The sequence below is a fragment of the Zeus faber genome (genome assembly GCF_960531495.2).
Source record: "Zeus faber genome assembly, chromosome: 1".
Lineage (NCBI taxonomy): Eukaryota > Metazoa > Chordata > Actinopteri > Zeiformes > Zeidae > Zeus > Zeus faber.
This window is the reverse complement of record NC_137193.1, coordinates 19,068,785-19,196,895: the sequence shown is the minus strand read 5'-3', so window position 1 is coordinate 19,196,895 and position 128,111 is coordinate 19,068,785. Positions and strand designations below refer to the sequence as shown.

The window sequence follows — 128,111 nt, the reverse complement described above, 5'->3', positions numbered from 1 at the left end:
GTCACAAGCCACCGAACTGTGTAGGAGCTCAAAAATCCTGACTGAGCACAAGCATCATCAAAACCAAGAGTCACAATATGCGGCCGAGGTCCAGTCAGCCACTTCATTTCAGCAAGGCAATTATTAGAGGGCAAACCTTCAGCAAGCCGCAGTTGCACTGTATACAGGCCGTCGTCGGTGACCTTCGAAGGTAAGTTGTACGTGGGGATCTTCACCATGTAGCCAATGCTGGCCATGGTTTTATCGCTGCCAGTGCCGCCTTTAGAGTAGCGGCACTCAACCGCAAATCTATAAGGACACATCACACGCAGCTTGTGAGGCGTGTTCCCAGCCAGGAAAGATTTTGTCTTAGTTCGACTAGTACTCGCATCTTGAAGTCATTGCGGTGTACACTGTGTCAATAAGCCTCAAGACAAACTCACCTCAGTGGATTGCTTCTTGATATGACACCGTACTTGAGGCTCAACGCTTGGATAGTAGATTGCAGTTCCGCCAGGTAGATCGTAGTGTCTCCAATATCCTGTAAACGCAGGGCACTTTGTAGGAAGTGGCAGTCAAGACAAGACAGTGTTCAAGTCGGCACTTACATAAGAACGGACTCCACAAGCCGTCACAGAAAACTTGAAGATGGCAAATAAGGAGTTCACAATAACAGGGGTGCAGCTTGGGTGTCCAGGAACAACAAGTTTGGAGGGGTCCACCTTGAGGGATCCAGAGTCATGGCGAATGGCAAACACAAAGTGTTTATCTGAAGTACACTCTAAAGTGGACGAAAAGGCTGTAAGGTGGTAGTTTATGAATCCTAAGCAGATTGTTTCTTTTTAGCCAAGGGCTCACCATCCATTGGGTAGTAGCAGGTGGAAGTTGTAGAATCCCAACAGCAACCCACGTTCTTACACTCTGAAGTAAACGTTCCAGCAGAGCCACATGGCACTCGCTCCGCCAGAGGGATCCCACAATCTGAAATAAGACAACCCTTCTCCAAGGACCCGAAGTGAATTCCTCCCCTGCAAATTGTTTGTCAAAACCTACTTTGTGCCTTGCCAGGGCACTTCGATGGGGCTCGTGGCTTCAGATCAGAATCCATGTCTTCCACATATCCGTCATCAGTATGAGGCAGAGGATCAAGGCTGACAGCGGCATTTCCAGTGTGGGCAATTTCATCATCATCATCATCATAATCTATAGGGAGAGGTTGCGGGAGAACATCTAAATAAATGCAGCCATGTGGACATTATCTGTTTATATGCTGCTGTGGCAACAACTCAGCAATGAGTTGAACAGGGGTGATAACGCTTTAACCAACGAGAGCACAAATTATAGAAGTTGCTTCTGGTCTGAGTGTACAGGCAGGATGACGAGGACCATCAGACTAGACACAACACGCCAAATTGAAGTAATCATTTTTGTGGTATCAGGGCCTTTGTCAGAGTTTGACAGGAGCACAGACAAGCCGACTAAGGAGTTCTGGAGCCAACAAGTGTGACTCAGTCCGTCAACTCCTCAAACGGGTAACGTATTTCAATTGATAGTGTACACAATCCATTGGCCAACTTAAGGGAAACAAACTGCAAATGCAATCCCAAAAAAAGATGAATGTTGAGTCAGAGCAGAAACAGAATGACAGTGGCAGCATGCTGGGGCAGCAGGCAAGACGCTGCACACAATAAGATGCACGATAAGTCATGGACTTAAAGCTTTTATATTGAAGCTTTGTTGGAAGGGATGGCATGGGGGACAGCATGGGGGGGGGGGGGGGGGGGGGCGGCAGGGGGGGACTCATACCTTAGGGGTACATTCCGCATGAACAAACGGCCCTTGTCACAGTTCACATTGGTACAACCACAATTAACATCAACTTTCTTTCGACCCTTCCAAGCCTGCAGCATTTTACTTTCCTGGAGTTGTACTCCACACCTCTCTTAAGTTAATTTTTGCACAGATATGAGAGAAGAAAACATACCCCACGCTGCGCTTTCATAAACATCAAGCTGAGTCTCGTTTATCGCCTGCCACTCATTGCTCGCACGCCGGATACTCGGGATGCTGGGTGTGGCCCTCGGTACTGACCACACCACCGGCCAAGTCAAAAGAACCAGCAACCCAACCCTGTGCATGGCTCCAAGCAATGCCCCCTGACCCTCCACAGACCGAAGACGGTATAGAAGCCGCTCTGCGCAGGGTGGTTTGACCAGAACTGCCAAATTGGTTCCAGCTGTTCACCAATCAGCATCCAGAGCCTGGACACATAACACCTGGGTTAATTCACATATTATTCCTGCCCACTTTACACCAACTCCCTTCCCCTTTTTTAAATAATAATTCAAACCGATTTATTGACTTAATAAATGTATCAAACAAGGCAATTAATATTCAAATGATTAGTACTTCACATAAATTAACATGGGAGTGCGACGGCCTTAAGTATATACACACAACATAGAAGGGGATTGTAGAGGGCCTAGAGATATTGAGTTACATTAAAGTGCATCATTTGACCCAGTTTGTGCACTTCTACTTTACCTATGGCGATAAATACTCTATATGCAATTTAATACGCAGCTTTTCAAATACAGTAAAATCTGATGGTAAAGCTCAACAAGACACGATGTTGCTGATTTAATTGTGAGATCTTTGTCTGGAAAGACATAGCATGTACAGTATACCCTCAATAGTCACACAATTTGTTCATAACAAATGTCTTATATTGGCATGTTTTATTTACTATCTAATAGGACATATGCAGATCACTTTTTACATTTTGTATTAAAAACAAGAAATCCGATGCAACTTAATTTGAAATGTAATCATTTCAACGAGTGGTAAACCTTGTCATTTGTATTTGTACATCAAGTTACCTTAATTTTTAAATTCTCTCCTTTCTTGTTCCTGTTTATGTTGAAACAACTAATCAGTTTGTATGTAATTCATATAACATCACACAGTAAACAAGAATTTAAAACAATCACTCCTCCATAAATTAGCCTCCACTGGTTGATATATGGTCATAAAATATTCAAGCCTTTGAAAGATGACAAACATATTTATTGCATATTGTTTTATACACATGCCCATGTGTGTATGTATGTATGTATGTATGTATGTGGCAATTCAATGCTTTAAATAAAACTTAATTGTTGCACACTTTTTGTACACATTTATATCACTCTCTGTGTTAAAACAAAATGAAAAAATAACTTTTCTAAGGAGAGAAGTTTAACTATTACTTGTATGCATTGGCTTTATGTTTGGGCAAGAAGTTGAAATTTTTGGGTACAGGTCCAAGAAGCATTTCGCTAGATATGGGGATAAAGCAGAAAACATGAATATAATTATATAATTGAAGAATAAAATGTATCCAGTCCAAATTAAATTAAATGCATTGAGCCACTATGTTGTTATTTGACGCATTAGTGCTATTTAAATGCCTTCTTACCTAATCTTGACCCAGTCGCCAACGTGTTGACTGGCCATTAGAGACTCTAAATAGTCCCTGCCCATGTAGTACGGAGGCCTCTCATTAATCCTCTGTGGAGCCCGCTCCAATAGTCCCACTGGGATGTATCTGAGAGACAGAAAGACAATCTTGCTTCACATGCCATAAATAACATCTTAAATCTCACGTTAATGTCAGACTTGAGGCTATATGTCAGATCATCAAAATCCTTCCTTGAGTTTGCTCAGCAAGTCAAGTGCTCTAGAGCTTTTATCTCTAAAGCATCTGTCAGAACCGGCCACTTCTTATAGATTACGCAGACTAGAATAAAATTTGAATGTTTTACCAAAAAGGCATATGACATATGTGCATTTGATTTAACACAAAAAACAAAATACTATTATTGATACAAAAAATAAATGTCATATGAAATCCTGCAAATACTAACAAAGGATGAGTAAAAGTGCTCATCATGGTCTCATCTCAAACTGTATGTAAAGTTTTCAATAGAGATTCACTTGTTTTTCAAGTTTTACGACTTTAAAATTGCATAGGTGTTATGATGCCAAAGAAAATACAGTTTGTAGTGTGTTAGACAACTCTAGTTGCAATCTACCTGCACAGGAAGGAAAGCCACTCCAAGAGGAAGCTGCGGGTCTTTTCTAGGCCCCGGGTGTCGGAGCCCCAGTGCTCCAGACCGTAGTTGGAGAAGTCCCTGAGGATATCCAGCCGCTCACTGGATGAGATGTCCCAGTGCCGCCTCTCCTTGACTTCAGTAAAGATCCACGGCTTTATGAGAGCCCCCCTGTGGAGAACAGCCAAGTAGACCAAACAACAATAAAACTTTTTTTTTTTTTTAAGTTTGATATATTCATGATATTAAATAACGACCCCCCCCCCGGGTTTCAGAGTTTAAAAAAATACAAGGACCATATTGTTACGTTATTCTATAATATATAACTGATCGATCATACACAGCCATCAGCCCCAACATTAAAACCACTGACAGGTGAAGTGAATCACATTGGTCATCTTGTTTCAGTTGCACCTGTCAAGGGGTGGGATATATATCAGGCAGCAAGTGAACAGTCAGTTCTTGAGGTTGATGTGTTGGAAGCAGGAAAAATGGGCAAGCGTAAGGATCTGAGCGACTTTGAAAAGGGACAAATTGTGATGGCTGGACGACTGGGTCAGAGCATCTCCAAAACAACAGGTCTTGTGGGGTGTTGCCAGTATGCAGTACCTACCAAAAGTGATCCAATGAAGGACAACCGGTGAACTGGCAACATGGGCGCTCATGGATTAGTTGATGCGGGTGGAGAGCAAAGCCAGACTGTCTGGTCTGATCCCGAAATTTTCCTAAATGTAGCTGCATTTGTGAATATTGAAACTCACTCGCAGTGCCGGAAAGGTTTTCCCATTTATTTAGCAGGAACTATGTGTGAAAGGGGCTTTAGTTTGCTTTGAAACACACACAGGAAGATCAATTCTCACTTTTCTTTTAAAAACGTGTCCTGGTGTATAGTATTTGCTGTGTGTGTGTTTGTGTGTGTGTGGTGTATTGATCTGTGTATGGCATGGCTTAATGGAAGCCAAATTTCCCAGAAGTATTGAACTAAAAAACACAAACTGGTTAAGTCCTAATAAATCAAGCCACATTAACCATGAACTTTCTGAATGGATAGCACACTAACCTTGCAATCATAACACCCGAAACGCCGGTCTCTCTGGCTTTCATGGCATCCTCATACGACAGGATGTCTCCATTCCCTTAGACAATGAATAACCATGTCAATTACAGTGTTAATACAAAGTATCATCTTAAGACATCCCTAAGCTGGGCATAAAGGAAGGCAGACAGACTGACCTTTGTCCTTGTCTCTTTTATAGACCCAGTAGGAAAATAATGTAAAGCAAATCATATAAATCATTAAAAAAAAACAAAAACAAAAAAAACATACCAAAAAGTGGGATTGGGCTTGCTAGTTGGGAACAGGTGTTGATATAGCCCCAGTCAGCCAACTTAGTGTAGCGCTGCTCCCTGGATCGGCCATGAAGCTGGATGCAAACACAGCATTAGTGTTTTGTCATTGCACTTTGGTATTGATTGAGGGATTGGGAGCCCCTCTACTTTAGTTAATCATTTCATTACTTTGCAAAATGTTCCTTTGACATTATCCTGTTGATAGCTAAGTAGTGTAAGTGAATCCCCGATCCTTTACTTGCCACTTTCGGTGGTTTTTAAATAATGTGAGCCAATTTTGGAATTAAAGGTCATGAATGAGAGTGTCAGGAAATAACTGATTGTGGAATTGTAAAAAACAGTAAAATAAAAGATTGTACAGCCAAGTCAAAAAAAAAAAATCGTACACGGAACACCTTCACACCAGTTTGACCTTAACACCACTTGCAAACTTACTGTGATCATGGACACACCCCATTGCTTCATTTCCGGGATTAGTTTGTGTGCAATGCAGCTCTTCTCCTGAACCCCGGTGCGGATCTTAACTGTCAATGGAACATCAAGGACCTTAAGGTAGAAAGCAAACAATTATTTATTTGGCTTTGGGCCTGTCTAATGAAAAAAATTTTTTTTCCCCTATTTTTAAAACTTTTTAACAGTATTTACTGTTTATCTGATATCGGACGTAGATACAAAATAAGGTAACAGAGAACTTTGAAGTCAGTGAATCCAATTCAGTAAAAGTCATTTAATCCCAATTTGAATAAGTCTTGAATTCATCTTCAAAACATAATGATAATGTATATATACTGTATACATCGTTACACTGACGTAGTTCATTCCCCTGACGATTTGTTCAAACTTTCTGGTGCGTGTCATAAGTCCACAACCCCCACCCTGAAATGGAAAAAGAAACAGCATAAAGTTGTTAGAAAAAGACCATTCCAAGCACATCATTAGCTGTATTCTGCCATTACGTATGTGAACATTGGTCATTTGCTGTTGTAAGAGGCGTTTATGTTTTCAAAGCAAACGTTAACTTTCCGTCATCAACTATAATTTAAGTCTAACAGATCAAAAGGTGCAGCAGAACCACATCGGGGAAAAAATGGGAGGAATGAAAAATGAAAAAAGGCAAAAATGGGGAAAAAAAGTTGTAAAGTGTCAGAAATCCTTGTCGGAAAGCAGCTGGAGTTTTACCTTCTTGTACACAAGGTCGATCGGACATCCAGAGTTGATGTCCACAAAGTCAACGTCAATGTGGTCATTTATCAACTCTGCGCAGCGCGTCATGGTGTCAGGGAAGCAGCCCTCCACCTTGGAACAACAATTATTACACCTCAATACTCTGCTTTTCTGGAACAATCAAATCCCAATTTCTTTTAGTTAAGAATTTGGAAAACATTGCATAGGACAGTCTTGTTTAATCTCTGTATTATAATCACCTGAACGCCAAACAGATCTTCACTTTCATGCCTCTTCAGAAGGGCCCACTCGGACTGCTGTCCCTGAAGCAGGTTGGTGCACATGGCCATCTCTCCACAGGTGATGTCTGCACCAAAGCGCTTGCACACACGACGGAATGGAAGATTTCCACACTGAGAACCAAGCAAGTCTATATTAGTGAATTTTAATCCAAAATTCAATGAATGCTTTGAGAGAGATGCTCTATCAATTAGAATAAAGAAGTATGAGTTAATCATTAAGGCATACAAAAACAATTACAACATGCCTTTCTATTTGCAAGTAGTTACGAGTGAGTTGCTTTGGACAATAGCATCTAGTGTCCGCTAAATGACTTTATGCACTTACTGTTGTTAGGGGAGCAAGGTAGAGCTTGTCTTGAAAGTCCACCTTCCACACAGAGCGAAGGAAATTATTAAAAAATGCCTGAATTCAGTACCAGAAAGCTGGTTATTATCTATTAAAACCCACTATGTGTGATTTGAGGTATTTTTATACTTATTTACAAGGACAATATTTAATTAGACAATCCCTCAGCCTTCTTAATATGTTAGGATTTAAAAATCTACCCAGAAGTTGGAGAAAATGCAGCGAGTGACAGATACCTGCTTCTTTTCACAGGGGCGCAACTTGATGACATCAGCATCTGTCAATGGGCCGACAGTCTTCATTGGAATTTTGGTCTCAGTGTTGGCCTGAAATAGGTTTTTTTTTTTTTTTTTTAATTAACTTTTTTTTTAAGCAACCAAGATTTCATTATATTAAGCATAAAAATAAAAGGGCAGCAGCAACAATTGAATGCTGAAATGAAATGCAACAATAAAACGGGGAGAAGCTGCTTCTATCAGGAGTTAACATTACACTCAAATAAGTGACCTCTGTGCCAGGTACCGTCGATGTCAACACTCCTTCCGCTGTTGGACTCTGAACAGAGATTTGAGCTGCAGGTGCATCTCCTAAGCATTACAAAAAGAGTGACATTCATAGCAAACCATATATTACAGTTAAACCATTTTATACAACAATCAGTCATTTTGAATGAGAAAAAAGATTGCCATATACACAATTAAAAACTGCTGTTGTGTTGGTCATTTAAGTTCAACTATTGTTTACATCAGAAACAACTGTTTGCAAGTGTTTGCAACACTTGAAAACAGTTTAACACCTTAATCTTAAACTACCCCACATGGCATTTTGGTTGAAAGAGATTTTTTCTTTTTACCATTTCCAGATTGCTTCCCTGGTTGCTGGTCTTTGACAATTGTCTTGAGGTACTTCGCTGACTTCTCAAAAGGGACTAAATGCTTCCTCAGACGAATCTGAAGATCTTTATCCAAGCTGTTCTTTACCACTTTCCTGTCCGCGTAGGCCTTCACCAGATCTTCATTCTCTGTGCTTTTGAAGTCGGGTGAAGTGTGTGCCTTTGCAAAGCGGCAAGTAATACCGTAGAAGCACTTCCCAAACGTATCGTACAAATAGCAGTTTTTGCCAACGTCGGAGGGCTTCGTGGCCATGTAGGCTGCAACATCATGGTAAAATCTGCATTTGTCTCCAAAGTTGCATTTTCTATTTTCCTAAACAAATGAAAATGTCATAATGATGAAAAATCTGAAAAATGAACCAGAAAATTCAGCATTAATGCTCAATAGATCGGCTCCACACCTTGAGAACTGATGGACACAGTTGTTTGTCGTCATAAGTGGTTGGTTTAACGTGGGGTCTGGACTTATTCTGTCCCCTTGGACGTTTGCCATCGTGCTTCCACCCCTTACTCTTCTCTTCCATTTCCAGTTTAAGCTTTTTTGAAGCAGGCTCTTCTGCAAATGCTGCAGTTCTTTGCTTATCCTTGTCATCGTCACAGCCCTTTTCTTCTTTGGAATCAATGAACTCATGGAACTTTTCTTTTGTTGTTAGGAATCTGTAATTGTAAAAAGACTGTTATATTGCAAAGCTGGTATTTTTAGAGGTTGTCAAACTTGATAACAGGAGAAATTGTGATTTGTGACGGTCATCTTTCAAGGCGTGTGTAACCAGGGTAGTGCTATTAATCACCAATTTCGGTGTGGTGAATGGTACATCCACCTGGAACATGCAACAATGAATTGACAATAATTAACGCCATACTCATTTGTTTTATTACACCGCAAATGGAAAATGGGATTCTGAAAACAGTTAAAACCCTCATTTGTTATAACTCCAAAATGAACGAATCAAAATGAACTAATAGCTTGCAGAATGTTTGCTGGAGCTATTGTAGCTTTGTTGTTGTTCAAGATTCTTCCCCCCACTGCAGGGCATTCTCACTCACTCATTTTTTATTGAAGCGTTGCCTTTTGCAACTCCACCTGTTCCACCGTCGACAGCCACTTCTGACACTTTCTCCGTCACACCACCACCACCTTTCTCCATTCCTCCTGAAATACAAACCACTGATAAGACAGCAGGTGACGATCAGAATAAAGCCTCACACACAGCGATATCTTAGGGATTAATACTTATTAGCCCCGTATTAGTAAATTCATGACATTTCGCGATACTGTGATTTTAATCGTTAGGGTGACGGCTTTAAACAGTTTTCTTTTCATTCAAGGTATCTGTCACATGTTATAAGTTACACGTTGAGCTTACACCGAAATACTTATTGACAGCCGTTCTTTATTCCCCCTGCTAACAGCTAACGACAGTAGGTTAATAAATGCTTGCCTGCTACCGTGTACATCTTATGACTGAAGTTTCGAACAAACTAAATACAAGTTGGTTCTAGGATGAGACTTGTTTCAGGTACCTAATAACAGACGAGCCAAACTTCCGCAGCGTGCAGGATTTTTGGTGCCACCGTTTGGAAGGGTCCGGGTTGCTTCGCACCGCGTCAATGGTTCCGGGTTAGAGCCACGTGACAGTAGCAAGAAAATGAATTGGAAATCCCAACAACGTCTAATAACTGTTTTAAAAGGCATTTCAGAGCTCTCCCTGAAGCCTGCATTGGAAAGTTACAGAGCACTTTTACTCAGCAACTATAGTTATACTACCAGCACTCTATTATACAATAATTTAGAGATTATTGTACTTTTTAGTCAGAAACAAAAGGATTTTCATTTGAAATGCTGTGTAGGATGTTGTGTAGTGGAAATACCACTACACAACATTTCAAATCAAAATCCTTCTTCTAACTAACATTATATATATTTTTTAATCTGTTGTCTGCAGGCGGTATTTATTGTGCTACCTGCAAGTGATTTCATAATTTTCCAAAAGGGTTAACCTTTTGAATTTGAGCATGACAGCAAGAAGAGCGTGACAGAATTGGACAATCAGCCCTTGAAAGAAGATAGAATTAATGCATTATGAATTCATGTGGCACAATATGTCCTCACTCCAAAACAAGGTTGTGATGTTGAACAAGTATTTTTATTTTTGATACCGGAGTGCATTTTATATCAAGGACTTTATTACCTGCACTTGTATAGAATGTGGAATACAGTACAAAAGTGCTTTCTAAGTAGTAGTACTAGCATTTATTAACATACTGTATGTATTCTTATGACACAAGTACATTTTTCACCGGTGCTTGAGACTAATTCTACGGTTTTTGAGTGATATTATGCTATATTGATGTTTTTGGAATATAAGCTTTGCATGGTTTTCCACAACTTTGACGTGTGATGCAATTTGTTTTCACAATTGATAAGACCACACAATTGAGTGAACATTTTCAGAGCGATGAGAGAGAATGTGTATTGAATAAGAAACACAAATTCTGGAAAATTGTATAATCACTAAGACTTCAATAAATGTACTTAATCATCATGACAATGGGTTGAAAGAAATGTGACATTCTAAAATGCTTTTTTCAAAATCCTAATACACATTCACTTATCCTACAGTACAAGCTTTTCTATCTTTGCGTCAAATCTTTTTTGACTAGAGTCCAGAATGTTGATGCCGTTGGCTTTAAAGTCATATCCCACACTGTGCAACCTTTCCAGACGAGCTGTAATATTGTGTGTGCTGTAGTCAAGAACTTTGGGCTTCTCAACTATCTGCTTCATCGTTATCCCTCCCTTGAGAAGACAATCCAGTTTGGCACTCAAGGTGTTGGTCCCAATGTACAACACTATTGGATAGGAGATGATGAGCTTCTTCATGTAATTTTTAGGACAACCAAGGGAAGCCAACTTCCGTTGAAGGCTTTTGAAGTTGTTAGTGAGATACTCACAAGACAGGTCCAAAATATCTGCACCCGGGCCTTGAAACAAGACCAGGAGTTCAGCATCACTCAGCTTGAGCGAGGTTTTCAGGTTGTTAATATTTGTCCTGACTCTTTTCGTGCTTCGGATGAGAATGTACAAGTTTCTGGATATGACTGCTTTGGCAAACTGCTCCGGGTCCCCCCCGCCGAGCTCCGCACAGACGTCCTCCAGACACTCCACCATCTGCCTGTTGAGTTCCACGCTGTTGGAGAAGGTCCGCGGTGCCGTGGTCAACAGACGGTGGAGGGCTTTCGAGTTGAGGCCGAGCGAGGTCAGAAACACAATGTTCTTCTTCAGGTTCTCGTTGTCGCTGGAGCGGAAGAAAGATTCGGGCGAGCGATCGATGATGGTAATGATCTCCGTGTCACTCTTGAAGATGCCTCTCCACAGCTCCCAGCGCTGTTCCAGGTGGTTCACCGACCGGATGATGGCGCGGGGGAAACGAGATATGATGCTGGCGATCGCTTTCCGATCGGCACCCTTGCTCTGCAGAAACTGTGCCAGGCCGCGCTCGTTGGTGCAGGCTCTGCGGAACACCCCGGGTTGGCGTCGGCGCGCCATCTTGACGTCCACTCCCATGAGGTTCAGGTTCTCGAGCAACGATACATTCTCAGAGTCCGACACCGGTGTTTGTTCATTCTTTTTTGGTGTCGCGGTGCAAAGCCACCTGGGTAGGCAGAGGGGTGTTGGGTAGCCGGACAAGCTGCACTGCAATGCCAATGATCTGTGGAGTTTTAGGAGAGCCCTGACTCCTGCGGCCATTTTTAAAGAGTTGGCATATCTTTAACCATGGCACAGAACCTGCGATATGGAAGAAATACACATTATACACACACACAAGACGAACCTGGAACTGGACATGCGTTTCTCACAATCGCATTGTCATCCAAACCAAGAAAAGGCAAATATTAACCTGCTAACAAAAGTAAACATCTAAAAAAAATAAGACGATGCCCCCTACCATGTATATATTAATTCAGCTCACACTCATATACTGTACAGATGGTATATCAATGAAACCTGTACCATCCCAAATCTAGCGACCTAACATCGCAACACCTATAAGGGCGCGCCACACAGCAATGATTTCACAGCTACTATTTTCCTTTAACCAACTAGTGCCCTCCAAAGTGAACTAGAGTGTCACAGCACGGCCACCGCTAAGTTACGAATGTTATTCAAAACAGGCGCTAAAAAAAAAAAGGCATTAAGGCATTACAAACTTTCGTCGCTTCCTACTTCTTCTTCTCCCTTCGGTTTCGTTTTCCCTCGGACACGATGACGTCACGGCAAAACGCCCAAAACGTCTGTAGCGCCCCTGCTGGTCCGGAGTTGAACGACAGGCAGCGCGTCGATGCGGCGCGCACCACCAGGGGGCAACGCAGTGCATCGTTCACGCAGTTGCAGCTCAAGTCTTTGTATTAAAATGAGGTGCATTAAAAAGGTATTAAACATTTTTTTATTTTTTATTTTATTTTTTTTTTTAATGAAGCTTTATATTGTTTGAAGGTTTCAGAATGTTAAAATATTTTTTTTTTACATGGAGGTTTTCCTTTTTCTTTTCTTTTTACAGAAAGCCTATTACAGCCTTTTTTGAAAGGGAAGCAAAACCAAAGTGTTTCCCCTTGTTTCTGTTGCTGAACAACACGTAAGCTTAGTTTACTTTTGTATTTCTACTTGCTAAGATCGTCCTGTACCAAAAAACCCTACAATTTCCATGTCCTTTTTTTTGGGCACACCTATAATGAGGGAGAGATATGCACTTGGAGGTTATATACACACAATCAACAAACCTGGAAATCAACATTTTTTTTTCTCACAATCTGATCATAAGCAAGCATCTATCTAAAATAAGAAAAATATGCCTCTTCCAGATAGATAGATAGATAGATAGATAGATAGATAGATAGATAGATAGATAGACATAAAGACAGACAGATAGACAGACAGACAGACAGACAGACAGACAGACAGACAGATAGACAGATAGATGGATAGATAGATAGATAGATAGATAGATAGATAGATAGATAGATCTGAATAAGAGTGATATATACTTTATTCATTCACAGAGCTTTCTTCCATAATCAAGAAAACTATAATAAGGTATTATAATGTACTGTCAGTACATAGTCCGTTATATATCACATGTGTGTCTTGTGTGTGCATGTAAAACAATTACCCTCCATATTGCAGTTGCAATTTTCAGTCAATTTACGACTCTGCAGTGGCAAGATCTCACTTCCAATAATGAAGGTGTCCATAAAGATTAGAATGACAATTTTGTTGCAAGATATAGCCGTCCCACTTCTCGCTGATTCATGTCAAGCCTCTCATTTGCAATCTGGTGCTCTTGCCATGCTGTAATGTCCATTTTACTGCGTAGTGGGCCTTGCATCCCGCTCTCCACACTGATGAGACCAACTCATGAATATTTTATGTAGAAAAGTGATATCTACACCATTGAAGTGGATGTGCACTCCACTGCTTAAAGATTCAAGTAAGAGTTCTGTTTAGAAACCTCAATATTGCCCCTTTGCCCTTCTCATTAACAGGATGCTGTCTGTCATGCATGCCCAATTCAACTTTGTCCTTGAATATCAAAAGCTCTCTCTGTATTTGAGAAAACAACGAGATATCCTCACACCTACTGTTGCCACTGTGACATTTTACTTTTAATAGCTGCAACCTTATATGTATATGTGTGTATGTGTGCGTGTGTGTGTGTGTGTGTGTGTGTGTGTGTGTATGTATATATATATATATATATATATATATATATATATAATACTGCGCCTGGATTTAACATTTTGCTGCCAAGACAGTGTGCCATAAAATGTAGAGTCCCCATCACAGCCTCATTACAAACCCACCAAAATATTTAGGTTGCCCAGTCCAGTAAATCTGTGTATTCTTTGCTATACCTTCTGTAAACGCTTACAATATACACTGTACCCAGGCTTTTTATTACACTCTACCTCGCATCATTACAGAATTTAGTATTTTTAGTATTTTTAGAGCTTATTGTGCGAAATCACTGGGTGTTATGACATTTCACTCCATATATGTATGACCGTATGTATATGTATGTGACAAATAATCTCTAGAACTTGATCAACATTGAGGAAGGCCTCACTCATCCTGATTTTTGTACTCGGGCAACTCAATGTAATGTCTAACACACATTCAATAGAACAGACCATGCATTGCCTGTGCCCCTCTATCAGACCCCCTTTAAAGCAACTATAGCTGCTGAAAAAAATGATAATAGTGCCGTGTTACTGTATGGCTGTAGCAGGGACATTATATGGAATTGTGTCGTGATCCATCTGCTACCGTGTTGTGGTAGAATTACATGGGTAACCGTGCGTCCGACATAGAACTCCTTTGGCACATCAATATTTCAGATGCTTCAACTTTCAGATGGTCCGTTCCTGTTAAGGCCACCGCACAAACAACTACTCACAGGTGGGATCAAATTGGTTAGAATGTCGAAACGAAGATGGGTAGAATTCAAGATCTGCCAGACTATCAGCTGCACAGCTCCTGTCTCCCGACGCCAGAGGCCATCCTCCCCTGCTGCTGCTGGTATGTTTGAAAATGATTTATGGTCTACTGTAAACAAAAGAAGCCTCATCTTATCTTGTGACTGGCAGAAGGCTGCCTTTGAGCGTGTCAATTTTACCAGGAACCGCAAAATAACAAGAGAATCGGGCTGTAGTTTAAAACAACATTGCAGTCTTCATGTCCATTTATCATATTTATATTGTAGTATACTGTACTGTAATTTTTCATTTGCAAAAATGTGATATAAAGGAACAGGATTACCATATTTACAAATAAATAAAAAATAAGGCTAATATAAAATCTAAAAGTATCACAGTATTCATTTTTTATTTGAGTGCTGATAGCAATATATACAGTCCATAGTTTCTTTACGTGTACAAAAATGGTAACGCTTTAAATTGTCTATTATCCTCCTACTTAATGTGAATGAGAAAACAGTAATACACCAGTTACCCCATTACAAATGAGTATTACATCATTAGTAATCACATTACTGCAAAATATATTGAACTTGTGCCGAGTAATTCAAACGCAAAGACAATCTGTCCTGAAATAAAGGAATATTTATCTTAAATATATGAGATACTGCAGTTAAAAAAATGCAATTCATAATAAAAATGGAGTGATGCGTTCCACTGAAGTTGGAGCTCGGGAAACGGGACAGCTCATGTCATTAACAGTGAACAGTATTAACAAAGCTAGAAAAATAATTTGAAAACACGCTTACCTTCGATCTAACTTACTCTGTAGTTTTTTATGTCATGTTAACATAACAACGGTGTATAGCTGGTAGAGTTCACAAGATGCCAAACAAGCACACATTTCCTGCGGGCGTCCACGTTTTCCGCATCTGTCTACCAGACAGAGGCAAGGCAACTCATTCGGCTCGGAACTCGTCGAACGCCGACTCGGAACGAACGATTTTCTGAGTTTCGATGGAATGCATCACCATCATAGTAAAAGTGGGATTCGCTCGGGGGGCGTGGCTAACCGAGCACCTAGGTGACGCCACAACTGCCGCCTCATGTTTACGTGGAAAACATGGCGGCCAAGTGAAGCTCGGTCAGAAGGAGCTAGCTCATAGTAATGCGAGACTCCCACCCTTGTCCGTGACCACCCTTCCCGCAAAACCGCACTCCCGAAGGGAAACATTTGCGCTTAGGATTATGAGCTGGTATTTCGCATGAAGCTGTTTCCTTCTTGTTTTAGCCACTGGGACAACGGCGATGGAAGACGAGGAGAGGCAGAAGAAGCTGGAGGCCGGCAAAGCAAAGGTATTGTGCCGGGTGAAAGGAACATTTATTTATGAGAGTTAAGAAAAAAAAAAAGGAAAGTTTCGGTGCCGTCCATTTCATGCCAAACGGTTTGGTTTGTCAGCTCTCTGTTAGCCCCCTCCCTCCCTCCCTCCCACACCCCTGCCCAAGTGCCCAGCTGTCACTTCTGCTGCCCCTGCTCTGACAGCCCTAGGTCGGCGGTAGAAGCACATGACTGCGTGGTTCAGTGTGCGCACCGTTGGGGGTTTTGGTATCTCGTGAATCAACACAACTGCGCCCATCCAGGTGAAAGTGGTAGTGTCTTTGTTGGCTTCATCGAAGGCTTACAAACGCCACCTGAAGATCGGCTAACCGATCCTGCGTGACGGGATTCACAGGACATGCCCTGGACATCTTCAGCAAACATCTGAAAATGACACAAGAATCAGTTAGTTTGCGCCAGGGCTAGTCCATGGCATTCTGTCGGGGCCAGATTTTAAAGTTGTTACCGGTTTAGGCTTCATACAAATCAACGTGTCTTTTGTTGCAGACAGTGTAGCTAAACTGTCAAACACCGAAAAATAAAATTGACAAATACCTCTTCACAAAGAACAGATCTTCTAACTTTATTTGCGTATTCTCTCATATGTTTTTATTGTGTTTTTAATGACATAACATTTAAATTTCAGCCATTAGGTATGTTCTGACATTAACCGGAACTAGTGACAAGGAACATTTTGTAACTTACTTATCAATATGTTTTCCCACTTGGTCCTGTGTTCACGAACCATATAATGTGTAATAAACCAGAGTATTTAAAATGTGCAGTAGTTTGACAGAAAGTGATTCGGCAAATTGTGATTGGTTACAATTATGGGTGGGACTACAGTGAAAACTGCCTCTCTTTTATTGGAGGGTTGAGGTGTTTTTTGAGGTCATTGCTAATTTATCTTATTCAAAGGATGTGCAAGCCACATTTGGACCCCTGGGGGGACAGTTCTAAAAACAAGTACAGCCCTTTTTCCAACACAACTCCAATGTTTGACAAATGTCTGGTGGCCGGTACAGCTCTGAATGGAGGTAGTAATTGCCTTAAAGTGGGGGTGGAGCTGAATCCAAATAAAGCACAAATAGTGGGTTTTTACGAATATTTATTTCCTGCAAATATTTCAAAAGTTTTTGGGAAGGGGAATCAAACAACATTCGGAAAAATGGCGACCCCGATTAGAACCATGGCGCTGGGCTACAAAGACAAGAAACTGAAACACGTTCAGTCTCGACAGAGACAGGTCTTTATATTCTTAAATATTATCCTTTTTCTTCTTAAAAATGCCACTCAGACCCTGGACCTGTCTTTTACACTTAGGGGTGCGGTGGCATTGGGCACAAGGGCTTTGCTTGCCTGCCGGATGCACCCGAGCCTGGAGCGGAGTTTGGATAGGTAGAATGGGTGGAGAATATTCCTTCTCCAGAGGCAGAGAGTGTAGGACAGGTTGAAAATGATCACACTGATTTAATAACATTGGGTTTGGGTTATAGCGTTTGGGCACGGTACCTCCGTACGTGAGGGAAGAGTCCGTAGGGCGGGGAGGGCGGTGAGGGCTGGGAAGGGCTGGTAGGGTTGGGAGATTGGGAGACGGGGAGCGAAGCACTGGGCTAAAAATGGAACCAATTGTGTTGCCTAGTCTCTTGTGATATGAGATACGGCTTGTGCGGATTATGTATTGTTTCTAGAACAGTCATCTCTGTGGGACCCATAGGGAACTTTTCCGTAAAGGAGGCCTATGTGTGAATGGCTACCTACTGCCCTTTCCGGATATTACGGATTCCAGGTGGGAAAGGGGCTCTCCAGATGAGGTGTTGTCCATATAGAAAAATCAACTTGTTTTGCTCCATGCAGGGAAACTATTTATACATTTGTATTGATAGATGAATGAAATAAATGCAAGAAGAATCATTATAGACCAAATCGAAACACATTATTGTGGGAGTGCTGAGAGGGTTACATCATCTTTTACATATAGACACTTAGTGGATCATACTGGGACTAATGCTTTGTGTTTGAGAGTCACACAGCGGGAGGACCATGAGTGAAGCGGTCTCCTTGGTTATGGCTTTGGCATCTGCATTGCTGAAAGGGGAAGTATTACTTAAGAGTAGATTAATACCACATTCTCTACCAAGTCAACATGTCACTCCTCACTTGCAGGATACAATCTTTGTGATCCACTGAAAGGCATTGATAATAATTTTCAAGTAACTTTTCGTCTTTCCAGGCCATGAATTATGAAAATGACTGCTTTTCTGTGGCATGATCACTCAGAACCATCCCCGGGGAGCTCCCACCTCTGTCTGAATAAGCTTAATGCTGATGTTGCTGATGTTGTAAAGTTGGAGTTATTACACGTTTAATAAGAAACACTCACTTTTAGTTATAGCGCTAGATACAGTTTATGAATTTGAATACTGGGAATTATGCTGCATCCCACATTAAAAAACTTTTTTCTTTAACACCTTCTTTTTTTTCTCGCACAGTTAATTAGGGTTAGGTTTAGGGCTGGAACCCTATTGTTATCGTTTTGATTTTTATTATTGTCCTCTGAGTTTTTCTGGCTTTCTTTGTCTGGAACAGAACAACTGCAGGAGCAACGGACATGGTTGAGGTGTCGTTAGAACCGAGACGTCGCAAACATCTCGTGGTTCAAGTTTCATTCAAATCAATTCACATCCAAAGTAGCCGAACGTTCTTGCTTCACCAACACGCCAACGTTGGAAAAATGATGGAACAAGATTAGTTTTACAATCAGACACTTTGTGACATCATCATCCAACGTACTGTAAATGTGCAGGTTGTGGTTTTGAATGTCCATTCGTGTCGTGTGCGGTGCGAGGCTTTTCGATGTATCTTTCTTATTTAAAATAAAATATTTACTAATAGAATATACAGAAAACATAGGGCAAAACATTAATACCATGAAAACCGTAAACCACGGTATTTTGGTAGATACTGTACCGTACTGTGAAATTCCATACTAGTGAGCGTGTATGTATCGCCTTGGACTTGGGAAATTCCACACAGAGTGATTTCCTTCCACAGAGACACCGCCAGACAGGACTCTCTGGACTAGATAGATAGCCCAGTTCTATTTTTTTGGATAAAGTCAAAACACGCAACAAGTGTATCGACTTGTGGTAGTAATTCTGTGTGTCACCACGACCCGGAAAACTCGCATCACCGAATCATCCAGGAATGATCGATATTCTTGAAATACGTTCTTCAGGGAAATTTAACTGAACGCCAGGAGAGCAACATGCAGTGACATAAGTGCACGTTGATTGGTCCAGACATCCAAGGTGTTTGTAACTTTTGTAACTTGTGCTACGTTTCACAGAACCCGGAAAATTGTAATGCATACCTAAAACGACTAAACTTGACCCTGTGTATTGCTGACTGCAGCTATATTTGTGACATTGTTATCTGTTCCATGCCAGCTTGATAGAGCTCACCCCTTGGGTCTTAGCATTTAGGGATTATAAATTACGTTGTTGAGCATCAAGCATGTTTAGCATGAATGGTCAGCCAAATCATTGTATTCAGACTTTGACTGGTGTCAGTGCCCTCTTCACACACCAAAAGCCATCATGCCATGTCATGATTGGTCCCGATGTTGCACTGGTCTGCAATGCTAAAATCGCTTGAAGTTGTCTTGTGTAAAGTCGTCTGCATATGAGGGTATGAAGCACTGAGATGACCTGATGAAGAAAACTGTTTTAATAGTCCTATCTACAATGACCAAGTAAAGATGCTATACAATGTTTATTATTTTCCTGTCTTCTGCTTGGCATCTCTAAGGTGCTTCCTATAATACTGTAGTGGAAATTCTAGCCACTCAGGTGGTGGTCGATGCGTTGGGTGAAATAGTTCAGGTTAGACAGAAAATAGTCACTTAGTCTTAGTCTTTTGCTTAGAAGATTAATCAGCGGGGAGGACTTCACAAGTCACACAGGAAAGTAAAGAGCATCTCCCCCGAACCAGCTGGCTCGGGGGTTTTTATCACGGAGGTCACTAGGACCGTCAGTGTGAGGGTGTCTGTCACAAAGGCAGCTGCTGAGGGTGTAGTCAAAAGCATTGATCAAAAAGGCAGTTGCAATTGTTTCAGCAGTTTCAACATCTTGGTCTGTATTTTCCATTACAATACCCAACGTTCGATTTTACAGATCCTACAACAAAGGCTCTGTCAAGCTTCTTTCAGATTTGTTTAGGTGAGAAAAAGCATCACAAAAGGCTTGTGTGTAGCAGCACAAACATCATGACATTTTAGAATTAACGTCTGAAAATTGTACTCAGTCTTAAAGTCTATTATGAAAAACTCACCTTTTCAGTTTTTTGTGAGCTGTCTATTTCATAAAACATGATGAAACAACCCGTTTAGAATTGCAGCCCCTTCCTATGTCAAGTGGGGCCTAAGTAGAATTAGAATTGCTCCCCATCTGAGGAACTTCACCCACGGCTGGGGAATAACAAGTGCTGCTGGGAACTGCTCTGTCGTTTCACAGACCAGCACAAATCTTTAAAAAAGAGGAATTAATACCAACTTTCCATGAAGAAACTGCTGAGTATTAGAGTTTAATAGTGTTTTTATTGTAGATGTATTTTATTTTCCGACGTTTACATGAAACAAAAAACTCCTGCATGTGGTATCCTGGTGCAGTGTCAGCAAAAAAAAAAAACTTTTAAACTTTTAAATTAGACCTTGTAGATCTAATGAGTGAAGATTCTGCAAATTAATTGCTTATTTCTCGCCTGAAATTTGTTCAGAAACAGATTTTGGTGGACTGATAAGGTGAAATCCGTGAAAGTTTACAGACTAAATACAAGGGTGGAGGGTGGTGCCACCCCACAGTAACAGACCGTCCTGGAACAGGATGGTTTAGATGCATGTTAGAATGGCTAGAATGCCTAATCTGAGTGGTATTTTCAGCAAAAACAAAAAAAATTTAAACATGTTTTGAGGATGTTTTGTTATAGACACCTATATTAACCTTTTGAAGATGAGCATAATAGTATCGAGTAGTGGATTATTTTATTACAACAGGATGTGTTGTTTGCTGAATATTGGTGTTTTATTATGGAGACACCCTGCACTCCCATCATACTGTATCTCTGTAAGAATGGCAACAAAAATACAGTCGGACCTGTAGCTTGATTGTTGAATCAATATGTTTCAATAGATCTACAGTATCAACATTTTGGGATGCCGAATGGCAGTTTTCACTACTGACACAGATTCTGAATCCTAAACTTTTAAGTATCGGCCAATACAGAATTCTTATCTGTTGGGTTACTTTTACTGACCAGAATAGAGTTAGACCGTTAGTTAGTTTATAGAAAACTATAATTGACATAGTATCCATTTTCCCTTAAATTAGAAGCATCTCACAATCTTCCAAATGTAAAAAAGGTTAACTCTCGATACACGATACATGATGCTAGTATCATTTCATCCCTATGTCCATAATTAGCACAGCTACAGGAAGTTGCAAATAGCTTATCTCTTAAAAAGGTCAGAGTCAATGACAGAAACGATACACTTTGAGGACAGCAAGACACAAATTGATCCAGTTGGCACCGGCCTTAAATTTAATTAATGAATCCTTCAGGAGTCTCTGTTCATCGGGGTTGGACCCTACAATGTCCTCTCCATGGAATAGAATTGATCAACATGGCTTATCAGCTATATTAATTATCTCCATTTACTAGAGAGTTTTAATTTTAGGCCACAATCTCTTCTCATCTTGAATCACATTATTGAATATGTCCAATGGGGCAAGTAATGGAAGAGTTGATTCAGATGATGGGCCACACTTAAATTGTATAATGCTCTGCCCTCTGTCTAAAAAAATATTTTATTCACTCACTCACTTTCTCATCTATGTGAGGCAAAATGAAAATAAGGGTCCACATCTTTTCTCTAAACTTTTAAAAACAAAATGCAGCCCTTACAGCCACGTCAGGCCTCAACTCTGCTGTGCCAGAGTTGAGGCCTGGATTATCCTCGGAGAAAACAGATGGCAAAGGCAAATCCAAGATTATACCTCAGCGCTTTTGTTGATGCTGATTCATAGTGATGTTCCTCGTGAGAATCTTCAAGTTCAGAGATATCAACTCCTATTTTTTTAACGTGTCAGATATTGTTTCCGACATGCCATTGTATTCCCCTTTCCCCCTTCCTCCAATTTTATTTTTATTTTCCATAAAAAACAATATTTTTTCAAAATGTGTATATTATGATTACATATCCTATTTTATGCATTGTTACACATTGTTACACATATATCATATATCTTATTATTATTATTATTATTATTACTATTATTATGTAGTTGGTTCCATGCGAGGCAGATCCCGAAATGGAGGCCACACCTGCTGCTTTAATGCAGGAAATCATGTTCTCTTTAGCTAAATGATAATTACATTTAGGAGAAAAATTGTGCTGTAGATCATTTACATATATATTCTGTTGAAAACTGACATCAAATGGTTACACATATATGTTTTTACTGGTGTTTTTATTTTTTATTTTTTTACATGGTAGAGACCCAGTGGTCCCAATGGTCAGTAATTTTGTTTCAACTGTGCTTGTTTATAATTTTTCTCTTTTGTTTAATAGAAATGTTTGGTGGTCTTTTGCGGTCCTTTATACAGCTGGTGCATTCAAATTCCATTAGGCTCAGAGAACAATATTTGACTTAATATTATCCTTGACCTTATCTGCGGTATTTCAAATCCGCACTGCAGGGAATGATACACAGGAGATGGATATAGATAACAGAAACTTCTTCTGCACAGTGATGAAACTTGTCAATAATGGCCTAAATTTCCATTATGTTAAGTTACTGTATCAGCAAGGTTGTTTATGATCTGGTAACACAACCAGTAAAGAAGTCACAATTTGATACATCACGCCTGCATATAAATTGGGATATTGGTAATACAGTGATATATTAAAATTTTAATGTCATAAGTTGAGAAAAGTTGTATTTTACTACAATACTATATTACAACATTACAACAATACAGTATGACTATTGCAATACCACCTAGCAGATAGGGATTGAACCCAAACTATAAACTCAAAATTTCACAAGTGTATCATTATTTTCTTACACCCCTAGTTATCATGGTACTGGTACCTTTCTATTGTTGGCTGTTTCAGTTATGTGTTTGTGCTTGTTTTCCGATATTTCACTTGTCTTCCAGTGCATTAAGTGGGAACCCTTTTTGCCTGGCCATTATCTTTACGTGGGACACAGAGCTTCAACAGTAGGCTACTGTATGAGAGCATGGCTCTGAATAAAGAGGCCTCTTCTGTCACCTGTCTCACCATAGTGAGAAGTCAGAGCTTTGTCTAACTTTGTCTATCATTAGTGATCAGGACAAGGTAATCGGTGACATGCTGAGAAACAGATTATCATTCCCGTGTCACTGTGCCAGAGACTGTCTTGGCTAATGTCTCTCTGGCAGTATGACAGTGTAGGTTTGGAGTGAGGCGATGCTTACCCTGTATGCACTAAGTTCTAACTGCCGATGGAGTGTTCTAAAGAGCCACAGTATGTTCTGCCATTAATATACAAGGTTACCCTGAACAACAGACTGCCACATGTGTTTTTCTTTTGTAGTAAGACTTTCTTTTTGTGTGTCGGAATATTGTGCCTCTTAATTGCATTGTTATTGTGAATGAATTTGTTTCTGTCCCCATTTGGTCATTGTATTGAAGGAAGAGCCATGCTACAATGTTAATTACTATTCAGATTACTTCTATTAAATGCCAGCGTAAAAATGTTTGTAAACACCGGCTGAAACAGCAGATGGAGATAGGCCTACGTGGAATCCATTCTCCCAGATGGTGATAAGCCAGTGTTGTTGTTTGTCCCCCATATGCTCTGCCAGCTCTCTGCCCTCCTCAGCCAAATGGGCCAAGCAAATACTAACAGATCAAGAAAGACCAGTTTTTTAATAGGCATAATCTCCAAAATTTGAATTGAAATGTCTCCTCATTGTATGCAACATGTCTAGGGACTGCTATAAATATTCTCTCACTTCGATACTCCTTCCTTAGTAATTATTTTTCACAGTTATGTTTAGGTATTTATAAGGAAGATTCCCAGTTAAATATACTCCTCTAAAATGAAAAGGTTTCTGCCGAGCTCATAGATAAAGAATGAACAAGAAAAAAAGTGAAGAATGATGAGTCAGCAGTAGGGCTGGGCGATCATAGTATTTTCTGACAAATACCTCAATATCTATTTGACACCATGGGACTAGATATCGTCTGGGATTTTGCTTATGGAAATAAAGTTAAATGTTTCAACCACATTACTAATGATTTTTTTAAATATATTGCTTGTGTGTCAATAACTTATGAAAGCACCCCTAAAATATTGTAAAAGTATACTGAAGTATTCATTAAAAAAATACTGTAATCTTTGGATCTTGCCAATATCGCCCAGCCCCATCATGTCTGGATCGAAAATGTCGAACGGCCTGATCTGACCTGGCAGCCTTTCGCATGTGTGCTGTAGACGGACATCTGCCAGATAGGTAAGCAGGTGCTAGCGTGGTTTCCTTAGCATTAGCCTATCTATGGCTGTCGGCGTGATTCCTGTGGTGTCACACCGGTGGGGTTTTCCTTCCTCTCTGCTCTGTCGGCCATGTATTTAGTGATTGCCAAGCTGTCACCTGCTGCTTGTGCATAATGGATCAACAGCAAAAACACCTGTTTGAACGTGTGTGTATTTGTTTTGGTCCGCAGTTTCCACAAAAACAACAAATGTTATACAGCACCATGGATATGAAAAAAACAACACCCCTCTATCTAATGCTTTTTGTGAATTCGATGCTGTAATTGGATTGGATGTGGTTTCAGGTTTATTTTGAATTTCTTGTCCCCGTTTGAAAAGTCTTGGGAAGGAAATTAATCGGGGTGTATGAGACAGACCCTTTAGGAATGGAACCAAAGAGGAGATTAGCGAAGATTTAGGTGACCTCTCTAATCCCAAATCTGAAGCCGTAATAAGACTCTGCTGAGGTCTCATTAAACCCTTGGGGAATGGAAAGTTGCATTAAAAATACTTAAAAACTTTGCCCGTCATGAAGCAGTGGAGATCCATATTTTAATATGAATTGTCAATCAAGACAATGCCCATGTTTTTAATTATTATTATTTTTTTCTTTAAGAGGTTATATAATACTTTTGTATTATGTACTTTCTTAAACACAACAAAAAAATGCCGGTTATCAGCAGCACATCATAGACATGTGTGCCAGTTTGGAAATGTTCGTATGTAATCCTTTTAGCACCAAGCTGTTTATCAGATTAGCATTTGCCACAGCAAGGAGCATACGTGGTTGGTCATATGGACACAGAGGACTCATTCGGCGCAAAGAGGGCACCTTATGGAGGCACACAATGTTTCGGTTGAGTTTCAGCAAACTTTATAGCAAAACAGTGGGTAATATTTGTTAGCGTTTTAACTCTATTCTTAGTATAACCAGAGATTGTCAATCAAAATAGTTAATCCATGTGGTACACCATGAGTAATACAGCCCGATGGATTCAGCTACCACTTGTTTTCAAGGGTCAATGTTAACAAAACTTTGAAGATAAAAAATCGTTGTCTTTAACACTAACTATGTTTGCCTTCCTTCCCTCTTACAACATAGCTGGCTGAGTACCGGCAAAGGAAAGCTTACGCAGACTCCCAGAAAAAACAGAAGAAGAAAAAGAAAAAGAAGCCGGTAGAGGACGCCGGGGGAGATTCACAGGGTACAATTGAGGTGGATCAAGACCAGTTGGTGCTAGGAGAGGAGGTCCCTGCAGGAGGACTTATTCGTTTAGAGGAAGGAGACCCAGAACCCCCTACAACGGAGTATAGTTTCGCCAGGACCCTGCGCAGTGGAGAGACTGTCAAGCATGACCAGACCTACACCATAGAGGTAGGAAATTGTGCCTAATTTTGAGCATAAGCTTTTGTTTTGTACCAGACTTTTCTTGGCTCGAGAAGCCATTACCTTCAGGATACTTTATAAAAATCTATGTGTAATTGACATGTGTAATTGATTTCCATTGCAGCATGATAGAAACTTGACCCTCTGCTGTGTGTATATGTAAATGTTAGGTAATACAGTATTGTTGACAAGGACACACGTGCATGTCCCCTTGAAATGTTGTATGAGTGGGTGGAAGTGGTATCAGAATGTTGTCAACCGTGCGTGGGACAGAATTATTATTCTTTGGCTCTGTCCCTTTACTGCGTATTTTCGACCTAGCTAGTACCTAGGTTACCATAACTTTTTCCATAGCTTGCAAGAAGTGAGTTTCACTACGTCTCGTCATCTGACGAGATGCCTTTCACCACATTGGAATGTGTCATCTTTGAGAAATGTAAACCCATTTTGACTGTGTGACATTCGGCAGCAGTGGTCTCAACTCTGCTGGGTGGATTTATTATGATACAAGGTTGTATTTTGTGGACAAAATAATAATCAATCAGTGTGCTGCAGATTATTTCTTGAAATGTTATAATGCAACAGTAAATTTGTCTGTTTTTGCCTGTTCATAGTGGGCTGAGATATGTGATTAATAGTACATGCCCGTTCAATACAGCGCCAAGTGTGAGGTAGATCGGATTAACGGTTGTGGAGGTAATCGAAGGACAGACAGACAGACAGACAGACAGACAGACAGACAGACAGATTCCTTCCAGTGCATGCCCAGTCAAAATGGCACAGTTAGACAAAATGTAGGGACAACTTTGCAATAAAAAATAAGCACTAAATGTGAAAATATAGGCATTTTAGAACTTCAGGAGGATCAGTCAAGTCCAGGTTTCTTGAGTCAATGATTTAGTCACACTTATGTGGACTGCCAGGCGCTCCACTCGCCGTGCAGCGGTGTCCTCCTCTCATAGGCTTGTGTGACGTTGGAGGTCACGCGCCCGGCGCTCGGCCCGCGTCTCCAGCGCTTCCTCTGCCCTTGTGTTAGCAATGCGTGCAGCGTCGCTTGCTAGGCGTGCATCTCGTGCTTCACATATTGGATGATGTTACGAATCGTCCCGCTTAGTGAAATTGTATGATGTCACAAAGCGCCCCAGCTTCACAGAGCAGCTTGGTGTTCGCTTGGTTATTCAAATTTATCCCTACGGGGCACGTGTCCAAATTGCACAAATTCATTCCTTTGGTCCCCAGCAATACACCCGCCAAGTGGGAAGTAGATCAGATGAGTGGTTGTCGAGATAATCGAAGGACATACAGATGGACAGACAAACTGACAAGAGATTCCTAGAACTAAAACTAGTAGAGGCCCGTTCAAAATGTAAGACTTTTGAACAAATGTAAGACTTTTAAAACATGTTAATGGCACAGTTTGGCAAAATGTCAACGATTCAGCCCTGTGTTCCACAATGGAAGATGAAACTGCTGGTTAAAGTCATAAACTGGGGGAAGACACTCTTCGTGACTCAGTTGCTGAGCCCTGAAGCCCCACCCCCCGTAGGCTCGCTGTTCACTGTATATTCAAAGTTTATTAATATTAAACATGTCACATGTTCAAATTGCACCAAAGTCGGCACTACACATCCTTGGGTCCCCAGCAATACACCCGCCAAGTGTGAAGTAGATGAGATGAACGGTTGTTGAGATAATCAAAGGACATACAGTCAGACATACAGACAGACAGTCCTTCCTTTATAGATAGACAGGTGGTTTTGAAAATTGTGATAAAGTGCTTTTTTTATCTTTTGCCATGGGCACACTACACAACTTTAAAGTCGTCAGATAGCTGTACGGTTCACGCGACACAACTTTCTGTGTTCTGAATCTTGCAGTCTTATGGTTTGCACACTACATGACTGCTCGGTGACAGGGGGTCACTGTTTTTCGGGTATCCAAATGATGTTTTGTCATGAAAACTTACACCGGAATTGACACCGCAAATGACATGATACCATGCGCGGGACAGGATTATTTATTTTTTATTCGATTCTTGTTCACTGTAAAAAAAAACGAATAAAAGCAGAACTTAAATAAGAAATACATTATAAACCTGGATTGTGTGTTTCTGGCTGCTGCTCCGTGCACTGCCGTCTCCCCGAGAGAGAGACTGTTCCTATTACGCATGGTTGTGCACGGTGGTTTTTTTTGTTTCATTCAATTACAATCAATACATCTGTAATAAAAACACTCAGTTTTTAGTTTCTTTGCAGTGACGGTGAACCTTTTAATGCCCAATCTCGGAGAACACGTGTTGTGTGTTCATGTAACGTGTGCGGAAAGGATCTCCTGTTCAGTCAGTCAGTGTGCACAGGCACAACATTTCAGTCGGGAATTATAAATAAGGGGAATCATAACTATATATCTGTCTGTCTGTCTATCCATCTATCCGTCTGTCCCAAACCTATCACATGCTATTTGGGATAATAAGCTGGTAATCAAGATGGCAAAGCAAAACGGAAACTTTTTTTTTTCCAACACAAATCAAATAATTCAGATGCATTATTACGCCCCTGTATTAAATCCCCAGCTCTTCTTTAGTTAAACATCTACTACTACTTTGTTAATCACTCTATTAATCTCTAACACTGTTCAAGCAATTGCCCTCGTGTTGATGAACCATTGTTAACCCTCATGATCTGGTCTTATCTGGTCAAACTCACATGGGCCAATTCAAAGTTAATAAGCCAAAGTAATCTGGGATGAGTTTGTGGTTGCACAGCATGGCTTCAATACACTTAAGTCACAATACACTGAGATTGTTTAAATTAATTAAAATTTAATTCCATAGAGATATGAGCAAGACTACATTATTTCTACTGTGTTTACTTTGTTCTTGTTATCAGACACAAGAGAATATAACCAATTTGTATGTTGTTGTTTTTTTTTTTTGTTATTATTTTTTTAGAAGGCACGGATGATAATTGAGCATGGTGCTATACATTTGGTGCACAATGTTAGTAATCGCAAATGCATTGGTTTATTTAATTGGATAAATTAATTGCTATTCCTAACGAGAAAAAAAATCCCTTGGCAAAAACAAACTTTGTTGCGTCATTTACACATGTTTTGACTGTCTTTGCAGCAAAATATTGTTGTATTTCACAACTTCTTTGCTACACGAAGACTTGTCATATTTATATATCTCAAAAGATTATGCTCATCCCACCCTTAGTCATATTAGAAAATTCATTGATAATTCATATAAGCCTGCAAATATATGTAGCAACTTATTCATTTGATTGACATATTGTTCACCGAGTGTGATTTATCAATTACCAGACAAAAACTATTTCAGTTTGAAATCAGATAAAACAGAACTATGCTGAATGATGGCTAACTGAAACTCATGTTCCTTCTGCCACTGCCTTAAGGGCATGGCAACACACAGAAGACAGTTGGTAAATTATTCAATTTCTGTTCTTTGCTTTGTTGAAATTCAAGCAGTCTGTGTGTAAGTCTCAGGACTCTGGTTTAGTTTTCGAGGAAGCTTTAGGATATTTGCATATATCACCATTCGCAAGAGTGATTGACAAGCCGCTCAGACGCCCAAGCTGAAAAGAACGGCGTTAGATAACTATCAATACCGGAGAAACGGTTAAAAGGTGTTGGTGGGGGACTTGTCATACAACACATGGTATCCCAAGCATCTGAAACCTGGTATTATTTGGTGTCACTGTCATCTAATCTAACCACAGTATAAAGGAAGGAATCTCTGTCTGTCTGTCTGTCTGTCTGTCTGTCTGTCTGTCTGTCTGTCTGTTCTTTGATTATCATGTCCTTCAATCGAAGGACAACCGGTCGTCCGATCCACTTCACACTCGATGGGTGTATTGCTGGGGACCCAAGGGCGTGCGGTGTCGAATTTGGTGCAATTTGGACAAGCGGCACGTCTTAAATATTAATACATTTTAAATAAATAGAGAACAGTGAGCCAGCTGAGGGCGGGCTTTCAAGGCTCTTTGACTGTATCACAAAGAGTGTCTTTCCCCAGTGTATGACGTTAACCGCCAGTTTCATCTCCCATCATTTTGAATGCCCATTCTAAGGACTGAATCATTGAAATTTTGTTAAACTGTGCCATTCAAATATCTTAAGAAAGGTTTAAACTTTGACCGGTCGTGTACTAGTTCTACAGAAAATAAGGGAGACAGGCCTTAATATAATATTAATTGCCATGTTTTTGCAAACGGTAAATTAACAATGTGTGAGCTACAGAAACTAGTAAATGCTTTGCTAAAATTGTGCTTAGATTTTTTTGTCCGTTTTTTTTCTGTTTTTTTTTTTTTCCTACTGCGCAGCATCACTTCAGCTACTGTACATTGAATGTTGGGTGCCTACAAATGTACTGGTTACCATGGAAACAGACAATTGCTCTTAAACATGTTGAGCTGCCATGGTTTATGTGACCGATTGCGATGGCCTTGCTACACTCAACAATAGGCATGAAAGTTGAGTGAGTGTCTTCTTATTTCAAACGCTGTTTACTTATTGTCCTTCAGTGAGAGCATTTGTCTGACCATTTAAAAAACAATCTGTTTCAAAACACTTTGGGAAATTAGCACTTGCTCCCTCCTGCCACAACAGTTCCACTAGCAAATGAAACTTGGAATATTAATAGGCTGAATCAGCTGTGCCAACAAATGTTAAACGATTTATCTTCATAAGTAGACAAGTATTCGTATTTATATAAACCTTTATTAAATATACCACACGTTTCATGAAACTGTGTTGTTTTTTTGGCAGAAAAAAATTGGTCAGGGCACTTGATTTTCCACGGTGCTGCAACTAACCGTGAGCAGTATGATGTTGCTGTGGAAACTGGCCGCTTCAAAGTTCTCCCCTCTCCATAGATGTGTGTGTTTTGTGATTGAAAGCACTGGCTGTTACTATGAAGCCAATCCCTGTTCAAAATCGAATTCTTTAGAAACTGGCTGACAGGATATGAGACGTGGACACATGTTTACATAAAGAGGTCAAGTGGCATGCCATCGGTCTTTAGAAATAGTAAAACCTGTGACCTGTTTTCCTTTCTCTCCGGAGTTACAGTTTTCCATCGATGCTGGAGCAGGCTGCACAGAGTACTGAATATAAATGTTGGTAGAATTGACTAGTCTTTCAAAAAGTAAATATACTTAAATGTGTCATTAAATGGTAAATCAGCCGCATCTATATAGCGCTTTTCTAGTCTTGCGATGATGCAAAACGCTTTATAGTACACGCTTCACATCCTCCCATTCACACACACATCTACACGATGGCGGCGGCAGCCTGCTCAATGGGCGCAGTTAGGGGTTCGGTGTCTTGCTCAAGGACACTTCGACATTCTACAGTGAGGAGCCGGTAATTGAAACAGGAATCCTCTGATTACTGGATGATCCGCTTCACCTCCTGAGCCACCGTCACCCCCAACATTAACAATGAGTTATTATAAAGCTGTTATACTATATACTTAATTGTATTGAATTAAAAAAAGAGAGCAATTGTATTGGATTAGAGAAGGTTTCAGGAAAATCTCATATCGCTTCCTTAGACCTTGAATTTTTTCCACATTTTTGTCATTTTCGTCATTTCTAAATATTGTCATGATGCAGTTGACGTTGAATGACATTGTTGTGCCCTCTTCTACTGCAGCCAGAGAGCGAGGTCTCTACCACGGCTGAAGATTATTCCTCAGAGGTGAGATCATCTTTCTCAAAGTCTTTATGATCATCTCATTTTCATTTTATTTTGTGGTGATTATCCTTAGAAGGTGCCATTAGCACATTATAATTTCATGTGAAACGAGAATAATTACTTGTGTTTTCTCCAGTATCGTTGAGATTGATACTCTGCAAATTGAGGTATTCAAGCAAAATGAATACCATGCAAATCAATATATGAAAACAACACACTGATTGATTTGATAAACTAGATTAGACGCTATCTTCCCAATTTCAATTACTAGCAGAACACACAATGTTGCTATTTTGTTGAGCATCACTGCTCATCATCAAAAGAAATTGAGGCATGATGGGGTTTATTGAAATCATAAGTAAAAAAAAAAATGAAAAATCCAACATAAAAACAATTCATTATCTTCCATGCTTTGCAAGAGAAAGTAAATCACTATAGAATGCCATTTTAGTCAATATGAAATAAATAAATAAATAAATACATAAACAAATAAATATGACTATGTAATAAATAAATGTCTATGAAATAAATGCTGAAATTAATAAATGAGGCAATACATATGTAAATAAATATAAATACATAAATTAGTAAATATTGTTCAATAAATAATTAAATCATGATTTAAAATAGGACATTTTTCAAAAGACTACTTTTCAGATGACTTATTTCATAATTCCACATTTATTTATTTCAGGGGAAATAAATGATTTATTTAATAATGCCACATTTGTTTCAGGGGACTTTTTGAAATGTATGAAATATAATTCCCCTGAAATTAATGTATTTTTGAAAAATGTAATTCTTTAAATAAAAACTTTTATTTTTATTTAACTATATTTACAAATGTATATATTTATATTTACACTTATTTATATATTCATTGCCTCATTTATTTATTTCAGAATTTATTTCATAGACTTTCATAGGCATATTTATAGATTCATGCAAGCCTGTCAACCTGCGCGCATTTTGTGTACCAACCACGCAATTCTTGGTCAAAATATGCAGGTACGAAGTGCTAGCTAAAACTACACAAAAAATTCAATATTATTTTAATTTAATTACGGAAAGGAGGTACTTCAAGGTAAACAAAGAAAATTTTATAAATTGTTGATCTATTGCCCGACAATATTCCAAAATTGTGCAGACTGCAAAATCAGCAATCTCACTATTGTGAGATTGTGTCGCTGAAAATTGCAGCAGTAGTCCGTATGTGCAGCTGTCCTATCAGGTAAGCGTGATCAGATCACGTGACGTATTTATCATTGGTGCACTGCAGATACGAAAATTTGATATCACTGATCACGCATATAAACTCAATATGATCAGACGACAATGTTAAAGTTATATAACAGTCAATGTTTTATTATGAACATACAAATCAATGAAAATCAGTATTGGCCAAAATCTGAATCGGCGGGTCAGAAAATCTGAAATCGGGATCGGGAAAGAAAATTGCAATCAGTGCATCTCAAGCTGGTAAACATGTTCAGTAACTTTGCGAGGTGATGCATTTCTAGTGGTATATCCTAATGAGATAAATGTATATACTGTACTGTATATAGTTAGCCGTAGTAGCTTGCATACGATGTGACGAGCCTCGTTACAAGATGGCTACGGTGTGAATAACTGATGGAGTTGTTTAGCTGCAGTAGCTCAAACACCACAGAGGCTGCTTGTTACACTGTTGTGGTACTCAAAATATTTTCCCAATTTTGGCAGGTCTGTTTATGTGTTTGTTTATTATTGACAGAAATGGCGTTCCATAAATCACACCCTCTACTTTTAAAATAAAAGGTCCATACCAGTGCCAAATTGCATAATGTAAAATGTGTTTGCTGACTACAGACTAACAGGCTAAGCTCATTATGGCACCGGGGTCGGTGAAAGAAGTCACAAATCTTAACATTTCAATGACAGTATTGACAATGACAGTGATTTAACAGGTTAATGGGTGCCATAAGATGACTGTGAACCGAAAGAAGTCTTCTGAGCACTTTGTCTGGGTACAGTACATTTGTTGAAGAGATTATTCGCTTTGAAGCCTGCTGGCAAAACCACTTACTTCTGCACTGGACTTACCATTTCCATATTCATTCCTCTGTGTTATTTCCTTTAACCCACTAACCAATGCTCTTTTGCACTGTACTTGCTATTGCATTTTTCGCTATACGCCTACATATAAAGTGCAGTAGAAATAGTCGGGCTGTCTGGAAAAACAGGAAAAAAGGAAATCTGTGGTCATTTTTAAAATGACCATTTTTACAGAACAAATGGTCCCATATTTCAGGATTCAACAGGTCTTCATGACATTTCAAAGGTGTAAATTAATCTTTAATCTGAAGGAGAACTGAGTGTAGGAGGGAGTGTAAGAAAGGGGAATAGAGGACAGTGAGTTGGTGGGAGAAGGGAGGATGAGTGGCTGTTCGGCACTGCAAAGACGATGTGTAACTGGAAGAAAAGAGGTAAACCAGGTGGAGACATTAGCTGCGAAAGAGAGACAATATTAAAGGGGACCTAATATGCTTTTCCTTATTTTCTGTCATACATGCAGACCACAAATATTCCATTTTCTCATGTTCTATTTTGAACTCCAGAACAAAATCAAAACAGGGGAAAAACAGCCCATTATTGGTTTTCTGATTTTGGATTTGTATATGAACAATGAAATAACAGGCGGATATTAGGTTTTCTGATTTTGGATTCTAAATCGGATATGAAATTCTCGAATGATGTAAGGATAAGGGTGCTGTCCCTCGGCAGGCTTCCAGAAATTGGCCGATCAGAAGGAAGTGTGGGCTTTTAGGGAGGGGGGCCTTAAAGAGACAGGAGCTAATACAGCTTGTTTCAGACAGAGGCTGAGCTAAGGGGCTGCGTAAAGGGCCAGTATAAGATAATGGTTTTCTTTAAACCGTGAATCATGCAAAGCTTCACCAGAGGAGTCCCAGAATAAATTATAGAGCTGGAAATTAGCAAAAAAGGTCCCCTTTAATAGGAGGGCCAAGTCAATTCTGTAGCGTGTTTGTTAAAATGTGGTAACATGCAGATGAATACAATAAACTTGCAAAAAACATTTCCCAGATTTACCAAACAGAAACTTGACAGAATTTATATTTTGGTTACTATACCATACATAACGAACCAAAATTGTATGACTTAGAAAATTAAATAACACACTGTAACAACAATCCCTACTCTGACTCAAGTAAAAATAACTCTAACCCTAAGCAAACTACATTGAACGGCTTTCCTTTCTCCTTGTAACAGTTTGGGTCGCAAGAATTGATTATCCCTGATAGCCCTTATTTTTATAGATCAACAAACATAACTACCAATGATAGTCAGGAAAATCACAGATATCAGTGCTACTTCTCAGACAATAAACTCACTAATAAACCTGTAACTATCTATCGCATAATCCTTAGGTGTTCGCTCTGTGCTACTGTAAGTTTGCATTTGAAACTGTACCTTTGAAAGTCTGAATGTTTATAAAGTTCTTATGTCTCCTTTGTTCATCACTCAGGACGAGGTGGAGCCCTTGCATCAAGTATCAAAAGGACACAAGATGCAGGATATGGAGGAGGCTCTGGCTGCCAAGACCCAGGCAGTGGAGGAACTAAGCAGGGAACTTGAACAAATCAGGACTAGCTTTGGCACAGAAGGGGTGCAACAGGTAACTGTTATACTATACCACTGTTGTAAGGCTTGCATTTCAAAAAGAATTATTACAAATAATTTACCACGATTCAAAAATTAAAATGCTTGATCTGAAATGCCCAAATTGAAATCTGAGTATCAAAGCAAATAATTGTCCCCTGATAACAAGATGTAAATTGTGTTTTCCTTTGCACTTTTTTGAACTATGGCAGGATCTGAAAATCACCAACATTTTATGCTTTAGAAGGGTCTACCTCTAGGGCAAGGGCAATTAGCACATTTCATGCTTGTTTACAAAACAAGGGTTGCGGAAAAACCTTTCTTCTCCTCTTCTCTTTTAGTTGCTGTCCCCAGGGGTAGTTACCATAGCTCTCTCTACAAAAATCGATATAAATGCTTTTGACTGAATCCTGAATTATTGCATTGTACTTTTATAGCTGCAGGACTTTGAGGCTGCCCTGAAGCAGCGAGATGGCATCATTACCCAGCTCACTGCTAATCTACAGCAGGCTCGCGAAGAGAAGGATGAAATCATGAGGGAATTTCTGGAGATGACAGAGCAAAGCCAGAAACTACACATTCAGTTCCAACAGGTGGAGACATTTTTCTTTTACATGATTTACCACTTGAATGTTCCTTACATTCACCCAGTAAATCATCATTGAGTAGTAACTTTATAGGCCAGGACATTGTTGCTCCCTAATCATAGGGATGGTTGGATGCCACTTAACTGTCGACGCGGATGCTGAATCCTGAACTTTAAATATCGGCCAGTACCAAGTATATATTGATAAATTGCTTTTACTGAACAGTATATACTTAAGACTGCATGGGCTCATTAGAACATAATGATTGGCATCCTGGCAGCCTGGTATTGGAGAGATATCAGATAGCAGTATCCGTATCACTCAATCTGTCAAATCAAGTCTCAAACGGAACCTCCCCGATGTGTCCGGCATTGATAGCTGCAGGCAGGTGAGACCCTGAGGAACACCAGCCACAGCAGCACGGCAGCTGATCTCCTGCAGGCCAGACAGCAACTTGTCCAGTCCCAGCAGCAACTAGAGGAACTGGGCATTCAGCTGCAAGAGCACCAGGAGAGGAGCAGTGAGCAGTTACTGGAGATTAGCCGGTTCCAGCAAAAACTTGATGAAATGGAGATGGTAAGGTGGCTAACCAGTGTTTGTGAGATAAGATAAAACATAATGATCCCCAGTAGAAAATTGATCAGTATAGAATGCTTGTTTGATTTATTGTTATCTTCAGGCTGTATATGTACGGCTGGTCTAAACACCTTTTTATTTCATTTTTTTATCTGTCGGGAAAAAAATACCATAGGGTGGGATGAACTTTTATTCCATACTTACAAAGTTATCTCATCCCGGGAATACTCTACTTTTTGTGGAGGAAAATTTTTAGTGCTCAACACTATGTTCCTTTATTACTATGTATCTACTATGTATCTTTTATTACTTCTGCATACTTCTCATTATATTGTTAATATGACTTATTTCCATTATATGCTTTTTCTCTTTTAGGCAGGAAGGCGATCAGAAGAATCATTTGCACAGAAGTTGAACGAAAAAGATCTGCTGATTGAGGAAAAAGAGATTGTTATGTTGGGTCACCAGCAGTCACTGACAGCTTTAAGGGCTGAGCTTGTACTGGCGGAAAGAGCAACAGAAGAGTCATTTGCACAAACGCTGGGGGAGAAAGATCTACTGATTTCAGAGCAAACCGCAATCATAACAGATCATGAGCGATCACTGACCTTGCTAAGGGAGGAACTTGTTCAGGTAGGGCAGCGCAAACAAGAAACTGATGTCCAGACTGTAAATGAGAAAGACATGATCATCGCAGAGCAAGAGAGAGTCATTTCAGAACGGGATGGCTCTCTAACCCAACTGGAGGATGAGCTGGAGTCTTCTGGGAAACGCCTCAATGACCTCTACCAGCGAATTACTTCAAAGGAGCTGGAGCTTGAAAGATGCCTGGATGAATTGGAAAGCACCAAGGTTGACTTACAAAGCTGCAAAGGTGAATTACAGAGGTGCAGGGTGGAACTGGAGAAGGAGAAAAAGGAGTTGGAAAACTGTCAGGGTGAACTCATAACCTCCAAACAGAAGGAGCGGATGTCATCAAATGAGATTATGCAGCTCATGGGTACTGTGGAAGATCTTCAGAAGCGCAATCATCAGGGTAGCATGTCTGAGGGTGATATTGTTAAAAAAATGGAGGCGGAATCCGCCCGCAATCTTGAGTGTCTTCGGGCAGAATTGGATGAGATGTATGGCCAGCAAATAGTTCAGATGAAGCATGAGCTCAATTTACAACATGCAACCGAAATGGATCGAATAATAAAACAGCATTCTGAACAAGAATTAAATGTCCAGCAGCAATCTCAAAGTCATATTGTAGACAAACTCAATGCTGAGATTAGAGAGCTTGAGGAAAGGCTACAGGAGTCCGACGCAATATACAAGAAAGCCAGGCATGAGTTAAATCAGTTTGCCCAGGAGAAGCTCAACCTGCAGGCCCAGGTTGTTGACCTTCTGCAAGATCTCCGCTTTGCCGAAGAGAAAGTCGAGATGTTCTCACAAAATCTTGAGAACCAGGAAAACAAAAAAAGTGAATTGCAGCGACTTCAGGATACAATTGACGACTTGAAGCGTCAGCTAGCTGCTGCTGAAGAAGCTGCACTAGAGGAAGAGGTAAAGCATGAGTCAGAGACAACCAATTACAAGATCAAATTGGAGATGCTTGAGCGGGAGAAAGATGCTGTGCTGGACCGCATGGCGGAGTCGCAAGAAGCTGAGTTGGAAAGACTCAGGACACAGCTTCTCTTTAGCCACGAAGAAGAGCTGACCCACCTCAGGGAAGGCCTGCAAAGAGAGAGCTTTCTCAACACAGAAAACCTTCTCAATGAAGCGTCTATCAAACATGAGCGAGCTCTGGGGGAGCTGCGTATTACTTATGAAGAAGAACTGCGTTTGTTAGGAAGAGAGAAAGCGAGCTTTGCTACAGAAAGGGATGAGCTGTTACACCAAATATTTGCACTGAAGGAGGACCTGAAGCTAGCCTTGCACAGCTCTAAAGCTGATGAGCTCGTCCTACAGCTCCAAGAGCTTCAAGTGGAGGTGGGGGAGCTAAGAAAGGGAGGAGACGAAAGAGCTAAAATGGAGAGGGAACTTAATACACTACTGACAAAGACAGAGACACTGGAAAAGCAGACAAGGGAGAAGGAAGAGTGTTGGAAGAACACATTTAATGAACAGGAATCAGAAAAACACATGTTGATTAAATCCAACAGTACCTTGATAGAAGACATAGAGTCAAAAAATCAAAAGATTGAGTTCCTGACATCAGAAAAAAATCAAGTACAGCAACAGGCGATTGAGCTCAAAGGGGAAATCGAAAAGCAAAAAACTACGTTCTCGTTTGCTGAAAAGAACTTTGAAGTAAACTATCAGGAGCTTAAGGAGGAGTACACCTGCCTCACAGAGGCAAAGGCCCAGTTGGAAGAGAGGACGCTCAAGGAAACACTTGAATTTGAGGCAAAAATTGTCGGCCTCCAGTCTCAGATTCGGGAGCTGAAGGAGAGCAGTGCGAATATCAAAATGGAGGCTGCATACACAGACAGCAGAACTCTGATAGAAAAAGATACATCTGAATTAATGGAGAAGCTCAGTGTAATTTCCTCTGAAAAGGAAACCCTAATTTTCAGTCTCTCCAAAGTTACAGATCAGCTGACATCTACAGAGGGCAAGTTGGAACAGCTAAAGGGAGAGTTAATCAAAATACAACATGAAAACAACAAGGTTATGGCTCAAAATAAAAGCCTTAAGACAGAGCTGGATAGAGAACGAGGGATTATGATGGAGCAGAAGCAGAAGAGGGGGCAGGATGCCCAGAGCAAATCTAAGCTTCAGCAAGGAGCGAAGACTGTTGAGCCAGAAGCCAAAGTTTGTTCCATTGAGGATCATTACCTACAGATTGAATCTCTCCGAGGGGAAGTAAAAGCTCTTCAGTCCCTTCTACAGGCAGCTGAAGTGGAGAGAGACAGCGTTCAGCATGTTCAGAGGCTCTCGCATACTCCATCTCCACTGGCGGTCCAGTACTCTGGGGAGGGACCTGTTGAAGGACGATCCTCCCCGCAGAAGCCGACAGCCCCGGGGTCAAGCAGGCGCAAGAGACGGCAGAGATCCAAGCAGGAGCGCAAATCTGGTGCCGCTCTGCAAGGTAGCAGCAGAGACCAGAGCCAAAGGGAGGAGGAGGAAGAGGGGCTCTTGGTAGAAGAAGAGGAAGCTGTGATTGCTGCAGAGCCGGCAGGGAAGGCTCAAATGGAGAGTCGTGTTGCATCGCGTTCAAATCAAAGGGACGGCGAGAAGGACTTTACTGAGGGCTACCAAGGAGACAGAGGCAGAGACTACATCAACAAACAGGTATGCTCTCGCATTCATCCACTGCAGCACTCTCAGCTTTCCCCACCAACGTTTCTTCCCATCTTTTCATAAATCAGATGAAATGACATGTTTGAGCTGAAATCGAAAAGCCTTTGCAAAAACCCTGACTGCACTTGGAAGTGCGTATGAATCGAATGTCTCATACTTGCAGCCAATGCTATAATATGCAGTGTCATTGTTTGATTTCCATAAATTTTTGTTATTCAATATAATTTGGGCAATTATATTGAAAAACAAAAAACTAATGGAAATCAAACAATAATCATGTGTATCTTAAATATAACTCTCCAATAGGAGCAATTTAAGTGCTAAAATACTCTTGTGAGTGACTAATGGTCTTGATTGCAAATTGCAAGAGTATCTGGAGGCTTGCACTAAAATGTACCACTGCAATGAGTATATGAGGTATTTCTGTGGCTTTCATTTTGAGCAATCCAATGTGTGACATTACCTGCCCATTGAACATTATCCATCTACAGCCTCAAAATATTCATAAATCATATCATTCCTAGTCTATTTTTTTATATCTAAGATTACATTTAATATTTGCCAATATGCAATATTCAATATCACATTCATGTTGCTCATCTTCAAAGCTAATAATGGCTCATTTAAAAGGACGAGGGAGTTAGAAAAGCAACAAAACTGTCTTATTCACTCTTTCCATAGTTACTTGGAGTGAATTGAAGCGATGTCTGCACTGTAGTTCTTTTCCTTTCCTGTTTTCTGTTCTTTGTTCATGGCCAAACTACACCGGATGCGCTGCATGTTAAAAAAATATTGCTGTTGCGTGACTGTAAAAAAATTCATCAACTGTGTGTGTGTGTGTGTGTGTGTGTGTGTGTGTGTGTGTGTGTGTGTGTGTGTGTGTGTGTGTGTGTGTGTGTGTGTGTGTGTACACACACACACACACACACACACACACACACACACACACACACACACACACACACACACACACACCCTTTTAACCGGAGTATAATTTATCTAGTTGACACATCCTAGAACATATGGCATCCAGTTTTGTTTTGTGCTTTTTTGCTTACTGACACCCTGTATTTAATGAGACCAGTATAGTGGCAATGTCATTAGAAAAGTCTATACCTAAATACAACAAAAAATACTTAATTTAAATGATAATACTCATTTCAATTGTAAGTCCTATCATTCTAAATAACATCTCATCTCATATATTCAATGCCTCCCTGGAGGTGTTCCATTTAATCATAATTATTTGAACCCATTGACATCCAAAGTGTCCACGACTTTATAGTTTGATCTATACAACCCAATTGTGGTGTTCCCTTTTCCTGCTTGCCTCCTCAGGTGAGGAGAGGAGATGGGTTGGAGCTTGTGGTGGAGCCCAGGGAGGAGGATGAAGAGCGGACAACTGAACATGTAAACGTCACCCAAGCTGAAATCCTGCGCTCTGCTTTCATTTCTGCGTCCTTCTCTTTTGATCCATGAGCGTGTGGGCCCTCAAATTAGAAAAATGAAAATAACGCCCTAGACCGATTTTCAGAGATTTTAACAGTCACATTGTTATGGGCTGTGTGCGTCATATCTCCAACTCGGAAATGAGGATAATTTATTCCGTTTTTGTTTTTTTTGTGCAGCATTGGGTTGCCAGGCGATCACCATCCCTAATCTACATTAATTTTTCAAAGCCATACCAAGTGTTTACCGGCGTGAGCATGCTTTGCAGGGCTGTGTCAGAGAGGTGATGGGGGCATATTGTTTAATAACAAAGCGTCGGGATGATGCTCCTCATTAAAATGCGCAGTGATTGAAAATTGATCTGACATCAAACGTAATGAAAACTCAAATTATCATTGTGGCGTGATGTGAATAAGGGAGGGAACGAGTAGGAGTGAACGAGTCAGTTGGCTGGAAAAGGGAACGCCGGAAAGATGTCAAAGCCTCAATCTCTTGGTAGGCAAGTGGATACCGTACTTTTCTGTTCGGTGAACTGATATTTCTATGAAATGGTTGTTTCCTGCGGTTTAGGGGGAGTGTAGGCTGCAGCTCGCAGCACAGCACATCAGTCTGTCTCAGATCCACGCTGCGCAAATGGAACTGCTCAGGGAGCAGACGGATGCTCACACACACACACTCGAGATGGAACTAAAGAACTTGAAAGGGCAAGGTGAGTGAATGTGTTATTTAGTGGTTTTGCATGAATGCTGGGTAATGTATCTATACAATATCGTGATCGCAACATGAGAATAGATATGGGTAACTATCCTATATAGTTAAATGTTGTCTTTAAGGGTCATCACAGTAAAGTAATGCACCTTTCCACACTGTTGTTGTTTTTCTAATCAGTGGTTCTACCTGCTTGGTCATAATATCCACATGATGTGGCTCGTTTTAACTAATGATTGTTTCTCAAATATTTATTGTGTGTGAATGTACGATAAGATTCATCAAGATAACACTATTAATACCCAGGGGTACTACATTCAGAGGATTATCGTATGAGAGCACCAATAGTCATCCCCGAAATTTTGATTTGACATGATCAATATCAAGGTATTTGTAAAAAAAACAAAAACATGATATTTGGTTTTGTCACAATCGCCCTACCCTAGTAGTAGTAGTATCTCTGATTGTCTTCATCTGTTCTTGATAATGATATGCTTTTTTCTTAATGCTTCTTATGTGTTATAATTTGCTTGGTATTATAACATACTGTTTTATTTTCTGTATTTTTAGATGAGCCAAACATCTTCAAAAGCCAGAGCTTGGTGCAAGCTGTGTCAGAAGAATGCAACCGTCTTATTCTGGTAATTATAATAGCCAATGTATTACAGTTGTTGGAAAGTACTATCCAGATATAACTGAATATTGCTAATTTACATTAAGAAAACCCCAAATTTTAATTAACCGTTATATAAATGAAGGATATTTATCTCTGTCTCATGAAGAGACAAATAAAAACACTTGCCATGTAGTTCCATTAAGTGCTCATTTCAATCTACACATGGATCTAGTTTTGAGAAATTCATGTTGCCACACTCTACTTGTTACACCCCATTATCCCTGTGGTCTTTGTTTGTGATTCATCGTTGTTTCTGCTCCTCCATTAGTCTCTTTCAAATATTTTTGGAGAAGGGTTCTCGGACTTTGCCCATCAGACAGATGCACAGGGCTCATCTGACCCTTTGGTGGAAAAACAAGGATTTGGGGATTCATCCTCCATGCTGTTTGAGGCTCAAGGTGACGTCAGCTCTGTAGATAAAAACGGATTATAAAAGTTCATACAAGTGCAAAAATTACTACAAAGCATGTTACAAAGGTTGAGGCAAATATAAGATGTATGATAAATGCAGCAATTTCTGTTTCCTACAAATGCAAGTTCAACGATTCAAATATTTGAATGTATTAATTCATTTCCGTTTCCTCCTTCTTTGTCCAACTGTAGTTCTGTGCAGAGATCTTGGGCAGGCAAAGGAAAAGATTGAACAGGAACACGAACAACTGTCACAACTTCAGGCTCAATTACGAGCCGACGGCAATAAGGTGGTTTTATGCTTCGAGCTAGTGCTTCTTTCAGGAGTGCAGACCGAACATGCTGGAAGTTAATGTTCCTTTTTTTGTGCTGGACATACACTCGTTCTCTCAGATGATGGCGATGCAGACGGCGTATGACGAACTGAAACGCAGTGCCAAGGAGATCGGCAACCTCCGTGAGCAGGTTGGGAGCCGCAGCACCTCCGCTTTCAAAGGTACATCTACGACATTCATTGTAAATATAAACCAATGCGTGATTAATTGAATAATTGATGATAATCCAGGTATTTTCCTTGTGAATCATTTATGAAACTAAAACACACTTTTTATGCTATTGATTAGTTTTGAACACTTGTTGACCTGTCAAGGGTTCTTATGTAATCTGCAAACATTTATTATTATTTATTATAAATCTTGTCTCCAAAAATGTAAATGTACTGTATCTCTTTGATATTCATTGTTTTCTGTTGTATTTGTATAGTCTGTAATCTCATATTGGCATTCAGTTTCTGTTTCCTCTATTCTTATCCCTAATTTGTGGGAATAAGTAAGACTTGCAGTGGCGTGATCTCGAAGCTATGACGTTGCTTTTCCAACATAAGTAACATTTTCCTCACTTTTGGACAGACCTGGGGGGGCAGACTGGCCCGCTGCCAGACTACCACTCCGAGGCCATGGAGAGGCTGAAGGCTGAAGCCCAAGAGAAGCAGCTCCAACTTGAGGAGCGCCACCGGCAGGAGGTGGAGCGCCTGCGTACCTACTACCAGCACCAGGCGTCGGAGACGGAGGAGCGCTACACCACAGAACTCATCGTGCTGGAGCAGCGTCTCCAGGAGGTCACAGGCACCCAAATCCAGTTCAGGTGACTGTTTTAATGAACCTCAAATGATATGACAATATAATGTATTCATATCGAATACAAATGATACTTTCTCCATATAATCCATCCCCTTAAATGTTTCTAGTAGACGGCCTCTGGTGATCCTTTTCTCATAAAAACTCACCAGCAGAGCTCATATTTCTCCTTAATGGTCTCTAATAAAGATTGGGATTCATAATGGAGCTCAGGCGTAACATTCTAATTATCCCACTGAGTACAGAGGCCGTCATCAGGAAATAATATAATCTTGCCTCTATTCCCCAGAGCGCTTCTGTTTGATTCCAAATTGTAGATTTTTGCAACCTCCTTGGTTTTCACCCCCAGTCCCACTGCTTTGTTTGAAATGAGCAGCGTGCATCATTGCACGGTGACGCTGATAACATCCGCCAGAGAAATTCCAGAAGCTTCAGTACCACTCATGCTATTTGAGATTTACAAAACGCTAGAGCTAACTTATACTTATTGTAGTATTTTATTTATTGCATCATCTTCATTTTGTTTCTGGAGATTAAAATTATGTTCCTGTCCTTCTTTTTCTAATTAATGCTTACGTGTCTCCTCATGGTTGCCTTCAGTAAGATTGGCTTCCAAAATGCACATTAAATAAGTTATTATTGGTTGGTTTTTTTTATGCCAAATATTTTATTCTATTTGTTTGACTCTGTATTCACTTATTTATGCTGAAATTAATTTTGCCAGTAAATTGTGTTTTATATTATTTTCTTATATTGTTTATTGTAAAATATGAAGTAGAAAGACATAAATCCATATAAAACAACCACTCTAAAATCCAAAGCTCAAGTTGAGTTTAGAAAAAAACAGGTAACAAGTATATAATCCAGTATATGAACGAGACAAAGGGGTTAACAATCTGGAAACATTTGGACCGTATCGTTTTATACCATAAAGTGCTTCTAGAAAGAGCTTTGTATAATGTGAAGTCTAACTGAGATCCATTCCTGTGACAACAACAACAACGACTGAACATTCACAAAGTGCTGTATAAGCGCTGTGCACCCCCTGTTGCTATCCCACTAACCTACAAAACACTGTTACTAGCCTGTCACATGGCCTACTTACAGGTGCAAATCATTCAGGCACTGAAAAGGATGGAAGATGAAAAGATCTGTCACAAAAGATCAAATGCATTTAAAAGTAATGACTTCAGTTCTCCAGTACCAGCTTTACTCTATGTGTCTATGTTTGAGTTAAACTACATTCGTATCATCCATATATCAAGATACAGCCCTTCGAAGAAAACTGTAAATGGTATTAGTAACAAGTATAGACCAAATTGAAAACTGGATGAGATGATTTTTTTCATACTTTTGATATTCTTGCTACTAAAAACAAAATGGAGGCCATTCCTTTGAGAGGATTTTAATATTTTTTAACCTTTCCTGCTATTAAAGACTTTTTTTATCTTAAATATTAATGTGTTACACTGTCCTTAAGACTGGAGTATAAGAAACTAATACCTTACTGCCCTCTACTGTTTGATCTATACTTGAATTTTTTGACTCGTCGCCTGTCAAATTATTTTCCTCTAATAAAAGCTATTTTAACTATGTTTCCAAAGATGGAAGCATAATTAAGAGTAGCCGGAAATGGCTGTGTAGTGAAAACATTTTTCTTTCTTTTTGTATGTTTTAATTCGTCTTCTAGCTCATCTGGTATTCAGCAGTGCAGCTCAGAGACACTGGAGAAGCACGCTGGGGATGTAAAGGTTTGTCTTCCTCTTCCTATAATACAACAAATCTTAAAAATGTCCACCACACCCTGAAATCTGAAAATGTGTGTTTGCATTAAGGTCGTGTGACACTTAAAGAGGGCGAAGGCGAGGTGGGGTGGGGGTTGGGGGGCCAGAGACGCTCGTAGCCTCCAGACGAGGAGCTGCCCCAGATACTCCGGAGGCCAACGCTTTAAATGGTTCTGTATCTAATGGAACGCGGCTAAAGGGTTGTAGGGGATATGTAACCTGCTACGCTAGCGTGCTAGGGGCAGACCAATTTCACTCACTCTAAACTTGGTCGGCAGCGTTGATGGTGCATTGTGTGACTTAGTGCCCACCCCCCACCATACACGCAGAGACACACACACACACACACACACACACACACACACACACACACCACTGAAGCTTATTTCCACTATCTCTCGCTTGTTTTAGGCTCAGTCAGTCTCTCTTTACTCCAAGGTCCAGTGACTGATGTGGCACGCTCGTGGTTTTGTGTCGAATCTCGTAGAGCTGAGTGGAGGGTAGTCTTGCTGAGGATGTAATGAAGACAGACTGGTAGTGTACTGTATATGTGACAGAAAAAATAAACAAATCGCTCGTATGATACAAGACATCTATTTATCCCCTCATAATCCCTGTGGGGTCTGGAGAGAACACAGCGCTGTGTTTGTATCTGGTTAAGGCTTCCATGGTTGGAGCTATACAAAAAGCTCAGACACTGTTGCTCGCTTATATTCCCTGGTATTTTGTCCTGTGCCATGCTTTATTTTTGCCCTCCTCAGCCTACTCATCTCCTTTTCAACATTCCCTCTTACAGTATATCCCCATACCTCCCTACTCATCCACATGCAATTCTTTCTCTCTGTCCTCTTCTTTTTATCGTCTTTGTCATCGGCAGCGCCTGGACGAAGAGGAAGATGCCGAGGAGGAGGAAGGCCCGGCGGCTGAACAGCGCCGGTCAGCCCGGTCCGCGGGCCTGACCACGCAGCTGCAGACGCTGAGGAAAGCGCTGTACAACAAGTACGTCCAGGAGGTGTCCGCCCTAAAGGAGCAGCACAATGCTGAGCTGAGGAGGCTGAGGGAGGGGAGGGAGCAGGGGAGGGATGGAGGAGGAGGAGGAGAAGAAGAAGAAGAAGACGACGAAGATGAGGAGAGGGGAGAGGGAGGTGTGGCAGGCAAGAAGGGGCAGGAGAGAGGCGGCGTCAGCGAGGACGGACGCCCTGTCAAAGGCCCCGAGGGTGGGGGGCGGACCATTCCGGAGGAGAAGCGGTACTGGGAGCAAGTGGAGGAGGAGGTCGCTAAGGTATGTGGCCACGTTGTACCCAACGACTTTAAACCATACTATTTATGACGATAACATGACTGACAGACAGAGGAACTGAGCTTTAAGATCAAAGAAAATGCAATGCTTTGTCATTCAACGACGGAAATTGGTGGAAAAAAATATTTTGCAGGGGGTAAGCAAATTTCAAGTTATTTATGAATTTGCTTTTGATATATGTTCATAAATATAATTAAGAAAAAAAAAATCATCTAAATAATCAAATGATTTTCAATTTATTTGATGACTGGTGAAGATGTTAAAACAGTGTCCTCTAAAAGGAAGATGTTTCACAACTTTATTCAGTTCTCACCACCACACTGAACTGCTTTATGTTGATTTACAATCGTCACATGGTTAGAATTTTTATTTATTTTTTATCAGCTATAAATCTTAATTTTCTAGTTTGCAATACTAACCCCATTTGTTACTTGCATAGATTGCTCAGTAATGGAAACATTTTCATCTTCCACTTATACTCAACTCAACTAAAGATCTTGAAAGGAGCTTATTATTACTATGGTAGAAAGACGCCCGAGGCAAATTCTTTCTCCATCTCTGGTCAGCGGCGGCACCCCAGAAGTCACGGCAACATAGCGGCTTTAATCACAGAACAACATCTTGTCGCCGGGAACTCTGTTAAGAAGTTTAGTTTAGTTTAGCCCTGTGACTCACCACACTGACAGTTGCGAGCAGAGAAGCTCTGAAAAATCTTTGACTATTTCTCTGCTCTGTGCACGTCACTCTGCAACCCGTGGCTTTTTTCCAACGGCTCCCAAACTCTCCCGACAGGTCATAGTTCAGATGTCAGTGGAGTTCGCCCAGCGCACTGAACTGGCACGGCTTGGCAAGCGCTCCTGCCAGACCAGCACTTCCATTCAGACTCAGTCGGAGGAGGACGAGGCGGAGGAGACCCCCGCCGGGAGCTCCCCCATTCAGGGCTGGAGGATGGAGGACACCGCGAGAGAGAGACTGGAGAGGGAGCTCCGGGAGAGGGCTGCAGAGGTGGCCGGGTTGAAGCAGCAGCTCTGGAAAACGGAATCGGGACCCGAGCAGGTCAGTGGAGCTTCACCTCGTATTCTGCAGACTGCACTTAACCGCATTACTGACCAATAGCGGTTCATTGATTTCAGATGAGAAAAGCAACTGTGTCATGCCATTGCAGATGTACTGCTTTGGAAAGCAGGTTCTGTATGCATTGGATTAGTTAACCTCTCTGTTGTATGTGCATGTTTATGCTAAACCAAGTGTCATTTGCCCCACATTTCACTGTGTGCATAGTTTTTATGATGAAAAGATTGGGATTGAATCTAGGCCTTTTTTTTTTTATCCTATTTAATGAATGTCTGATTGGTCTAGTGTTGGTCTTACCTTGCAAACCTTTATCTTCATGGAGGCTTCTTAAGGGTTGGTTTTCCCCTTGTATTTGTCGTGCTGGGAAAACAGATAACAAGGACTCAACAGTCAGTCCTAGTGGTGTGTTGGGACAGCCGAACGGTCCCGTGCCAAATCTCCAGTGTAGCCGTACTGACCTTAAATTCCAAAAAGGGTGGCGGCCTGAAACTATTTGTTGGGAGAAAATCTTACCGAATTTAAGGTCATGGTATTCCTAATCCTTATATCCTAGTCTTTCACCACCTTTATTTCATCTTCACCCACAATTATTTTCACTACAAACCCAAGTCAATGTTGTTGACACAATTATATTCCTCATTTCAGTGGTAGACATTTGACAGAATATGCAACTGTTTATTATTTATGAATGAATGGTATTTAGCCACAGACTCAGAGTCTTGAGAAGTTATTTATGTCAGTGCTTTGGCTGCACTGTTACTAAAGAAGGTAAAGAGCTTCTTTATTGAGAAATGCAGAGTCTTACTTTTCGTGCTCACAGGATCATTGACCAAAGCAACGCTTGTGCCTTGAAGACCTAAACTCGTGGCCAGTCAGCCCTTTCACTAGTCATTTATTCCATGATTAAGCAATACTCGCATGAAAGCAGTGGCTGCCAGGCTCAATGTTCTTAATGTGATGAGTCGTTCCAAGGCGCTTTGCTAGTGCACCAATGTTCAAGGCTCAAGTTCTAAAACATAGTTTATTGAATGACAAGTAGCCTAAATAAGAATGACAAAATCATTAATGCACCCTCCATAGTATTCCATAGTATTTATAGTGTTATTTCCATTCAGGTACTGTATAAATTATATCTGAATTTAAGAAATTGGCGAATATTAGGCACTGGGACTAGATGGGCACTTGGATACATACTTTTTTTTTGCTTAAAAAAAAAAGTATGTATCGAGTAAGTAAGTTTACACTTGTCTGTGTTTTCCTTTACCACCTGTGGGAGCAATGGTGAAACCTTATTTCACCGATTATGTTTTTAAAATATGCTGTTTTATGGTTTTACAGCTAGTATTCTTGTCTAATAAACAAGCATAATGACATGTTTAAAGTGTAATGATTTATTAATTTCATGGTGCTGTAAATATTTTCAAGCCGATACTTCACAGCAGGTCATGGTACATATTTATACATACATGTTGCTGACAATTCAAACCATGTAATTTCCATGACCTTTTTTTTTTTTTATAAGGATAAAATATTTAAGCATATCAGTTGGATCTGAGCACCCACTGTGGAAAACCTTTAGCGTGTTAAAGCTACAGTGTGTTAATTTAGTGGCATCTAGCGGTGACGTTGCAGATTGCAACCAACTGAATTGCCCTCCCCATGGTGGCGCATCATGGCGACCTCCCTGGAAGAAACGGTGGCCACGAGACTGGCGGAAAACGCGGAAGGCACTCTCTAGAGCCAGTGTTTGGTTTGTCTGTTTTGGGCTATTGTATAAAACATGGCGGTGCAACATGGACCCCTCTGTGGAAGGGGACCCGCTCCCTATTTAATTAAAAAAAACGGCTCATTCTAAGGTAACGCCAACACAATGATTATTTTGTTCATGGGATTATACACTAATCAAAACATACTTATGGATATTATATTCCATTTCTGCCAAGTCTGTTTCCGTAAATTCTACATACTGCACCTTTAAAGATAAACTTCCATTGAATCTTACTCAAACTGCTCTTACCAGTGGACTCAAATGATGCTTTGACTGAAATCAGTGCCAGCCTGTCTGAACTCCCCCCACCACTGTGGCAGCCAGTAAGTTGATCAGTCTGGGGAAGCTGCATTTCAGCTTCCTCACCAAAAGGGGGGGCTGCTCCCCTCACCAGTGCCTTTGAATGAGGCGCACCTGTTGCCATAGCAGCACAAAGATACTAGTGTCTCCCTCCACAGTGGCGTCAGGGGAGATGGAAGTGTGTATGTGAATCGTTTGTGCGCTCTGCACTGCCTCATTTGAATCTGCTTTTAATAATGGCCATTCCTACTGCCGCCCTGTCCATTACTGTCTGCTGCTCTCAGGAATCCTGAACAACGTTTTGGCTCTCTAATGACAGGGCTGCTGTCTCTGTTCTCTCTCCTGCCTGTCCAGGTGTTACAGACGGGAGCAGAGGAGGATGAGGAGGGAATCAGGAAGTTTGATGGAGGCAAGGTCTCGTCACAGGACGGCAGGGAGTTCTCCTGTTTGGACATTGTCACTGCTGAAAGGTAGAGACCCTCCACTGATTGTTGATCCCCCTAAAAGCTCTTATAGAAATGTTTGATTGCTTCTGTGATCTACTAATGGTTACTAAGGTTATACAGTACTCCAGATTAAACTCCAATTGAACTTATAACCAATGTTTATCATATTGGATTCCTGCAGTAGTCTATAATTCATTGTTTTTTAATGTTGAAAGTGGCTTACAGGGCACAGCACTTTTGGAAGTGGTCGCCATGTTGGCAACCGTGCAAAAATATGGTTGCCGAATTTTAATCATCTTATAATTTAATGAGATCAATTAATAAATTGATGAAAAGATTTCTAAACAGACGTGAGGTATACCTACCTCACTGGTTGACAACAAGACAGCGAAACCACACAAGATGGTTGACAACGGCCAAAATCTTGTTGCCTGGGGTAACTGGGCAACCGTTATTGTCGAGTCGTGTTTTTATATTTAAAGCATTCTCACGAACACTCACCAATACCAACGTTTTCTTTTGGGGTTTTTTTCCCCTCCACTCTTAGGAATCTCCTGCTTGAGGCCAACGCGAGGCTCCGTCAGGTTCTGGCGGATGTACTTAAGACTACGGCGGCAGCGGAGGAGACGATGGGCCTCCACATGGAGAGTCTGCGTCAGGCTTCCAACGGAGGGCAGCTCCACGCTGCCACGCCACAAACCACCTGGCAGAGGGTTAGCACAGAGCCCTTCAAAGTCTATACCGCAGGCAAGTCATTCCAGGGTTACATAATAGAGGAAAGGTTTTTAATTTACAAGTGGGTTACACTTTAAAGACGCACCCTCGACACTCAAAAAGGTGTATTCAGTGTGAAGTTAAATCAGAAGACCTCAGATCAAGCTTTTTCTGAACATAGCTCTGTGTTTCAAAGACAAATACAAAAATGGAATCAAAATTTCAATCAAATTTTTTTCTGGGGAATATTAAAACCCACTTTGCTTTTGTATGTCGGGACTTTCTATCTATTATTCAATGTTTACAACCTGAAATTAATATTATTATGTACTATAAAATAATAATATAAAAACAATATATTAGCTGTAGGGAAAAAATATAAACGTTATTATTAATAATAATAATAATAATAATAATTATAATTATAATAATAATAAGAATAATAATAGCTGCAGGCAGCAACTAAGAGGGTCCAGTTTAGTCGTGTTTGGTCCTCTGAAACCCAGCACGATTTTCAGAGTTTGCCTTGAACACTGCATGGGCTCCCCCAGTCTGTCATCTCCTGGGTGGTTGTCTTGTGCTGAACCGCTATGCGGTCTACACAGCGCTTTTATTGTTCTATTGTCCTATTGTTATTGGGCCCTGTGGCCCCAATAATAATATTACTAAATGAATGATAAATAAGATCCATGAATGAAAACTATTTGCAAACTTTGTGACAAGATTAGACATTTTTATTCAACCTGAACACTAGACCACTTATGTCTGTTCAATGAACAATATGTTTGTTTTATTATGAATATTGTTATAATTGTAATTTATGCGTTGGAAGGGATTTTCTTGGTATGGTGTTGGGTCTATCACCTTTCTTCTGCCAAATGTAATTCTATGCAACTGTTACTACTGTATGATTAAAAGACCAATAATAAAACTTGACTGCACACACTTGACTGTTGATCACATCATCAATCTAAGACACAAATGGACACAAATACCTGTTAAGTTTTTATCTGGAATTCTGGTTGCACACGTTCCAGAGCAAGAAAATAAAAATGAATATATGTGCATTTATTATCCCTTAGAGGTATAAAAAGTACTTTATTCAATAAAATGAATTGGTGAATAAAGGAAAATACATTTGTTACCAGACATTCGAGAAGTTTCCTAAGATTGATTCATATATTGTAAATACTAAAGTCCAGCCTTGGATTTATTAGTACTTTACAATTAAACTGCAAAGCAATTGTGCTAGTTGAGATATACACTGATCAGCCACAACATTAGAACCACCATTAATATTGTGTAGCTCCACCCCATGCTGCAAAAACAGCTCTGACCTGTGGAGTCATGGACTCCACAAGACCTCTGAAGGTGTCCTGTGGTATCTGGTACCAAGACGTGAGCAGCAGATCCTTTAAGTCCTGTTAGTTGCGAGGTGGGGCCTCCATGGATCGGGCTTGTTATTCCAGCATATACCACAGATGCTCCATTGGATTGCACCCTGACCCTGGTCATCCACATGATGTAGAAGAAAACATGATTCATCAGACCAGGCCACCTTCTTCCATTGCTCCATGGTCCAGTTCTGACGCTTACATGCCCATTGTAGGTGCTTTTGGTGGCGGACAGAAGTCAGCATGGCCACTCTGACTGATCCCATACGCTGCAAGCTGTGATGCACTGTGTGTTCTGAAACCTTTCTATCATAGCAGCATTAACTTTTTCAACAATTTGTGCTACAGTAGCTTCTGTGGGACCGGACCAGACGGGCTGGACTTCGCTCCCCACGTGCATCAATGAGCCTTGGCACCCTTGACCCTGTTGCTGGTTCACCAGTTGTCTTTGGTCGGTACTAACCACTGCATAACCAGATACACCCCACAAGACCTGCCGTTTTGGAGATGCTCTGACCCAGTTGTCCAGCCATTATAATTTGGCCCTTTTCATAGTCGCTTAGATCCTTACGCTTGCCCATTTTTCCTGCTTCCAACACATGTTATTCACTTCACCTTTCAGTGGATTAAATGTTGTGGCCGATCTGTGTATTTTAACACTGATGAGTCATGAAGGACTTTTAATTTGTAAAGACCCTGTATCATACTAGAAGTGTAATTTAATGAAAATCTAATTATTTCTGCTCACATTGTTGCCATTCATTGTTGCCAACAAACTATCAATTATACAATAAACCTTGTTAGTATGTTGATTGAAATCAATATGCAATCAGTACTTTATGGGTACAGTGAACTTTGGCAGAGCAGTTTGTAGCTATTGTACACATCTCTACACTCCCTGACCATATGAACATTATTCTAATATTAAACTGGTTTATAATAAGCTCAAGGCAGATTGGCACATTTAAAGCCTAAAGTTTACATTTCTTTAAAATTGTCATGAGCACATTTAAAACTCCCTGGAATCGTAACTTTTTTTAACTGGATATTACATCGTTATTATTATTATTATTGCCAAATATAGAAACGAGAAACATTAAATGTTTTTTATATATATAAAATTATTCAATTTCATTACAATAACACATTTGATCAGAAACTATGAAGGTAAAACTACAGCGTCAACACAGTGTCTGATGTTTTGCCTGTGGGATCTTTTGATGGCATCATTGGTCTATTGATCAGCATCTAATAAACAGGAAATATGGGGTGAAGGGAAATAGTAAATGCAAGTGTTCTGGTTCTTCTACTAGGCCTTTTTTTTTTTCTAGATTTGACATTGTGCCTTGATTTAAAGTTTGAAGAGAAGCTTATTTTTATTTATTTTTCTCATGTATTAATAAGGAAATAGATCTTAATGGTGGCATGAGTGAAGTTTGGTACATTTTATTTACCTGAGGAAATATGGCTACTGAAAGTAAATCTTCAGTCCCTTTTCAAGAAGAACTTGTTCCTCTGACTTTAAGTAGAAATCATTAAGCGGTGTTTCTACTGTTAACAATCAAAAATAGTTTGTCATCTTTATATTTTAAAACTAAAATATGAAACTACTCATAAGATTAGTCTTTATTAATCCCTGGAGGGAAATTCAGTATAATCTTATATTTAAACTATAGAATATTTTTCTGACTGTGAAGAAGGAAACATAGCTTCTGCTCTCAAAATACCTGTAAAAGAGTAGTTATCTTGCTATCTGTATTTATTTGTTGTTGTTTTTTTTGTTTGTTTTTTGTTTATTTACTCATCCTTTGTGAACCTAAATGACTAAAACAGCAGGAATATTTTGAAAGCAGTTTTGCTATCCACTCCCTTTTTTGTACCCAGGTCCCTTCCATGGTGGTGAGACAGGCGTGGAGGACGACAGCGTGTGGTCCAGAGAGACTGAGACGGACGAGGGCCTTGAGTCATCCCAGCAGCTGACGGACCGGCTGATGTTCATGGGGGCGGAGACTCAGCTGGAGAACCAAGAGCTTCTGATGGGCATCAGCGTCCGCCTGCAAACAGCTTTGGAGAGGATGCTGGTGGCCATCTCCGACACCACAAACCAGGTACGCACCAAACAGGTGTCCCTCCTACGCATCTGTGTCCAATCTTAATCGTTCTACCATCACTTTTCCCATCACACATGTCTTTTCACTTTGAAAAAAAACGGACGTAGAAATGGGTATTTCTATTTTTACTTTCATAATGAGCACCACCTGGTGCGTTCATCTTAGTTGCTTTTTCTTTCTGATTCTGACAACGTCATCAGATACACTGATTTACATAGAACTGATCAGATCACATCATCACATTAGGAAGCCACGGCCACATTAGGTAGTCACACCCACCAATGAGCTGCAGCTTGCTTTACATGAACCTTCTCATCTGCAGTTGGCTAGTGAACAGTTGTGGATTGAGGATTGGCTAGTGGCTAGTTGTACCTGTTAATCAATGATCCGCTCATGATTATGAATTAGGACCAAACTACTCCCTCTCAGCTCTGGAGATCATCGACAGTCATTATAGATAAAACTATCGGAAACATAAAATGAGTCATTTACAAATTAAAAGAAAAAATGTCCAATGGATGGATTGTTCACCTGAGCTTTACCTATTATGTCTCCTCTGCCTTGACTGCTAAACCTTTCCCACTGTGAATAAAAACCAAATGGAAGTCGACTTTTCTTCCTCCTCTGGACAAAAAGTTACTTGAAAAATGGTAACATTTACCCTTAACATTGTGAGCTTTTGTTAATACCCGTGAACTCTGATCAATGGACTCTACTATTGAGAGAAAATTACGGCTTTGGGGTGTAGTGCATGGTAGCAGCACAGCATCACGTATTGTTTTGTCAAGTAAAATGAATTTATCAAACTGTTGAGTTGACTTTGTTCCTGAACATTGTTCCTGTGGGGTCCATGTTGTTAGAATACCGGCGTATTGATGCCGGTGAAGTCACACACAAAAAAAGAGAAAGCTCTCGGTGAACATGCGTAGGGTTTTTTTAAAAACATGCAAATGTGAACGCACAACATTGTTAACCCCCCTTGGTCCTCTTAAGCCGTTCAAATAGGCATAATGGGGATGAGACTGCAGAATTTGTCTGGCAACAAAGTTGGCCTGTCTAGAATTCACACACAATGGAGCGGTCTCATTCCAAGCGGTTGCCTATAGATACAAGCCCCGTCCGCACGAGGCTTTTGTCTGTGCGTTCGGAACGTAGCGTGGCCTGAACGGTCCCAACCCCGTCAGGCGTACACACAGTGTCTGTGCCAGAGAGTCAGGCCTACTTTTACTAGGCCATCACATGTGTTATGGTAACTGGCTCCACGGCGCATCTTCCCCTTGGCTTATATTCCAGCATTACTCACGCTGAAATGGGTCTTATCTTGGCGATCTAAAAATAGCTAAATTTCAGGCCAAGCATCAATAATGTTCCAGCATCTATCTGAGTTGCTGAGTGCATATTTGCTGCATAGGATATATGAAATCAGTGTGTTTACTTTTTTAGTTCTACTTTTCAACAATATAATATTATTTTTGAAATACTGCAGCTGCTTTAAGTCCCCTTCTCAAGCACCTTAATGTTTTCCATTTAATCGTGTTTAGTTTGAGTCACAGAAAAGGGAATGATTTGCGACATTATTTTCATTTTGTAGCTGTTATTAACCACATTTGTACGTTTCAATGTATCTTCCAAGCAGCACATTTCAACGTCTTGTGTTAAAAGAAATAGAAAAAAAATTAAAATAAATTACCACTAGTTTAAAAAATGTATCATGAAACAGAAAGGGGTCCAAAAGAAATGCAATGTATTGTTATCTTGCTCTGGCAATCTGCCCAAGTGTATTTATGTGTTCATTGTGAGAATGTATGTGTTTGTTTATGTGTGTGCGTGGATGTTGAATCAGCCTGGCAGAAGACAGGTTTGTGTGTACTCTGAACCAGCATTAAGTGGTCATGGGATGACTATCAATAAAGGGTGTTTTACAATGGGCGGGGTTATGTATACAACATATTTACACCATCTCTTCTAGCTTCACACAATTACAATAAAATTAAAGAGATCCTTCAGCCTTTAGAGGAGTTGTTGATTACTAACAATCGTTTTCAAGCTGCTATTGATCCAGTGGACATTAGTCTTGTCATTGAAGAGTGGTCGATCACACTCCTCTGGCTGTAAAGCAGCCCTGCAAATAGGAATTACCGTAATGAGCCCCTCAGGAATGTAAGGTGTCAAGGTTGCCATGCTGTTGTAAATTATTTTCAACAGGAAAGATCTGTGCTTACCCAATCTTCCCATTGTGGGTTAGTAAGTTACACTGTGAGCTCGCTCGTGTGGGAGAAGGAGGGACCTAGATTAAACCAGAGTTTCGATATACTGTAAATGCCATTACGCTGCCTGTGACTGCGTAAAAATTGAATCCGGTTTGACAAGCTACTGTGAAAAAGTGTGTGTGTGTGTGTGTGTGTGTGTGTGTGTGTGTGTGTGTGTGCGTGTGTGTGTGTGTGCGTGTGCGCGTGCGCGTCTGTGTGCGTGCCTGCGTGCGTGTGCAAAAGTGAAGGGAGGGAGAGAGAAAGAGAGAGTGTGTGAGAGAGAGTGCGAGAGAGGGAGGGAGGGAGGGAGGGAGGGAGTGAGGTAGGTAGGGAGAGGCAGAAGGTGTTCTATTTGCTAATCTACCTGCTGGCCCGAGGGTTGTAGCCACACCTGCCTCCCTCCCCATTTTGCTGAACAATATCCTACTCTATGCTATGAACACAGGAAGTAAAACAGACACGCTGGCTGGCTTCTGGAAAAAAACTGGGACATTGGGATTTAATCTTTTTGAGCGTATGGTGTGCTGGGAGAGAGGCAGTGGACCAAAATGAGAAAACAGTCTGCCTCGGGGAAGGTGAAGAGCGGGGAATGACACAGTATCGTTAATTTTGATGCTAAAAAGGAAAGACAACAAGCTTAAATGAGTAACAGTTGTATCATTGCAAGAGCTAATAAAAGAACAGGATTTGGAGAGCGACTGGCAGCGGACCTGGATGAAGGGAGGGGGAAAAAAACAGGAGTGAGAGACTTAGATCGGACCGGCGTTACTTCACCCTTGGTTGCCTGCCGCTTGCAAAGAGGCAATTAAGGGGGGGGCCCCGGGAGGCTTCCCTGAGGGTCACGGTTGCTACGGCGGCACAGCATTGTTGATGAACCTTCAAAGAGAGAGAGAGTGGGAGAGCTGGGGCAGTCGCGGGGGTGTGCACGCCACCGAGAGCCATGGTACGGCTCTGCTCGAATAGAGGCAGGTCAGTGAGCAGACTGGGAGCGAGGCAGAGATCAGTGTAGAAAAGAAATGCTCGGCTCTGCGCTAACTTACCTCCCCGGGTCACGTTCGGGAATGCCCTCGCAGCCACAGATCCGTGTTGTAAATTCCACCTGCTACCGAGGATGACATTTTCTCCGGAGACGTACTACCTCCTCTCCTGCCATTCAAGTTGTGTCAGCATTACCCGGAGGATTCCACGTCTCAATGTTTGCCCGGCACCGGATCTACCTCAGCAGGGACAGCATGTGATTAAGGTGACGTGACTTTGTTTACTCTAGCTGTGTTCGAGGCAGGTACGTAGGAACTGTTTATGGGAGGTGTACGCGCTACGTTTCTCTCGGCTTTGCTCCCTCCGGATCTGGTGTTTGTTGGAGGTTGCACTGCAAGATTATGGTAGGGGGTTCGGAAGACCCATCTGATCATTTCAAAAAGCAGAACTTCTTCAAGGGAACCAGCTGACTTGCTCCCCCCATCAGCCATGGATTCATATCGTTCCTACTGGAATTCAAGCACACAGAACAACATCTGGGTGGAAGGCGAAGACCAGGATGTGTACGAAGTGGAGTCCCGCGTGCCTCTACCACGACCGTTTCCCCTCACTAGTACCCTGAACGAGAAAAACTCTGTGGTGGTACAGACCCAAATCTCACACGTCAACCACAGGGCTAATGGTCACTTGCTTAAAGTCATCTCCAAAATCTCCCTGCCCACCCCTCCATACACAGTAAGTTTGAACTTTACAGCTGACCGTTTTGTTTGGATTACATGGTGTGGGAAATGTGTAGATTCAGTTCTCGCACTGTCTGAATTCAGATTGCTTGATGTTTCTTGAATGTTCCCTTCATTTGAATGATATACTTCCGGCTGCTGTAGCCCTTATGTTATCTCCTATCTACACGGTGTGTTCTGAGATAATAATTTAGATAATTATATTGAATTTTCTACTCAATTTGTGGAAGCTACATGGTGCCATACATGATGTAGCTAACACAAATTAAGATGTGTTTATCTATGCAAGCTCAAGGTGTCATCTATGCCTTTAAGTAATGCTTGACTTCTAAGAGCGGTTGGCGTTACTATTTTGTGGTTGTCATAAATACAGTATGACCTTTCTTCAGCAAGGTGTGTGTGTGTGTGTGTGTGTGTGTGTGTGTGTGTGTGTGTGTGTGTAAAGGGGTTTATTGCATTATTTTGTAGAGGCTTTACCGGAAAAGTCTGTCTTGTGAAACTGGAGGACATTAACAAAACTGATGTTGAGCAATATAGGTCAATAATATAGTTTTATTTTATTTCGAGTGGATCCATCTTTTAACTGTGTACTTTGTTGTTTGTTTGTTGTACTTTGTATTTGCAAAACCGGTCCACTTACTTGAGTGTGACGTTAACTAATAAGAATAAAATAAATAAATCTTGTAAAAAAAGGAAATGACATCAACGCCTTCATGTTAATACAAATTATTTATGTACAAAAGTAACCCTTTTCCTTGTTGTTGTTGCACTTGCTAATGCATATTCTATTGATAACTGAAGCTGCATCTTCTATAGCACCCCTGGCGTGCCCAACACACCTACGTGGCGGGTCATTTTTGTTTCTCTAATTGCAGGGATACACCAAAAGCCTTGTAAGATATTTTCAAAGACTTTTTCCATCCTTGAGTGCACGCACAAGAGGATTTTGCAAGGATAGGTCTTGGTGGTTCTAGCATACACTATAGGAGGCTAGACTTAAGATTTAAGATAACATCAAACCAACCTGATATTCCCACAGGAGTCCTAGATGAAGATGAGACTGATCACAAGAGAGTCTGACTTATCTTGAATCAAACGACTGCCAGTGACAGGAGCACACGTTGAACGACCCTTAAGAAGTTAGGAGATCTCCTTGTGATTTTCTTAGCATCTTGAAAATTTGTCTGGGACTCAGTAATCGTAGCTAAAGTACTTTGGTGTATATTAGGCAATCCATGACAAAGAGATATCTTATGTAAAAGAGAATCCAGGGCAAACTACTCAGGTTGACTCTACTTCGTTCAGTGACATATACAACTCCAACACCGATTTCTGTCATCATTCCCTGTTTTTCTCACACTGTCTTCCATCCCACTCAGCTGGAACATGCCCGGGTGACCCAGACAGAGCTAATGCGGGAGTCCTTCCGCCATAACCAGGAGATGGGTGAGCTGCTGCAGAGGCAGGAGGAGCTGCAGGAGAGACTGGCTGAGGAGGCTCGGGCACGAGAGCAGCTTGCCCTGGAACTCCACCGGGCTGAGGGTAAGGCTTTATACACTTAACTCTATATATGTATATATAAAAGTGGCAATCTGTAACATTGGTCTATGTCGGGTGAATGACACAGGCCCAGAATGTCATTTATTTTTTCCAACATCCGGGTTTACCCTCGTCTTCTTTGCTCTAAGATGGTGAAATTATTTCCACAAAACTATGCCTTGTTTTGCTCGATTAATTAATTTTTAAAGTGGGTAGTTTTATTTCAGGATTTAAATAAGGATATTTAAGGATTAAGGATATTTAAGGATTCTTTTTGGTGGTATTTGGTATTATTTTCTGAGATGTATCGTTACATAGAACGGTATTTCCCCACACCTTTCTGACATTTGCTGGCTGGCCTTTTAGGTTGAAATTTCTGTTTGTTTGTTATTTTTACATTTTTATACATTATTTACAAAGGGATAATTGACACTTTGGTTCCTACATGTGTCTGTGTGTTGGGGTGATTAGGGTCAGCAGAAGAGACTAGAGCAGATAAGGGCAGTGCCTTTAGTGCAGGGGTGTGTGTGAAAATGTTATGTTTGGGGGAGGGGAATGCTTCTGGGAGTGATGGGATCAGCTGTTTATAAGGGAGAGTGTGTGAGACCATCTGTGATGAGAAGTCAATGCATGAAAAGAGGCGTTTGTGAATGACCTTGTCACTGTATTTGAGTATTTAAATATACATCGAGTCCAATTGGCAACTGCAATTGTTCTGCTTGAAAGTGTTGTTTTATATTTAATAAAGACAAATTTAATGCTTCCCTGGGTATATTATATAGAATTGATTTCATGGTAGAAGCTGATTTTGCCTAATCAGCACATTTCATGTAGTAGTGTGACATCCCATCCCTGTCAGAGACAGCTGCCCCAAACAGGACTCAATGCACCACATGCAGCCTCACACACACACTTAACTCAATCTGTCTAAACCACATAAGGCTCCACAGTCTTTTCCTCAGGCCTGTATTCAGACAATTCTGGACACTTGGAACAATGGTGAGTATGCCAATAATGTCAAAGTCCTATAGGATTCGTTTTCTGGAGTAGTATCCTGGTATGGTGTTGTTTCTGGAATCTGAAAGCAGGTGTTGAAACATGGTAAATATTTACTGTCATAAAGCTGCTGGATTCACATGTCAAGTGCTGTCACATGTGTCACGCAGGGACTGAGTGCGCACCAAGTCTTTTTAAATGATTAGCGTTGTTTTGATTAAGTGCTTAACTCGCTATGTGCTATATTATTCATAGTAGTAGAGACTAAAATAATCTGGAAAGTTGCTTTGGAACTTGGTGTACAGCGGTCTTTGAGAAATGTGGTCTTCCTCTATTTTTAGGTTGAAAGTTTTTTTCAATTCACAATTTCTATCATGCTGCATTTTAATTTAAGGGAAATTCAGTTTATGTCACTGACTTTATCTCTTTATCTAAATCCACTCCTTAAGAGTCCACTTATAGTGAAGTTCTGGGGATCTCCAGACTGAAATTACTTTTATTTGCTTGACCTGTCCATGTTTAATTTCAATTGAGGCTAGACAGGAGTAATTCCCTTACTTTTGTCTGGATAATCCAAACAGGTAATGGCTCAGGGTGTGGTGTTCCCTGAAACTGGTTTTGAAATAACCATGAACAGACTCACCCTAGAAGAGGGTGAGTCTGTTCATGACACCAGCTATTAGGTGTCAGTGAAAACACTGGATGTTCTGTGGATGGCACAAGAAACAGGCTTGAATTACACACACCAGAGCCATTAAAAACAAGCAGAGGGCGCGAAGGCTGAGAGGACTGTGGTGTCGTCACAGTGTTTACGGACATTGTATTAGTTAAGTCCATTGACTGTTAAATATCTTTCTTTTTTTTTTTATAAACAGATACATATAGTGAAGCCTTTTAGACATCTAGTCATTTAGAAAGGAATTCAGAAAGAGCATTCACTGCAGCTTCTTAACTTTACCTTTGTGGGTGAACATACATGAATGTGTGTGTTTTGTAACCTCCAGTACGCATCTGTGCCTGCTTTTCTCTCTTCCTTGTGATGGATGGCGGTCGGCTTTGTGTGTTTGTTGTATTGGTCTGTTTCTACGAGACGGAACCAACATGTCCCTACTGGGATTATTGACTATTTATTCTCTGTGGAGCCCATTTCCTTGTATCAGCCACTGTATTTGCGCTTTCCTTTTTGGCGCTCGATGACCGCCCGTATTAAACTTACACGCTTACCAGATTTAGTTTTTGCAAGGTAACACACTTTTATCATTTATAAACTTTATGGCTGCTTTACATCACTATACGTAAGGAACACATTGAATCTTATCAATATTCGGGTGAGAACAGAGACATTTTAACACAGCTGAGCAAAGTGCCATATCACTTCTCTGAAAGGGCAAAATCTATTCCAAATTATTCTATTAGGAGAATTCCCTCCTGGGTGTGTATTATGCAATCTCAAATAGAACATGTTTGTCAAGAATCTTTGCATTTCTCCAATTCACACAGATAGCGATGTTGTCTTCTGAAATTGAATTCATTCCTTGAGTGTAATAATTGCCAATTACAGCCAGAAAGTCTTTTGTCCTCAGTCTTACACGATGCATTTTAGCCCATGCTAGTACACACACACACCAACACACACACACACACACACACACACACACAATATTCTTGTGCTCCTCAACACCAGTGGAACTTTGTTGGACAGTAGTAACAAAGGCTTCTTCTGCTTCAACTCTGCTTTTATTTCGCTATGAGCTCATACATTCACATACACACACACACACACACACACACGTCCTCTATTATTAGTCAGGCCTGTTTTACATCCTTAATCCTTTATTTTGCATATACATTCTCGGTGACATGTACAGCGACATTTTTCTTTTCTCTATCTGGTAGTATAACTAAGACTTTGCCCCCAATATAATATCTCCACAACTTTTGCATATTTGCCATCCATTAAAAAATCATGCAATTTAATAGTTTATCTTTAAGATAATAAACTGTAAAGTTATAGAGATAGAAAGAGAGAGAGATTTTTCTTCGTGGCATAAACTCCTTCGGCAAACTTGCGGTTCCTGCTGTGACGGTCTGAAACGGAACTATCTTCTCAAAACAAAGGTGACATTTATACCATGCTTAAGGAATTAGACACTACTGTTGCTCTCTATTTTTGTTCAAACACACACACACACACACACACACACACACTCTCTCTCTTTCTCTCTCTCTCTCTCTCTTTATTCAGGTTCAAGAGGTTTATTTGTCACATACATATACATACGGTCATACATATATGCAGTGAAATGTCATGACACCTGTTGATTACGCACAACAAGCTCTATAAGCTCTTAAAATACTCAAAATGTGTGTTTTCTATACACACACACACATTCACACACACACACACACAGGTGATTGGATCAGACTAGCAGCAGTATGCAGAATGAGTATATGGGAAGTATTTGTTTGGCTATTCAATAGGAAAAATATAAAAATTCCAAAAGCTATATGATAAAGAAAAAAATAACGTTACTGTATGTGTCACCAAGAATTTATATGCAAAATAAAATCGAGATTACGGGATGCAAAACATGCATGACTAATAACAGAGGTGTGTGTGTGTGTGTGTGTGTGTGTGTGTGTGTGTGTGTGTGGGTGTGTGGGTGTGTGGGTGGGTGGATGGGTGTGTGGGTGGGTGCGTGTGCAACTGAGGACAAAAACTTTAAATATTTATTAAAGATGTGTTTCTCAGTCCATCCATGTACTTATTCAGTCTTCTTAAAGATATAAGAAAATGTGTACTGTGACCAGTCACAGCGTCCTCCGTGTTATCTGTGATCTGAATGCTGGGCTGGTGGGTAATGCCTACTGACCTGTGATAGAATGTGTCAAATTGGAACGGTGCATTGTGTTGGCGGCTTGGCCTTATGCATCCAAATAGGTCAGAAATGCCCCCTTGTGTTTGTTTGTTTGAATGCCTTAATACGTCTCACTGTATCCGTTTTCAGTTGTTTCCCATTCTAACTGAATTGCAATTGTACCTTTTATTTCATTCGTTGGGAAATCTGCTCTGTGTGAGTGTGAGATTATTGTTTATTAGAAAAAAAAACATCAACACTTTCATTTAACTATCTTTCGTGTTGAAGTTTGAATAATTCTGCATTAGCTATTGTTAAGGTGGCTATGTAAAGTCAATTTCAGTACTCTTGACTACATAACCACCCCTTTTCTTTCTTTCTCTTCTAGGTTTGATTGATGGCTACACGGGGGAACGTGCTGCGCTGGAAGAACGGCTGCAACAAAAGGAAGAACTCCAGTTAAATCTGGAACAAGAGTTGCAGGTGAGATAGAAATGGCCAGGGTGGTCTTGTGCAGGTCTGGGATGATGCGAGTTCTTGTATCCTCATGAGGGAGAATAAGACATTGTGATTGAGTTTCCGGAAAGTTGTTTAATTATCTTAAATAAGTTTCAGAAAAGGCAATCATATAAAATGTATACAGACATATCGGCCACAACATTAATACCACTTTCATGTGAAGTGAATTGCACACCTCATAACAATGGCATCTCTCAAGGGGTGGGATATATTAGGCAGCAAGTGAACAGTCAGTTCTTGAGGTTGATGTGTTGGAAGCAGGAAAAAGGGCAAGCGTGAGGATCTGAGTGACTTTGACAAGGGCCAAATTGTGATGACTAGATGACTGGGGCAGAGTGTCTCCAAAACGGCAGGTCTTGTGGGGTGTACCCAGTAAGCAGTGGTTAATACCTACCAAAAGTTGTCCTAGGAAGGACAACCGGGGAACTGGCAACAGGGTCATGGGTGCCCATGGGCTCGTTGATGTGCATGGGGAGCGAAGTCTAGCCCGTCTGGTCCTATCCCGCAGAAGAACTACTGTAGCACAAATTTACAAAAAAGTTAATGCTGGCTATGATAGAAAGGTGTCAGAACACACAGTGCATGGAAGCTTGCTGCGTATGGGGCTGCGAACCATTCAGAGGGCCCATGCTGACCCCTGTCCACCGCCAAAAGCACCTAGAATGGGCATGTTAGTGTCAGAACCTAACCATGCAGCAATGGAAGAAGGTGCCTGGTCTGATGAATCCTGTTTTATTTTACATCATGGGGATGGCCAGGTGCGTGTGCAACATTTACCTGGGGAAGAGATCGCACCAGGACAACCTAAGGGAAGAAGACAAGCATAATAAAGATAATGCACCCTGCCACATTGCAAAAGTTGTTCGGAATGGTTTAAAGAACATCACAAAGAGTTCAAGGTGTTGACTTGGCCTCCAAATGCCCCAGATCTCAATCTGATCAAGCATCTGTGGGATGTGCTGGAACAACAAGCCGGATCCATAGGGCCCCACCTCGCAACTTACAGGACTCTGCTGCTAACATCTTGGTGCCAGATACCACAGGACATCTTCAGAGGTCTTGTGGAGTCCACGCCTCGATGGGTTTTTGGTGGAACTGCACAATATTAGGCAGGTGGCATTAATGTTGTGGCTGATTGGTGTATTTCAAATAGACAATTACTCTAAGTGCAATAGTGATTCATGTAAATCTTGGCTAAATGCGATGGCTTTAGGCTTCATCCATTTTTTTTTTGCACTATTTTGATTACATCTGCTATAGGGTTATTTAAACTGCGCGAGCACAGCGTGTCGATTACACACATTTGAGTATTTTTCGAGCTTATAGAGCTTGTGCGTAATCACCGGGTGTCATGACATTTCACTGCATATATGTACGACCGTATGTGTATGTATGTGACAAATAATCTCTTGAACTTGAACTTGAACTGATATATAACCCCCCCAATTTTGCAGGTTACAGGCAGCCGGCTTCAGGAGTTGGAGCAGGAGAGGCTGCAAATGCAACAGGAACGGGAGCTACTCACAAGACAAAAAGACGCTATGAGGGAGCAGGCCGGGCCCCGGGAACTTCGTATGTATCTCAGAATCCATCCGCAAAACAACACAAAAAAATGTGGTTCATCCATATATGGAGATTTTGCCTTTGTCAGTCCTCAGAAAACCCAGATAGACAACTATTTGTTTTTCGTAAAATGGAATTAAAGTTTTTCGTATGCATTTCTCATACTCACACAGCATAAAGCAAAGCCTGTCCTGAAATATCAGGAGAGGTTTTTTCATGCAAACCATACATGGGAATTCCTTATCAATGTTGATTCTTTCGTATAACACACAAATATTTTGCATTAAGCTTTAGTAAAAATGGTTCTAGAGGAAAAACGTAAATTCTGCGGTGTGAGACAAATAAGCTTATGCAGTGGACGCAACAATTATTTATTTATTATGGCTTTAACATTGCCCTCTGCTTCTACAACCACAAATCTAGTAGTTCAGTCGACGAGACGTGAATTGTGAAATGGTTGTCTTTTTTTTCTCAAAGTACAGTGAAGATCCTGATCCTGAAGTATGCAATGTAAAACATAAGCACAATTGATATTTTCAAATGAAATAACCAATATCATGCGTGACTACTTTAAAAATGTAAATTCCTAGATCGATATTTATTCAAGTTTTTAAGTAATATGTCACTGCTGCAGATTAAATGTACACAGGAGTCATGTCAAGTTGAATTTACATAAAGACTTATATACAGTTAGATCATGTGAGATGTAAGTTGTATAAGTTGATTTTACATTTTATCACTTAACTGGAAGAAGTTCCGGTTTAACTAACCTAGTAAGTGCAGGTTAGTCTTTAGGAACCACAGCCCTATGTCAGACTGTTACGGGGTTGTGCCAAGAAATTCTCAAAAAACATATTGTTTTTGGTCTATATCAATACATTTTGCAAAATGTCCTCTACTTTAAAAATGTTTTCCATAAATGTACAAGAAGAAGAAGAGGATTCCAGGCTGTTAACCAAACATTCCATACAGGGGCTGTTACAGGAAATCCTTCTACGTGCTTTATCGGCACTGGCTTCTCCATCTCTTGTTGACAGAGATTTAACCCTAATACCTGGACGCAGCCTTGTCACCCCATCTCCACCATTTCCTCTCCTCTTTCAACAAGTCTTCCTGTGTATGACCGACATGAGAGCATGCTAAATTCATGTGCTTTCTTATTCTCCTATAGGCCTAGTTGAAGCTGCAGTGGTTGCAGCACCTGAAGCAGGTGTGTCCACTTTGAGCATGGCTCAGTCACGTCTATGTAGCTCGATTGTCTAGTCAAGTGGCAGTCAGTATACTTTTCTAACCCCAATTCAGCAACTCACCAAACGCTTGGAGCTTGCTTGCTATAGGCTCACAAACTCATTCTGTTCAAGCACTAACTTTTGCTTCAGCTTTTTATTTGTTTCGATTCACTTTTTCTTTGTCCTGGTTTGTCTTGGTAATGTATATGGATCAACGTGAGCACTCATTTTTTGCATGGTTACAAGAAAATTATATTTAGCATTTTACATTTGAACTCTTAGTCAATCATCTTTGTTCAAACTCAATCTCTGAATCTGTAAAGGCCATCCATACGTTACAACAATAACTACATCTTCAGATTACATGATTGGCCAAAGGAATTCCCTTTCCCTTGCCTGTAAATGCATATTGGGCATGGATACTGCAATGTCTGGACTGTCTCCCTCTTTGGTTTGTCATATCTGCACTCTTCACTCTTATTCTTGCACTTATCCAATGGGGTTTGATCCTGGTTGAGGCGGTGTTCAATGGTGCACTGGTGGCAGCAGGGCGATACAGGCGACTGTTTGTTTTGGGCGATGTTGTTGCGATGGAAAGATGACTGAGATGTTGTAAGAGTCTGATCCCAGCATCACCCAAATGCTGGAAGCAAAAGGGCCCATGATATTTGCATTCAACAGATTTTAAAAGAGGCAATGAAAACACTGCCTCTTTTAAAATAAAAACTTTATAAAGGAAACAAGCTGGCCTATTCATGAGATTGTGGTGGTATTTATTAAAGGCCTCAAACTCTTGACCTACTCTTCATCTTGTCCATCTGAAATCAAACCTCAATTACTCACCAAAACGACTCTACTCTACACCACTTACCTGTCGGTAATTGCCTTCCTCCCTGTAAACCTCTCCTCCCATCCACCTGCTCTGTAGACCTCCTAGAGGAGACTGAGAAACTGATGAAAGAAAAGGTGGAAGTCCAGCGGCAGGCGGAGAAGGAGAACTCGGACCTGCTGAAGCACATGAAGCTGCTGGAGGCAGAGCTGGAGGAGCAGGTGAACAGGGTGATCGAGCTGGAGCAGGCTCAGAGGACCGAGAGCGGAGACCTCCGACAGCAGATCCAGGCCCTGGAGAAGCAGCTGGAGAACAACAGGAGGTTTCTGGACGTAAGTGAAACCAGAAAGTGACCCTACGCTCTCCTCCTCACTGATCCCATTTTTACAGTGAAGGCTCAAAATCATATGAGAAGGCTGCTGCAATTTAAGCAACATTAACTTTATACCACATTAAATGAAGGTCATACAAAGTCCTGAAATTTGAAGGGTGCTTGATTTTAGTCCTTGTTGTTGGGGTTTTCTCCTGTAATAGCCTAGTGTAGATACAGTAAATTATGAGTGACCTACAAATAAATAAACCTTTTTATTAATGTCAGCTCCTGAAAGGACAACAAGGGATATGCTACAGCATCAGCTTGCTGAAAAAGTGCAATGATACACATTGAAAGGGCTCGAAAAGTGCTGACATTTCACCCCATTTTACCTTAAGTGGTATCCCTATTTATGGGTCTCACGTTTGGTTGGAATTGGTTGGGCGTCAGTTTGTTTGGCCCTCTCACTTCTTTTTGTTGTGACTGGGTTTTTTTAAGGAGCAAGCCGTGGACCGGGAACACGAGAGGGATGTCTTTCAGCAGGAGATCCAGAAGTTGGAGAAACAGCTGAAAAACCCCCAGAAAGGCCAGGCTGGCTCTGAGCAGAGAAACCAAGAGGTAACAGTCGACAACATTGTCTCTGCCAGAGCACAAGCAGGTCATTGATACTGTATCTCTGTTGACCACTGTTGTGGCAAAGCACATCAGTCTCCTCGTCATGCAGGGTAACCACAGGCCTTGTAGAATTACTTCTGCTCACTAGAAAATGATCCCTGACTTGTCAACATGGTCTATATATTAAATGGCAGTTCTCTGCTTCCGTTAGATGGGTAAATTGTATTTCTGTTTTGCTAGACACAATCTGGAACCAGGCTCAAAAGGCGAACTGTGCTCAGTCTTCTGTTCAGTGGTAAAGAGAGAGCCCACTAATGATCTAAATTAGAACCATTTGCATTCTCCCTGCTCCCTGCATATACATTATTGCACATTTAATGGCACTACTACACCTTGCAGTTACAGTAGAAACCCTCTTATAGGCATGTTCTTCCTATCTATCTCTCTCTCTCTCTCTAACAATCCTTTTCTCGCTCCTTTCTCCTCCTCTTTACCTCCACCTGTCCTTCCGGTCCTCTTTGCCTCTCCCATCTCTCCCATGGCTTTTGCAGGTGGATGGAGTAATCTTAAAGGTATTGCTTCTAGCTATGTGTAGAACCGACCCTCTTTGAGAGAGTGTTTAGTGCATTGTAGTATCCTTGCCTGTCCCTGTACTAAATAATGCCCTGCCCAACTCATTTTCCCCTTCAGACCTTCTCATCTCAATCTTTTTTGCATAAATTCTCTGCATATACAGTATGTCTCCTACTTTTCAAGTAACCCTATCGGTTTCTTACTGTAGACTCTGCTTCTAAACATCATCTTTCACTCCTCATATTCCTCCTTGATTTAAATATGGCCATTTGAATAGCATTTGGACTTAGAACTTAATTAGTGAGCAGCTCATGGTGAACTATCCTTCTCAATATGGAGCTTTCTTTCTCTCCTTGCTGTTTAGCCTCAAGAAAGTAATTCACCCAGCCATTTACGTTTTTGTTTGTTTTGTTACACAATTTATTCACCGTGCAATACTGTTCAAACAAAATATTCTTTTCTAGCAGGGTTCAGTTAAAAGGTGACATTATGCTATCTTTTTTTAAATTAAAAAGTTGCTTTTTTATACGGAAATGACTTTGACATTGTTTTCAATTCTCTAGAACTTGGACATGAATTTGCATCCATAGGTGAACCACAGTCATTTCATTTGTAATGCAATAGTTTTATTGGAAAAAAAAAAGAACACATTGACTTTTGTAGACTGTAGGTAGAGAATTCACCTGTTTGGGTAAAGAAAAGCCCAACGGAATGCAACCCTACCAATATTGTGAAACAGTTCATCCTCAGTCTGACACTTCTTTATATCAACAACATTCAAATGGCCTGCCCACCAACTTGAACCCCCCTGCCCTCTTCTCTCTCTCTCTCTCTCTCTCTCTCTCTCTCTCTCCACCGCTCAGCCAGTTGCTCTTTCCATCCCACAGGTGGATCAATTGGCTTGTCAGCATCCCTCCTGACAAGTAGCCTTGAATTTGTCACCCTGAATGAAATATCCCTCTCCCCTACCTCTGTATCCGTCCTCTGTATCACTCTCCATCCCTCCATCCTTCTTCCTCCTTTTTCTCAGGTGCATCAGTTGAACTCCCAGCTAGGTGTTAATCTACCAGCTAGGCTGTTGTGAGTGGTGTCTGAATTCTAAAATAGCCCCCTCCCCTCTCTCTCTCTCTCTCTCACTCTCTCTCTATCCCACTACCAGGTGGACCAGCTGACCTCCCAGCTCAAGGAGAAGGCAGATTGGTGCAGTGAGCTGCTGCTGGGCTCAGAGCAGCTGCGCCGTGAGCTGAGCGAGCGCGACCAGGAGATTGACAAACTGGAGAGCCGCATCCACGAGCTAGAGCAGGCCCTGCTAGCCAGCGCAGAGTCCCTGGAGAAGGTAAGGAGAGGAGCGGGGGAGGGGGAGGAGTGTGCACGTGCATGAGATGGAGGAGTAGAGAGACTGGAGGCTGTAAAAATTAGCCAAGTGAACAATGGCTGCGGATCGCGGAGGGGCTTGTATGTGTGTGTATGTGTGCGTGCGTGCGCGTGTGTGTTACGTGGGGCAGGGATGGCAGCTCGTGGATGAATGGGAGGACATGATGATGCAGAGACAGGACAATGTGTGGGTGTGTCTACACTTGCCCTCCTGGTTGCTTGCTGCTCATGTTGTGCTAAGATTAGCAACTGTCACGATTATGCCCTAGTTTTGGAGGAGGGCTCTGGGAGACTGAAACAAAAGAGCAACGTAGTTAATGTCTCCAGGTTATGCTAGTTCTCTGATGACGAGAGTATTAAAATGAATAGGACACTGGCCATGCATGTGTGAGCACAAGCATATTTTACTTAAATTGATCATAGCTGTACTTATTTCCCTTTAGGTTTGTGTGTGTTTGCTGCATATCATTTCCCAAGTACAAAGTAGCTCCTTATACCTGTGGTGGTTTTTTTGTCTTAGGTTCAGGAGAAAAAGCAGCATGCGTCCATCAGTGAAGCCGGACACTCAGCACTGGAATCCCAATTACAGACAGAGAGAGAGGCTTTGGACAGGAAGGAGAAAGAGGTAATGTCTTGCTGTGTTAAGTTGCTAGCTAAGATAGCACTTAGTTATCCTACTAGGTCATAGAAGATATGAGTTGGATGGATTCAGAAGCAATTCTTACATTAAACAGTGGTGCACACCAGGGCTACAGAAAGATAATATTATTGCATAGCGATAAAGTTTTATCCAAGCTACTGCTAATGTCTAATGCCCCTTAGCTGCCTCAGTGAAGCACAACTTGGCCTGCTAAAGAACAGCCACAGACCCATTAAATGTGTGTTGCTCAGTTTACATTATAACACTGCAAAAGCTACATGCTAATAGCTCAACTAATTAAACCGTTAAAGAATGATTCATTGCCACGTACTCTGACAGACACCTGAGAAAAATGTTGACCAAGAAAATTTTCCACAAAGAGACACTGACATTGAATCCTGTCAAATTCCCTCCAACACCTCTGTTATCCCTTCCTCCCCCTCCTCCAGATCAGTAACCTGGAGGAACAGCTGGAGCAGTTTAGGGAGGAGCTGGAGAACAAGAGTGAGGAGGTGCAGCAGCTAAACATGCAGCTGGAGATCCAGGGGAAGGAGCTCAGCAGCCAGCAGCAGTACCTGGAGACCAGGGACAGCATGGTCCAGGTACAACTACAGGCCTATAGAAGATCCAAGTGTCATACAATGTGTCCTTCTCAACCACTAGGGGGGGCACTAGTCTATCGTCATAACCTGACCTTTCCTTTTGCTAACATACAAAAGCCAGTGCTTATTACTATTAAAAATATTATTACACTATCCCCTGGAGCTCTCAATCTTGCAAAGGCTAGTCCAATGTTGATTTTAGTTGTGGCCTTTCCTTGTGTGACATTTCTTTATGCAAACAGGGCTTCTTTGTTTCATATGCTTCAGGGCTCTCACGTTTTGTGGTGTATTTTGCAACGTAGTCTGCCATTATAATACTTTCACCTGTAATAGTTGGTGTCCAGAGAGAGATTATGTGAGTTTTACCAACGCTCAAGAATTTTGCTTTATACTGCGTGCAGACAACTAAGGCCATAGGTCATCTTGCCTGGTCTGGCTACGTATTAAAATGCAAATACACATACTGGTTGTGACCCAAGATATTGAAAAGCTGGTTAGGATAGTTAAGGTATTGCACATCCTGGTCATGTATTAGGTATTACCCTCAGTAAGTCGCAAAAGTAAGTAATTAGTAGGGTTGAGTCAAATACTCGGATGAAACGAGTGTCCGGTACAGATAATGTACTTTTTACGAGCACGATTATCATCCGAGTGAAATGTGCTAATATCTGTACTCGTGATGGAGGAAAATCTTCAATGGGTCGCTGTGTCCACATAGTTCTGTGATAGCCCAGCCACACACACAGCTCCTTTGCTACACAGAGCCTAGAGGTCACTGCTGTGCCACACAGTTCGGAGACGGCCGGGACGCGCAGTGGACCGGAGATCGCTCTCTCTCTCCATTATGCAATCCACTGTCCTGATCCGAGGCGGAACGTCCCTTAGTTGGGTTTAAAATGTTAGATTCATACAAGAAGCGAGTAATGAAAACAAATAGATCTTAAATTAAAACACAGGAAATCGGCAGGGGAAGGGGCGCGGCACGCACAGTGCACCGCTGTCTGGAGGACGAATAAAAAACTCCACTCTAATTCTACCCCCCGAGGTCTCCCCCCTTATTTACTTTGCCACATGGATAATTGCGATCAGACGCAAAACAAGTGCTCAGCTGCATAACTTTATAGCACATATTTGAACCCCACCTTGGGGGGATTTTGTAAGTGGTTTCCGGAAATCCAAATTTTTTTTCCGGAAATAAAAAATACTGCCCCCACCAAAAAAATTAACATTAGGTAGTTAAAAAAGCCCTGTGATCACACAAACATCACACTATTCACATTTAATATAAAAAGTTTATAAAAAGCAATTTTGAGTATGAAAACACTAGTTCATACATTTTACTTCATACTTCTTTATACTGCATGTTATGTGTTCATTGATTCACTGCAGAATACATTGATCTGAAGCTCAATTCGGAGGCAGTTCTGTCAATAGTTTTCTAATAAACAATTAATATAGCAACTTCTGATAAACCCATGTCCATTTCAGGCTTAAAATATCACCGTCCCGCCCATTCCGAGTACATTTACGGATACAGATCATTTAGCTGGTCGCTCTAGTAATTAGTGCAGCAAAATAATTGCAACTCATTCAGACTTTTTTTCTACACATACAGTAATCTGTTTTACATTTAATATAGACCTAAACCCACCTGGTCATGGTAATACTCTGTAAATGCTATTTATATATTGGTAAATTTGTTTACTTCACTTATTCCCTGTAATTTGGAAGGTCATGCCGGAACATATGTCATAACTTCAACCATCCCTCGTGACTTTGATTTTTTTTCTTTTTTCATTTAGCCACCCAATAAGCTTGATAGTTGTCATGTGTGTCCTCACATGTAAACTGTTACTAGACATTATAACTTCTGGCTTTTGAAGGTAATGGAGGAGAAGGACAGAGAAATTGAGCTTCTTAATGAACAGATCACAAAGCTTCAGCACATGGAAACAGCCTCTGATAACAAGGTAACGCAGCATGCGTATCCAAAAGGGACACCGTCTGTTTTTGCATACGCATGTCTCCGTGGTAGTGACTCCATGTTTGCATCACGTGGTTTGCTGTTTCCTGTGAACATCCATCTGTATTTTTTTGTCTTTTTTATTTTGTATATGATTTTGTATATTTTTTATACTTGTCCTGGTAAGTTGACACTCCGCCATTTTCCGTTCTGTAGTGTAGTGGTGATGTGTTTATGTGGAGTAGCTTGTTGAACCTTTGATACCCTGAAGAATTCATGGATTCTGTTCAAATCCAGAAAAAAAACTAACTGCATTTTTAATGATTCCCTCAAAGTGAATGGACACAAATAACGTTAACACCCAAATAACATTGGCGCAAGTCATCCAAATAATCCAATATACTACTGGGTCACAAAGGTTTATCACAAAGAGTGGAATGGCCAAAGAATACTCCAAGCTGACGTTTGTCCGGTGTGCTGACTTTTTGCATCCTACTCTCTAGGAAATGGATCAGCGAGATGAACTCATAAGAGACCTGGAGTCTCAGGTGGAGTGCATGCGTAGTGAACAGGAACGCCTCAAGAGGAACAGTGAAGAGGAGCTGGACCAACTCAATGCTGTCATCGACAGACTACAGCAGGAACTGGCCAATATTGAGCAGAAGCAGGCCACAGAGGAAGAGGAGGACATCAAGGGCCAGCTGGAGAGCCCAGCTGGGGCAGGAAAAGAGGAATACAACGTAATGAAGCAGAGAATGGACCTGGCAACCGAAGAGCTTAATATGCTCAGAATGGAACACAGTAAGCTGTTGGAAATCTACCGGCGGTTGAAAGAGAGCGCCGAGGCGTTGGCCGAAACGGAGCAACTCGAGAGTTCAGAAGCCGAACTTGAGGAGGCTCTCAGGGAGAAAACTGCTGGCCTTGTCGTCATGCAGGCCCAAGTACAGGCATTAGAACAGAGTGCCACTTCCAGAGTGGAAGAGTTAGGTTTCCGCATACAAGAACTTGAAAACTTGGTCAGTGAGAAAGACAGTGAGCTCGCTCGCTGTCGCCTGCTTGTGGGACAAGCCCAAAATGATGCTGAAACCCTCCAGCAGAAGGTTTCCAACTTGGAGGATAAACTAAGGGAGATGGTGGCTGCAGCGCTCGTGAGCCAAGCACAAGTGAAGGCCCTTCAGCAAGAGTCCCAGGATGACCACAAAACCAAAGGGCTCAGTCAGGAACCCAAGAAAGAGGAACCCAGGACACAGGCAGGCACTGAGGTTTATGACTTGGGTGACTTTTATGTTATTCCACAAATGGGTTTCAGCCAGATGACTCAAAGCAGGCAAGGTGCCACTGGAAAGGTGGTTCATTTGACAGAGAAGCTTCGTCAGCTGGAGGTGGGGCTCAGTGGTATGCAGAAGGATCAGGAGCTGCAGAAGCAGCTTTTGTCCAGCTCAGAGGAAGAAGTGCTGGAATACGAAAGGAGGTTGGCTGTGCTCATGGATCTGCTCAATCAGATGAAGACCAAGGCTATTTCACACCAGAGAACCCTGTTCTGCCCAGAGGTAGGTGGTCTCCACCCCCCAACAAAGCAGTGGCTTTAAATAAACTCCCTTTTGAGATGGCTTGAATGTGGACATTTCAAAGGAAATAACTTGCTAATGAACTCTCTTTCAACTTTTAGATACAGTGAAAAAAAACACATTATACTAAACATTGTACTTAATAAAGGTGTTATACGGTTGTTTTATAGTGAAATTAGTTAATGCATCTCTAATAATCCCCTAGGTAGCTGAATCATAGGAGACCATGTATGAAAGGGAAATGCATTCAAAGAACTCATAATGACTGCTAGGATAACAACTCTCCATTACTAGAATGTGTTTTCATTTCTCAATGCTAAATATATTTGTCAGGGCATATGAGCTGAGGGCAACCTGTAGCCTGAATGATGATTAACCAGTGAAGTCTCATTGAAGTCCTAGTCATTGTTCTGCTATGCACTTTGACTGTCTTATTAGATACAGTTCTGATTGTTGATTAGTATTGACTGTTGTCTTCTCAATCAGCTGCCTGCTGCCGTTGAGCAGTCTGCTGCTGCTGAGCTGCTTCAGGAGCTGCAGGAAGTCAGAGATGAGGCTCAAGTCACCAAAGAACAGCTGGAGAGCTACAAGGAGAGCTGCAGTAGACTCCAAGAGCAGTTAGAGGTCAGCAATTATTAGCTTTGATTTGACAAAATTGTGTAGTGTTAGTTATTTCTGACATGGTGTTGCTCCTTGTTTTAGGAAAAAGGCTTGACGGTGGGTGCTCTCAAAGAGCAACTTGAAATGGTAAGAAACACAACTGAATTTTTATTTCAGTATAGTAGACTCAAAAATGTGTGTCCAGTGGCAATACTGCAGACTTTTTCGTTCAGGCATCATCAAGAGTCTGTGAGGAGGCAAAGGTCTCAGAGCTTCAAGTGGAACTCCTGGAGGTTCAAAAGGAGGCTGCAGTCACCAAAGAGGAGCTGTGCAGCTGCAGGGAGAGCTTTGAAAAGCTTCAGGAGCTGCTCCAGGTACGACAACTCGCAGTTGTCTAGCAGTTGCCTGCACAGCAGTATAAAATGTATTCACGGGGCAGGGCTTTGTTCAGGGCACTCTCTGTGTAAAATCCTAACACTACACTTTAGATAGACCTTATAAAAATGTGATATGAAAATTTTGGAATATGGTTCACTTGTGAGTAATTTCTTTGTTCATAATGTTGTGAGTTATAGATATTGTCTTCAAATTAATACTGTCAATGACATGCGCTTTAATGCTGAAATTACAGAGCTGAAGTATAAGTCTCTCGTGTTTATTTGGATCACTTAAATTATTTGCATTATTTACATTTCTCAATTCATCTTCTTCATCTTTCTTGGTAAAGGAAAGAGAAATGACCATTGCTCACCTTAAAGGAGAACTCTTCAGAGTGAGTAGAAACTATTTCCGCCTTCCGTTCTTTTTCTTTCTTTTTTTTTTTTTTTTTAAACAGGTTGTATATTGAGCGACTGTCCATCTCTCTTCCAGGTAACTGCAGATGAGGAAGGGCCTGGCGTTCCAGAGCTACTCCAAGAACTCCAGGAGGTCAGAAATGATGCTGTCGCCACCAAAGAAGAGCTAACCAGCTACAGGGAGTGCACCGAGAAGCTCCAAGATGAGCTTCACACTCGCGACCTCTCCATTGCAAAGCTTAAGGAGGAGCTGCAAGAGTTACGAACATCCTTGGCCAAGGCAGCGGAATCGGCCCCTGTGTCTCCTTCTCTTTCTCCGTCCCCTCAACCTCCACCCTCCTCCTCCACCAGCACCACCCAGCCCAAAAGAAAAGGAGGAAAGCTGCTGTCCGGTAAGGGAGGCAGTGCCAAAGATAAACCCTCTTTGTCCAGGAAAAACTCTGCAGCCTTCAGCCAGTCCTCCGAAAAACTTGTCCTGAGTCCTGGGCCTGGCAGCGACTCCCAGCAGCGGCGCGTGTCTCTAACAGACTCGTTCACACAGACCGAAGACTTCCAGGCGTCAGCCCATGATCTGGACGCTCAGACTGTGTCTGCTGTGGCCAAAGAGGATGTGGAGGAGGTCGTCAGAGATTTCCAGGACAAGATTGTCCAAATGCAGGAGCTCCACGCAGCTGAGATCCTGGACATGGAGGCGCGACATATCTCAGAGAGCGAGACCCTGCGTAGGGACACACAGGCATTGGAGGATGAGTGCAAAGCCCTCAAGGCTGTCATCATCAGGCTGCGCTCTGCCGAGGTGAGGCATAGCAAGAACTGTTTATTCTTAACTCTGTATGGTGCCCAAAGGTCATATGAAGGCAGTATGTAGTAATCATGCAATGACGTCAATCTGAAGCCAAATAATGTTATGTTATAATGTTGATAAGATAATGTTGTCTCTCCCAGGCCCATTCATCAAGGATAGAACGCCTAACATCATCACAGTTCAAGGATGGCTACACTAGTGGTAAGATACAGATCTTTCACATCCATGCCAGAAACCTGAAAAAAAACCTTACTACAACAATAGCAAACAAAGCAGAAGATGGAGCAATTAGAGGAGGAACTGGCTGTTTAATGGGGCAAACACTTTAATACCCTCAAATTTCAAACTTGGTTTAAACATTGTTTCTTACATATTTCGCTTATTTTGGATTGGTTAACTCAATGCTGCCCTCTTGTGCACGTGTAAAATTCTATATGCTAGTGAGCATGCACATGTCATCCTATGATGCATGCATGCCATTACAGAATTGTTCTGAGTCAACTGTGGAACTGTTTTTGTGTTTATCTCTGTGTAGATAGCAGTTCAGACTACAGTCAGCGGACTGGCTACGACCCGCCCAACCTGCAGCAGGAGTTCAGGACCACCCCTGATGGCGCCAGGAGGGACACTGATGATCCACTGCCTGACAGAATTAAGGTATACCCTCAACTTTGTTGAGATCAAACTTCTGTTTATGGTGACTGAGCTAATCCATCCATCCATCCACCCATCCATCCATTTTCTTATCCACTTATCCTGGTCGGGGTCTTGGAGGCAACAGAGTCAACAGAGCAGCCAAGACGTCGCTTTCCCATTAAACTTTCTCTAGCCTTTCCCGGGGGATCCTGACACGTTCCCAGGCTAGCCGAGAGATATCTCTCCAGTGTGTCTTGGGTCTGCCCTGGGGTCTCCTCCCAGTTGGCAATGCCCGGTACACCTCCATACCTCGGAGAGTGAGCCTCGCCACCCCACAGAGAAACCCCATTCCAGCCGCCTGTATCCGCGGTTTCATTCTTTTGGTCACTACCCATAGCTAATGAGCATACTGCATATACTGTATGTATGAACGTATGTATATGTATAAACCTCTTGAATCTTGAATCTAGATGTAGGGTGGGAATGAAGACCGATCGGTAAATTGAGGGCTTTGTCTTATGGCTCAGCTCCCTCTTCACCACCACGGTCCGGTATAGTGCCCGCATTACTGCAACAACTACAACTAACTGGCGATCAATCCACCAATCCTTTTAAATCCTCATTCAAGAATAAGACTCTAAGATACCTGAACTCCTCCACCTGGGCCAGTTGCTCCCCTCTCACCTGTAGGGGACAAGCCATCTTTTTCTGTGAGAGAACCATGGCCGTAGATTTGCAGGTGCTAATCTTTATCCCGACTGCATCACACTCTGCTGCAAACCGCTGAAGTGCGCATCGAAGATCACAGTGTAATGCGCCAAAAGGGCAACATCATCTGCAAATAGCAGCGATGCCACCCTTATTGTATGTTACTAAACTGGACACTCTCCAGTCCACGGCTACGCCTTGATATCCTGTCCATAAAAACCACGAACAGGAGAGGAGACAATGCGTAACCTTGACGGAGTCCGATTCCGACCTTGAACAAACTTGACTTCATGCCAAGAATACGCACAAAGCTCCCGCTTTGAGTGTATAAGGACCGAATGGCTCGCAGAAGCAGCCCCAGCACCCAATACCCCCGCAGCACCTCCCACAGATAATCTCAGGGAATACAGTCATAAGCCTTCTCTAAATCCACAAAACACATGCATACAGGTTGGGAAAACTCCCAAGCTCCCTCGATCATCTGCGACAGGGTAAAAAACATTGTTCCTCCTCAATTTGGCGTTTGACATTCGGCCTTTCCAGCACCTTGGCATAGACTTTCCCGGGAAGGCTCAGTAATGTGATCCCCTGATGATTGGAACACACCCTCACGTCCCCTTTTTTTAAAATAGGGACCACTACCTCAGTCTGTTCAAAGGCACTGTTCATGATGTCCACGCAACATTGCAGAGTCATGTCAACCAAGACACCCCCCACAACATCCAGGGTCTTCAGCATTATTGGACGGATCTCATCAACTCCTGTCCCCTTGCCACTGAAGAGCTTACCAACAACCGCAATGACCCTCCTCCAAGGAAATAGACTGACCCCCAGATTCTCTGGCTCTGCCTCTTCAGAGGACATGTACATTGGGTTCAGGAGTTCCTCAAAGTGTTCCTTCCACCTCTCAACGATATGCCCAGTCAAGGTCAAAATTTCCCCGCCCTTGCTTAGAACAGCCTGGCCGATGTGCCTCGTTTAACTCCTGAGTCGCCGAATGGTTTTCCAGAACCTCTTTGAAGCCGCCTGAAAGACCTTCCCCATAGTTTCTCAGAACTCCTCCCACACCCTGGATTTTTCTCCTGCAACTGCTGTTGCTGCAGCCTCCACCCCCTATCAAGGAGTTGGGTTCTAGAGCCAACGCTGTGCGTAGAGGTGAGCCCAACTATAGTATATCTAGTTGGTATCGCTCAACCTCACACACTACTTCAGGCTCTTTCTCCCCCAGAGAGGTGACATTCAATGTACCAAAAGGTAGTTTGCGTTGCCCAAGTCCAGAACGTCTGGAACCACTCCACCGGTTCCCCTTGCCCGTCGAGCATTGCACCCCTCCCCTACCCTGCTCATTGCGGGTGGGGGAGCCCACACAATGGTCCCACGTAGTTTTCGGGCTGGACCCAGCCGGGTTACATGGGCTGCCTGGCCACCAGGCGCTCGCGAATTGCGAACGCCTCTCCCGGGCCTGGCTTCAGGAGTAGGTCCCGGGGACCCTGTTCTAGGCAGGGTAAACTTGGTCTTCATGTTCACCATGTCAGAGGGGTGTTAGGATCATGTTTGTCTGGATTCTCATACCCGACCTGTTCGCCTTGAGAGACCCTACCGGGAACATGAAGTTCCTGACTACATACTATAGCTCTGGAGGATCACTGAAACTCACAAGCCCTTTTGCCACAAAAAGTCAATGGTCCAATAATGGTTAATTTAAATATGGATTATACATATACTGTATATGCTGTGGTGTGGGGATGGTGTGGTTTGAGCAGCCACACCTGACCCGGATCTAGGTTATTGGTGGATCCAGGATCAAAGTGGCTGCATACCTGTTGCTCATTGGTTGGTTTAACGAGCAGCAGGTAAAACCCCCATCCCCACACACACTCAGGAGAGGAGCCCCTGTCATGACACATGTCTATCTGTTCCTGGGCTAATTCCAACTAGCCCTCTCTCCACAATAAACTGGTGTCTACAACCCAGTCTTCTGTGTCTCTGTGCCGGAGGACCCTGAAACGCCACTTGGGTGGCGGGTGGTGGGCGAAACTGCCACAGTACCTATCAAAAGGTGTGGTGGCTTATCAATTCCCCAAAGTTCTAAGTAATTTAAGTTTATCACACTATGAATCTCTTGTTGCTCAATGTGAGAAATTACATTTTAATTTCTTTGTTATCTGGGGTATTTATTGCGTCTTCTCCTATTACATAGTGTATGATACACACTGTTCACTTTCCTGGACCTGAAAGACGAAATATTATTGTTGTGAAATATGTTTACAGTATTATTGTATTCTGGTATATTCGCTAATCATATATCAGTAATTTTTGTAAGTATAAGATTATGTAAAAAAAAAAAAAAAAAAAAAAAAAAAATTAAAGTTATTTACCTCGGTGTCTCTGGCTTCTCAGAGTCTGCTGCGTGAGGTGCACCAGGAGGGCATGCAGGTCTTGTCCCTCTCTGAGGTTCCCCTGGCTGAGGGCCAGCCTGGGGGCCAGCCGCTCAGCCACCGCTGGAACAAGGAGAGGGATGCCCTGCTAGCCACCGTGGAGTCCCTGAAAAGCCTCATCACACAGATGCAGGTAAGGACAGTCGTCAAAGTCCTTCCTGAACACTCCAAAGCGTTGGAGTGTTTCTGATGTGTTTGTTTCCTTTTATTTTATTAAATGCTCATGTGTGTCTTAACAGACCCAAGGCGGTGTTGACTACCGTATGGAGCTCTTGGGCGCCGTGCAGCAGGTGTTTATACAAGAGCGTGGTGTGCTGAAGAGCGCCCTCTACAGCCAGCTGGACCTACTGGACACCAGCGACGCCATCATCCACCTCAACCAGCTCGAGCAAAGGCTCACTGAACAGGTAGAGACTCAATTCCTGTTACTAGTCACTGTTGGGAACATAACTTTCCACCAATATAATACTGGAAATGGTGATGTCCATAGAGGAATATATATCAATATATTTTGGGGAACACCACTTTTGCCCCGATTCCCAAAGAGTTGTTCTGTTGCTTCCCTCACCCAGGATGCCCAGCATAGAGAAGCCATGGAGTCCCTCCATACCGCAGACAGGTCCAGTCTCATCTCTGAGATCCATCAACTCCGTTGTCAACTGGAGCAACTCCAACAAGGTCTGGTCTGGTGTTTGTAACCTCCTGTAATTATACTGTGAAACATCTGACACTCACTGTGAACTAAATACTTCATGGATTGGATTTTTCTATAAATCCCATAATTAGTGGTTGACATCAGATGCTTGGAAGAGAATGAAGTCCAGGCATGAAGAACATTCCTTTATCTGTGGTCCTTCAGGGCTTCACTCTTCTGTGCCGGTGGTAGCCGAGTCTAGCTTCAAGGAGCAGAGGGAGCGTGGAGTTGCAGGTCCTGGTCCTGGTACTGGTCCAGGACCTGGTGGAGCAGCAGACTCTGACAGGCTGCTGGTGGAGGAGCTGAAGGGAGAGCTGGCCCAGACCAAGTTGGAGCTGGAAACCACACTCAGAGCCCAGCACAAACACCTCAAAGAGCTGGACACACTCAGGTTAGTCCTGGCTGTGTAGTTTCAGGGATAAACCAACGTACTTCACATAAATGCTATACAATTCTGGTAAAGAATATTGTTTTATGGTTATATTAGAGAACAAACAAGTTTTCCAAATATGGAAATATATTTCCACTCCCCAGCTATAGTATCTCCAATGTATTTAACAGAAGAATGTATACATTGTGCTTCGTAGTACATAAGAGGCTTATTTAATATTAAATCAGTATTAAATAAATATTATTAGATATTAATACAACAAACATTTTTTTTTTATTTGGCATTGTCTGTGATCTTTTATGACATGTAAAATATCACAAATATCACAAATATCCCAATATCTTGTTATTAAATGACAGACTGTATTGAAAATCTTTTCTCTTGAAAAAATAGGGCGGAGGTCTCACAGAAGGCCGCCGAGGTAGATTCACTGACTGATCACCTGTCAGAGGAAAGAAAGAGAAGCCGAGAGCTGCAGTGGGTGGTGGAGAAGGATAAGTGTAAAACTGGCAGGAGTGAAGAGAGCAAGCGGGAAGAACTGGAAGTAAGATACTTGTTTTAAGAATAAGATTATTTCCGTACAATCACTGGAACACCTCTCAGTTTGGCCAGACTTATTAATTCAAAACTAAGTCTAGATTTAATTGTCGAGCACGTTGAGCGACTAAACTCATTGATTAGGATTCATTCAAGACATCCACAGAATCCACAAGGTTACTTTAACAGTTACGGTTAAAGTTATTAAAGGTTATTTGGCTTCACTTCATCCCAGCGATCACAGTTCACCATCCATTTGTTTTTCAAACTACTGTATGTTGGATATGTATCTTTGTTTACCTGCAAGGACCTCCGCCTGGCTTTGGAGGAGCAGCAGAGCCGCGTGGCGCAGCTGAGCTCTGCCTTGGAGCAGGAGCACCAGGCCTCCTCGCAGCTGGCCCAGCAGGTCGACCTGGAGCAGCTCAACCTCCACCGCCGCCTCCAGGAGCTCCAGGTCCAGCTGGAAACGGAGCGAGCCAAGGCCCTGGAGCTGAGCAGCGCCCTGGGCAGAGAGAGGGAGCTACGGACTAGGACTGTGCTGGAGGCCGATCCCTTCGGGCTGGAGGATGAGGATGGTGAGGAGGAATGCCGGGGCCAGCTGGACGATGAAGGGACTGTTCTGCGGAGGCTGCAGAGGGACCTGGATGAAAAGCATACACAGGTAAGGAGGCCATTTGGCAGAAGTACTACAGACACATCATTGATTAAATATAAAGTTGTGTCGAATGGCCTATTGAAAGTGGAGAAAATAGAATTGCTTTTTTAACTATAAAACTTCAGTTACATCAATGGCCAAGTTGTTTTGTTTTTTTCGTTTTTTTCTATCCAATTTGGTTCAGTGGTCTTTCACTGATAACATCCATAAGTATTTAGGAAAATTTCGGCTTAAAAAAATCTATACTACATACACTGATCAGCCACAACATTAAAACCACCACTATAAACCACTAATATTGTGTAGCTCACCCTCGTGTCCAAAACAGCTCTGACCCGTCGAGGCGTGGACTCCACAAGACCTCTGAAGGTGTCCTGTGGTATCTGGCACCAAGACGTTAGCAGCACATCCTTTAAGTCCTTGAAGTTGCGAGATGGGGCCTCCATGGATCAGGCTTGTTGTTCCAGCACATCCCACAGATGCTCGATGGGATCGGATCTTATCCCCGGCCATCCACATGATGTAGAAGAAAACGTGATTCATCAGACCAGGCCACCTTCTTCCATTGCTCCATGGTCCAGTTCTGACGCTCACGTGCCCATTGCAGGTGCTTTCAGTGGTGGACAGGGGTCAGCATGGGCACTCTGACCACTCTGTGGCTACACAGCCCCATGTGCAGCAAGCTGTGATGCACTGTGTGTTCTTACACCTTTCCATCATAACCAGCATTTACTTTTTCAGCAATTTCTGCCACAGTTGCTCTTATGTGGCATCAGACCAGACGAGGCTAGACTTCACTATGCAAGCGCATCATTGAGCCTTGGGCTCCCATGGCTCTGTTGCCGGTTCACTGGTTGGTCTTGTCAAAGTCGCTTAGATCCTTACACTTGCCTATTTTTCCTGCTTCCAACACATCAACTTCAAGAACTGACTGTTCACTTGCTGCCTAATATATCCCACCCCTTGACAGGTGCAACTGGAACGAGATGAGCAATGTTATTCACTTCAACTGTCAGTAGTTTTAATGTTGTGGCTGAACTGTGTACATACAGATATACAAGTTCAAGTTCAACAGATATACAGATAAGATTATATTCTTAAAATTTTGCAGTCAATTCTAAAATGTAATATCAATACTTTGTTTGGAAGTTATGCAACCATTTTCCACCTTATTTGAATACAACCATAGACACAAATATTTGACACATTTAATATCTGTATTCAGCTGAATCTGTTCCATAAAATATTTTTGGAATATACGTCAGATGGCAATACTGAAAAGTTGCAATTCTCATTATGTATAAAACGTCAATATCTATATAGGATCGTATCAAAACCGCAAAAATCATACACCGCGAAATCGTATCGTATCCTTTACCTCAAAATTGAATGAAATCATGAGATCCTGCCCAGTACCCAGCCCAAGTTTTTGTTCTGACCGTTTCCTTTAACCCTGTTTGCAGGTGGTGGAGCTTCTCAGTGAGATCGAGGCCCAGAAGCTGGAAGCAGTGAGACAACAGGAAGAGCTCACTGTGACGCGTCAGAGGTCAAAGCGAGACCTGGAGGCGCTGCAGGAGGCCCTGGACACGCTAGGGAGCCTGGAGGTCCAGCTCACAGAGAGCCGGGTCCGGCTGGAGCGAGAGAGCAAGAGGAGCCGGAGCCTGCAGGAGGACAAGCAGAGGCTGGAGGACAGGGTGGCTCAGCTCAGACGGCTCAGCGAAGGAAAGGGAAGCAGGCCGCTGTCGGCTGGTGACAACAGTGTGAGTACTGACGGTTAATTCTTTTTTTTATTATTATTTAATCTCATCTTTTCTAATCTCAAATTGTGCTGAAGAACCTGAGCGAGAGAAATAAGAACTTATCCAAGTTGAGTTTTGCTTTTTGTACTGAGTTGGTGGTGGCCAAGCACACACATAGGCTGTAATATTTATTATCTAAGTCTTTAAATGTCTTGAAGTCAATTTAACAAATATTAGGGTCATTAATTTGCCAATTTCAGGTCTTCATTTCAACATAAACATTTTGTTTGATTTTATGTCCATGTCATTTTATACATTTTTTTATCAATCGAGTTCCTGTTTGGAAAATTTGTATTCTAGATTAACCAAACTGACTTTATACTTCTACCTGTCCTACTTACCAGTACAGAGAAATCTTTGTACTTACTTGTCAAAAAAATAACGGTTCGATTTATTCCAGTTACTAATACTTCTCTCTGCCCTGCAACAAATATTTAGTACTTGCCTGCAATATTTTGTTGAATAAGAGAGAGATAATTTGTCCAAAAAAAATCATTAAAACTTGTCTTGAAAAGTATAAATTTTAACTCTTTGATACCTGCAGACACCCTGAATATGTTTGACACTGAAATATGGATCTGTGAAATGACGAGCACGTAAGCTGTTTTTAAGATGGACCCAGTGACGTGGTGTTTAGTGGCGTCTTGCGTGCTCTCAAACAGGCCGCGTGTTACGGCGACTCCACCGAGCGCACCAAAGACTGGGTGTTTGAGCAGAAGAGCAGCGCAACACACGGGGAGGGCCTCAGGACGGGACACGCTGGCAGGGTCCCCCACGGGCCCTGGCACACCTCTGACAACATCCTGGGCAAGCTGCACCTCATCGCCTCCAAGATCAGCTCCATGGCCACGAAGACCACGGACAGGTAAAGAAAGTGCTCTGCGCTTGGATTTCAGCCCCTCAAATGAGGCCCTAAACACAGACTGTGTGTGTGTGTGTGTGTGTGTGTGTGTGTGTGTGTGTGTGTGTGTGTGTGTGTGTGTGTGTGTGTGTGTGTGTGTGTGTGTGTGTGTGTGTGTGTGTGTGTGTGTGTGTGTGTGTGTGTGTGTGCGTGTGTGTGTGGTATTTTAGGGAGATAACAGTGGACAGTGATGAGCTGACCTGGATGCAGTCCAACATCGATGAGGTCATCGCTATGTTACAGCAATCCGCAGGGCTGCCCACCGCCCCAGAGGTTAGGATTAACATCAATATATATTAATAAATATTCATATTTGTTAGCCTGGTTTTTATTTGCATGCTTTTTTCTTATTTACTTTAACAGTGTCTCATGCGTCGTATCTTCCTACATTTCAACACAAGCCGATTGAAAGGCGTATTTTAAAATCCCAGTTGTATTGAAATGCACTTAATATCAACAACAACAACATAGCAGTTGCTACCGTCAAGTGCACTAGTGAAGTTATTTAACTCATGTAATAATTGTCTCTCTCTGCAGAGTGCGTCCCTACGTGGCGCCGGTTCCGCCAGCACCTCCAGCTCCCTGACGGAGCGGCTGCTGCGGCAGAACGCCGAGCTGACGGGCTTTGTCAGCCGCCTGACCGAGGAGAAGAACGACCTGAGGAACCAAACGCTCCGCTTGGGAGAAGAGCTCCGCCGCTGCAGCCAGGCCGGCCCGGGAACAGGGGACGGCGTGAGTTCCACCTTCACTGTCTCTATAAACTGATCTGAGACAGATCTTAGATCAGCGATAATACGGACGCTTTTTAAATGCTGACCTTGCCTCAGTGCCGACAACTCATGAGTCTTCTTCACTCAACAAGAAGCGCTATGTGCATGATGTTTCCCGTGGTTTTTAGAGGGTTTGAGGTTGAAGAAGTGAAAGAAGTCACTCAATATACAACTTGAACTTGTATCGGGTTCCAAGTATCGTGGAAAAATTATGGAATTTCATTTAGGTCATTTCCAGGTCTGGATAAGTATGGAAAAAGAAACAAATAACATGGAAAATGATTTGTGTTTCCAGACTATTACCCAGATTCTAAGATATAAATATAAGAATACATTTCAAAAAATAAATTGAACATAAAAGCTTTGTGCCTGTGTGCAAAACCATTGTGGGTACAATGGGTAAATATATGTTTTTCTACACCTGGTCTGCAAATCTGAAATATAACGACTGGGTGGCAAAGGATTCTAAATGGGAAAAGAAAGCGAAATGCAAACTCTGTAGCTTTTAAAATCATTTATGTACATGATAAAGTCTGGAAATTTAAGTCTGAAAATGTATGGAATTTTGGAATGGAAAATCCATGTTGTGTACGCACCATTAACTATTCTATGGTCTGTTAAAGTGTAAAAAGCGAACCCGGGGTCTATATGAATCCAGGGTTCTGTAACTTCCAAATCAACACGAAACATCCCCGCTCTCATCCCACCGTGCAGACCGTCAGCCGCAGGGGAGCATCCCGACCGGACTCGGCCGGCGTCCTGCTCTCTCAGGAGCGCGAGCTGTGGGGCATGGAGCGCCTGCGGCTGGAGGCGGCTCTGCGCGGCGCCCAGGCCCAGGTGGCTCGGCTCAGGGGCGAGATCAGAGCCGACGCCCTGCGGGACGTGACGGGACCCGAAGCCAACAGCGCCGCTCTGAGGGTTAGTGTGGTGCGGCTGGACAAACCTAACGTTGTATAATATTGTGTAAAAACTTTGAGATTCATGATCAATGGCACAAATGGTTATGGTCTAATTTATTCGAAACAGCCATGTGTCAACTCGGTGATCCTGGCATTGTGGCAGCTTCTATGCGTGAAAGTGGCTGGATTGTGATTGTTCACAGTAGAATTAGAAATCCTGTCGTGAGGTTTAGATTTATATTTTACACTGGGATACAAAGGGTGCTTAAAAACAAGCAAACATTAGCTATAACACAATATAACAGATAGTTGCTTACAATTTATTTTAATCAGCACTGTCCCTGTAATTATATTATTATAATCATATAAATTACACCCAGGCACCTGTAACCCTCTCTGCAGGCGATATCTCAGGATGTTTTTTTCTGTCCTTTCCCTCTTTCCCTCTCTCCCGCTCTCCAGAGGATGTACGGGAAGTACCTGCGCTCCGAGAGCTTCCGCAAGGCGCTGATCTACCAGAAGAAGTACCTGCTGCTGCTGCTGGGCGGCTTCCAGGAGTGTGAGGAGGCTACGCTGTCGCTCATCTCCAGGATGGGCGGCCGGCCCTCGCTCTCCGGCTGGGAGGCGCTCGGCCAGCGGCGCCGCGGGCTCACGCGCTTCCGCTCAGCCGTGCGGGTGTCCATCGCCCTCTCCAGGTAGAGCGGGGGGGACCTCACACCGTCTGCTGTTAAATGAGTGATAAACCTTTGGGGACATTTGTTTGAGGAACGTTCTCACTGTTGTCCACAGTGACCCCTGATTTTCCTCCTTTGACAGAATGCGTTTCCTGGTGAAGCGGTGGCAGAAAACTGCGGGCGGAGGCATCTTGAGCCCGGGCAGCGTCGGAAAGAATGGTGTCGGGCATACACCAGGTACCAGATGACAGAAATATCCACATTACGTTTACGGCTTAACATGATGATGATAGGCCCCGGTGCAAATATTTTTTTGGACCCTCCCTGCGCACACACGCACGCACGCACGCAGTCCGGCGTTAGACAATATGTAGACAGGGCTGAGGTGGGGGCACTAAGAGAATGTCCATTCCGCACAGTCCATTACACATGGTATGCGTAAAAAAAACAAAACACCTTTTCTCTGGAGGAACGGGGCAAGGAGACGCAGTGGAGCACACCGCTGGCACACCGATCGAGGGTGCGCTGGTGCGCCAATGGGATAGGCCCCTAATGGCCATTGGGGGCCCCTAGCGGCCACTGGGCCCGGGTGCAGCTGCACCGGTTGCACCGGCGGTAGTTTCGCAAATGCTGTTGCATTAAAGGTGTATGAAGTCATTCCCGGCTTTTATTTTATCTGATATTTGAAATATACTTTACTTCATCACTGTTTGCATGCTTTTCAATGGAAATATGATATGAGATGGACAAAAAGACTCCTTTCCTATCAATAGACTCAAGCTTTTTTCAAATTTTAGCCTATTGCCATTAGAACTTTACGTCTCTGTACCACTAATGGGTTAATTATCTATATTTTTCCAGGTCTGGAGGTTAAAGACTCACCCTTCCTGCACCCAGGCAGTGTGGAGGTGTACCGGGAGAGAGGCGGAGTTGGAGGAGGAGGTGGAGGAGTCTGCAGCAGCAGAGGGCGCAGCGGCCGTGACTCCCCCAGATCAGCCATGTCCTCCACGCCGCACAGGTACAGCTCTGCCCAGAGTCCAGAGTCCAGACACATCCGCTGTGTGGAATGGAACAGGTCGTCATGGTTACACTGTGTACAACCCTTGAAACGTGTTCTACAACACGTCCGAAACTACGGAACAAGAAACTGATAACAATCCATATGAGGTTTTTAAAGGACCATACTGGGTGTCAAATTGAGATTTAACCTGTTTACTAGTCAGGATACACATTTTTTGTGTATTAACAAATCCAAAATATGGCAAAATGAAGTAACTTATGTGACAAAACATATGTGTACTGACTAGTAAACGGGCTAAAACTTAATTTGACACCAGTATGATCAAGGTGAATGGTCTACAACTATGAACTAAGGAATGTAAAAAAAATTAAAATGTGTAAATTAAGAACAAACAAATGTAAATTTGACTAAAAATATCGAGATCAAATTGATTTTGTCGATTATTTAAGGGTATTTTTCTTCCCATATCAAATTCTCCAAAGCCCGGAATGAGAGACGATGATAATAATACTAAATTAACTAAAAATGTGAGCCATCCTTAGGAAAATGCTCCAGGGAAATATGAGTGAAATATGAGTTCCCTTTTAAGAAACCAAATGAGAAATAGTTGAAAGGATAAAAGGGATGTGTTCATCCACGCTGTCACGTGGTCTTCAGGTTCCACGTGTCCGGGGACCCGGGGCCTCTGAGCTGCTCCCACCTGCAGAACTACGACCCCGACCGAGCGCTCACCGACTACATCTCCAGACTGGAGGCGCTGCAGAGGAGGCTGGGGAGCGTCACGTCAGGTACCAAACATCCACATCAATGATTTGAATGGTGTTTTGGAGATATCTTTATAAGATACTAGTAGTTGTGGTGGGTGTGTTGCATTGACATTTCACTGCATAGATGTATGAAAGTATGTATATGTATGTGACGAATAAACCTCTTGAATCTTGAATCAGATGTTTAAGATATAAGAAATGTTTGAGAAACAAAATCATTAGTGGTGGGGATATTATTTTATAATTACGACCATATTTGGACTAATCATATTGCGATATGATCATTAAAATCCCAGGCGATATCTAGTTTCATACGATGATATTGATATTATAACGATATATTCCCCAGCGCTAATGTGTCTAAAAAGATGTCACTGAGTACTGAGGCTACATTGTATTATGTTTCATGTGTCAGTTTCTAAGCTTGTTTAATACAAATTTTTGATTATAATTCTGTTCCGGGTTGCCATGACATTTGACTGAATATAAGTATGAACCTATGTATATGTGACAAATAAACCTCTTGAATCTTAAAAACATTTTAATTCAAGGTTTTCTCTGATGTCATCAACATTTTTGATGAACGTATGAGTTATTCGTTAATTAATTTTGAATGATGAATTAAAAAAAAAAAACATTTTGCATAAAAAAATATATTTCACTGCTCTCTGGGTTTCTTTGCAGGCTCTTCTTCCTACACTCAGCTGCACTTTGGCTTGAGAAGATAAGTAGTCACATTTGGAACTGGCTTGAATTGACTGTTGCCTTTTCTCGTGCTGAGCATCGTGTCGTGTCCCACCCTCCCGGTGCGGACCCTTTATTCCACGTGGACCAAAACCCTTTGTTTTACGATTTTTACAACTTGTTATCAGGCTTTTTTTTTGTCATCAGCACTTGAAAACAGCTATTGTTTGTAATTTGATTAGCCTCTTTGTTCTGGATGAGCTACAATCGTGTATATTTGTCTTATGCTAATTTAAAAAAAGCCCTTTGATTAATTTATATTCTGGATGTTTTGTTGTGTGGGTGGAGCGTTGTGGGACAGAGTGTTTGGTTTTATCGTCACGTTGGCTGCTACACTACACTGTGTTACCGGACAGACTACAGACTCCATTTGTAGAGAACGTATTTTTGTAACGGGTAGGCGCTTTGAATTTTCTGGGTATTTTGTCAATAACTGAATAAAGATATTTGAAATAACAAGTGTTTCACTTTTCCTTTTATTTGACTTCCTTGACATCATGGAACAAAGTGAAGGCAACATGGAAACGGCAGAAGGACAATCACGATCTTGTGTATTTTCACCAGACAGTGTAACTTTATCAACCAAAGGTTTTTCTCAAGAATCAAACAACATTGCAGAAAAAAATAATGCAACCAGAAAATATTCAGTATTCTCTACAGTAAAAATACAGTATACAGTGAATATTAGCAATTCCACTGCTACCGCGGCTGTTTCCTACCACGTAGCGCTTAAGTCAAACTGCTGCACATTTACATTTTGAAAGATTCACATTGTGAATATCAGACGTGTCCCTTGTGGGTAACATTACACAGCCAGCACAGTTTTAAAGGAGCAGGCTCACAGCCTCAGATTGAACCCGGACACAAAAAGTAAAGAATATCCAGTTGGAACGCAGTATATTCCTCAATATCTTAAAAGTCCAGAACTTGTTCCTTTATTTCGCGCAATCGGGACCTTTGTGATCGCTCCTCACATCTTTAACTTCTCGTCAGTCTCTCAGTGTTGCCTCCGCTTGTATCTGATGATGGGGTTGTGCGGGGTGTGGATCATCGTGGTGTAGTTGACCGTGGGGAAGTATCCGTCCACCAGGTCGAAGTCGAACGTGCGCAGCATGGTGGACCAGATGGTTTTGATCTGGACGTACGCAAAGTTCTCCCCGATGCAGCGATGACGACCTGCGCAGGATGAGGAACAGCTTTCACTTTTCATTTGCTTCCGGTGGGTTTTCAAATTCTACTTGTTATTAATAATAATAATAATAAGTTGCTTTTGTGTTGCAAGATCAAAGGCTGTATTAATTCATCTAATGCATCCGTTTCGGTGAGGATACCAAGTTTCACTCTGAACGTAAACTACACTAATACACTAATGTATGTTGTGATGAAAGGTTCCTCTTTTTTTGAGATTCGGTTCCTGACGAGTCACTCAGTAAGAAGAGTCGTTCATTTTGATTTGGCGCTTGGTTCTTTTGGTGTAATACACTAAACAAGGGAAGACTTTATGAACCATGAAGAGAGTCAGACGAGTCGGTTTAGCTCTGAGTTGTGAATTGAATTCTCCCAAGAATCATTTAATCCTCGTTTATTTTGGTGGAATGTGAAGGTCATCAGTCACATTTCATATTAATAACGCATTGGCCTTTTTTCTGCCTTGGACTTTCATCTCGCCCTCAAGTCATTATTTTCAGTTTGTGAGTTGAAGTTGCTCACTCACACTTTTGCAACTGACAAGTGACTCCAGAGTCATTTCAAAGATTTGTTCGCTGCGAATCGTTTGCAGGTTTGCGTCACTTAACTATTAGTCGGCCACAATAATAATCACAATTCTATATGTCTATATGTAACACAAATCTTCCCACAGCAAAATGTTTTCCGGTTGTCGTCCTCACCGGCTCCAAAAGGCACGTAGGCAAACTTCTCCCCGGCAGCGGGGTTGTCGTTGAGGTAGCGGTCGGGATTGAACTGCGTCCTCTCGCTCCAGGTGTCGCGTAGACGGTGGTTCACGGTGGGAGACACGCAGACCTGGTGCCCCACTGGGATGGTGTAGCCTGCTGCCGTCTGCGCACACACACACACACACACACACACACACACACACACACACACACACACACACACACACACACACACACACACACACACACACACACACACACACACACACACACACACACACACACACACACACACACACACACACACACTCTTTTATGGACATATTTTTACATTTATAACAGTTTGGAATAAAACTATTTGGAAATTGATTTGATTTTCATATGGTTGTAGTGAGTGCTCACTCTTGTGTATTCAATACTGAAATGTTCACTTCCCAGCAATAGTGATATCTCGATTTTGGTCATTTGTTTATTCACTAATGTGTTTACACAAATCATATGGAAAATCAAACTGAGTTCCAAAACTAAGCACAAAAAGGGACCGAAACGCAACAACATCTACAGCTGCCACAATTATTACATAATCGCCTGATGACAACTTATTTGCGCTTTTCGCAATCAAATTGTAAGATCATTGATTTCTCCAATGATGTTTCCATACAAATTGAGCACAGCATCCCGACTACACCGAGGTTCCTACGGTGTGGTGTGTTCACCTGCAGAGAGCGGGCCATCCTCATCATGGTCATGATGGGAGGCCGCAGCCGCAGCGTCTCCTTCAGGCAGCGCTCCAGCAAGTTGAGATCCCTCAGCTGGGTACGAAAAGCAGCAAAACCAAACGAAGAGAGTGAAATAAATTGTCACCGCCTTCCATCATGCCTTTTTTTTTTTGAACTCCACGTAGAACATATGGCGCCTAATACTATCGTGAACGTTCAACAATCAGGAACTCTGCTTGGATATGATGAATATGGAGCATTCTGTATATTAGGGGTTCCAAACGGGGGTCTTTGAAGGAATTCCAGGGGGGTCTGCAACAACAGGTTTTTTTTTGATGTATTCTTTTCTGATACGATTTTGTCTTTTTGCCCTGACTAACAAAGTAAATTATACTTTTGTTGTGAGATTTGCACTTTAAGCAGAATGTAAAATTTGTGTATCCTCATTTTGCACTCCACGCAATCTGCACAACAGTCTTATCGGAAGTAAAATCAGCGTATTCCACCAAGTACATTTTCACATAAGGTGCATTTGGTGCCTTTGCTATACGGACAATTAGCATTTAAAAAATAGCTTAGCAGCCTGAAAAGGGGAAACATAAAAATAGCCGAATATATAATCATGTTTTTACGTACCTGGTCGAAGTCTAGCGGGGGCAGGTCGTGGCCGCACACGGCCCTCTGCTCGGCGTAGCAGCGCTCTTGCAGCGCGCGGTCCCGGGCCAGGAAGAATCCCATCCAGGCGCTGGTGGTGGAGGAAGTGTGCTGGCCGGCCAGGAGGAGGCCGATCAGCATGCCTGCGATTTCATTATCAGACAGGGGATGTCCGTCCCTGAAGAGAGAACATTGACAAGGATCTTCATTTAAACGCCTGAAATGCAAACTGTCGTTATAATGCTTACGTGTATTTCTGGGGTCAGAAATCCTAGAATGCATGTTGGGATTAAGCAGGACAATCTGATAACGTATTTTAATATGATCTACTCATCACGGATTATTAAAACTATCCTTTTTAGTCCTGATACAAAAATTGGAATATCATGAGAGCTCAAAACTTGAATGTGTCATATGCCAGTTATTAGGTTTAAGTGAACGGCAGCAGCTATAAACTGCAACTGTCTGTTTTATGTAAACACACATATACACATATAAAATATTTTGGCATTTCATAGCAACCATACCACCAACATCCCGATGTCACTCTCACTCATTTTGCTCAGCCACAGCTTTTAAGAGATACAAGTGAACGTTTCAATATAATGAACAATGTTCTTTTACTTGTATCTGGCATCGATGAGGGTCTGCAGGAAGTCGTCCACCTTCCCCGCGTTGGCTCTGCGCTTCTGAATCACCTTGAAGAAAATGTTCTTGATCTCTTGGTGAGCTCGGTCCCTGCGCCTGGTACGGACAAGGACATAAAAATATAAAAAATGAAAATCTGTATTTTAAGAGTTTTAAGCCAATCCTTGGTGTGACTGGTGTAGAGTAACATAAAGCTCTTTCAAAGATGGAATCAAGTTTCACTGCAACTGTCTGGTTAAACTAAGTAAAAGTGAAAGATTGAATCGCTGTTGATCTATTTTGGTAGGAACTCTCTTATTTGTCAAGTGAAGTCCAAGGTGGAACTGAGGGGGGAGGTGGTGTGGGGGTGGGACCTGAAGCTGGGCAGGGGCAGCCAGCCGGGCAGCAGCCAGGCAGCGTGGCTGAAGCCTCCGTCCAGGTCGGCGTAGAGCTGAGCCACGTGCTCGTCCAGCAGGAGGCGGATCTCCCTCCCGTGGAGGCAGCTGCTCGCTGTGAGGATGATCAGCTCCGACAGGGCCTCAAACAGGTCTGGGCAGGGAGGAGGATTGAAATAATAATAAAAAAAGATTTTATTTAACTTGTGGACACCTGGAGTGTGTGTGTGTGTGTGTGTGTGTGTGTGTGTGTTCTGCCTGAAAGCAGGCGAACGAACCCACTTCTCTCGCCGCTGTCTCCCCATCGTTTGAAATAGTCCTTGGTCTCGTCCTCGATGATCTTCACGTGTTGTTTGAACTGGGCGATGTTCAAACCCGTCTTCAACATCTTCTTCTGCTCCAGGAACACCTGCGGCGCACAGCGGGCGTCAACATGGGACCAGGATCATCCATCCCATCTCGTCGTGCCACACACTACATGGCCAAGGGCTATTGCGGGCAACTCATAGGACGCCACCTTTCCAACACATCGGCTTGTCAAACGTCTGCCCTGCTACACCTGCCCCAGCTCAGCCACCAAGCGTTAGGACAGATGAGCTCGCAGAACAGGGACCGCCGGCCGCCAAATCGTCCGTTCTCGGTTGAACACACACACACACACACACACACACACACACACACACACACACACACACACACACACACACACACACACACCCAAGCGTCTGGAGCAGTGGAAACTGATGAACCACGTTTCACCATCTGGCGCCTGACGGAGGAATCTGGGTTTGGTGTCGGGAGGGATAATGGTCTGGGGCTGTTCTCCGTGGTTGTGGCTCGGCCCCTTCATTCCAGTGCAGGGTAATGTTAATGCCACAGCAGACAGTGACATTCTAGAGAATTGTGCGCCTCCACCTTTGTGGCGACAGTTTGGGGAGCACCACCCCTTTTTCTGTTAGAGCACGACAATGCTTTCCTGACTCTGGTGGAAGAACTTGACTGGTATGCCCCGAGCCCAGACCTGGACCCCGCTGTCACAGCAGCAAACGGGTGGAGCAACTCTGTATTAATGGTTCTGAACTGAAATGTTCAACAAGCACGTACAGTATAGGTGTCGTGTCTTCCGGCCACGTAGTGTGCGCTGTATTTGACTCACGGGGTTGGGGACATCGTAAGCGACGCCCTTGCCAAACACCGGGGTGGTGAGTCTGGAGTAGACGTCCTCTGCGTTCAGGTCTTCGTTCTTGCTGTTGAACATCAGCGTGGCCGCCTCGCTGCCCAGCAGGTAGGTGAACGTCTTGCCCACCATGGTGAAGCTGAACACGGGCCCGTACTGGGGGCGGAAAACGGGTTTACTCTCCACAAAACCTCCAAACCAAAACATCAACATGCATGTGTAAGTCAGTATGAACACTATGCAAGAAAATATGTACTTCTTTTTTGGTTTTACAGGGGATAATGGCAATGTACAGTGTGCAGGGTATGGACGGCAGCCTGTCGTTTCACACTCAACTTTGAGCACATAGGCTTACTTTTTCATACGCGTTTTCCAGAAATTCAATGGGGCTTTTGCCGAATGCAATGGCATGTCCAAGGAAGGGGATACTGGAGGGGATGTGCGGTGGGTATTTCTGTAAAGACAATAATACATACAAAGATAATATCATTTCACCATCACAATTTAAGTATCACAAGTATCACACTTTTAAAATAAAAATATAAGGTAAAAAGTATTATATAAATATTTAACGAAATACAATCGGAATGCTACAAATATGCATCAATATGTTCATAGATAAATAAAATATAAACAATGTAAAGTCGGGGGAGCGTGAGCCTGACGTCAACGACGTGCTGGAGCAAGCCGCCACGTTTGGAGGATCAATACTCGAATTGACTGCGGATGTCGGTCGGCATGTTTGAGTTAAGAGATGTCTCGGAAGTCTTGTCGGGCGAAACGCTGCCACAGGAAAAAAAAACCTTGCAACCATCCTGCGTGAACCCTCGACCCTTCTGCTTCCCCCCCCCCTTCCCTTCTCTATTTTTGTACATTTCGTATATTTCAGCGATGTCTCTATGCAATTGAACTGAAGCGGTCCTCCAAAAGCGGCGACCAGCGTCCATAGCAACCCGTAGCAACCGTCAGGTTCACGTCGCCTACGCATTTACCGCATAGACGTACAACGAATGCATTCGGCTCATGAGGACGACCCTTGAAAGGGTTGGATGGAGCTCAACGTGACGTACACGCTTCGTTTTTGCAAACCCAATGCAGTATTTTGTCAACTCACCGGTTGCTCCCCAGACGCTTGCTGTTGTTGCAGGAGCAGCTTGGAAATATATCCCAGGGCGAGGGTGATCACAGACGCTGCCAGCACCGCTGACGTTAGATTGTCCCCCAGCAGCTCGCTGCTCATCTGGTACAGATACATCGACATTATTTATACTATCCCGACTGAGAACTGTCTTATCTTCGGTTTAATCGTAAATTGTTGTTTTTTTTTCTTTATGCTTTGCTTTACTTAGAATTAATTTTAAACGAACGCCGTTGCGCGTATTCCCTGCACAAACGCCAGAGCGAGAACGGGGGAGCGCAGCGTTATTTCCCCGGCATCTCCACCTGTCACTGGAAGACCTACCCCCGCCTGATACACGGAGCCGTCCGATTGGCTGTTCCCAATGTGTCAATCAAGTAGCGCCCCGCAACCTCGCCACCCGATTGGCCGCCGCGTCCTGAACCGATGTCTGGCTATCTGACGTCACTGTCCGGACGATAACGCGAGCCCGAGCGCGAGACGAGCTCCGGCCGTGGGCGACCGACGTCACGAACGCGTTTTGTTAATGCGTTACCACGTTTTATTTTGGTATGTTGGAAAAATAACTGCCATGACAGTTTAGCCAGTTTAAAACAGTGAAAATGCAATTGTACATACTGTACACTAAAGTACAATACATGCGACAATGCATGGATTACGCTATTATTTGAAAATGACTTATTTATCACTTTTCGTCATTTTGTTTTGAAATTAATAACGGACAAACAGCATTTCAACAATATCTCACGTTTATATACAGATTGCATATAATTGCATTAAAAAATAATCCAACCATTAAATAAACATATTTACATTGAACTCTGAATGGAACGCTGAAGCACAATATAAGAAGAGTGAAAAGGTGCAACTTTGAATGCGTGGAAGTAAAGCAGGCTCGACTGTTAAATATACACACAACGCAGGGCTTGGTGAGGGGATGGCTTCCCCTTCCCATACAGATTGACTGTAATTCCACGGGACCAGTCTGTGTTGATGTGTCCTGTAGCTCTTCATCCATAGGCGTACTTGTCTGTTAGACTTCTGTCGTTCGGAGTCATCTGTCCACTCAGCTTCATCAATAATTTCACAATAAGGCCGGCCTTTCAGGAAGAAAAACAAGGGTAACCATATTTAGTTTAGAAATGTTCACAGTATACGGGGGAAAAAAAAAGCATCTCAACATGGGTCCATGTGATTTGGAGATTACTGTTACTTGCAGATTTGTCAACAAACAATGAACAGTACGGTACAACTTGAATGGTTCTGGAAGTGTGGAAGCCGTCACCTGTTTTGTGTGCACGATGAAGTTCATTTTGTTTTCCACGCTGTGGATCTGGAAGTATTGGTCGGCGTGTCCAAGCTGCCACATGAACGCGCCATACTCTAAACTGATGAGAAGGACCTGGTAATACAAAGGGAAAGAAAAAAAAAAAAAAAAAAAGCCCAAAAAGCATCCATTTAGTGTGCCCGAGAAGGAGATGCACTCCCTATTTTCCTAGATTATACTGTAATGATGAATGAAAAACATGTCTAAAATTCCTGAGCGGTATCTGACATATCATGGGATAAACATTGTTTACAACTAAATTGATGGACTCAGTGTTCAATTATGCTTGAATAGGTAATACAATACTTATTGGCTCATGTCATCTTTCTTACAGGTCGGTCTCACACACACACACACACACACACACACACACAGACACACACACACACACACACACACACACACACACACACACACAGTTGATTTGGATTATTTGATTCCTGGTTATAAATCACGTGTTCCAGTTTCGAGTTTTACTTCTTTTCCTTGGGTTTGGGAAAGTAAAACATGAACATTCTTCTCAGAAAACACTATAGAATGTATGGTCCTCCTAAAACCAAGCATGTACCTTGGTCTCCATATTCATAAGGTGCAGGCCCTTGGTGTTGACGCCCACAAACACTCTGATAACCTTGTGGTTGCTGGCGCTGGCCTTTGTGTACACCTGGCCCGTGAAGAAGGCTGCTCCGTAGGTGGGGATGTCCCAGCAGTTCTGCAGGAAGAGTCGCTGCAGGTGGTGCATTTCCTTACTCACCCCCTCGCTCGTACTCAGGGCCTGGAGGAGGGTGGAGGGCAGAGGACAAAGGGGTTTGCTTGGCACACGTGGGGCGAGGGACTTGATTTGCAGAAGGAGTGGCATTTTCGATTCTTTGATCGTGTAAACATACTTTGTACTCATGTAGAATCCTGTTGGTCCAATGATGGGCTTTGCTTTTCACTTTGGATATCGGCACAATGGATTTGAGGTTTTCCTCACTGTTGGCAAGAACAAAAGGGTGACCGTTCAAGAGTTATTCTCAACTCATTCATTAGATTTCTTTAACTGCTTCTTTTTTATTCGGGATCTCAAGGGAATGGTGATTTTGGAGGGGTGTGAGGCAGGAGAACAGCCTATTGCAGGGTCACTCCATTCACAAACAATTTGTACCGATATCAGTCTTGAATTAGTCTAAAGCTGCTTTCACACATGCACTGTAAACCTGAATTTATCCGAACTTTACCTGGTTAAGCTGTATGTGTGAACACAAATGTCCGAATCATTTGACCCGGACAGTCAGGATCATTCACAGCGAGCAAGTGGGCATGTCGTGTGTTGATGACGTCTTTATCATGAGCCAGTTATTTACCTTAATGCAGATCTTCACAGCTGCTGCATACTCCTTTCTGCTTTCTTTATTATTCCTTTCCTCTCCTATGTTGCAGATACGTTCAAATACATGGAGTATCAATGCAAAAAAAAAAAAAAAGCCTCCTGCATACTGCACGCTTGGTCTAAACAAACAGATTATTTCCAGGTGGTGTAAACGGTGGTGTCTCCGTTTCTGACTACATGTGTGAAAGGGCAACTTCGGACAATATCCAGATAATTAGGTCCAGACATTGTCCGGAGTGCATGTGTGAAAGCAGCTTCAGTTGTTGTTCCGGTTATCGGTGGTATTCGCTGAAACCATGGAAACTATAAACCTTGATCATTTGGAATTTAGATTACACACATTTTTGTCGTTGAGTTTGATAATTTGTAGTTGTAGTAGTAGTAGTAGATAGTTAGAACAATTTGCTCATGAACAACCAACTCTTTGGTAAAATGTGATTTTGAGTACAGGCCCTGTTCAAGTCGGAAAAGCTACAGATATATAGTAAACGCAAGCTGTCTTTTTGAATGTCTGGTCAGTAGTGCATATCTGCAAGCATCAATTTATTTTATTAAAATAGTTTGTCAGCCTGTGAAATAGTGTAATACTTGTGTGTATATATGTTCTTGTTACCTCACAACCACCCATATTCTTTTAATTATTTGTTGTTGTATGATTGTAACTTGAGCACGAGTGAACTTTTCGACAAAGTAGGTGTAAGCGTCTATCTACATCCATCCACGCATCTCACTTGAGGAACCCTTGCTTGTGCTTCTTGCTCTCGTAGTTGCCGTATATGATCTGCAGGAGGAGGCTGGCCAGCGTGATGAGCTTGCTGTCCGGGGAGGGGAAGAATCCTTTCAGGAGACAGTGGCGGGCCTCGTCAAACAGGATCAGGATGGACAGCGGGTCGTCCACCTGTGACACAAACACAACAAGAGTGGGAGGCCTTGGGTGAAGAGTGTGCTTCAACAAATTGGACTTAAAAAAGGAGGAATGCCAAAGGAGATCTGAAGCTGTGCGCCGCACATGAGTGGACAGTGAGTTGAGATCTACCTTCTTCTCTATCTCGAGAGGTAACCGGACGTCCCGCCGCAGGAAGAGTTGTGGGTTTTCCCTCTGAGGGTCCAGCACTGTGAGGTCCGTCACGATCTCTGTCCAGATCCGCAGGTGCTGCAGGGGCTTGTGGTAGGGCTTCAGCTGCAAGTCTGAAACCACACAATTAAAGAAATGGCTTTTTATTTTTATTATGAACCACAGCATGGATTTCGGTCCATTCTTGGCACCCACTCACTGAGGTTCTCGGAGCAGATCCAGATTGTGAAGTACTGCTGGGTCTCCTGGGACAGACGCATGCCCTCCATGATCTGCTGCACGGTCGTGTTGTTGCCGTGTTTCAGCTCCACCGAGCGGTACGAGCCGTCCATGCGGTAGATGCGCACCTTCTCATACTGCGCAACGGAGAGGATCACATGTACACAGAGTCAATGATAGAAACTTTGTCAATTCCAACTCCTACTTCTGACGTGAAAAAACATCCGCTGAGGTTTAACTCACAGGTCTGGTATTGGCCTGCTGCAGCAGCTTCACTGCCTCCTCCCATTCATTCTGCTTGTTCTCCTCACACACCTGAAGAGGCGTTCTCTTCTGCTGATCTTCTATATGCTGTTAGTGGGGAGCGCAAATCAAATGACCTTTTACTACTAACGAATCCCAAACTACTCAACAAAGCAAAAAATTTGCATCATTTGACAAAATAAATCAATATTGTCAGGCTTAAGGCCATCTCTCTACTTTGGTCTTTACCCGGTCTATCTCCGGGTGCTGCAGGAGGAGCTGGACTATCTCAGAGTGTCCTCCTCGGGCTGCAAAGTGCAGCGGAGAGCTGAGCTGGCCATTCAGCAGGTTGGGATTACAGTTGCCCTTCTCCAACAACAGTTTGGTGGCCTCAACTTTGCCATGCCTGGAGGAAGCAAAACAAAGCTTCTCAGGAGTCTCCTTGGAGATGTTTTGGGAAATGCAGCGGCTCATCTTGCAATAAAAATTAAATTTCCCATGAACTGCAAGTAGCTGCTAGTCAAAAGCAGCTACTTTGACTCTTGATCAATTAGTATGGGGAATAGCAGAGGTGATGTATCTGTGATTGTCGTTATGTAAATGACTTTCGCGACTTTTCTGGGCTTTACAACATATTGCTCTTGAGAATTTTGAGCAGAATCCAACCCCGGTCCAATGTTTTTGAACATTTAGAATAATTACGTAGATATTATGTAGAAATCCCCTAAATAGTGATGAATTCCTTGTAGGACCTTTCAGTACACCATCTATTGATCTCTGAATGACGCATGCTAATCTTGAGACGACGGGCTTGAATCAGACTGATCCAGCTGTCTGGTAGCTGACTTTTGATACTCAGATATGATTCACTAGTGAGGTAAGTGTGGACTGACCAGCAGGCGTAGTGGATGGGAGCCCAGTGGTCACTGTCCAGCTGCTTGACGGAGAAGCCACTATCGAGGAGCTTAGACAGCAGCTCTGTGTCTCCCTCACAGGCGCTGCGGTGTAGAGGGAAATCATCCACCCACTGGCGGTCCCTGGGACAAAGAGGGCACATTCACAAAATGATGCTTTTTATTAATCGTCAGGCATGGGTCCAAGGCTGGTGGTCAGCCAAGGGGGTCCAGCATAATAAGGTGGAAATAGATGCAAAGGAACGAAAGAAGATAGAGTCACAAGCAAGGAAAGGTAAGAGTAGGTAACAGTAAGAGTTTCAAGTTTGGAAAGGCTCCTCACTTGTCTTCGGTCACACTGTTGGGACCGTGCTGCCACTTCTCCCTTTTAGGAATCTGGATTTTGGAGTAGTCTGGAGCTCCGAGTCCAAAGTAAGGGTTGATTATGACTTTGTCAACCTACAAACAGAGTTCAAGGCAAGGGGATGAATGGAAACATGTTGTGGACAAAAGGGGGGTTAGTGTTGCTTTGGGATTTTCCCTGTGAGGCTTTTCCACCAAGGAATAGGAACCAAATGAGGAACCATGAGCTCATAGATATGCATGCATTTATATCAATAATGTACCTTTTTTTTTTTTTTTTTTTTACAATGCAAATATCAGATGTGGTGGAAACAGCCTGAAGTGCTCTCCTATCATGTCGATGCAGGTCTCGAGGCCTCTTACCCTGTTGGTGTACTGCAGATCTGAGCCGTAGAGTGGGTTGAACACACACATGTCGGCCTTCTCCAGCGACATCATCTTGCTCTTGATCTCCAGGGCGGTGTAACCCATATGCAGGCCCTCGTCGCTCACCTTGCCCTCGCTGGTGTAGGCTGGGTTGCTGACATTGGTCTTGACCCGCTCCACAGGCGCCGGGCGGAACAGAGAGGGAATGGCGTGAGGCACCATGTGCTGCTCTGCAAGCCACCTGCAGAGGTCAAAGAGGCATGCATGAAAACCCTCAGTTCAAAACTCAGTTCAGAGCTCACCTGTGGCTCACTGACTGGAGATGGGGTTTCAATGGCGGCTTTAAGGGATTGTGTGGAACACATTTTGTGAGCTAATTTATCAAATAGGCCCTACTATTAAAATAATATAGCCAGGGCTGGATTAAACGGATGATTGCACTAGGTAGACACCCCTCTACCCCCAAATGCATATTTTGATGGGGCGTAGTTTAAGGTTGTTGCATCTTTGTCATTACATGCTAACCTGCTCGTATTCTAAACAGATCTCTCTTGCTCTGACTGTTGACTAAGGATGCATCCCTACTTGTCTAAGGCCAGCAGCATCTTGGAGGTCATGGAGGAGAAGTGGGCACTGGTCTCACTGCACACTCTCATGATGTCCTGGAAACAGTAGAAACTGGGACTGCCGCTGGTGTAGGTGGGCTTGCTGTTGTCTGTTGATAAAGAGTCAGAAATAAAACAGATAAATATTCACCGATCAGCCACAACATTAAAACCACTGACAGATGAGGTGAATAACATTGCTCATCTCATTAGAATGGTACCTGTCAAGGGGTCTGATATACTAGGCAGCAAGTGAACAGTCAGTTCTTGAAGTTGATGTGTTGGAAGCACTGAAAAATGGGCAAGTTTAAGGATCCAAGCGACTTTGACAAGGGCCAAATTGTGATGGCTAGATGACTGGGTCAGCGCATCTCCAAAACAACAGGTCTTGTGGGGTGTTCCCGGTATGCAGTGGTTAGTACCTACCAAAAGTGGTCCAAGGAAGGACAACCGGTGAACCGGCAACAGGGTTATGGGTGCCCATGGGCTCATTGATGCGTGTGGGGAGCAGAGTCTAGCCTGTCTGGTCTTGATCCCACAGAAGAGCTATTGTAGCACAACTTGCTTCAAAAGTTAATGCTGCTATGATAGAAAGGTGTCAGAACACACAGTGCATCACAGCTTGTTGTGTATGGGGCTGTGTAGCTGTAGACCAGTCAGAGTGCCCATGCTGACCCCTGACCACCGCTGAAAGCACCTACAAATGGGCATGTGAGAGTCAGAACTGGACCATGGAGCAATGGAAGACGGTGGCCTGGTCTTGACGGCACGAGGGGGAGCTACACAATATAAGTGTTGGTTTTAATGTTGTGGCTGATCGGTGTATACAGACTCCTTTCACCTGAGATTAAAAAGTGGTGTTTTCAGGTTACCTTTGACACTGACTGGCACAATAAAGAGGGAGGCCTCTTTTCCTTCATTGTCACCATCCAGTGGGAATTTCTTCATATGGACCACACGCTTCCCTGCACCGAAACAAAGCAAAACACTTATTTCATAGAAACTGGAATGGGCATTGATCACATGATTTGATATTGCAACAGCAATGAGCTGGAAAGTATTGAAATGAGCTTGATTGGGTTTTGTTATTTTTAACTATTACTTTAGGAATCAACTGTGCATAACCTCTTACGTTGGGAAACACGTTGGTATGAAAAACATTATATTGGTAACAATTAACAAAACCCACCTATGAATCCTTGATTATTGGATATGGGTTTGGTCATTTTATCAACATAATCCAGAATGGATTTGGCTTTGTCTCCACCAGCTTGGATCTTGGTGGACAGTAGGACTTTCTTTCTCTTCTTCTCTTTCCCCTCCAACGGTACTTCTATCAACAGGATCTTAACACACACACACACACACACACGCACACGCACACGCACACGCACACAGCTATGATGATTTTGTTAATTTGTGATAATTTGTTATTCATTTGTGTGATTATTCTCAATGTCTAGTAGATCACACCAAGGTCATAATCACTCTTCTTTATGTATTTTATGTTTATTTATGGTTTTTTTGGAAGGTTGGGAGAGAGATCCTTTTTTCCACTGCTTGTGAATCCATCTTTTGGCTTGTACATTTACCTCATAGGCTTTAGCTCGGTAATCCTTAGAGCTCAAACTGACTTGATTCTTTGGGCGAATGACTGCAACAAAGACATCTTCCAGGTTGTCTTGGTTTCCCATCGTGTTGACGCAACCTCACTTCCAGCAAAACATCCTACACAGCAACCAAATACCACGGAGGTGCATGCCTGAAATCAGAATCAGAATCTGCTAATTTTGGCAAAGTCCATTTTCATGTATGAGGAATTTGTTGTACACATTCAGACATATAAACAAGTCCCGTAGAAATGCTTACAAAAAATACATACAGAATGTACTCTGTGCACAAGATGAATTAATACGACAAATAAATATATATCAAATATATATGAATAAAAAAGAGGATAAGAAGATTTTTACAGAATCAAGTGACACAGACAATTATATATCATATGCAGATTATTAGAAAGCATTATATCGATTATATATCATGTAGATATTAAACAGTATTATATAGACTACATACAGTACAATATACCTATTATTATATAGCATTACATAGATCATACAGCATATACAGTCTGTTATATAACATGTAGAGATTATTATTATATAGCATTATATAGATTATACAGCATATACTGTCTGTTATATAGCATGTAGAGATTATTATTATATTGCATAACCGATCATATATCCGTTTCGCATTTCTGTGCAATAGATATGGAATAATAAGAATAAAAAAGTTGCATAGTCTATAAACTTGATACGTTGAGAATATGCTTATAATGAGTTCATCCTGATAAACATAAATGCAGAATAATCCATTTGTGAAGAGCGTAACACACTGAAAAGCCAACTCTTAACCCCCGTTTAAACGTCACGCCCCGGAAACCAGGCGCACTGTTGACAATTGTAACAGTCGACTTCTCCAGAAGGGAACGTATCAAACGCTGCGGTTCCCGAGATGAACTTTCATTCGTCAAAGGTTTCGTTTTTAAAAAACGAGGATCCGCAGCTGGAGCGACACGATGTCTGGTCGCTCCCGGAATGGAAACATCTGAAACTTACCTTGAGTCGGGTTTCCCCCCCCCAAAAAAAACCTACAGACGGTTGATAAATATAGATCCAGTTTCCTCAGGTGCGCTATACTCCAGCTGCGCCATCGGCCCTACTAGGTGTAAGTAAACTATGAGTATAGTAGTAGTGATAGGGTAGTACTTTGGCCTTCATCTGCGGTCTGTGGTGCCGACAGCACCGACTGACTATAACCCACGAGAATTGTATTTGATCTTGCAAACAGCGCCCTCGGGCGGTAGGGGGACTTTTGTGCATGGGGTGTCAAAGACTTCAAACTTCGACCGATGACATTTTTTTCAAAATAAATTTATATATATATGTGTGTTAGTATTACCAAACACATGAATTAGGGATCTGCTTTTTTTTTTTTTTTTTTCCTTCACCAAGTCGCTTTATTTGTGCGCTGACCAAATGCTGTAGACCTATATTTGCAAACTCATGGAGTATAAATTCATATGTAAACGGAAAAATCCAGTGCATGAACGTTAATTTGTTTGGATTCTTCCAACGGCTCTGCGAGGTGAGTTCATGCTTTTGAATTTGTTTTGTAAAGCAGGGAAAAAAGGGGGGCGAGTGGTATCTTTTTTAAGTTTTGGGGTTTTTTTTGGGGTTAAAATTTATCTGACCATTTCAGATATGTTCAAAGTCATTGAATGTTATCAATTTAACTACATTTTGTGAAGACGGTAAATGCCCAGGATTGCACAACTATGGCTCCAAATTAAAGCCATTTTTGGGAAATATATGGTGTTCTGAAGTTTTTAATTACTAATTAACTAACAACCTGGTAAAGCTTCAATTTAAACTCAAAAACTTTAAAACTTATTCAAGGCAAGGACTCTTATTGAAGAGATTGTAAAACCTTTTTAAGACACACACATTTAGCAGCTGAAGAAATTCAGGGTCTCGGTGAGGATCCTCAAGTCCTTCTGGAGCAATGGAGAGCACCCTGACAGGCAACATCAATGCCTGGTTTGGGAACTGTACTGCTCAGTACAGGCGGGCACTGCAGAGGGTGATGCGTTCAACCTAACGTACAACAGGAACTACTCTCCCCTCCCTGCAGGACTTATGCACCTGGAGATGTAGCAGCAGAGCCTGCGGGATTATAAAGGATCCTCACCACCCCAACAACGGACTGTTCCAGCTGCTGCGGTCGGGCCATACTGTGCTGCATTGTGTACTGTTACTGTAATGCTGTGCCGTACTGTTGTATAACTGTGCTGTATATCTCTACATACTCACACACACACACACACACACACACACACACTCTCTCTCTTTCTCTCTCTCTCTCTCTCTCTTTATTCAGGTTCAAGAGGTTTATTTGTCACATACATATACATACGGTCATACATATATGCAGTGAAATGTCATGACACCTGTTGATTACGCACAATAAGCTCTATGAGCTCTTAAAATACTAAAAATACTCAAAATGTGCGGTTTCTATACGAGGTGCTTGAGCAAGCGGTCGCAAGGGGCGGCACCACAATCGCGATTCTGTGTTCTATAATTATATAATATAATTAATTGTCTGTGTTGTATTAAATATACATCTTCCAAAATGAAACTTACCTTAATTGACCTCTAGTACTTAAGCTCACAAAGCGTAGGAGTCCTGGCATGTCACAAAAGTAGATGTCCTGGCATGTTACAAAAGTAGAAGTCCTGGCATGTTAATAAGCGTAGGAGTCCTGGCATGTTACAAAGCTTCAAATTGCTCAGATTGTACTTTGGGTCGTCTGTATAACGTACTGCTATGTAACCACTGTGATTCACATGCCGCTTTACTGCACATATCTGTATATAAATAATAGTATATTCCTCTATATACATAATAGTTGATTCCTTTTATTTCTATTTTGTATTGTTACATTGTATATTACCTTTTTTAACTTTTATTTTATTCTATTTACTAATTGAAGTGCGTTTTAGGAATCCGTTAGTTTAGTTAGTTAGCTATTGTGCCAGTTAGCTATTGACCAGTTAGTACTTATTGTGCATAATCTCCGGGTGCGTTGCAATGTCATCTCACTACATATATGTATGCTCGTAGATGGAGTCTGATGACATCAGAAGTGGCGTGGGATCATGGGAATTGTAGTCTTCATTTATCACGCGTGCGCGGTGCAGGCACTGTTTCCGCGACAGAACGCGCAGCAAACCGCAATAAATAATCGTGCTCCACCAAACATAAGTTAGTAGAGTAATATAAACAATAATGGAGTTATGGACAATTACGCCGAGCTCTGGCGTCACAGCCGGTGCTCCCGTGTTGCCCCGAAAGTTACACGAGTAGATGAGGTAAAGGTCATAGACGCCATGACATGCGACCTAATGAAGCGGTCCGTTACCAACATTAAGGTCACATTACAATTAAGGATGTCTCTGGGTTTTAAAACTATTAAGAAACATTTTAGATCAGAACATCAGTGCACAACTCAACAAAATACATAACAGGTCAAGTCATCTTTAGAGATTTTAATGCGGAAAAGTTACATCTCGTTGAAAGCTAGGGCTTCTTCATGCAAACGATTAGATTTCCCAACCCAGCACAATCTTTATTCGTCATAGTGCTCAACATTTATTCCACCACACTGTTATTACGGCAGGCAAGTCACCAACTGCACACACACTCTCACTCCTGGTGCAACAATCATAACATAATCACAACCCATAAAAGTAATAACAATCCATCATAACACATGTAACATGGCTAACTAACACTAACAATGGCATAACAATTAACATTACCGTAACTAAGAACACATAAAACAATCCCTTTCCCCGACAACCCCAAAACACACAATAAACAAAGCATGCTAGGAAATCTCCGCCACATCTCTATTCCCCAACACGCTACACTATTGTACCTTAAAAAAAGACAGTACAGATCATATAATCACCAAAGTTATGCAATAAAGGAGGGTCATGCAACCTAACTATAAAAACAAATACAATAACCTTTATTTGGTAATTGGTAATGTATTGGATCAAAAGTGAGATAGTAGATCGAAGGTTGAATGTGTGGACCTTCTCCAAACAGCGCTCCATTCCCTCACTTCAGTCTAGGACTAGGTGGGCTCTCCTTGTTGCATTTACTCAGAACCTCCTGCATTTTCATCTGGATGTCCTGCACCCTTTTGGCCCACTTCTCCCGAACCTCGTCCGCGTCGTCCAGTGTCACAGCCATGTAGGCCATAAGGGTGATGAGGCCGATTTGGAAGAGGTGACCCAGGTGAGAACAGTGGTGTTCCATAATCTGCCGGTCAGCATTGCAGTGCTCCAGGTAGACGTTCAGCAGGGGCCTTCCGAACAGGGAGCCGGTACCCATCACGCCCCGGTAGTACACATTCAGACTATGGTCACTCTTGTCTCGTTCATAAATGTTCTTAAAGTCATCCAGGTGCCGCTGCGCTGCCGTTGGATCCTTCCTCGCCAGGGTCACCATTCTGTTGAAAGCATCGTACTGGTGCCTGATGTAATCCTCGTGCTTGCAGAAGAGCTCCTTCACCTCGTCGGCTTTGATCTGACTCAAGCTCTGTTGATTTCTTTTCGAAATGGTGTCCAGTTTGTCCTTGATGGCCTGGAAATCCTTGTCCAATTCGCGGGACTCGTCATCGAGCAGGCCCTTGCGCACCACGCTGACCAGGGACGTGACGATGCCGAAGAGAGGGTTGAAAGAAGCTGCGAACGAGGACACCTTCTCCACACACAACAGCACCGTTGCCAATGACTTCTTTATCTGTGCGGCGTCAGCCATGGCTGCTGCGTTTCTGCTCCTCTGCCTCACTCAAAGATCTATAGGAGTGAATGGTTATTGGTAAATATCTGTACAGATTAAAACAAAACTAATCATTTGCATTGTATCCCCTTGTGTGACATTTCAAGATGAAGGTGGCATCTTTTTAGATATCGTCAGCTTTTACATTTTCTAGGTAGGGAAGGAGTGAGGGAGCATTCCAGAACGATTGTTTTCAGGGACACTATTACACTATTGTATTTTTGTTTCTAGTGTTACGAGGGGAAACTGAGCTGAGCCTAACTCAAGTTGCACCTTCACCATGTTGCGGTCAGTGTCAGCTTTCATCTTAATTCCCGACACCAATAAGTTGTACCAAGCAACAGAATACAGCACGAAAGGTTCAAAGTTCCTCAAGAAGGAAACAAGAACAAAACAAAATGCTTTCTTCTAGATCGTGAGATGTACCGTATGTATTGTTTTTTTTCAAACCAATAACAAAGCTGGATGACTATTTTTTATTTTATTTTATATTGTTAACTGTAGCTGATTTGAAGTGTGGTGGTAGAGTAGGTTCATGCAATTCAGTAGAAATGCAATTATAGCTCAACAGTACACTATTGTTTATTTTGACCAACAAATCCAGTTGGCTTGAACACAGAGATGTGACATTAATCATCACCTCTGCTGCAAAACTCTTTAGCAGCAGTGGGTGTGTTCTCCACACAAACATAATTTTAAATGTATATATATATATATATATATATATATATATATATATATATATATATATATATATATATATATATACATACATACATACATACACACACACACACACACTCACACACACACACACACACACACACACACACAACAAATAGACTGCTGTACATTAAAATCTCTAATCCGCCTTAAACAACAATCCAAATTAGTTTGATTCATTTCAATTGTAACTAACAGCATTTGATTTGAGACTCATTTCCTCATTCCCAGTCATATTCCTATTACATTTCACTGCATATATGTATGGAAGTATGTATATGTATGTGACAAATAAAAAAAAATCTTGAATCAATCAATCAATATGGACTAGTTCTCATTTCTAATTTTTTTGCTACCACACAGGATCAAACACCCCTAAACCCTGTTTGTCGACTTACCTGAGATTTAAACAGGGAACGGTTCTCTGTCTACGCTGTCAGACTTTCCTTTCCACTGGTCAAATAGGTTTGGTACCTTTGTGTCAAAATACAGGTACCAAGGAATAACTCTTGTTTTCCTGGTGCTGATTGGTTAGGGGGCGGGGCAACCGGTGGAAGGAAAGCTGCAGGAGACGTACAGGTCTGCTGGTCATAGCCTGTGCCGCTTTTAACAGATGAAGAATCTGTAATTGTCACATGACACACCACACATGCTTTGGATGGTGGCCAGTGAAATGTGGCCTCTGCATTTAACCCATCCTGGCTCCTCCTTCCTCTGGGGTGGCAGCCAGGAGCAGTGGGCAGCATTCGACGACGCTCCCAGAGACCTGGTTCCAAGTGGCCATCGCTGTTCAGACGATGATGTGCATGTTTTTGGTGGGGGTCCTTACTGATGTTAGATGGAGGAAACTATGTGAGCACGAGGAGAACATGCAAACTCCACACAGAAAGGCTCCTATTTGGGAGATAACCCGCCAGAGTACAGTGCCAACAGCGCCCCAGGCGGGAATCAAACCCAGGACTTTCTTGCTGTGAGGCAGCAGTGCAATGCACTGTGCCAACATGCCACCATGAATGTGAATGGATGTGGCAACAGAGCAGAAAAACAGGACCTGAACCTGTATTCAAAATTGGAAATTTATTTATATTATATTTACTTATTTTTTATGAAATGCTTGTTGCTTTTTTCTTTATTATTACTACTACAACTACTACGTGACAAATAATCTCTTGAACTTGAACTACTACTTTTATTTGTTTTTCTTATATCAATATAAAGCATTTTCAGTTGTATGTTGTATATGAAAGGTGCTGTACAATTAAAGGCTATTATTCATTATTATTATTATTCATTATTGCATTTCTACAGACAAACATTGTTTGAAACGACCACTCTATGGCTATGCACTCAAATTCACATCCATACACCTTTGGTATAAAATCACATTTGAATGACGTGTTAAATACTGTGATATTTGTATGACCTATACATTTCTATGTTCACGCTCAATTATTTAAAATATATAAATATACAAATAAACCTCTTGAATCTTGAAATGAATCAGGCCGATCAGGGAAGAGTCTAACAGAGAGGGAACTCCGACCTTTTGAGTCAGAAGTGTGGTAGGTGTCAAAATGATGGGGGCTTCTGGATCAGAGGAGAGGGGAACTAGAGGTCTTGCGTTAATAATAGCAACCACCTCTGCTCAAACTTATTATTGTAAATATATAATAACGATAACAATGCCTTTGTGACACAGGTAAGTCAGCACTGCCAAGAATGCCTTTGTGACACGGGTAAGTCAGCACCCGATCCTCCAGATTGGGGGTTGGGCGTGGGGTTAACAACCTCACCCCGTAAAAAAAAAAAAAGCATGTTACGGAAACGACGAGAAGAAGCCATTCTGGTAAGGAGCAAATGGTGGGGGCTCGTCGCCCAATGTTCCAGAAGGAACGGGAGGAACTAACTAACTAACAGTAGCACACATCGCACATTTTTATTACCTGTGCTGTCAGCATGCTGGGCATACAACAGAGTATTTGTAAGCCATTGCATCTAGGAAAGAGTTAGTCTACAAGCGGAGTTTAACTTCTCAACCTGCAACGCAACTCTTTATTCATTCTTTAATCACCAGGAACTGCTGCAGTAACTCTGTCCTGTAAACGACTTGTGGGATGACAAGAGCACAGTTTTTTGTTACGTAGAACCACCACCAATCCCTCTCTTTGGAGAACGATCTTACCATGATTAGGTCTATAAACAACTAATCACTACTCCAAGAGGGGGAGAATCACCCCGGTTGAGACGAATATACAGGCAACCAAACAACATGTACATGGTAAAACAAACAGAAATGTCAGATGACATGAATCGACAAAATAGAGGTAATTAAATCCAGGAAAACTGGAACAGCAATTCAGCACATGGCGTCTTCCTGTTCCTGCACCTCGTGGGTCACAGCATGCCAGCTATCCCCTGGCACCGGGTGTAAGCTGCCAGGACAGAGTTAGTCTGCAAGTGGAGTTCAAGTTCTCAACCTGCGATGCTACTCTTTAATTCTTAAATCATCAAGAACTGCTGCAATAACTCTGTCCTGTGGACGACCTGTAGAATGACAAGAGCACAGTTTTTGGTTATAGAGAACCCCCACCAACCCCCCTCTTTGGAGAACTATTTATCATGTTTGGGTCTATAAACAACTGATCACTACTCCTAGAGGGGGAGAATCAGCATGGGTGAGACAAATAAACATAGAACCAAACATTTACACAAAAACAAACATTGGATGACAACATGTATTGAAAAACAGTTAATTTGGTCCAGGAAAACTGGAATTACAACTGGTCACATGGCCTCTTCTTGTCATAGTTATGGCAGTAAATGAGGGACGAAAGGAGAGGAATGCAACCAGGAGGTTGCTAGGGTGCACTCACAGCAGGTGTGTTGGTGTGTGCCTGTGATGGGACCGCCTGTATGTGTGTAAGATGGCCACCGGTGAGGGTACATGACTTATCCCCATTCGTACTGGTGTAGAGGGTTGGTATTATGTCGTTGCGCCTTCAAGCAGTGGAAAGGGCTCCGAAGCCACCCGAACTCAGCAGCCTTGTAGACACCCTACGGCTGCAGGAAAGCCCTGTGCACCCAACCCTGGGCCACAGAAAACCCCCGGGCCCCCAGAGAAGCCTTTTGGGCCGTGGAGCAATCCCCACGCCCAGCCCCAAGGAGCATGACCCAGTCCCGGGGAGCACGAGGAGATCCCGCAACCAACCCCCGGGTGCAGGGGTTGGCCCCCCCCATCCGGTGTGAGATCCAAGTGCGCATACAGCGTGTGCTCAGCGTGGGGCACCTGGATGTAAACCCCCGATGCAGCCCAGCATCTGACAGGTCTGATGCTTTGAGCTTCTCCCTCTCGGGTACCAGGACCTGAGGCATCACAGGTCAGGGCATGGTTGCCATATCACTCCCTGCGTCTGCGTGAGTAGGCCCAGTCAGAGGGGAAGCTCCCATGAGAGACCCACACACGTCGCACCGATCGGCGAACCACGGGTGGCTGGGCCAATAGGGAGCCACCAGCTGCAGTGACCTACCACACTCTATTTCAGCAACGGCTGGATGAGTGCTACAGGGGGAAAAGTGAAGAGCGGCGCCTCCGGCCACGGCTGGCGCTTCTATGGTTTTCCCCACATGGAGAACCATAATGGGCACTGTGTGGTCTCTCGTGATGCAAACACATCCACCTTTGCCCGTCTCCTGATCCCCTCGACCACCTGGGGGTTCAGGCGCCAGTCTGCTGCCCGGGGGTTCCCCCTGGACAATAGGTCGGCTCCGTCGTTGATTCTGCCAGGAATATGCCCGCCCGGAGGGAGAGGAGGTTCCGCTCCACATACAGCAGTAAGCAGTTCGCCGTGTGGTACAGGGGGAGGGACTGGACCCTGCCCTGGCAATTGATGTACGCGCAATCACTGACATGATTGCGCTAAAAATGTAATAATCTACTATTATTAAATATTCAAACATTTACCTAAAATTTTGGAAAATTATTTAATTAAACTTTGCCAATATTCTTACTAGAATGTAGTGAATGTGTAAACATTCAGATTGCAGTCATTCAGTTTGATGCGTTGTCTGATGCAGTGACCACCGAATGCAGGTCCAAAGGAGCACAGTTAATTCGGCTCCTCAACAGTGCACGACACCATTTTTTAATTCACTATGCTTGGAGGCCAAACCCTTCATGTTCATCGGTGGAGGGGAGGAGCAGCAGGAGTCAACGCTTGCATTTCATTTCACATGAAATAACTTTGTTCATTGTTCAGAAAATGTCCCGAGGTTATTCGGCCTGATGTTGGCCAAACTGGATCTCTGTACACACGGTCTTCGCAAACCTTCTCGGCAAGGCAGGAGTAGGCAAGTCTCTCAGCAGAATATCAGGAAAACAGGAATGTCCCCTGGGCCTGTGTGAAAAGCCCTGGGGTGCTTAATATGTTTGTTTCAGACATTGTCAGAAGATGAAAGGAGAGGTCTACCACTGTAACAGGCAATGTCATACAAATAATCACTCCAGGGTTCTCTGATAACAGTGTCCCTGAGTGATAACACAGTAATCATTACCTCAGCTTCTGAACATTGCTTCAACAACCATGTACATTGAGGAGAATGTCACAATTAAATAAGAACTAATCAAAATTATGTTCCATTTATATGCTTGTATGTATTTCATCTCACAATAATTCCAATTGAGTCTATGTATACGTATGTGACAAATAACCTCTTGAATCTTGAATACTCAAATTTGCAAATCAGATAAATACAAATAGCAATAATATCAATCATTAACAAGGACCTTTGAATGCCAGACATGTTGTGGCCTTACTCAATTGTTTGCAACCCTCACAATTACAACATGAATCGATTCAGAAGATATTTTCAAATTTAAACTTAACATTTTAAAATGCCTAAATAAAAGCCATTGAAACAGCCAACGTATTTCACATTTATTTTAGTGTTTCAATTATTAGTAAGCGAACGTACACATTCCATTACCTCCCCAATGTACAAAACACAACAATTATTCCTCTTTGTTCAACTACTTGCTAAGTTTTATACTGTATATCAACAGCTACCTTATTCAATGTCAAATCAAGATTACTTCTAGAGTAAAAAAAAAGAATAATAATAATGCTGTTCGATTATACTTACAATTAACAGCCTTACCGAAAAAAGTAACCCGTAAGGATTGGAACCCACAAACACTATTGTATATCACACCAAAACTGACTTTTCACTCCTGCAATATCACTATTTAATGTATAGTGTTTAATCTATACTGTTTACTTATTTATCATATCCTTTCATTTAGAATGAGCAATTTACTAATGCTTCATGCCATTGTGCCAATCCGTAACTGCTGTACCACTGCACACTACCCCACCGTGGGATATTGTAGATAAAGGACAATCTTATCTCAACCAGCAGATCACTTTGACACAAGAACACAAAAAGAAAAGGGAAATAACTCAAAACTTTATAAACCAAAAACGAATGGATTTCTGCTGCTATTATGCATCATATCTGCCCTGCGCAAAGTCACAAAAATATATTTTGTGAGCAAGTTTCCAAATTTTAATTGATCAACTTAGTTTTATCAATTTGGAATGCTTTGCGATAAAATCTATTTACAAAGCACAACCTACAGCCCTGAAAACAAACATTCACCATACTCCCCACCTAACCAAAGTCGCATTAATGAACCAACAGATACTTCTTTTTCCAGCAACTTAAAACCTGCTACAACTCACACCACTAAGATCAATATCACAGTCATCTCTCTGAACACAATCCAACAGTTCAAACTGTTCAATATCCATTCATATTACCTTAGCATAGACTACTGTTGTTAACTGGCACATAAATTCAATTGGATTTTCATTTTTTCTGCTAAACACTGCTAGTTAACCATAATCACATAGTGCACCATTTGACTATTAGTCAAATCCTCATGTGCGGGTCATGTGACGCAAATTACGTCACCAGGGGGTGGCGCCATGCCACGCCACATTTTTTTGGTAAAATTTTATCTGACCATTTCAGATATGTTCAAAGTCATTGAATGTTATACAGGAAAACTACAATTTTAACTACATTTTGTGAAGATGGTAAATGCCCAGGACTACACAACTATGGCTCCAAATTAAAGCCATTTTTGGGAAATATATGGTGTTCTGAAGTTTTCAATTACTAATTAACTAACAACCTGGTAAAGCCTTAATTTAAACTCAAAAACTTTAAAACTTATTCAAGGCAAGGACTCTTATTGAAGAGATTGTAAAACCTTTTTAAGACACACACATTTAGCAGCTGAAGAAATTCAGGGTCTCGGTGAGGATCCTCAAGTCCTGGAGCAATGGAGAGCATCCTGACAGGCAACATCACTGCCTGGTTTGGGAACTGTACTGCTCAGTACAGGCGGGCACTGCAGAGGGTGATGCGTTCAACCTAACGTACAACAGGAACTACTCTCCCCTCCCTGCAGGACTTATGCACCTGGAGATGTAGCAGCAGAGCCTGCGGGATTATAAAGGATCCTCACCACCCCAACAACGGACTGTTCCAGCTGCTGCGGTCGGGCCATACTGTGCTGCATTGTGTACTGTTACTGTAATGCTGTGCCGTACTGTTGTATAACTGTGCTGTATATCTCTCTACACACACACACACACTCTCTCCCTCTCTCTCTTTATTCAGGTTCAAGAGGTTTATTTGTCACATACATATACATACGGTCATACATATATGAGGTGAGATGTTATGACACCCGTTGATTACGCACAATAAGCTCTATAAGCTCTTAAAATACCAAAAATACTCAAAATGTGCGTTTTCTACACAAAGTGCTTGCGCAGGCGGTCGCAAGGGGCGGCGCCACAATCGCGATTCTATGTTCTATAATTAAATAATATAATGAATTGTCTGTGTTGGATTAAATATACATCTTCCAAAATGAAACTTACCTTAACTGACCTCCGGTACTTAAGCTCACAAAGCGTAGGAGTCCTGTCATGTCACAAAGCGTAGGAGTCCTGGCATGTTAATAAGCGTAGGAGTCCTGGCATGTTACAAAGCTTCAAATTGCTCAGATTGTACTTTGGGTCGTCTGTATAACGTACTGCTATGTAACCACTGTGATTCACATGCCACTTTACTGCACATATCTGTATATAAATAATAGTATATACCTCTATATACATGATAGGTGATTCCTTTTATTTCTATTTTGTATTCCTACATTGTATATTACCTTTTTTTAACTTTTATTTTATTCTAGCCAGGATGGGTTAAACGCAGAGGCCTCATTTCACCGGCCACCATCCAAAGCATGTGCATGTGTGTGCGTGCGTGCATGTGTTGTAGTGTGCTGTGTGACAAATAAAGATTTCTCTTCTGTTCTTAGTTTAGTTAGTTAGCTATTGTGCCAGTTAGCTATTGACCAGTTAGTACTTATTGTGCATAATCTCCGGGTGCGTTGCAATGTCATCTCACTACATATATGTATGCTCCTATGTATATGTATGTGACAAATAAACCTCTTGAATCTTGAATGGTATTGCAGGTAACATGAGGCAGTTATATGTAACTTCTGCCGCTAGGTGTCTCTCAATCAAAACAATAACAAACAAGATGGGGTCTGATGACGTCAGAAGTGGCGTGGGATCATGGGAATTGTAGTCTTCATTTGTCACGCGTGCGCGGTGCAGGAACTGTTTCCGCGACAGAACGCGCAGCAAACCGCAATAAATAATCGTGCTCCTCCAGTAATATAAACAATAATGGAGTTATGGACAATTACGCCGAGCTCTGGCGTCAAATCCGGTGCTCCCGTGTTGCCCCAAAAGTTACACGAGTAGATGAGGTAAAGGTCATAGACGCCATGACATGCGACCTAATGAAGCGGTCCGTTACCAACATTAACGTTACATTAAAATTACGGATGTCTCTGGGTTTTAAAACTATTAAGAAACATTTTGGATAATGTTAGTACACAACTCAAACAAATATATAACAGGTCTAGTCATTTGTAGACATTTTAATGCAGAAAAGTTACATATTGTACCTTTAAATAAAATTTTTGAAAAGCTTAGGTACAGATCATATAATCACCAAAGTTACGCAACGAGTGTCATGCAACCTAAATATGCAAACAAATAAAATTACCTTTATTTGGTAATTACTGTGTATATATACGCACACACACAGTCGTTCCTACATACACTATGCATATACACACACACACACGTGTATCTATGAATTACATGATTGGATGGTTGTCTTGGATCAAAAGTGAGATAGTAGATCGAAGGTTGAATGTGTGGACCTTCTCCAAACAGCGCTCCATTCCCTCACTTCAGTCTAGGACTAGGTGGGCTCTCCTTGTTGCATTTGTTCAGAACCTCCTGCATTTTCATCTGGATGTCCTGCACCCTTTTGGCCCACTTCTCCCGAACCTCGTCCTCGTCATCCAGTGTCACGGCCGTGTAGGCCATAAGGGTGATGAGGCCGATTTGGAAGAGGTGACCCAGGTGAGAACAGTGGTGTTCCATAATCTGCCGGTCAGCATTGCAGTGCTCCAGGTAGACGTTCAGCAGGGGCCTTCCGAACAGGGAGCCGGTACCCATCACGCCCCGGTAGTACACATTCAGACTATGGTCACTCTTGTCTCGTTCATAAATGTTCTTAAAGTTATCCATGTGCCGCTGCGCTGCCGTTGGATCCTTCCTCGCCAGGGTCACCATGCTGTTGAAAGCGGCGTACTGGTGCCTGATGTAATCCTCGTGCTTGCAGAAGAGCTCCTTCACCTCGTCGGCTTTGATCTGACTCAAGCTCTGTTGATTTCTTTTCGAAATGGTCTCCAGTTTGTCATTGATGGCCTGGAAATCCTTGTCCAATTCGTGGGACTCGTCATCGAGCAGGCCCTTGCGCACCACGCTGACCAGGGACGTGACGATGCCGAAGAGAGGGTCGATGGAAGAGGCGAACGAGGACACCTTCTCCACACACAACAGCACCGTGGCCACTGACTTCTTTATCTGTGCGGCGTCAGCCATGGCTGCTGCGTATCTGCTCCTCTGCCTCACTCAAAGATCTGTAGGAGTGAATGGTTATTGGTAAATATCTGTACAGATTAAAACAAAACTAATCATTTGCATTGTATCCCCTTGTGTGACATTTCAAGATGAAGGTGGCATCTTTTTAGATATCGTCAGCTTTTACATTTTCTAGGTAGGGAAGGAGTGAGGGAGCATTCCAGAACGATTGTTTTCAGGGACACTATTACACTATTGTATTTTTGTTTCTAGTGTTACGAGGGGAAACTGAGCTGAGCCTAACTCAAGTTGCACCTTCACCATGTTGCGGTCAGTGTCAGCTTTCATCCTAATTCCCGACACCCATAAGTTGTACCAAACAACAGAATACAGCACGAAAGGTTCAAAGTTCCTCAAGAAGGAAACAAGAACAAAACAAAATGCTTTCTTCTAGATCGTGAGATGTACCGTATGTATTGTTTTTTTTAAACCAATAACAAAGCTGGATGACTATTTTTTATTTTATTTTATATTGTTAACTGTAGCTGATTTGAAGTGAGTTGTCAGAGTAGGCTCATGCAATTTAGTAGAAATGCAATTATAGCTCAACAGTACACTATTGTTTATTTTGACCAACAAATCCAGTTGGCTTGAACACAAGAGATGTGACGTTTATCATCACCGTTGCTGCAAAACTCCTCAGCAGCAGTGGGTGTGTCCTTCACACAAACGTAAAAAACAATATATATGCACACAACAAATTGACTGCTGTACATTAAAATCTTTAATCCGCCGTAAACAACAATCCAAATGACCTTAATAAAAAAATATTAGTTTGACTCATTTAATGCGTAACTAACAGCATTTGATTTGATATGAGACTCGATATGAGACTCATTTCCTCATTTCCTCATCCCCAGTCCTATTCCATCAATCAATATGGACTAGTTCTCGTTTCTTTTGTCCATACCACGTGTGGCCCCAACGCAGGATCGAACAGCCCTCAACCAGCGCAACCCAAAGCCCAGAACTCTCGTTCGACTGGGATCACCTTACCTGAGCTTTAAACAGCGAACGCTTCTCTGGCTCCACTGTCACACTTTCCTTTCCACCATTTCCTCCCTCGGTCAAATAGGTACCGCCCCTTTGTGCCAAATATGGGCACACCAGGGAGTAGCGCCTGTTCCCCTGGTGCTGATTGGTTAGGGGGCGGGGCAAAGGCCGGAAGGAAGGCTGCAGGAGATGCACAGGAAGGGCGGGTCCACTGCGCGTTGTTTTGCTCACGTCATAGCCTGTGTGCTTTAACAGATGAATGTGGCACTGGAGCAGAAAAATAGGACCTGAACCTGTATTCATAATTGGAATATTCATAATATATTTACTTATTTTTTATTAAATGCTTGTTGCTTGTTTGCTTTTTTCTTTATTATTATTATTATTATTATTATTATTATTATTATTATTATTATTATTATTACTACTATCACTCCTACTGCCTTACTACTACTACTTCTATTTGTTTGTCTTATATCAATATAAAGCACTTGAGTTGTATGTTGTATGTGAAAGGTGCCCTACAATTAAAGGCTATTATTGCTATTATTCATTATTAATATTACTGTTCATTATTATTGCGTTGCTACAGACAAACATTGTTTGAAACGACCACTCTATGGCTATGCACTCAAATTCACATCAATACACCTTTGGTATAAAATCACATTTGAATGTCGTGTTAAATACTGTGATTTTTGTATGACCTATACATTTCTATGTTCCCGCTCAATAATTAAAAATGTATAAATATAAAAAATAAACCTCTTGAATCTTGAATCTTGAAATAAATCAGACCGATCAGGAAGAGTCCAACTACACTGCTCAAAAAAATAAAGGGAACACATAATCATTACAATGTAACTCCAAGTCAATCACACTTCTGGGATATCAACCTGTCCAGTTAGGAAGCAACACTGATTGTGAATCCATTTAACCTGCTGTTGTGCAAATGGAACAGACAACAGGTGGAAATGAGAGGCAATGAGCAAGACAACCCCTATAAAGGACTGGTTCTGCAGGTGGTGGTGAGAGACCATTTCCCTGTCCTCATCTTTTCTAGCTGATTTTTGGTCACTTTTTCATTTTGCCAGTGCCCTCACCACTAGAGGGAGCGTGAGGCGGTGTCTGCAACCCACAGAATTTGCTCAGGTAGTGCAGCTCATCCAGGATGGTACATCAATGCACGCTGTGGCAAGAAGGTTTGCTGTGTCTCCCAGCACAGTGTCAAGAGCATGGAGGAGGAAACCACGTGGAGGGGGCCATTGGAGGACAACAACCCAGCAGCAGGACCGCTATCTAAGTAGGAACAGGAGGAGCACTGCCAGTTTTCCTGGACCTAAACAGTAAATTAGGTCCAGGAAAACTGGAACTATAACTGGCCTCTTCCTGTCATTGTTATGGCAGTAAATGAGGGAGGAAAGGAGAGGAATGCAACCAGGAGGGTGCTGGGGTGCACTCAGAGCAGGTGTGTGTGTGTGTGTGTGTGTGTGTTATGGGACCGCCTGTATGTGTGTGTGTGTGTATGTGTGGGTGTGTGTGTGTGTGTGTGTGTGTGTGCGTGCGTGCGTGCGTGTAAGATGTCCACCGGTGAGTGTACACGACTTTTCCCCATTGGTACTGGTGTAGAAGGTCTGTATTATGTCGTGGTGCCTTCAAGCAGGGGAAAGGGCCCCGAAGCCCCCCGAGCTCCGCAGCCGAGTAGACACCCTACAGCTGCAGGAAAGCCCCGAGCACCCTGCGGCCACAGAAGACCCCCCGGGCCCCCAGAGAAGCCAGAGGGCCGTGGAGCAACCCCCAGTCCCAGCCCCGAGGAGCATTACACAGTCCCAGGGAGCACGAGGAGACCCCGCAACCAAGGAGCGCACACATACAACCAACCCCCAGGTGCAGGCATAAGACGCAGCCGCAGGCACAGAACCCAAGGCACGGCACAAGGCACAGATCACAGGCCCGGATCTTGGCCCCACGGTGACAGACCGACACCCCACCCAAACTGTCCGCCCCGCAGGCGAGCCGGTAGGACTCCCATGCCCACCCATGCCCTGCACATGGGGGAGGCCCGCCCAACCGCAGCCAACCAGACGCCCCACCCGGCGTGAGCGCCAAGTGCACATATAGCGTGTACTCAGCGTGGGTCACCTGGATGTACAGCTGCGTGCACCTCCATTCACCTGCGTGATTAGGTCCTGTTGGAGGGGAGGCTCCCATGAGAGACCCACACACAGCCACCAGCCGCAGTGACAGGTTGTCCTACCACACTCTGTTTAGCAACGGCTGGATGAGTGCTACAGGGGGAAAGTGAAGAGCGGCTCCTCCTCCACAAAATTGTACTGGAAATGGTGACTCCAACTCGTGCGAGTTAGGAACCCGAATGGTGAACAGTCTGTGTAAAAGTGCATCGGATCGTGTGTTCTGTTGTAGTTGGTGGTGTCTTTTGGGAGGAAGGACAGATGGCCACACAGGACTCTCAGCTGGTTCTTTTATTTCACAGCTGGTGCAAAGAAAATAAATCCCAATCCTCATAAATATTCTGCAAACTGCATAAAATCTGTGCAGCAAAAAAAAGTAAAATAAACAATTACCGATGAGCATTACATTATCAACCACACGTTGAAACATTTCATTTTTGTCAACAACCATGCTCTCGTGCACCAACCTTCAGCTTGGAAATCTTTGTGTCTTTGCAGACGCAGACGGAAAAGGAAACCTATCAAATATTCAGTCACGCCACGAACCCACCAGGTGACTCAAACAGACGTATCAATTTTCTAGAAATTCAACAAATGTTATTTCCAACTCCATCACAGAAGCTGTGAATTTGAGAATCTCGTACATTGGATTCTTCTTACGCGGAAGCACATCGTTGTGACTTCCTCTGCCATTCGCCGTGAATGAGACTTCATTGGATTACATGATCCGTCCATCAGTCCCATGAGTAGATCACAGTCCCTGCGATGGGGAACTCATTTGAGATCTGAGCTTCATTTCAGAATTCTGAGACTAACCATGTTTTTTTTCTTCCTCAGGAATTTCAAATGAATGAAGTGTTTTATTATCTTACTAATGTTTTTCCTCAATAGTTCATAGTAGTCAAAAGAAAATCACTATTATAGCCTATATGTAATTATTTATCAGAGCCCAAAGAGTGAAAAGCTTCCAATCCTCACCCTGGGTGTATCTGGGCTAGAATAGCTCTATATAAATGCTGCTCGCATGTAAATGCTGCGCCATCATGGGAGGCCAATGGAATTGTTCCTCTGATTAGAAACATTTATGTCCCAGAGGAAAATTTTCCACCTCGGACACACTAACAAAATACTTTTATATTTTGTTAATATTAAAACCACACAAATTGTGCGAAGCAATGTAAACCCTAATACTTTGGAACAAACCTCAACTCAAAACACAAGCGAACAAAATTGTATTTAAGGCGAATACTTTTATTTGGCCTTCACTCCCTGATAAGAACCACCATGGGAAAATGACCACCTGTAGAATTTTTCACTTATGCCAGTCATTCATTCTGTTTGTGTAAGAAATTATGGATAAATGTTTAACTTTGTCTAAGTGAAGTTCTGTCTTAATGTTCTTTCAACCGGAGCCATTCACACCTTCTATCTAATATGCATGGTAGTTTCCAAACAGTAATAACAATGAAAAAAGATTGTTCAAATACCCTGCCCAACACACACAAAAACACACACACACACACACACACACACACACACACACACACACACACACACACAGACGCATGCACTAATGTCAAAACCCAGCGGCTCCTCCGTAGCAGATTGGACATCCTAGGTCTGTTTCCCGCCTCTGTCATTTGTATTGACACCCTCCCACCCCGCTCTCTCTCTCCCTCTCTCTCCCTCTCTCTCTCTCTCTCTCTCTCTCTCTCTCTCCCCCCCCCCCCTCTCTCGCTCTCTCTCTCCTCACCCTCCGTCTCTCCCTCCATCTTTCAGGCTGCTTGGCTAAAGACTTGACATTCGGATTCAGGTAAACAACACTCAAACAACCAAACCAGAAGCCGCGAACTCATGATCTCCTGGTTCTCGTTTTTTGGGGGATTAGGGAGGTTAAGCCCTCCATTGAAATGTCCCAGAGGGTGAGCTGAGTTCACACCACAGCCTGGAATGAATTGTTCCCACCTCCAGTGTAGGTGCTCGCTCACTGTATGTGCTGTCGTACAAAATGTAGTAGATCAACTCTATTTATTGATTCTTTGGGCATTCTTTGGGGCCATGATGCAAGATTATAGATAAAGTTGGAATATTGATAGAATGTTGCTTGTTTTATTTGTGAATGTCATTGTCAACACATGTTTTCATTTGTAACTATGTACAGTATTTGTAAAGCTGAAGGCAATGATTATATGCAATGCATCATGAAAAGCTGTCAATAACAGTGAGTGGCAAAAAAGGACTACTGTGTAATTACTACTTCTGTTCGTAATTAAATAATGATCATAACAACATACGTTGTTATCGACGATCATCAACAGTTACGATACAGGCATGGGGTTTAATGTTGTGTTAACATGTCCTTAGTTATGCCACCTTTGCTTCCAATAGTTTTTAGTTATGTTACCTTTTGCAGGATTGTTTCTGATTCTCCTGCATCACCCACTTCCTATCATTTTCACAACATACAAGCATCTCAGGCACCAGCGTAGTCGGGTCAAAAAGTGCGGGTAAGAACGTTTGTGATGCCGTTCGAGAAGCTTCTATCTGGTCCACATCCACATCCATCTCATCTACTCCAGGCAATTAGGCAGTTTGGAACAGATTTAATATCTGTTAACAATTCTCAATACCATACCCTATAATATTGTAATTGGTCAATTTCAAATATGTTTGACATGAGCTCATGTTTACTTGATTTGTGCTCTTCTAGAATTTGCCAGATCTGGAACAAGAACAGGATGATTGATGTCAAACGGAAGCTACTACAGCTGGTGCTGCTCATAGGGTGAGTGTGTCAAGGACCATCACCCCTGAGCCAGAAAGTCCTCAAGACATGGCTGACGTGCACTTGCCATCTAGTTCCATTTCTAGTTTTTAGGGTTCCTTGTGTGTTTACATTGTGGGGGAAATTCACTTTGCTACTTTAATAAATGTTCAAACAAGGGATAACAGAGAGCCACGTTTATACCTTTCTCTGTAACCTTTATCTGAACTGTTCACATACCAAGCCCATCGGTAATGGACACCTCCCATTATCTCCAAATAGGATATCCCAAGGATTATTTTATTGCACCCCTGCATATAAATACTTAGCTCCTTTCGTAAGAAGAATTTATCTCGATGCAGTTTTTACACTGCCATTAACATTCCAGGTTGTAAACACACAACATTGGTCTTAAACACACACACACACACACACACACACACATATCCAATGAGAGTTTGACCTAGATTAACCTCACACACACACACACACACACACACACACACACACACACACACACACACACACACACACACACACAGATACAGTATAGAGAGGCGGATTATATAGAACAGATAAATACAATTCTATAAATAAATCCTAACACTTTGTAATTTCCATCACAACATACATTACATTTCAATGTATTGGCAATTACAACCTGGCAACCTGAGATGGTCAGCACACTTTACTGAAGTATTAGATTAATTGTATCTATTCTTTGGAAAAGACAGGAAAATCTGAAATCATCCGCATATGGTTTTGCACAGGTTTGATACAAGATTTAGAAGGATACAGGCTAAAGGTGCATGCATCCTGGATTTTGAAAAACATGACAAAGGAATAAATGA

General features: G+C 42.2%; 8 protein-coding genes across 13 annotated transcripts in view; 2 read left to right on the top strand and 6 right to left on the bottom strand.

Annotated features, from left to right (window-relative positions):
• Window positions 1-3,036: 3,036 nt before the first annotated feature.
• On the bottom strand, window positions 3,037-9,687 carry dus3l (dihydrouridine synthase 3-like). Of its 3 annotated transcripts, none has more exons than XM_080005464.1 (16): window positions 9,649-9,687; window positions 9,172-9,277; window positions 8,526-8,781; window positions 8,086-8,437; window positions 7,725-7,819; window positions 7,469-7,558; window positions 7,212-7,253; window positions 6,845-6,997; window positions 6,600-6,716; window positions 6,231-6,296; window positions 5,856-5,966; window positions 5,398-5,494; window positions 5,131-5,206; window positions 4,053-4,241; window positions 3,437-3,565; window positions 3,037-3,296 (listed from the first exon to the last, which is right to left on the bottom strand). In XM_080005464.1, the coding sequence occupies exons 2-16, from the start codon at window positions 9,270-9,272 to the stop codon at window positions 3,224-3,226; spliced, it is 1,947 nt and encodes a 648-aa protein (XP_079861590.1). In that variant the 5' UTR covers window positions 9,273-9,277; window positions 9,649-9,687; the 3' UTR covers window positions 3,037-3,223. The 3 variants fall into 3 exon arrangements, with proteins under 3 accessions (XP_079861590.1, XP_079861591.1, XP_079861592.1); XM_080005465.1 differs by having other exon boundaries at window positions 7,740-7,819; XM_080005466.1 differs by lacking the exons at window positions 7,725-7,819; window positions 8,526-8,781; window positions 9,172-9,277; window positions 9,649-9,687 and having other exon boundaries at window positions 8,086-8,101.
• Window positions 9,688-10,294: 607 nt separating this feature from the next.
• On the bottom strand, window positions 10,295-12,370 carry mterf1 (mitochondrial transcription termination factor 1). 2 transcript variants are annotated; one of them, XM_080002338.1, is made up of 2 exons: window positions 12,337-12,370; window positions 10,295-11,914 (listed from the first exon to the last, which is right to left on the bottom strand). In XM_080002338.1, exon 2 carries the CDS (start codon window positions 11,873-11,875, stop codon window positions 10,742-10,744), a length of 1,134 nt encoding a protein of 377 aa, XP_079858464.1. In that variant the 5' UTR covers window positions 11,876-11,914; window positions 12,337-12,370; the 3' UTR covers window positions 10,295-10,741. The 2 variants fall into 2 exon arrangements, with proteins under 2 accessions (XP_079858464.1, XP_079858465.1); XM_080002339.1 differs by lacking the exon at window positions 12,337-12,370 and adding an exon at window positions 12,075-12,202.
• A 3,465-nt stretch (window positions 12,371-15,835) lies between these two features.
• On the top strand, window positions 15,836-92,468 carry akap9 (A kinase (PRKA) anchor protein 9). The gene is made up of 55 exons (XM_080013354.1): window positions 15,836-15,954; window positions 25,658-25,930; window positions 31,619-31,663; window positions 33,607-33,666; window positions 35,184-35,333; window positions 35,755-35,910; window positions 36,283-36,480; window positions 36,856-39,759; window positions 41,107-41,178; window positions 41,788-41,926; window positions 42,496-42,566; window positions 42,870-42,999; window positions 43,205-43,302; window positions 43,406-43,508; window positions 43,921-44,155; window positions 45,839-45,899; window positions 46,810-47,214; window positions 48,025-48,150; window positions 50,801-50,844; window positions 51,368-51,567; window positions 54,813-55,036; window positions 60,386-60,548; window positions 64,788-64,882; window positions 66,373-66,490; window positions 67,653-67,691; window positions 68,639-68,871; window positions 69,351-69,470; window positions 71,200-71,376; window positions 71,935-72,039; window positions 72,504-72,656; window positions 74,540-74,626; window positions 75,123-76,169; window positions 76,674-76,811; window positions 76,890-76,934; window positions 77,021-77,161; window positions 77,515-77,559; window positions 77,658-78,377; window positions 78,527-78,587; window positions 78,922-79,043; window positions 82,131-82,301; window positions 82,408-82,575; window positions 82,741-82,846; window positions 83,028-83,253; window positions 83,647-83,797; window positions 84,098-84,451; window positions 85,909-86,205; window positions 86,907-87,109; window positions 87,316-87,418; window positions 87,683-87,877; window positions 88,630-88,833; window positions 89,277-89,509; window positions 89,631-89,725; window positions 90,350-90,506; window positions 91,167-91,297; window positions 91,961-92,468. The coding sequence occupies exons 1-55, from the start codon at window positions 15,907-15,909 to the stop codon at window positions 92,002-92,004; spliced, it is 12,189 nt and encodes a 4,062-aa protein (XP_079869480.1). The 5' UTR covers window positions 15,836-15,906; the 3' UTR covers window positions 92,005-92,468.
• Window positions 92,469-92,586: 118 nt separating this feature from the next.
• cyp51 (cytochrome P450, family 51) lies at window positions 92,587-98,876 on the bottom strand. The gene is made up of 10 exons (XM_080014413.1): window positions 98,602-98,876; window positions 97,843-97,941; window positions 97,467-97,643; window positions 96,593-96,719; window positions 96,290-96,464; window positions 95,913-96,032; window positions 95,271-95,466; window positions 94,632-94,727; window positions 93,910-94,078; window positions 92,587-93,196 (listed from the first exon to the last, which is right to left on the bottom strand). Exons 1-10 carry the CDS (start codon window positions 98,746-98,748, stop codon window positions 93,018-93,020), a joined length of 1,485 nt encoding a protein of 494 aa, XP_079870539.1. The 5' UTR covers window positions 98,749-98,876; the 3' UTR covers window positions 92,587-93,017.
• Window positions 98,877-99,394: 518 nt separating this feature from the next.
• Window positions 99,395-107,895, bottom strand: krit1 (KRIT1 ankyrin repeat containing). Of its 3 annotated transcripts, none has more exons than XM_080014181.1 (17): window positions 107,713-107,895; window positions 106,681-106,850; window positions 106,278-106,434; window positions 105,961-106,053; window positions 105,069-105,198; window positions 104,481-104,724; window positions 104,098-104,213; window positions 103,755-103,898; window positions 103,111-103,267; window positions 102,862-102,969; window positions 102,599-102,755; window positions 102,361-102,512; window positions 102,056-102,222; window positions 100,840-100,927; window positions 100,521-100,727; window positions 99,911-100,027; window positions 99,395-99,725 (listed from the first exon to the last, which is right to left on the bottom strand). In XM_080014181.1, the coding sequence occupies exons 2-17, from the start codon at window positions 106,780-106,782 to the stop codon at window positions 99,636-99,638; spliced, it is 2,229 nt and encodes a 742-aa protein (XP_079870307.1). In that variant the 5' UTR covers window positions 106,783-106,850; window positions 107,713-107,895; the 3' UTR covers window positions 99,395-99,635. The 3 variants fall into 3 exon arrangements, with proteins under 3 accessions (XP_079870307.1, XP_079870308.1, XP_079870309.1); XM_080014182.1 differs by having other exon boundaries at window positions 106,681-106,816; XM_080014183.1 differs by lacking the exon at window positions 107,713-107,895 and having other exon boundaries at window positions 106,278-106,486; window positions 106,681-106,721.
• A 2,310-nt stretch (window positions 107,896-110,205) lies between these two features.
• Window positions 110,206-112,721, bottom strand: LOC307229431 (protein rapunzel-like). Its single transcript, XM_079999431.1, has 2 exons — window positions 112,630-112,721; window positions 110,206-111,525 (listed from the first exon to the last, which is right to left on the bottom strand). The coding sequence occupies exon 2, from the start codon at window positions 111,485-111,487 to the stop codon at window positions 110,783-110,785; it is 705 nt and encodes a 234-aa protein (XP_079855557.1). The 5' UTR covers window positions 111,488-111,525; window positions 112,630-112,721; the 3' UTR covers window positions 110,206-110,782.
• Window positions 112,722-120,234: 7,513 nt separating this feature from the next.
• On the bottom strand, window positions 120,235-122,374 carry LOC307227648 (protein rapunzel-like). Its single transcript, XM_079997038.1, has 2 exons — window positions 122,308-122,374; window positions 120,235-121,310 (listed from the first exon to the last, which is right to left on the bottom strand). The coding sequence occupies exon 2, from the start codon at window positions 121,270-121,272 to the stop codon at window positions 120,568-120,570; it is 705 nt and encodes a 234-aa protein (XP_079853164.1). The 5' UTR covers window positions 121,273-121,310; window positions 122,308-122,374; the 3' UTR covers window positions 120,235-120,567.
• A 1,960-nt stretch (window positions 122,375-124,334) lies between these two features.
• The window catches only part of LOC307239706 (1-phosphatidylinositol phosphodiesterase), a gene marked incomplete at both ends in the record, with an annotated part of 4,757 nt that continues 980 nt past the window's right edge, over window positions 124,335-128,111 (top strand). The window contains 2 exons of the mRNA XM_080013232.1: window positions 124,335-124,402; window positions 127,207-127,281. Coding sequence (XP_079869358.1) covers window positions 124,335-124,402; window positions 127,207-127,281 — 143 coding nt within the window. The remainder of the gene's footprint in view (window positions 124,403-127,206; window positions 127,282-128,111) is intronic.

What these genes read in the sequence shown, in the direction of transcription:
- dus3l (XM_080005464.1), bottom strand. Translation starts at nt 9,272, where the DNA reads ATGGAGAAAGGTGGTGGTGGTGTGACGGAGAAAGTGTCAGAAGTGGCT. An exon ending in GCCCCTGTGAAAAGAAGCAG is followed by an intron (nt 7,254 to 7,468) that starts GTATCTGTCACT and finishes TCTGTGTGGAAG; the next exon opens with GTGGACTTTCAAGACAAGCT. An exon ending in AAGATCTGTTTGGCGTTCAG is followed by an intron (nt 6,717 to 6,844) that starts GTGATTATAATA and finishes TGTTGTTCCAAG; the next exon opens with GTGGAGGGCTGCTTCCCTGA.
- mterf1 (XM_080002338.1), bottom strand. Translation starts at nt 11,875, where the DNA reads ATGGCCGCAGGAGTCAGGGCTCTCCTAAAACTCCACAGATCATTGGCA.
- akap9 (XM_080013354.1), top strand. Translation starts at nt 15,907, where the DNA reads ATGGAAGACGAGGAGAGGCAGAAGAAGCTGGAGGCCGGCAAAGCAAAG. An exon ending in GCGCAGAGTCCCTGGAGAAG is followed by an intron (nt 71,377 to 71,934) that starts GTAAGGAGAGGA and finishes TTTTTGTCTTAG; the next exon opens with GTTCAGGAGAAAAAGCAGCA. An exon ending in TCAGGCTGCGCTCTGCCGAG is followed by an intron (nt 78,378 to 78,526) that starts GTGAGGCATAGC and finishes TGTCTCTCCCAG; the next exon opens with GCCCATTCATCAAGGATAGA.
- cyp51 (XM_080014413.1), bottom strand. Translation starts at nt 98,748, where the DNA reads ATGTCGATGTATCTGTACCAGATGAGCAGCGAGCTGCTGGGGGACAAT. An exon ending in CTGCCCCTGCCCAGCTTCAG is followed by an intron (nt 96,033 to 96,289) that starts GTCCCACCCCCA and finishes TGTCCGTACCAG; the next exon opens with GCGCAGGGACCGAGCTCACC. An exon ending in CTCATCGATGCCAGATACAA is followed by an intron (nt 95,467 to 95,912) that starts GTAAAAGAACAT and finishes TTCTCTCTTCAG; the next exon opens with GGACGGACATCCCCTGTCTG.
- krit1 (XM_080014181.1), bottom strand. Translation starts at nt 106,782, where the DNA reads ATGGGAAACCAAGACAACCTGGAAGATGTCTTTGTTGCAGTCATTCGC. An exon ending in TGTGCCAGTCAGTGTCAAAG is followed by an intron (nt 105,199 to 105,960) that starts GTAACCTGAAAA and finishes CTTTATCAACAG; the next exon opens with ACAACAGCAAGCCCACCTAC. An exon ending in CCCATCCACTACGCCTGCTG is followed by an intron (nt 103,268 to 103,754) that starts GTCAGTCCACAC and finishes TGCTTCCTCCAG; the next exon opens with GCATGGCAAAGTTGAGGCCA.
- LOC307229431 (XM_079999431.1), bottom strand. Translation starts at nt 111,487, where the DNA reads ATGGCTGACGCCGCACAGATAAAGAAGTCATTGGCAACGGTGCTGTTG.
- LOC307227648 (XM_079997038.1), bottom strand. Translation starts at nt 121,272, where the DNA reads ATGGCTGACGCCGCACAGATAAAGAAGTCAGTGGCCACGGTGCTGTTG.